The sequence below is a fragment of the Chelonia mydas genome, chromosome 10 (genome assembly GCF_015237465.2).
Source record: "Chelonia mydas isolate rCheMyd1 chromosome 10, rCheMyd1.pri.v2, whole genome shotgun sequence".
Taxonomy (NCBI): domain Eukaryota; kingdom Metazoa; phylum Chordata; order Testudines; family Cheloniidae; genus Chelonia; species Chelonia mydas.
Genome location: NC_051250.2, coordinates 47264746 through 47408924, shown reverse-complemented (window position 1 = coordinate 47408924; position 144179 = coordinate 47264746). Strand labels below are relative to the sequence as shown.

At 49.8% G+C, this 144179-nt stretch overlaps 2 protein-coding genes across 2 annotated transcripts; one reads left to right on the top strand and one right to left on the bottom strand.

Moving 5' to 3' along the window:
* Window positions 1–2453: 2453 nt before the first annotated feature.
* Window positions 2454–14654, bottom strand: ODF3L1 (outer dense fiber of sperm tails 3 like 1). The gene is made up of 4 exons (XM_037911119.2): window positions 14488–14654; window positions 13048–13158; window positions 12325–12435; window positions 2454–3234 (listed from the first exon to the last, which is right to left on the bottom strand). Exons 1-4 carry the CDS (start codon window positions 14603–14605, stop codon window positions 2759–2761), a joined length of 816 nt encoding a protein of 271 aa, XP_037767047.2. The 5' UTR covers window positions 14606–14654; the 3' UTR covers window positions 2454–2758.
* A 22810-nt stretch (window positions 14655–37464) lies between these two features.
* On the top strand, window positions 37465–118785 carry CSPG4 (chondroitin sulfate proteoglycan 4). Its single transcript, XM_027831049.3, has 10 exons — window positions 37465–37664; window positions 85365–85528; window positions 88674–92258; window positions 93597–94076; window positions 95782–95955; window positions 107442–107640; window positions 108649–108783; window positions 110031–110197; window positions 114391–114574; window positions 115246–118785. The coding sequence occupies exons 1-10, from the start codon at window positions 37577–37579 to the stop codon at window positions 117198–117200; spliced, it is 7131 nt and encodes a 2376-aa protein (XP_027686850.3). The 5' UTR covers window positions 37465–37576; the 3' UTR covers window positions 117201–118785.
* Window positions 118786–144179: the final 25394 nt, after the last annotated feature.

Here is a 144179-nt window from a genome sequence, read left to right as displayed (position 1 = left end):
CCCGCTTCCAGCAGCCCAACCTCAGACCTGCCCATTGCCCCCCCTCCACCCTTTGTCTCTCTCCCGGGCAAACAGGTCACCTGGTCTGCACCAACACCTCCTGCTGAATCCACTTCACTGAGCAGACATTCACCTCAGTGCAAATTGCTGCTATTCTCATTCGGTAGCATTTTATCCCCCCTTTCACCTGGTGCAAATGACTGGGCAAAGTGCATGGCAAACGGGGCGTCAGGCCCAAGGAGCTGGGGCCCAATCTTGCCAAGTGCTGAGTGCCAGCAGCTCCCACAGTGGGTGCTCAGCACTTGGCAGGAGGTGCTCAGCCCCCCTCAGGATCAGGCCTTGTATCTGTTGCTGTCATGAGTTTTCGGCCCTGGGTGGGGAAACCATGTTAGCACCTTGCCATCGAGAGCTTTGGTCCAGCACACTTCCCTAGAGTGCTGCTAGCATGGCTTCCTTGGCCAGAGGTCGACCATGGGTCCATACTCTGCCACACTGACAGCCAAAGTGGGCGTACAGCTCCAAAGCTGACCCTGATCTCAACATGCACACCATGTGTGCAACCCCGCTAACACACAGCAATTGCTGTACCCTGGTTAGCTGGCCCACATACGAAAATACAAGCCCACTATTACTGTCAGCTGAGGGAGTTGCTCCTTTAGCTCAAGTTGTAGAGGGTCATGTTTTTAGTGCTGACAGTCTGAGGTTCAAAGCCAAGCCGGTGGGGTCATTATAGGTACATACATGCACTGTATACACACCTGCTTATGTACACATCTCAACTCAGACATGGCAGCCCTTTCTGAGCCCCTGGCACTTAATCCCCACCTGCTTTCCTTCTACCCGGCTGCAGTGCATTCTCTCCTCAGCAAGCTGACCTCCCAGTCTGTCCTACTCATCAGCTGGTGTTGCCCTCAATTCCCAGATGCAGAGCACAGGTCTAAGCAGAACATGCTCTCTGGCCCAAATCCCACTGCACTCAGTGGGAGTCTTTCAGTGACTTCAATGGGCTCTTGCTCAGGCCCATGGTAGGGAATGAGAATGTTGGCACTAGATCAGATAGGCTGGCCTTTGTACCAGGTAAGTGGTGTCAGCTGACTCATCCAGGAGGTGGGATTGGTGTCCCTCTCAAGGAGGCTCTCAGCTGCACCCTCCCCATGAATGTATCCATTGATGCCCTATGTTAACTTAGCACCATCCACCAGTCCCCATTACAAAACCAATCCCCGCTCCACCTAGCCTGCGCTACCTGTGAATTGCAGGCACAACAAGATGTCCTGCACCCGCCTGGCGCCTACCTTGGCCAAGCAATGAGCAGGATGTGCTGTCTGGTTCTGACGTGTCGCCTGCCATAGCCTTTTCCTAATAATACACTTGGCTGCCCGGCTTGTTAATTACCGCTCCCCACCCCACCTCAAAATAGATCATTGAGCAAGGGCCCCAAAGGACTGTGTGCAAACAAAGATCCAGAAGAGGGGTTTCTTTGTGGCTAGTGAATCCCATGGTGGCCTGGCCCAGTGCTGCAGATTTGAGGCCCCTCTTTATGCCCAAAATAAACATCACAGGCCTGGGAGCTGGCAGAACAAGCTTCCCTCAGAGTGCCCCCTCCCTTCCCCACCAGATGGCCTCCACCTGACAGGGAGGGACTCCCCTTCAGAGGGGACCTGTGACCTGCCCACTCAGTCCCTGGCCTCTCCGCAGGTGTCAGCGACATCAGAAAACCAGCCAGAGGCTCCAGCAGTAGGGTCCGGACATGACTGACTCAGGGCGCATTCTGTGCTGTGCAGCATCACTGCTTGGGGGTGCCAAGAGGATGGTCTCCAGCCACAAATGGCCAGCAGAGGATTCTCCTTGTGCTGGGGAAATGCCCGGCAGGCATAAAGCCAGGGGAGCTGGCAGAGCAGCTCCTGCAATAGCTGCCCCTCCACCCCAGCATAGGGGACATGCCAGGGAGGGAGACAGGTTGGGAGCAGGCTGACAGTGGCTCTGATATGCCAATTCTCCACTGGCATATGGTCCCTCAGGGGCATAAGTCAAAGTGGCCCCCATAGCTGCTGAATCAGGGAGCTGTAACTGTCTCCCTGACAGGGCCCCTCTGAGCAAAGCTGGAACACAGGGGAGAGCAGAGCCCATGATGTGCAAAACACGGTCTCCTGTGTGCCACCTAACCACCCAGAGAGCATGTGCGTGCCCTGCCCACAGGGGATCCTTTGGTCACACAGCAGCTCTCTGCTCGGAGCTTGTCGGGAACTAGCTACTTTAAAAATACATCAATCAATATTTATCTGGCTTTAACAACGGGTGTCCTTATTTGACCAATGCCGCGCCTGGGAGGGGCTGGAAACCCCGATAATACTGGAACATCACAGCTAAACTCCTCACCCGATACACCCTAAAACCAGGCTAAAAATAAACAGGCTTTATTGATTTATTTTAAAAATAAAACAAAGGAGCGAACCATTCAGTGACGTGAGGGGGAGGGGCAAGGGCCAAGGGACGGGGGTAGCATTGGGCAAGTGCAGTCATATCACGCTGTGAACCTCACTGACAGAAGTCAGAAAGTCTCAAGCCAAGAGCCAGATCCACAGCCCACTGAAATAAACAGCAGTCTTTCCATTGACTTTTCAGGGCTTTGAATCAGGCCTCAAGTGCGCTGTACCTACTAGGACTAACATGCAGTGATATGCTGGTGTCACACGGTCACGGCCCAGCTTGGGGCCTCAGGGTAAGAACAGCCCACAGCCCAGAGTAGTGGCCTGGCTCACTCCATAACATCAATAACCAGGGGGGTGAGGTACTCAGAGTGACGGATCCCCAGGCTGAAATCCGGGGCCCTCGGCTTGGTGATGGTGACACGGCTGGTCTTGTAGTCCGCCGGCCCTGGAGTAGAGTCCCTTACGAAGTTGTACTTTCTCCACATGCTGTAGGCAGGTTGCCGGTGCAAGTAGACATTCGGTTCAGGCACAACAAAGGATGCCGGGCCAGGGACTCTCGCCAGCTCCTTGGCGTTGCTCCACATGTCCATTTTGGAGGCCATGCTGTAGCAGGGGGCAGATGGCTTGATGGGAAGTCTAGGTCCCAGCATCCCTGGGAGGGTATAGGCATTGGGAGCTGGGTTGGGATCATTTTCATGGTAACGAGTGCGGTCAGCCAAGGAATAAGCCGGTGCGTAGGGTTCCCCCTGCGGATGCACCTTCTCTGTGTGGTATTCAGTTGGGGCAGGTGTGCTCATCAAACCTGGGAGCCAAGAGGCAGTTTGGTATCAATGTTACTCTGGTAGGGTTGGATTCTGCCTACTTCCGAAGCTGGCTGCACCCTGAGGTGTAGGCTGGTGCCCGCTGTGGGGTCATGCAACAGGCCTTTGGCCACGGCAGACCTCACTTCAAACGTGGCTTGCATTTCAAAAGAGTTTCTGTCTTACCAGAGTGTCTCTGGCCTGGGGAAATGGTGTGGACAGAATTGAGATGGATTGGCAGAGCTGTATGCAGGGGACCAGCAGTCAGAAAGGAGGGTGCATTCGTAGAGCTGTGGGGTGGGATGCTAACAGGGGAGGGCATTGTGCATCAGCCCTGAGAATCAGTCCAGACCCTCAGCTGGTGTAAATCGGTGCAGCTCCATTTCATTCAATGGCATGATACCCATTTACACCGAGGATCTAGCCCAAAGTTTTTAAGATCACTTGCCTTCACTATGCCTGGCAGTGGGCAAAACTCACATATTTCAAAGTTTGAATGACATTTTCAACCATTAAATCACAGTTAGTTCTCACAGGACTTTGTCAGATGTTGTGCTACCTGCAACAGCTTCTGGCACAGTCTGGTCTCTCTTTTGTCCTGCCTTTCCCCTAGTAGCCCCATCCCCTCTCCCCATTGCTGCACCAGCACTCTGCCTTCTCTTTGGATTCATGCCTTCTAGATCCCCTTATATGAGGCAAATTGTGCATTAGCTGTCTCCTGCCACCTGATATTATAAACACCTGGGGACTCCAAGAAAATCTCATGCTGCCATCACTGTTTACATGTGATTCCCTTTAGAACACATTTTCAATGGGACTCACATGTCCAAAAGCAATTTTAGAAGCCCAGAAGACAATGCACTCCTGTACCACCCCAACCCCATGCACCAGGGTTTAGATGCACTAAGAAATCTAATCCCACCCTTTGTGTTCCCTGGGGACCATAAAGGATTCTGCGCAGCTCCCATTGAAGTCAATGAGAGCTCCATCCGTGATACAAGTCAAATATCTCCTCATATGCTGGCTAACCAAGAAGATACTAGCATATCCCTTAGTCAATGGAGAGTCACAACCAAGCAAGTCCCCTCACTATATAGTGCGGGGGCCCACCCAAAGGTGTGCTGATCCCTGGGAGCAGCCCACTGTTCTGGCTCTAGTGGAAGGGAAAGTGGCCTGTGCCAAGAAGAGGAGGAGACATCTCCTGGGACAACCCCATTTCCAGCTCACAAAGAGGAGCTGTTCCAAAGACATGGATCTGGGACATCAGACCAAGAGGGTCCAGGCACTGCCTTAGGACTCAAGGTAACTGCAGCCTTCCTGGGTGCAGGGGCTGCTCCGACCCTCGGAGGAGTCACTGAGGCATTAACCAATCAGCCAGGGCTGTCCCATTGTAAATGTTGTTGATGCTTTTCTGAAGAAACCATCTCAGTGTGTTGGATTTCCCACAGCCAGAGAGCACCGCCAGCAGGCAATGCCGACCCCTCCGACATTGCTCAGCATCCTGCTGCTCTGGGGGGCAAACAGCTGCACAGTGTTTCACACACACACACACACACACACTTCTGCACAGACAAGGGGTGTTCAGGCATGGACTGGCCTTTGTGCCTTCAGTATATATCCCCTCCCTCAGGGCCGAGGGCCATTCTTGGAGAGGGTAGCCAGGTGCCCAGCGTCATGCCCTGATGCCATGGCATTCAGGAGATGGATTGGTAAATGGCACATTCCCAGCCCTACTCTCTGAGCAGTGACTGCAGGGGCTCAGGGGGACACACAGCAGCCCTGATCTCCACTCCCTGTGGGGGCCTGGGCGAGTCTCTGCGCTGTGGTTTTCTCACAGCCGTTCCAGCGCCCCAGGCCCCTGCAGCGTTACAGTGAAACAAGGCTCAGAAGACTGGCTGGCAGGTCAGAGTCAGAGCAGGCAGGGGCATTGCAGAGGCCAGAGACAGCAGGTGGCACGGTACTGTCTATCACCAGGGAACCCGGTAAGAGACCCCCCTCTCCTGCCGCTCTCCCTCCAGGGTAAATGTCGCCATGGAGCAGACTCTAGGGGGTCGGGGCAGTGACACATCAGCCCAGACGGGCATGAGGCTGAGAGGGAGACACCCACTGGGCCGTGGGAATAAGGCGACGGCCGGGGACATGCGGGTTTGCTGGCAAATCCCTGTTTATTTATGCAGCAGAAGCGCGGCCCTCATTCCATCTTCATAGTAATGCACAGGCCACGGAGAGGCTTGGGCCAGGTGACCAGCTAAACAGGGTCCTGCCAAACGACCCCAAACACAAGCAGATCCAGGGAGGGGCCAGCAGACCCTCAGCACCTCCGCTCACATGGCAGGAGGGTCAGAGGAAACAGACCAGGCCCTGGTCTCACTGACGCCAATGGGAGCCTTGCCATTGACTGCAATGGGGGCAGGGTTTGGTCAGTACAAGGCTCCTCTGGTTCCATTGCAGCCTGAGCCTTAGGGAAGCCTCCTGCCTCTGCCCATGGTGCTTGACAAGGGACAGCTGGGACCAGCGCAGTGAGTGACTCTCCAAGCACCTGCTTGCAGAGCCAAAGTGGCAGTCAGGAACCTGAACGCTTATCACCCTCATTCATCTCCGCCTTCTCCCTGGGCCTCTCTAATGGCCACATGGGCAGATTCCCAAGGCAAATCCTTATTAGAGCACCTCAGTTTTACCTTCCTACCTCTCATCTAAGAAAGCCCGAAACAATATGCCCTCCCTGGACCACACAAATAGCCCCAGCTCTGTCCACATGACTCTCCATCATCTCCTCTCCTTTCACAGGCCTGTCTGCATCACAACATTTTAATCTATATCTGTAGCGTATGTCTTCATTTTGTTTTGTGAGCACCATTTTGGTTGTGATACTGTCCTGCGCCTTCCCTGTTGTCTCTTTGCCTCCATCTTGGACTAGGATTCCAAGAAGTGTTGACAATGCAGAGCAATCAAGGGTCATTAACCGGGAGGGCCTCCTGCTGAAAGGCAAGCACCTTGGACGACGAACTAGCTACTGCCCAGAGAAACCCATCCTTCCAGGTGAGATGGAAACCAAGCAATGGATCACCTGACAAGGGACTTGAAGTGACTGAGGATGGTCATCTGACACAGGAGACTGCAGCTTTATAAAAGGAAGCTCTCTCACCAGTCATCTTCAGAGAAGAAGAGGAAGACCCAAAGCTGAAGGCTGAGCAGGAGGAGAGGGATGCAGGAAGGACTTGGGATCCCTAAAAGAGTGGCCCAAAACCCACGGGGCAATCAGAGTGGTGAGGACACTGGAAGGAGGGATTTACATGCAGGTATTTGTTAGTTTTGTACAGATCTGTATATCTCTTGTGCTTTTTCTATGAGTAAAGTGTGTGTATGTGTGTCTGTGTGTTCAGAAACTCCTTTGCAGTGTCTGAGTGGTACCTGCTTACACTGTCACGCCATCCCTGAAGCGGGAGACAACTGGCCAGCATGTGCAATTGGACATGGGGTCAGACATGGGGTCTGCACCTGGGGGGTTTGCCTGGAGGCCCACAAACAGTGCCTAAACTCTGCCCACCCCCAACAAGCCAAGAGCCTCTGAGCCCCCAGGGTGGGGTCCAGTACAGCAGACTTGGGAGTATCTGGCAGGGTGAAATCATCAGGGTTGCAACATTCCCTCATTACCGTTATCTGGGAGCTCCCAAACACAGCACTTCCCATAGGCCATGACCAGACTGTGCTCGCTGCCTCTGTTTCTCTCTCCCTTTGAATGGGCTGCCCCTCCGAGACATCTGTGGTGAGTGAGTCAACTGGCTCCAGGCTGCTGAGCTCTTGAAGAGCGTTGTCTGTACCCTTCTTCCACACAATGATGCGCTGGGAACATAAGGGCTCCTGGGACCCAACCTGCAGAAGCCATCAGCTGCTTTTTATTTCCTCGCCCCCTCACTGGGACGATGAACTCTTCAAGTGAAGAAGCTAAAGCAGCAGCCCGCGTAGCTCAGGTCTCTGGGCCCTAGCAGCTGCACAGAAATACAGGCAATAGCAATGCTGGGCACGGCGGCTTTTCTGCTCATCTTCCTCCCCGGCTGCCAGTTGGTTAATAAGGACCAGAGCAACTATTGCTGCTTGGGTCCAGCTGGGACATGCCACTAACTGCTCTCATTACGGGTATCAGCATCTCCCCTGGGGCTCTAGTGCTGGCCTCTCTGTCTGTTCTCCTCGGGGACCTCCCGCCTTCATCTTCGCTCTTCAAAGCCCTTCTACGCAGAGCCCACCACCTCTGTTCACTTCCCCAGGGGACCGATTTCATCTCTTTCTCCCTGAAATGCCCAGCTCACTTCAGCAGCAGGGTCTTCACTTCCAGCAAGAGCCGTATTCTCTCCTGAGGAACAGTTCCATTCTCTTGGTGACCCCTCCGGCTTGCAGCTCGTCTGCCCTGCTTGCTACTGACCTCCCCAGATCGAGCAGTGCTAAAGGGAGGGCATTCTAAGCAAGGCCCACATTAGGCACTGAGGGCTGGATGCTGTGCTGGCGTGACTGTCATAGGTGCCGAGTGAATGGCTGAGATACATTTGTGCACTCTGCCTTAAACAGGCATCCCAGCCCTTCAGCACTGACCTTTAAGAGGCTCACTAAGTAAGTGCCACAGGCCAGATGAGTCAGTGCGCTTGGTAATTCAGACCATTAACCCCCAAAAGGGTTTGCTGGGACAGACACAGCGGGTCGTGTAATGGGTAACATGACAGAGGTGGGAGAACACCAGCAAGCGCAATGGTGGCACATCCTTCACCTCCCTTTGGAGTTTCACACACTCCCATGGCAGCACGGACAGAACCTTCAGCGTTGGCAACCTCTCCTCCTGTCCCATCCGATGCCAGACTGAACTGGAAGGAAGACTACTTGCCCAGCAGGGGGCTAAGAGCAATAGGAGTGGCCAGAGCCTAGCAGAAGCCCCCTGAGCAAGCTACCAGATCCTTACTAGGTCCAGAAGGTCCTCAGCTCCTGCACTGCTTGGTTTGCATGTTGTTATTAGCCGTGTATACAGCACTGCAGGCCTGGAAGGACCTTAGGGAAATGTGGCAAACAAATTACAGTCCCTGCGCCAAATAGTTTATAGTCTAAAGGCACAAATTGGTGTGGTACAGCTGGGATGACGTGGAGACAAGTTTCAGAGTTTAAGGACCAGAAGGTGTCTGTTCAGGGGCCAAGTCCAGCAAGGAAATAAGGGGATAGGATAGGAGGGCTATCCAGAAGGGAAAAGGAGGAGGGCCAGCAGAGTACAATGATGGAGCTGAGAATTCAGGTGGATGGAGCCAAGGAAGAAGTTGAACCTGAGCAATACCCTCTCCTATATTTCTGTATCAATGCACACCAGCTGCCACATCCCAACCCATACGTGACAGATGGGTGTCTGGAATGCCACTTAGCGCATATCTGCCTGCAGGCCAAAGGCATATTCGTGTCTGGAGATGTCATCATGCACTGTCAGCACAGGAGTAGACGAAGCTTTCTGTGCAGAGCAGGAGCCTGCTGTTTCCCTGGATGCGATGTTGATCAAGACGTGAGGTAATCTGGCTTCCTCTTTGCAGGGTTACGCCCAGGGAAGTAGCTGTGCCCTTGTGGGCTTTGTGGTTTCTGTGGGGAGCTGGAAATGATATCATCTGGAACAGCAGGCTGTATTCTAACAGGAGCCTTGGCTTGGACTCAGACTCACAAGCATCCCTCAATTACACAATCATGAGTTGTGATGTTCTATTTTTTCCCTGTGCCCTCTGGGTCCCTGAGTTGGAGGCCTTTTGGCTGAAACTCTTGGGGTATCTTCCCTCAGATTTGGTCTTTGGCCCACAGGGATTGCAGGGCGGGGGGCTCTGGCAGTCCTGGAACAGAGGTGGTCACAAACTGCATGCAATCTCTTCTTCCAGGAAAATCAGCCCCACACCAGTGCCCAGTTCCCAGGGGGTAACCGCCACAGGAACTGACTCAGAGAGCAAATTCTCCTGCGGCTCACAGGGCTCCCTCCCCAGAAGCTGCCGCCACACAGAACCTTGCCTCACCCCAAACTAACACTACATAGCATGTCTTCACAAGACCAAATGTTTGTTCACATGCTAAACAATAAAGAACTTGGAAGACTATATATAACAGGGCCACCTGCCATAACAGTCTGATGCCTATTTAACAGGCCAGGAAATTGAGCAACCGAGGTATTGAGCGCCTTGGCCAGACTCACGCAGGAAGTCTGTGATAGAGTCAGGAATTCAACCCCAGTCTCCCAGCACCTAGTCTTGTGCCTTACCCTGCAGATCAGCCTTCCTCCCTCACATGGGCACAACTATTTGAAGACATCAGAGACAGACTTGTCAGCAGTTGCTTTGGGATGCAGGACAGCCAATTCTCATGCACGGGGACCTCACGTCCCTCTCCCCACAGTTATTATAACAGAGGGCTTCACTGTGGTGGTGTAGGATATCACCATTAAACTCCTCAATGGCCTTGTCATTCATGGTTGCTTATCTTTAATTCCATAGCTAACCTCCAAAGTTCTCGATTATGAAACTAAAGCTACATAACCCTCTTGGATTCCTTGCCATTATTTCCACGTGGTTTGCACTGGCGTTGCTGTCTGTTCATTCAGGCAGTCACATACTCAGCCTCTCCAAGTCCCCCAGCTTTAGGAAGATGAGGTGTTCTGGATTCACTGAACAATCCAAATTGGCCCCTGCCGTTATCCTTTCCCATTCGTCTGCATAAACCAAACCCTACAGGGATTTACACATCTGCCCAGCTGCTTCTAACGGCTACACAGAGCCACAATGTTTCCCATCACCTGCTCCCTGAGCTGAGGCAGAGAAGGCAGCTGGATAGAGCCAACAAAATTCCAGCTGTGGCTGCTGTCAACAAGCCACATGTGTTTGCGAGGGTGGGAGTAGAAGTACACACTCTCGCTCTCTGTGTCTCTAACACGAGTTGAAGTAACGTATGCTAAGACTGTCAGCTCCTTGAGGCAGGGACCACCTGTTGGTTCTGTATATGTAGAGCACCTAAGAGTCCTGGTCTATGCTCCTGGTCCTGGTCCTCCCTGGTCCTGCTCCTCAGCACTATTATTATTGTTGATTGTATAATTAATAATAACGGCATTTTTGCCAGTTTACTTTATTTGTGGCCCTGTTACGTGTAGTCTTTCCTGTGCTTAGGAAAGCTAGAGGTTTCCAGTTACTGTTGCTAGTTGTCCACTATATGTCTGGTAAGCCTGGATAGTGGCTGGAGGGGGCGTATGCATCTATAGGAAGTTTCTCAATGTAACTTTTTTCCTCCCATTAAATACATTTCTCGCCTCACCCCATGATTCCCAAAGAGGATGTGGAGGTCACATGGGAGAAGGCGTGTCTGCCCTCTCTAAATAATGTTAAAAAAACAAACCACCTTAGAGTCTGATCCAAAGCCCATTGAAGTCAATGGGAATCTTTCCACTGACCTGAAAGGGCTGCAGATCAGCCCCTGATTCACCAAGAGGAGAGGGTAAAGGTCTTTCCCGCTCATCTACCAAATGGTGGGTGTGTTGTTAAACAGGCACAAGGCAACTGGGACACTCTGCAGAGCATCTGTTTAATAAACATTAGGTGGACTGGGGACACGTAAGTTAGACGCTGATAGCCCTGGTTGGAGCAGGGGGAAGTACCGGCAGCTGTAACAATGCATGTGGAGCCTGGCCTCCAGTAGCCCGGCTATTCAGTGACTGTCCTCCCAAATAACATCGCTAAGGCACCACCGTGCTAAAATAATTCGGTTGCTCTTCCAGTCTTGTATCTCCCACAGCTCTACCAATGCACCTCTCTCTGAGCTGCTATTCCAGTGCCATGGGCCATTCCTGAACAGCACTGAAGGTGTGCAGTATGTTCCTGAGCATACCGAAGTGATGACAAACTCCGGTGGTATCATGCTAAAACAAATGCCCACTAAGGGCAAGGATGAGACCTTCAACCTCATGTCAGTTGCAGTCAATGTCGTATTGAAACCCACATCTGCAGAGAAGACAAACTAGTGCATTTACCCACTGCAACACCAAGGTCCCTAGAAGGTCTAACTACATTCTGGCTCCTTCATCCCCATGCAGGGCGAGACTTCGTAAATGTCCTCGGAATTCCAGCTAGGTTAGGAGATGCAGGCTCAGATCATCAGCTAGTATAAACCAGTGTAGCTCCATTATGGAGCTAGGCTAATACACACCAGCAGAGGAGCTGGCTCAGTGAGAATCAATGGGCCAGATTCCACCCTGGTGTAATGGGCTTGCCCTGGGTATGAATTTGGCCTGTTTGGATCCAATATGTTAGTTATTTTTTGCTAAAGCACCGAGAGGGCTTGGGCTGTCGTAGGCCAAGAAATTATGAAAGAGTAACTAACTCCTCCTGGTGCGAGCGTATGTGATACTAGTTCTGAATGTTCTCAGCACGTTCCATGCATGCCGCCTTCCAGGGTTTGTGTGGTGGGAAGCACAACAGAAGCAGCTTTTCAGGGCCAGAGAGTCCATGGCAGCAAGTGGGGAGCCTGCTTTAAAAAGGAAACAGTCCCCCACCTGGTTAACAGCTGGTAGGTGGAGCAGCAGTTGGTTCTGGACCTGATCCAAAAGCCATTGAACTGAGATCTTTCCCGATGCATGGGTGTGCCCCTGATTAAGCTCACATGGGGCTAGGGGACTGGGAGCCAGTCAGATGGATGAGAGAGCTGCTGCTGTTGGCACCAGGACAGAGGTGGGCAGCATGCGTGACAGGAACTGTGATGCCAGCACTCAGGGTTACTGTAGGTACCTATGGGCGCTCTGTCCTGGGGACCTAGTCTCCAGATTTCTCCCCAAGACACTGGAACAACCAAAGAAGACAGTCCCCCAGAGAAACCTTCTAGTTTTCCCACTTAGCCCACTGGTACAGCACTTTGTGGGCTTAGGGAGTGCTGGGCAGATACTCACACAGTGCAGACATGATCAGAAAAGCTCAGAGTTCTGTACCTCACTTAATTTTAAGGCGTTCCAAGTAACCTGTGACACTACACTCATCTATCTGTCCATCATACCCTAACCATCATGGAATGCACTGAAATAACAGACCAGCCATGTTACTGCTACTCACTTAGACTCTTCTTTCGGTTCTGTATGCAGAAGGACGACGGCTTCCACCACCCAAAGCGGGAGAGGTGAGGGTCTATGAAGAAGGCACCAGGACTGACTGTGTCAGCCAAGACTACAAGAGAAAGGAGAAGAATTCAGTTCAGGAAGTATCAGCTCACAAGCCGCAGCTGAGAGATCTGACCCTCAGCTCACCATCTTGCACTGGTTTGACTTTTTGGTCCCTCTAGCTTCCCCTAGAGCCCTTAGAACTGGGATTCTAGAGGGGCTGGGCATGATGACCACATGTCTTTGTGCTGAAGATTTTGTCCCCAACCAGGACAAAGTGCCAGAAATGGGCTGGTTCTGTGCCCATGGGCTGATAGCACCACAGAAACACTCCTGCACTCTGCTACCATTTGGGTAGGAGACATCCAAGAAGCAATGCATTTCTCCCATAGGGACTGTAGCACATGTCATTTATCCTGTAACCTTCTGTAAATTAGGTGCTCAGTCCATGGACACTTGGGACTAAGACTATCCACATGCTCGTGAGGTGCTGAGTCCTTGGGCCTCTGAGGCTTATTCAGGTTGTCTTTCCCTCCGACTACAGAGTTTCAAACTCATTTTGGATTTTTGTATTCTAGGGCATTGTGGGCCAGATGTTCAGCTGGTGTAAATCACTGATGTCAATAGAGCGACACCAATTCACACGGGCTGAGGAACTGGCTCCATGTCTGTAACTCACTTTTCTCCGTGTGTTTTATACGCATTGTGTAGGCTGGTTCTGCAAACATGGTGAAGTCATGATTCCTGATGCCAGTGCAAGGCTGCCGGCCATATTTTCCAGCCCCTGGCCCTGGAATGCAAACGGAAATGTGATTGTACAATGTTAACATAAAGAGAGGAACGAGCCAGCCCCCCCTTTAACTTATATAAAAGGTTCAACCAGAAGAGATTCACACCCTATGCTCCTTGTGAAGCTCCTTTCTCCTCCTACCCATGTATCATCTCAGTCCAAGACAAGGAAGCGATCTTGTGACTAATGTCCCGTAAGGTTTCTAGCCCTCCTGCCCTAAACCCCATTCTTCAGAGCTTAATAATGAGGGTAACCATCCTCTAATGAGAAGGTCTTTAGTCTTCCACTGGCCTTGTATCCCATTCCCTGGCATGGGGATATAATTATGGGAGTTACCAGAAGGTTTACCCTGAAGGAGTTACCCTGACCAGAAGCTTCCTAGCCTCCTGTTCTCCAGAACTCCATGGTGTAGGTGTTACCGTCCCTAATGGAAAGTATCACCTCCTCCCCCTTGTCTCTCCAGGGCACAGATGAGATCATCTCTGCTCTCTGTATCCTACAGCCCCAGATGGGAATGTGACTGCAAAGGTGACTGTCCCATACGGTCGTAGCTTTCTCACCTTTCCATCCTGGAAAGCATCTCTTCATAAGAGAAAGATTTCCCGATGGACTCCCAAATCCCAACACTCCAAACTCTGTTGCTTGGCCGTCAATTATGGACTACCGGAAGGTCTCTGCAGGGCTCTGGCAGTGATCCATGGACCATCATTTGAGACTCACTGACCTAACAAGAAGGTCTCCAGCCCCTCTGTTTCCTATCCTCCGAGGCTGCAGATGACCTATAGGAGTTACTCCCTGGTTCGAATGCGATTACTTCAGATTTTGCACAAGCCACAGTGATAACCAGATGTAACCAATTCTCCATCAGCCTGAGCAGCCATTGGCATCCCACTAAGACAGGCACAACCTAGAGATGCTGGTTCCCTGTGAACTCTGGCTGTGGCCTACTGGACCCAGTCTGGCTCCATACATACGAGCTTCTCCACTAGTCCCTTTCCCACCCTCCAGCTCTGTCTTTCTGACTTCCTATCTAGAGCAAATCCATCTATAGAAATGCTCACTTGCCTGCCTTAGGATGAGAAGTGCTAACTATTATCAACCACTATTAGCATCAGCAGCACCATCTATCCATCCATCCGTCATCTTGGGATACTGTACTGGGTAATTCCCATTTATTCCAGGTATTCTTCCGTCTATCTCTCTGCCTATCCCCATGGTATCAAGGCAACTCTTTCACTCCAGCTGGAGCAAAGCAGGGACAAGTAGGGCTATTTCTTCCCTAACGTGGTTCAGTTACAATGTGTTTCCCCAGGTGAGAAGTTCACTCACCCTTGATTTTGGCGCTGATTGGTGGGTACTGCTTGACTCCCCCTGGTGCTGTGGCTGAGGTTCTAGAGGTGCTAGCGCCATAATTGCCAGCTCGGCTGGGACCTTTAGACTTGGACATTTCCCTTGAGGGAGGCCTCGGGGAGTCTTTATAGCGTCCGTCGCCAGCTGTTACCCTGGAAACACACACCAAGAAAACAATCAGTCAATCAATCAATAAAGCTCCACGGCACCCAGGCTTGGCTTCTTGCTAGAGGGACCAGGGCACTGATGAACCGAAAGGGCGGCATGACAAAGTCAAAGCAGCCATTTGCAAACCGTACGTGGGGAAAAGACGGGCTCTGCGTTTTTCATAGATTCATAGATATTTAGGTCAGAAGGGACCATTATGATCATCTAGTCTGACCTCCTGCACAACGCAGGCCACAGAATTTCACCCACCACTCCTACAAAAAAAAAACCTCACACCTATATCTGTGCTATTGAAGTCCTCAAATTGTAGTTTAAAGACCTCAAGGAGCAGAGAATCCTCCAGCAAGTGACCCGTGCCCCATGCTACAGAGGAAGGCGAAAAACCTCCAGGGCCTCTTCCAATCTGCCCTGGAGGAAAATTCCTTCCCGACCCCAAATATGGCGATCAGCTAAACCCTGAGCATATGGGCAAGATTCATCAGCCAGATACTACAGAAAATTCTTTCCCAGGTAACTTGGATCTTACCCCATCTAAAACCCATCACAGGCCATTGGGCCTATTTACCATGAATATTTAATTACCAAAACCATGTTATCCCATCATACCATCTCCTCCATAAACTTATCGAGTTTAATCTTAAAGCAAGATAGATCTTTTGCCCCCACTACTTCCCTCGGAAGGCTATTCCAAAACTTCACTCCTCTGATGGTTAGAAACCTTCGTCTAATTTCTAATCTAAATTTCCTAGTGGCCAGTTTATATCCATTTGTTCTTGTGTCCACATTGGTACTGAGTTTAAATAATTCCTCTCCCTCTCTGGTATTTATCCCTCTGATATATTTATAGAGAGCAATCATATCTCCCCTCAGCCTTCTTTTAGTTAGGCTAAACAAGCCAAGCTCCCTGAGTCTCCTTTCATAAGACAAGTTTTCCATTCCTCGGATCATCCTAGTAGCCCTTCTCTGTACCTGTTCCAGTTTGAATTCATCCTTCTTAAACATGGGAGACCAGAACTGCACACAGTACTCCAGGTGAGGTCTCACCAGTGCCTTATATAACGGTACTAAAACCTCCTTATCCCTACTGGAAACGTTACTGCGTTAACGATCAGTTTGGACCAGTGACTCGCATTACTGCCGCTTCAACTTGGCCAGGGATTAAAAGCTTAATTTAAAAAACCAAACAAAAAACCAAACACCCGGATCCTCAAACTTGCCTTCGACTTCTTTTTTTGGACCGTAAATGGCAGCCCCTGCTCTGATTAGCCCTTTGATTGCCAAGGGGATGATGTAAGTGTGGAATCTGGAAGGTCTGTTTATTTCCACGTTGCCATGGTGGTGGCAGAATGTTGTGGAAGGATGTGTATGGAGCCAAAGGGGGCCAGACTAGCCCCCAATATGATCCAGGGCATTAGCTCTGCATAGTGACCACTAAGGAGGAGAAAGCCACAGGCAGTTGCTGAGACACGGTCTAGCCAGGCTCCAAAGGCTGATCATGTTACCAACCATCGCTGCCGTTGTGAAAGAAAGATTTAGTAAAAAAAACAAACAAACCTTTTATGAGCCCTGCAGCCCAAGTTGTTATCAGAGAATAATACATAGTCTGTAAAAACCCCAATAGTCTCCTCTAAAGGGGCGGGCTGCTGATGTGTCCAGGCAGCTCTCAAAATAGTTTGTCTCGAGCTCAAGAAGAAGGGTGTCTAGTGCAGTGGTTTTCAAACCGTGGGTCACGACCCAGTACTGGGTCACAGAATGTAAGGCACTGGGTTGCAGCAGCTCTGGTCAGCACTGCCGATCTTGCCGTTAAAAGTCCCATCGGCGGTGCTGTGCGGCTAAGGCAGGCTAGTTCCTACTTATTCTGACACTCCGCTGCACCCTGGAAGCGGCCAGCAGAAGGTCTGGTTCCTAGGTGGGGGAGCCACGGGGCTTTGCACGCTGCCCCCACTCCAAGCACTGGCTCCACCTCCCATTGGCTGGGAACCGGCCAATGGGAGCTGGTGGGGGGGTGCCTGCAGGTGAGAGCCACGCGGAGCCACTTGCGTGCCTCCGCCTAGGAGCCGAACCTGCTGCTCGATGCTTCCGGGATGCAGCACGGTCTGTGGTGCCAGGATAGGCAGGAAGCCTGCCTTAGCACTCCTACTGCACTGCTGACTGGGAGCCGCCTGAGGTAAGCCCGTGCCCCAACCCTACGTCCCAATCCCCTGCCTCATCCCTGAGCCTCCCCAAACCCGTGCCCCTTCCTGCCCCCCAAACCCCTCATCCCCAGCCCCACCCCAGAGCCTGCACCCCCAGCCCAGAGCCCTGACCCCCTCCCACACTGCAACCCCCGCCCAGCCCAGAGCCCCCTCCCACACCCTGAACCCCTCATTCCAGGCCCCACCCCACAGCCCTCACCCCTGCACCCCAACTCTCTGCCTCAGCCCTGAGCCCCTCCCACACCACAAACCCCTCATCCCCAGCTCTGTTGGGTCACAGGCATCAACAATTTTCTTCAACTTGGTCGCCAGAAAAAAAGTTTGAAAACCACTGGTCTAGTGGCTCTGGCACTCCATGGGGAGCTCAGCACTGGGTTCCAACCCTGGCTCTGCCACTGATCAGCTGTGGCCCTGGGCAAGTCACTTCTCCACTCTCAGCCTGTTTCCCTCTCACCCATTGCCTGTGCTCCCTATTTCGATGGAAAACTCCTCAGGGCAAGGATTGTCTCTCAGTGCGTATGCACAGTGCCTACCACAATGGGACCTCAGTCTTGGCTGGGGCTTCTAGGCACAGTTACTAATTACAATTAATAATCCTATCCTGGCTTTGTGGTTTGAATGGCACAGGGAGTGAGCAGACTTGGGTTCTGTCCCTCACGCTGCCGCTGAATGTGTATGATCCTGGGCAAACCAGTTAATCACTCTGTGCCTCAGTTTGCCCATCTGTAAAAGAGGGTTTATAACACTTCCTTACCTTTGTAAAGTGCTTTGAGAGTCTCCAATAAAACAAGGACACAAATGACACTAAAAACACACATTGTGCTAACCTCATGGCCACCCCTACACACTCTTCAAGAGTAAGAATTGTAAAAGCAGAGAGCAGTGAGATTACAGGGGCATTTTAATATGCCCCCAGGTACGTAACTATTTCCCCTCCGGTTGGGAAGCAGCAGAACTGCTTGCTGTCCTTGTGCTGAGCAAACCCTTAACGAGTACCACCTGTGTATGCACTGCAGTTACACCACTGCTTGTGTGCTGCTGTGTTTGGCATCTTTATCACAGAGTACTCTGTAAGGGAAATCTAGCAGGCTTAGAAGTTTCTTATACAAGAGGAGAATGTAAATTCCCTGAAATCTGCCAAGGAGCCACTCAACGGGAGGTTTCATTGCAGAAAGATGCAGTCCCGCCCTTAAAGGGTCACTGGCAGAGCTGGTAGGCCCCAAATTAGCAGTTTTCAGATGAACAGGAAGCTTTGCTTCTCAGAGGCACTGGTCCACTGCAGTTTGCTCTCCTCCGCATCAATCCAGATGTTGACTATGAAAGAAAAACAAACCCACAGCCATCATCCTAGCCTCGCAAGAGAAACAAATCTGCTGTCCATACCCTGGGCTTCTCCTGAGTTTACATTACAGCAGGCTGCAGAGCTTTAATAAATACATGGGGGACATTAATGAGGTGGCTGAAAGAGAGGGATAGGGATGGGAGAAGTTGCCGCAAAAGCTGTGTCTCTCTTTGTAAGAGCCCATCCAGAGGCAGCATTTTTGTCCTTGCCTCAAATTCATCTATTTCCTTTATTTATTGTGCTAAAAAGACTGACCAGAGTGGAATACAAAGGGGTTTGAGGTACGAGGGAGAGCCCTGTTTTAACTTCCCTAACACCTTCTGCTCGATGGCTCTGTTTCTTGTATCCACCTGTTGTTTCACATCTTATACTTAGATGGCAAGCTCTTTGAAGCAGGGATCCCATTTGTTGGCTGTGTGTACAGCACTACACAACAGAACCACCTCAATGCAAACGATAAACGATAAAAATAATGACCCAACATCTATGCTGTTAGTGAAAAAAGCTCCCAAAGTCTCTCCCCACCTACCTGGACATTTCAGACACCCCAGGGTTTGGAGGAGAGAGGGGAATCGTGGGTGATGCTGCAGCAGTAATATACAACTCTTGGAAGATGCCTGATGCCTCCCTTATTCGTATTCATTTAGGGAAAAATCCTACACAATAATTCAGTGAAGGTTACGAACCAACATACAGCATCACCAACACAAGCATGATGAAACAAGGAAACAAAAATGTAAAACATCAGCAATCCACATGTCCTCAGGAAACTCACCAATAATGCAGGCTCCTCACAGAACACATTGCAAACATTAGCAACATAGCTCCATAATGCAAGGCCTGATTCCCTGGCCGTCCATCCCTCCGTACTTTGCGCAAAGTGAGTGCAAGGTGAGTGTCTAACACTTTGTATTGCTGTACACTTCCCCAGGGTCTGGCTAGTGGGTCTTGCCCACATGCTCAGGATATAACTGATCACCATATCTGGAGGTCAGGAAGGGATTTTTCCCCAGGTCAGACTGGCAGAGACTCTGGGGGTTTTCCACCTTTCTTTGCAGCATTGGGCATGGGTCACTTGCAGGTTTAGACTAGTGTAAATGGTGGGTTCTCTATAACTTGAAATCTTTAAACCTGATTAGAGGACTTCAGTAACTCAGTCAGAGGTTAGGGGTCTATTATAGGAGCGGCTGCGTGAGGTTCTGTGGCCTGCAGTGTGCAGGATGTCAGACTATGATCATGCTGGTCCCTTCTGACCTTAAAGTCTATGCAAGGTGCAGCACAATGAACCATCACAGGCCCTGTAAATTGTAACCTTAACTCTGACCATTGATGGGTTGTATATGGCTGTGATTGAGGCATGTTCCCATCAGCTTACCCATCCTTTGCTCTGTTTGTTGCTAGCTTTCCGCACACGTTTAGTGTTAATCATTTCACTGATCTGCTACTGCAGAATCTGATGTTTAGATCGCAGCGTCTTCCTGCCATGAGACAACCCTAACAAATCCCATCCCATAAACACAAGTTGAGTTCACTTAGCTAGCAAACACAAGTTCTCGCATGTGAGTTTCTATTTATACACATAGGCTACACAGCCCAGCACATAAACCCATACACACAACCCAAAAAGACCAATCATTCTTCACTTGCGCCTCAGATGAGGTTAGACATTTTTTAGAAACCACACTAAACTAAAAATTACGCAACACTGCAAATGACAAACTAGATTTTAGCGCCTTCACGCATGAATGGCATGCGATGAATAGATTTACAAGCACTAACAGATAGGCTTCCAGAACTTTGTTCCAGCTGAAAGTGCAAATCTAAAGCCAACCTGAACTCTGGAGCTGCTGATGTGTTTTGACGTTATGGGGCAACGGACGCAACCTATCACTGCCCCCTCTGCAGCTGTTGGTCTGGAGAAGAGATGGGCCCAGTCTGCTAACCTCTGATCCAGCAGCAGACCAGACACAGCCATGTTCTGATGCATGGTTTTGGTTTGGGCGCCTCTCTAATGAGGAAGGGGCGCTGATGGATCTCGTGCTGTCTGCCCCACAGAATGGGGAAGAGACAAACCTAGGGCTATATGCTCTCTTTGGATATGTCTACACGGCAGCTGTGCTTGCACGGCCTGAGCTAGTGAGCTCAACCTCGCTGTGTGGACATTGCAGCACCAGTGGAGGCTCCAGCTAGCAACTGGTGCTCAAGCCCGCACTACCCCATGGGCCTAAGCTCAGGCAGCTGGCCCTCCACTGGTGCTGCAACCAGACATACCCTTTGATGTCATCCAGGATTCCCACTGACATCAATTGCCCTCCTTCTGCAATGTAGGACAGAGTAAGGGAGCCCCACTTCCATGGGCAGGCCAAACATCCATGACAGCACACAGCCAGGATAATCGAATTGTTCCCACTAGTTATCGCAGCACAACAGATGCCCATATTTCACAAGTCAACTTCAGCTTCTCCCCCGCCCCCACAAGGGCCACCTCCCTTTGAATGCTTCTTCCAGCCTCTCATATGACAGAGCACCACCTGACAAGGCTTGTGTTTAACCGATCAGACAGTAGGCCTTTTTCTTCATTAAGGCTGCCTCTCTGGGATGATTCACTGACCAGCCGGAATCGTCTCATTAGAATGATTCATTGGTTTGGGCTGTTTGTTTGTTTGTCTGTTTCAAACTGGATGAATTTGGTGCTGGAGAAAGTGAGGAATTAATACAGAGCCTGGCACGACGCGATGCAGGCAGGCTCAGTGCAGGCTTTGCACAAACAGCTCAATCCTGATTCTCCACATGCCCTACTAGCCCAGCCCTGGATTCTCCACGCCCGGTAGCTGAGGGCTCTCATTCCTCACCTGCAGCACCCCTTGCTCCTCGAGTCCTGCACTGCACACGCAGTTCTCCCAGTGAACCCCAATTCTCCCTGCCTACACTCCTTGACATCCCAGTCTTCTGAAAACAATCTGCTTCATCATCATATCTCAGTGCTGCCTTACAACATCTCCTGCTCTTCCAATCATCCATCCCCCATCCTGCTCTGATCATGCACCTCCGCCTGGACCTGCAGCACCTCCTGCTATCCCAGTTCCATGCCTTTCATAGACAATGGTTCTAGCTGGGCCAGACAACGTGATGCTTTTGTGGTGCCGTTAAATCTCCACTGGTAATTAGACCCACCCAATTTCATTCCACTGGTAGCCTCAGCCTGATTTGGCCCCAAGTATGGTACCTAGCTGTGGAAACCCGATGAGTTAACCCTTTGTCCCACGTAGGTCTCTTTACTAATGGCTATGCGCAAGTCTTTCTCCCCCCAGTCAGTCAGGTAATTTGCATCAACACAGACACTAGCTTGTTTACTCATTTTCAAATCCTCAACCTTTACCAATTCCAAGGCTGGACTCTGTCTTAAAGAGATACCATCCATTCCCACTAGCACGTTAGACTCAGGGTTTTTTTGTTCTTCCCTTACCAACCTCTGCGTCCACATGGAATCAGATGTCCAGTCCACTAAGAGACTACAAGTCATATCCAAATTATCTAGAGATGAAAGTTTACCTGCCATCCCCTATATTCCCGAGAGATTAACTGCACAACTGTCCTCCTGCTCTGAAGATTCAACTGTCTAGTCTTCCCTCTGAACCAGATACAGACTGTTTACTCAAAGAATCAATAGGGAGACAGTCCTGTCCCAACACCATTGTCTCCCCGACAAGCTAGTTAAGCTTATAGGGCTGTTTAAACTCCCTAACAATTTTTATTCCATCTGAAATCTCCTCAAAGCTATCCACAATGGATTTTTTCCAAAGCAAACTCCGTGGATTCATTTTCATTTGAAAGACTTTGGCCACTAGTCACCAGCACACTTTCCCCAGAAGAGAGACTGTTTACTATCAACGATGGCCCATTAAGGGTAATTGGAAACAATTCCTTCTCACAGACTTTAAAGACTTCACTAAGAAATTCCTTTTCTTTTGAAATATCATGCACTGAAACAGATTCTTTCTGAGCTTTATTTATGTCCAGAACCGACTTTGGCACAACAGACAAATCACCAAACTTCTTCTGAGTTTCACATACATCCAGAATCACCTCTGGCCCATCAGGAGGATTTTCACAAAAACTCCTTTCAGGTAAACTGCTAGACTTCATAGTCAAAAGATTAGCTTGTTACAAGTTTCCACTCTGTCAGTGGGTAACAGTCAAATCACCTTCATAGCTTTCCTTGTGTCCTGGCTATGATGTCACCCTGACCAGCCAAGGTTGTCATATCTTTACACAGCAATACACTAGCAACAGGCAAAATAGAAGCACCAAAATCACTTGGTCTCTGGGAGCTATTTATGATGTCAACTGGATGAAACCTAGCTACAATATCATCATCCCTAGCGGACACAAATTCAGGACCACTTCCTTCCTGGGCTTTAGTTGTATCCAAAATCAGCTCTGGGTTAATTGATAAATCTTCAACCATCATAGGCTGACAGGCTTCTTCTGTCTGCTTTACAGACAGAAAAAAGCTGGAGAAACATTCCCCTTTAACAGACAAACAGCTTGGGATATCTTTTCCTTTGTGCCAGCACGCATGGCTGTTCACAGGCAATTGCTTGGAGATTGGAGTAGCTCCCTTCATGGGCCAGTCATTATCCCTAACAGACACAGGAACATTTCCTTCACTGTCACAATTCTACACACTGGTAACAGGTAAGGTATAGGGCAGGGGTCTAAAAGTCCCAGCTCACGGGCCATCTGCTGCCCGAGAACTCCCCACTGCGGCCCACGGAGAAGAGACGTGTGCAGACACGCTGCCCAATGTCTGCTGCAGGCACCACCCCCCGCAGCTCCCATTGGCTGGGGGAGAGGGACAGAGATACCATCACTAGTTGCTGGCAGAGTCAGCCATGGAGGCAGCATCACTTTTTTCCACAATGAATATAAACAAGTCAAACACAACGACTGAACACAACTCTCTGACGCACACCTTGCTGCAATTCTGAAGGTTTCAACTGCTCAGTCTCTGAGGCCAAACATCAACAAACTGACAGAACTGAAACGTTGCCAGATGTCTGGCAAACACTAAACACTCTCTGGCAGGCAAAGAATTGTAGAACATTGTATGACAGTTTTATTATTTCTAAGAAATTTGAAATAAAAAATACAATATAAACATTTTCTTTTCCGAACACCATCTTCAGTGACATTTGAGGACTGGCACTGGCCCTAAGGTAAATTGAGTTTGAGACCCCAGGTATAGGGATACTCATGTTCCACTAACCTTGCCTTCCCAAACTGCTGATTAGGCAAAGCCATCAGCTCAGAAGGCTGCTTATGCTCATCTAAACTTTCTTTGCCTTGCCCTCCCTTAACAGATAAACTGCTATTTTCCATAAATAGTGTCTTATTACACTGAGCTACTTTAAGCACATCACTTTTACCTGGGTCAGGCTCACTTTCCCAAGCTTTGCTAGCCAACATTCCTTCACCCATAAAAAAATTACCCTTTTCTTCCTCAGTTAGGGCTTTAACCTGATCACCAACTTCAATTTGCTCTAGAGAAACATCTTCCTGAACCTTATCTAATGCCAGATTCACTTCTGAGATACCAGACAGACAATCAGAATTTTTTTCCACATATGCACTGCGTCTTTGCACAGACAAACAACTATCTTCCTCATACAAACATTTGGAGAAACCCTCCATAGGCAAATCCTTTCCCCTAGCAGACAGGTTCAGGATTATTTCTTCCCTGTAACTGGTTTATGTCATCAACTTGACTGAATGAAGTTTTAATTTCATCCCCAATCAAAAGATCCCTAGGCAATAACTTCCTTACACCAGCTATAACTTCATGTTTAGCACCATTCCATTCAAGATGGATTCTGGCCAAAGGCACACTTACAGTAAACTTGCTACAGCCAATTCTTATTAACTAAACTAAAATTTATTAAAAAACAAAAGCGAGAGAGTATGGTTAAAAGATCGATATACATATAGTAAGAGGATTACAATATTCACACTCTGATTTGGTAAATAATCTTCCTCTTTGACAAAATCTGTTTTAATAAGAGTGATGTTAGAAGCTGTAATTTGCCCTAAACAGCTTTTCCCATTGACTTTTATATTCTCTGCACAAGTTATGGGGTTACCTTCACCTGAGCTCACAGTAAAAGCATTTTCATAAAAGGTGGCAGTGTTGGGGTAAATTTGGTTACACACAGACAATTGCTTAGAGTCAAACAACATACCAACATAGCTACAAACTGGATAGATTCTATCCCCATCTTTGTAGTTGAGAGGAACTGGTTTTTCAGGATGATATAGTTCTTTTCCTTTATTCCACGGATGGGCAAACTATGGCCCGTGGGCCACATCTGTTTTAATCTGGCCCTCGAGCTCCTGCTGGGGAGCGGGGTCTGGGGCTTGCCTCGCTCCAGTGCTCCCGTGGGGAGCAGGGTCGGGGGCTGCTCCATGCAGCTACTGGAAGCAGTGGCATGTCCCCACTCTGGCTCCTATGCATAGGGACAGCAAGGGGGCTCTGCTCCGAACACTGCCCCCACCCCATGCACCATCCCCGCAGCTCCCATTGTCCAAGAACCATGGCCAACGGGAGCTGGAGGGGCAGCACCTGAGGACAGGGCAGCACGCAGCAGAGCCACCTGGTCGCACCTCTGCATAGGAGCTGGAGGGGGGACATGTTCTGTTTCTGGGAGCTGCTTGAGGTAAGTGCCGCCCAGAGCCTGAACCACCCCCCACCACGCCCCAATTCCCTGCCTCAGCCCTGATCCCCCTCCCGCCCTCCAAACTCCTCGGTCCCAGCCCAGAGCACCTCCTGCACCGCAAGCCCCCCATCCTCAGCCCCACCCCAGAGCCTGCACCCCCAGCCGGAGCCCTCATGCCCCTTTACCCCGCTCCCCATCCTCTCTGCCCCAGCCTGGAGCCCCCTTCTGCACCCTTAACTCCTCATTTCTGGCCCCATCCTGGAACCTGCATGCCCAGCCCAGAGCCTGTACCTCCTCCCACACCTCAACCCCAATTTCATGAGCATCCATGGCCCGCCATACAATTTGTATACCCAGATGTGGCCCTCGGGCCAAAAAGTTTTCCCACCCCTGCTTTATTCTCTTGAGTTGGAGCTTAAGTCTGTCCACTTTTGCCTTAGCTTCTATTTTCTGCAGTTGAATATATGCCATTTTTTGTTCGTGTTCAAAACACAGGCGTTCTCTTTCAGCAGCTTCTCCCTCTGTATCAGCTATTTTTTGCTTTTGTTCAAGTTCTAGCTGCTAGTTTCTCATTGCAAGCATTTTCGCTGGGTCTGCTTCCTTATCACTGGCAATTAACAGATTTTTCAGTTCCTGCTCTGGGTCCTTTTGCTTAAAATGCAACCCTCTCTGTAAGCACAATTCTTCCAGGCTTTTTCTGTCAGGATCTTGATCATGGGTCACACACTGAAACTGATTTTTAACCTTAAACTCTCTAATATCAAAATTAAATTTTGACAAGCGTGTGTGGTTTGTATCCAAAAACCCAATTAACCTGTGGTGATGTGTATCCAAGCACGACTGCGCCACTGTGACCGTGGTCCTAGTGGGGAGCCAGCTGTGGTCACTCAATTAGGGTGAACTGCAAAGAATGGTGCACACAATCCCCATAAAGCTGCTGGATATTCCAATACAGTACCTAGATTCACCAAGCCAGCATAAAACAGCTTCTTTATTACCTCTCTGGTTACTGAGAAGTCCAAACAACACAGTTCCCTTAAAGTGATCCAGCCTCAGGCCTCCATACAGATACCCATGTCAAACATGATGAAAATTTCTGTAAATCTTATTTCATCATATAAAAAAAAATGTTCTACCAATCCCAAAGAATCGGACACATTACCTCCCAAGTTAATGAATGTGTTTCAGATCTCACCCAAATACATGCTACAGCCAATTCTTATTAACTAAACTAAAATTTATTAAAAAACAAAAGCAAGAGAGTATGGTTAAAAGATCAATATACATACAGGCATGAGTTCAGTTCACTGAGGTGCAGATTCATAACACAGATGGTGAGCTTCGTAGTTGCAAAGAGTTCTTTTAGAAATAGTTCATAGGTCCAATGTCCAAATCTCATATTCAGGGCAAACCAGCATAACTGGGACCTCAGTCTTGCGACTCAAATGTCCCATGATGAAGCTTAAGCAGACCTGAGATGACAGAATCAGGACCCAAAGATCTTTTATACAATTTCATGTCCTCTTTGACAAGTTGGGATTTCCTCGGAGAATAAAAGGTAATTAGGATGACTTTGAAGGAGGTCCACCAATGGTACTTAGCTATACAAATTAACATTAGGCCATTTGCTGTAATAGGCGCCGACTCTGTGGGTGCTCCGGGGCTGGAGCACTCATGGGGAAAAATTAGTGGGTGCTCTGCACCCACCGGCAGCCAAGCTCCCCGCCCCCACTGCCTCACCTCCGCCTCACCTCCTCCCAGCGCGCTGCATCTCCGCTCCTCCCTTCCTCCCTGCCACCGCCAAACAGCTGTAGCAAGCTCTGGGAGGGAGGGGGGAGGAGCGGGAACGTGGCGCGCTCAGGGGAGGAGGCGGGGAAGAGGCGGGGCAGGGGTGGGGATCTGGGGAAGGAGTCGAATAGGGACAGGGAGAGGGCAGAGTTGGGACGGGGACTTTGGGGAAGGGGTTGGAATGTGGGCGGGAGGGGGCGGGGCACGGGTGGAGTCGGGACGGGGACGGGAGCAAAGGGGGATTGAGCACGAACCGGCGCCAGAAGAAGTCAGCGCCTGTATTTGCTTTTTCCTCCACCATTCATAGTACATTCATAGAGGTGCATACCGAGATATCCCGTGTTTACAATTCATTTAAATGATATCAGATTACAGCATAGACAGGGACTGTTGATTACATTGTGGACCCTACTCATACATATGTAAACACACAAAAACACAAATATTATCTCCCTACAGGTCTTTTGAGAGTTATTTATTCTGCAGGATGTTTATCCCTTTCTAGCCATGCATCACACCTGGCCAGTCCCCCGGCTGAAATGGCTCCCAGAGCAAGCGTCCATTATACAAAGCGCATCAGCCCTGGCTACATCTTGCCTTGGAAACCTTGCTGTGTATAACAGGAATTGCATTAGCTCCTGAGCTGTGTACAAGTTACAAATAAACAGTATTTGGAGGCTGCTTGTTCCCGCCAGGAATGGATGTCAGACCTCACAGTAGCTCTGTTTATGATCTCAAACTCTCGGACAGGGGCGAGCGTGACTGATGGTATAAACAGAAGCAGCCCTCAGCAGCACTGGGGTGACATGTCTACATAGCCTTCCAATAATCAGCCAGACACCCAGCCATCATGACTAGGTGTATGTGTGAGAGAGAAGTGTACATCTAAGGGTATGAGGGGCAGGCATGTGGATGGGAGAGCTTGGGTATGTGGAATTGTGTGAGAAGAATGTGTGTCTCTGCGGGGGGGAGGGGTATATTGGTGTGAAAAGGGGTGCTGGAGTGTGTGTTTGTGTGAGTAAATACAGGTGTGTAAGCGTATGTGTGTGTGTGCACGTGTGTGGCAGTGTGTTAGGTGTCTGAGGGACTGTTGGCTTGTGTGTATGGAGTGTACATGGGGGTGAGTAAATTCTGAAGGGAGGAGTGTGATTGTGTGTGTGTGTGTGTGTGTGTGAGTGAGAGAGAGAGTGGGGAGTGTGTTGCGTGTGGCGGGTTATGTAGAAAGGTGTGTAATCATGTGTGTACAGGCATGCACATGAAGGGATAAGGGACTAGAAGGCTGGTGTGGGAAGTATTGCTATGAATATATGCTATGCGAGCACGTGTGTTTTGTTGTGTAGCGATGGAGGGTGGGGAAATTGGTTCACATAAAATACAAATTAAATTTAAACCTTTTGGGATTTTATGCCTGCTGCTATACCCAGTAACTCAATCCTTCCACTGCCAGTGACCCTTATGCACACTTTTTACCTGCACCACAGTCTGTCATGGCTGTTTATATTGTCGGCTTTCCAGGGTAGGTTTGCTCTTATCCTCTGTTTGTACAGCACCTAGCACAATGCAGCCCTGATCTTGCTTGGGGTCTCTAAGTGCTACCATAATATAAACAATAATAAATATGTCTATCTGAGTTTACCTCGGCTGGTGCTCGGACTGAGCAGGTGAGACCATGGAGTCAGGTAGTTTCCATCCTGGAGGGGCTGAGCCAGCAGCTAAACTAGGTGAGAGAATCCAAGCTGATCATGAAGGGAGGCACACTGAGGAGACACACTCAGGCGTGACAGATGCACAGGATGATGAATGAAACTGGAATAATGTGACAAGGCAAGGAAGCCCCTGGGAAGCCATTCAACCTAGACTCCGGCAAGAGATAGTCCTCCCTGGGCAGGTTAGCGAGTGGTCAGACTCAGGGGAGTAACAGCCAATGATGCGATCAAAAGGAAAATGCTGAAAGGAGGGAGGTCAGGCTAGTGGACATTGCTGATTACTCAGTCATGTCCAGGGCTATCTGTGACCCACTGAAAGAGAACAGAATAGGATGAGGATGCTTCCTGAATGCTGAGGAAAGAGATGTGATAAGAATGGCAACGGACAGCCAGAAGGATGCTGCAGAACTCTTGTTTATTGTGCCCCACAAGGGAACCAGGAGGAGAGGCAGAAACAGCTGAGAAGCCCTGGGAAGAGCTCATCTTTCTGATGCGAAGTGTGAATACAGAAAGATGAAAGCTGAAGCTGCAGACCAAGTGATGCCATTGGCTGAGAGAGGAGGGTTTGAGATTTCTGAGGCACTGGAACACCTCACTTGCTGCAATGAGAAGCAGACCTTCGGATTAAGGTCTCCACCTGAGCAAATAGACCCTGGGTTGAGAAGTTCCAGGCCTTATTAGGCACACTTTAGCCTTCTCTTAGCTAAAATCTTCCCTGAGCATCCAGTCTGAATAATGCTAAAGAAGCCAGAGACGTTCTGTAGCAAAGGGTCAGTAAGAGGGATATTAAAGGGGTGGTAAATGCACCTCAGCTTCTCTGCCCAGATGGAAGGAATGTGGGAAATAAGCTCAATGGAGCTGGAAGTGATAACAAAGTATGGGGAGTGTGACCTAGCAGGTGTTCCTGACATTGGGAGAGATGGGTGTGACAGGCAGACTGTTAGTCCTGAGGAGTGCAAAACATATCCAAGAGAGACAGAAAGAGAAGGAGAGGTGAAGGGGTGGCTCTCTGGAGCTGCATTGGGCCTGGCCTTGTGAGGGTACACAAGATAATGTATGCAATGTAAGGAGCCTTTCCCCACCTTGCAGTCCTTGACAGGGGCCAGATCTTTGCTCATCTTTGTGCTCCCTGAGCACAAGGAGCCCAAAAGAGACTGTTATTAAGGGAAATCAGCAGCAGGCAATGGACCTGGGATCTCCCGCACCAAAGCACAGGCCTCTACTCTATTATCTCAAGTGGTAACTCTGTTTTCCAGTAGTAGTAATAGGCTCTTGTCCTCTCTGTGGAGAGAAGGCCAGTACACATTTAGGGAGCCTGTTACACAAAAATAAAGATGGAATCAAGATGGGGTGAGCTGGAATAATCCAGCCACTAAGTTGTTTTTTTAAATCAATCTTTAAACAAAGAAAAAAAGGCTGAGGACAAGTAGGAGGCAAAGTAATGCAGACCTTGTCAATAGAGCTTCAGATAAAAACCAGGAAAGGGAACAGTTGATAAAACTGACTCTGTATAAACCAGCAGGCCTGGATATTATGTAACCCAGGGATTTAATAGAATCAGTTAATGAATTTACTGAACCACTGGGACTTACTCATAAAAAGTCATGAAGAACGAGGCATAGACCAGATTTATTTAATGTCTTTATTAATGATCTGGAAGCAAGAGTAAACAACCCTTTGATTAAATTTTCAGATGATACTAAGCTGGAAGGTGTTGCAAGCACTCCCAAAGACAGGGAAATTGCACAAAGGGTCCTAACGATGTTAGCAATAAACCGAATGAGATTCAACAGTGAAAAACATCTGGGTGGAAACAATCTGAAATATACACATTCAACGGGAAGGAGACACCTGGAAGGTGGCAATGCTATGCAAGATCTAGGCACGATAATGGGAAGCAAGGGGGACATGAGCTTCCCAGGAGACACAGTAGCAAAGACTGCCAGTGCAGTTTGGGTATATATCCTGAGGCATCGCATCACTGGCCATAGCTTATCATATCTCCTATCTGCTCCCTCCATATAGTCTATATTTTGCTGCTGGCAATATGATCTCCCATTGCTCTGACTGAGCATGCCTTGGAACTGCAGCGGCTGAGTCCTAATCCCCTGTTGCATCAGAGTAAAGCTGCTTGTCCTTACATTCAAGGCTCTTCCCATCTCTGCCTCCTATCTGTCTTCTCTCATGTCCTCCCACATCCCTGCCTATTCCCTGTGCTGCACCCAAGATGAGCAAAGGAAAATTGACCATGAATCAAAATGTCTGAGGTCTGAGGAATAGTCTCCCAAGTGGAAGAGATAAAAAGCTCCATTGTCTGATCCGTTTGAAAACAAAAGATGAGATAAGCCACATACCTGCATCCAAACTTTCCCTTAGGTTGGGGGTGTTTGGATCTGGGGCTCTTGTTTGGGTCCATCTCTGTTTAAAATGTGACTGGATAAAACTCCAGAGTATAAACATGATACAGAAAATACGGAGCCTATTAATAACAACAACATTAGAGACATCCAGACATTGGCCAGAATCTTGGTTAAACTTAGGCCTACACCTTAAAATGCATCAAACAGCAAATGCAGTTTGTGTGTGTCACACAGAGGAGATGTAGCCTGAGTTACTGCTGCAGCCAACTAGCCCGGCTTCACCACAAGCTTTTGCTAAGTTGGGAAGTAACTTTCTGTTACCTTTTTCTTCTATTTTATACATTTGTAATGGAAATACAGTAGATCAAGCTAGTCTATTTGATATCATATCATCAGGTATAGTATTATTATTATTAAATAAAGAACACTAAAAGGTGTCAATTAGATTTAAGAAACTAGACCAGACAATTAAAGCCATTTAAAGCATTTGGTAACAGACTTCTTCAGTTTGAGGAAGTTTCATTGCCTTGGCAACCTGACCACAAAAGCACTGCAAATAGTTCAAACCATGCTGTCTATTTTATATATCTCAATGGGAGATATATAACTCATCTTTAATAAAGGTATATATACAATATATTTGTTTTGTATTAAAGAACCTAATACAGTCAAATGGTATGTTGAGAAGCCAATGTGAAATGTAAATCTTTAAACTTTGACAATGTTACTGGCCTAGTGAATGGGGGAAAGCAGTAGATGTTTTATATCTTAATTTTAATAAGGCTTTTGACATAGTCCCACATGACATTCTCATAAAAAAACCTAAGGAAATATGGTCTAGATTAAATTATTATAAGGTGGGTGCACAACTGGTTGAAAGACCATACTTAAAGAGTAGTTATCAATGGTTTGCTGTCAAACTGGGATGGTGTATCTAGTGGGGCTCCACAGGTGTCAGTCCTGGGTGTGGTACTATTCAATAGATTAATGATTTAGATAGTGGACTGGAGAGTATGCTTGGAAACTTTGTTGATGACACCAAGCTGGGAAGGATTGCAGCAGTTTGGAAGGCAGCACTAGAATTCAAAATGACCTTGACAATTTGGAGAATTGGTCTGAAATCAACAAGATGAAATTCAATAAATGCATTTCCTTCATTTAGGACAGGTCCATCAATGGCTATTAGCCAAGATGATCAGGGATGCAACCCCACACTCTGAGTATCAAAAGCTTCTAGTGGCCAGAAGCTGGGAGTGGACGACAGGGGATGGCTCGCTCAATAATTGCCCTGTACTGTTCATTCCATCTCAAGCATCTGGCATGAGCCACTGTTGGAAGACAGGATACTGGGCTAGATGGATCATTGGTCTTACCCAGTATGGCCACTCTCATGTTTTTATGTTCTTACATAGGAAGGAAAAATCAAATTCACAACTACAAAAGGCAAAATAACTGGCTATTTGGTTGTACTGCTGAAAAGGATCTGGGGGTTTTAGTGGATCACAAATTGAATTTGAGTCAATAATGTGATACAGTTGCGAAAAGTCTAACATCATTCTGAGGTGTATTAGCAGAAGAGTAATACTGAAGACACAGGAGGAAATTGTCCCGCTCGTCTCATCACTGGTGAGGCCTCAGCTGGAGTACTCTGTCCTCACTTTAGGATGTGCACAAATTGGAGAGAGTCTAGAGGAGAGCAACAAAAATGATAAAAAGTTTAGAAAACCTGAGCTATGAGGAAAGGTTAAAAAAACTGGGCATGTTTAGTCTTGAGAAATGAAGACTGAGGTGGGACCTGCTAACAGTCTTCAGATATGTTAAAGGCTGATATAAAGAGGACAGTGATCAATTGTTCTCTATGTCCACTGAAGGTAGGACAAGAAGTAATGGCTTAATCTGCAGCAAGGAAGATTTAGGTTAAATATTTGGGAAAAGTTTTTAATTATACTGGTAGTTAAGCTCTGGAATAGACTTCCAAGGGAGGCTGTGGAATCCCATCCTTGGAAGTTTTTAAGAACAGGTTGGACAAACACCTCTTCAGAGATGGTCTAGGTTTACTTGGTCCTGCCTCAGCCCGGGGTGGCTGAATGTGATGACTTCTCAAGGTCCATTCCAACACTACATTTCTATAATTTCATTATATGAATCAACCAAAACATGATAAGATCTAAATGACTATGCAAAACTCTCTCTGTACAACTGCCATCAGTTGGCAGTTGCACAGAGAGAGTTTTGCATATTAATTGATCCCACTAATCTTGTCACTGAGAATTAGGGAATAATCAAATACTGGTATGGAGTCATGTGCTGCTGTTTTATTTCAATAATTGTTATAGTCCATTGGTGATGGACCAAGATAATGAGTCAAATGACTTTATATTGCTGCATGATGAACTAATAAACAACGACAGAACCATCCAGAAGTGTAAAGAAACTTTGCATAAAGACTCTATCCTAAGTTCAGAATGGATACTTCTACAGGCAGATTTTTAAAAAGTGCCAGAGGAAAGAGCATGGTGTCATGCAAAGTTGGCCAAGGAACACACCAAAGAGAGGCCAAAGAAAGCTCACTTGCAGGAGTAGGTGCTGACCAGAGCTAAACCAGCTGACATTCAACGTATGGCCCAACATTTCTTATACAAACTGGTATGGCATAAGATGTTTTGCACAAAATATACTGGCATTTTCCCAGATCAAGTTTCAAGAAGCAATAAAGGAGATGCCTCGTTTTCTTGTTGGACGGTGAGAGAGGACACAGCTTGTACCTGCATAGGTCACTGCCTGACTGGCCCACATCAGCTTTGCCAAGAGGAGGAACTGGACCATGCGGCACATCAGAAAATGTATAAAACGCCCTGTGTTGTTCAACACGTTGCTCCCTGAAGCCAAAACATCTGGATGAGAAAGACTGTGAGCAGGATTGTCATTACCTGGCCAGCGAGAGAGCCCCCTGACTGATAACAACTAAAGTCTTGTTGCTGACAAGAACTCTATCAACCCTGTCTGATAAAACCTTATCTCGGGAGATTGCTGCGAAATCCAGAAAGAGAATAGGAATACAGTTGTCATAATGCCTTGAGCAAATCACCTCAAGGAACTCAATAGATCAATAAACCAGCCATTGCAACTGTGGAGCTGAGCTGGAGAACCCACCATTATGCCAGTGTGATGGGTTCAGTCACAGAGACCCCCTTGGGACCGTTACCTGATGTGCTAAAATTATCTCTGAGCTCATCTTCCCTGATGCCTTGGGACTCCAGAACCCTGCCTTGTTGAGCCAAACACGCTAGCCTGCTGCAACACAGACCCGGGTTTGAATCACGCCCCCAAAGCTGCAGGCTTTAACTGAAAACCACTCAGCAGGTTACCTATCTCCAGCACACAGACACCCAGCTCCCAATGGGATCCAAACCCCAAATAAATCCGTTTTACTCTGTATAAAGCTTAAACAGGGTAAACTCATAAATTGTCCACCCTCTATAACACTGATAGAGAGATATGCACAGCTGTTTGCTCCCCCAGGTATTAATCACTTACTCTGAGTTAATAAACAAAAGTGATTTTATTACGTATAAAAAGTAGGATTTAAGTGATTTCAAGAAATAACAGACAGAACAAAGTAAGTTATCAAGCAAAGTAAAACAAAACCCGCGAGTCTAAGTCTAATACATTTAAGAAACTGAATACAGGTAAATCTCACCCTCAGAGATGTTCCAATAAGCTTCTTTCACAGACTAGACGCCATCTTAGTCTGGGCCAAATCCTTTCCCCTGGTACAGTTCTTGTTAGTTCCAGCTCAGATGGTAACTAGGGGATTTCTCATGACTGGCCTCCCTTTGTTATGTTCCACCCCCTTTCATAGCTTTGGCACAAGGCGGGAATCTTTGTCTCTCTCTGGGTTCCCACCCCTCCTTCTAAATGAAAAAGCACCAGGTTTAAGATGGATTCCAGTACCAGGTGACATGACCTTTGAGACACCCAAGCCTCCATTCTTTCCAGCCTGACTCACATGAGCACAGGAAGGCTTACAAGTAAACAGAGCCACTTACAACCAATTGTCCTGGTTAATGGGAACCATCAACATTCCCAACCCCCATTAATGGCCCACACTTTGCATAATTACTGTAGGACTTTAGAGTAATACTTCATATTTCTAGCTTCAGATACAAGAATGATACATTCATACAAATAGGATGAACACACTCAGTAGATTGTAAGCTTTGTAATGATACCTTACAACAGACCTTTTGCATAAAGCATATTCCAGTTACATTATATTTACACTCATAAGCATATTTCCATAAACATATGGAGTGCAACATCACAGCCAGTTCCAACTGATAAGCAGCAACATGACTTTTATCCATGCATTTTTTTTTATCCAAATGACAACTTGGTTATGTTAAGCTAACTGCTTCTCAGAAACTACACACCTGAGTTAAAACCCTCAGAACGACTCACATGTATGTTGTGTGCTTATATTTCACTAGAAATTTAATCTTAGTTGTCTAGAAGTTATGCTAAATCAATAGGTAATTGAAAGAACTGAGGTGGGAGAAACTCATTACCAAAGCCTGATACCATTCTTTGGTCAAGAGAACCGATGACAGCTTCTTAGACAAAAAGAGGAAGAAGCTTTGAACTGACTTGTAAGCTACCAATTTTACCACTACTTGAAACTTTGCTTAAAGTGGCAGGAGAGTTTACAGCCCTGGTGAAATTCGAGAGACATTAGAAATGCTTCAAAATTATCATCTATCTATTGTATTTTGGGTTTAGAGTGTGATAGTCTTGCATGTATAAGTGGCAATATTTGCCTATTAGTATCACCTGGGCAAGGTCATACTAAAGGTCACATCAACTGAATTGGCTTTCTTTGTTAATTAACTTGTCTCAGTTTCTAAATCCTACTGTAGAATTGTTTCGGCTAAGCTGACATAATAGTCCCTTAATTCCATTCGCAGATAAATTTGACTGGAAATAAAGATCTATATTTAAGAATCCATAGTACCATGTTGGTACCAAAATCACCTGCCCAGACTAGCATAGAACTAGGATAAAATTTTGTCTTTGTAACAAGATTGTGATTAGACCTTGACTTAATTGAACTGAGTTATTATCTCTTAAAAATTATAACATCCCATGGTGAGTTTAATTATTTTTTTAATATTGTGAACAGTATCATCTAACCAACTTTATTTTGCTTTCTGTAATTGCTTGTTTGCTATTTTGACTAATAAAACTAATAAATGTGTAATAATTCTCCAGGCTGTCCTTTAGCTAAGGAACACAGATCCAAAGGACAGTGAGAAACACACAACTGGTTAAATTATTTAAAACAATATGTGTTTTATAACCTATCTTTCTCAGAGGGGTCATGGCATAGAGAACAATCCTGCCATGGAAACAAAAGAATAGATTGGATGATCTAATAAGTCCTATCCACCGTCAATTTCTATTGCTGGGCTATCAGAACCTGAAGTGAAGCCAAGACACTGGGATCCGCTATCTGATCTCTGAATAAGGCACACACTGCTTCCAGCAAAGGAGAAACAAATATTTTTTACAAAAGCCTCTCATCCTTTCATCCCTCCCACCCCCCACACGCAAGCAGCAAGGAGCATGGTGTTCCAGCTCACCATGTGGGGGGCCATCTCCTCAGAGTTAGAGGGGGAAGGAGATTCAGTGAGGTGATGGGACACACGCTCTTCAGTGCTTTATTTGTCAAATAAAGTCTTCCATCTCCAAGGGCTGTGGATGGCCACACGCCCATCTCCATCATCCAAAATTCCCTGCTAGCCTAGTGGAGCTTCACTGGCAAAAGCCATTTTGTTTGCAATCCCACAGTTCCTTGCAACCCCCCCCCCCCCCCCCCAGTGTAGAAATCTCACCCAGATTGGTTGGGATTGAAGCCTGATGGCTGCTGGGAATTGCGGTGAACTCTTCTCCTAACAGCAGCTAAGCCAGTCAGCCAAGATACCGCAGAACTGGGCAGATACAAGCCAAGAAACAGAATGCTCTGTGAGGCCTCCATTTATACATGATTTTTAATTGGGCCATCAGCCTACAAGACCAGTTGGAGCCTTTGTGAACTGGGTAGTCCTCTAGCCATGCTGGAGAAACCCCTCACAGAAGGTTTTGCTTTTAGGACGCGCCAGGCCTCAAATGGCTTTTCTGGCCAAGCTGGGAGTTGGCACATGGATACTGCCCTTGGGCCTCTTCTTATTTATCCATATCTGAATTTTAGATGCATATTCCAGCTCCCAGTATTAGCCTCCATACATAGGCCTGCTCCTCGGAGATTCAGACTCTCAGTAGCTGCCAATGCATGTGCTGCCAGACAATATAGCTCCCAGCAGCTCTGAGAAAGGCTACTCGACGCTCACGGCAACACCCTACTCCTCTCTCAGCTGACACTAGCAACCGCATGGCGGTGAGACATCATCCTCACGAGCCTCAGGCCTGGGCAGTCCAAAACAGCCATGGAGAGAAAGGGAACCCCCCTGGTGCGAGGAACAAGGAACCATTCAGAGCATGGGGGAGAGGCAGCCGTGAGGCACTAGCCCTTTAAGGGGAACCTACTTGTAATCTGAGAGGGGCCTGTTTTAACCCAGTCTGATTTGTGACTGGTGGGGAAAATCCAAAGGTCCCTCCCTCAGCAGCAGTTTATTAAATATAGTAGTGGCAGAGCCCTCAATTGAAAACAGATAGGCTCTGTCCGTGGCTGTGCCTCCTGCTCCTTCTCCTCTCTCGCTGCGCGAGGAATGCTAACCGCTTGTCCACTCTAGGTTACATCATGGGGTCCAGCGATCTTCCCACAGCACTGCTGCTGCTCCAGCTCACTCTGCAGATGCAGCCCCTCCATGCAGGACCAGAGTCTGGAGGTAAGTTCCCTCATGCAAAGTCACTTGCTGCTGGTTAGAGCCCGGCTTTTTGGGAGATGACGGGGAAAACCTGGTCAATGCGAGGGAGAGGCACAGGGAATAGAGCAGAGAAAAATCAATGGGGAGAGGTGAGAGAGAGTGGACTGGAGAAAGATTAGCCCTCAAACCCTGACTGTTCAATGCTGGGACTGCAGCTGCAGGGAGAAAAAGAAGGGAATGAACTCGAGGGGGAGTTGTCTCAAAGCCCAGACAGTCCAAATACTGGGACAGCAGCTGCAGGGAGCAAATAAGGGGACTGGTTTCAGGGCCAGCTCTCTGCATCCCAGCCCAGGAGCATCAGGGGGATTGAAGTACAGATTTCAAGGCAATTAACCGTCAGTCTCAGACAACCCAGCACTGGGGTCAGGGACTCAGTGGGGTCCACTGCAGAGTGATGAGATCTCAGCCCCATGCTGCATGTGCCTGGGATCGAGGAGACAAGCTGCTAGTTTTAAAACAGGGTTTTTCTATGAAGCAGATCGTGCTGTAAGCTCCCTTCTGTCCGGGAATGTGATTCCATCAAGTGTTCAGTAGGGTAGTGGTTCTCAACCGGGGTACATGTACCTCTGGGGGTACGCAGAGGTCTTCCAGGGGGTACATCAACTCATCTAGATATTTGCCTAGTTTTACAACAGGCTACATAAAAAGCACTAGCAAAGTCAGTACAAACTAAAATGTCATACAGACTCCAATGACTTGTTTCTACTGCTGTATATACTATATGCTGAAATGTAAGTACACTATTTATATTCCAATTGATTTATTTTATAATTATATGGTAAAAATGAGAAAGGAAGCAATTTTTCAGTAATCGTGTGCTGTGACACTTTTGTATTTTTATGTCTGATTTTGTAAGCAAGTGGTTTTTAAGTGAGATGAAACTTGGGGGTATGCAAGACAAACCAGACTCCTGAAAGGGATACAGTAGTCTGGAAAGATTGAGAGCCACTGCAGTAGGGAACCAGGAGGATCTTCATCATGCTGTTCTATGAAGGAGCCAGCTTTTAGTAAGCAGGCTGTGTTAGCTGTGCTGGTATCAATCCCATGTGTACCTGACCTTCACCACTGGAATTGGTAGTTTTGTCTTGGGGGTGGCTGAACTGGGCTCAGTTTACTTCTCCCATTGCTGTTAGCAGGGCGATGCTGGAACTCCGGAAGGATGGGGGAATGAATGGGGAGAAATCAAAGTGAACGCTGTCCCTGCTCTGTGATTTTGTGGTATTGGCGCTGTGCCGCAGGGATGGAGCGTCTGTGCAGCCAATATATCTCCCTAAAGAGGGCAAAGCCTGGGAGCAACAGACCCAGCCCTCTGTCCATGTGTGGGCTTTGAGTTAGAACTGTAATGCTGTGCAGAGTCAAGTTTTCAACCCTCTCTCGTCCAAAGTACAGTGGGTGGCTTACTATCATCAGTAACAGATGGAGGACATGCGGCTTGTGCACTTGTGTTTCACCTCCTGGACTCCACCTTGTCTGGCCTGCGGTCTTCATCTTTCTCCCTAATAGGTGCTCAGATACCATGGTGATGGGCACCAGTACACAATCATAGGAAAATAGATGGTTTATAGCTACGCTGCAGGCATTTATATACACACAGTGTGGTTTTCTCCAGCTGAATATTCAGGTGCAAACTCCAGCCTCCAGAGAAATCAGCAGCCCGGCTGTCACGGGTAATTCAATATCTTCTCCCCCTTATAGAGGGATGTGTGAGGTTGAGGTGCATTAGTAGGAGCAGGAAAATGGAAAGGTGCCACCACATCAGATGTGCTCTGTGCAGTAGGAGGCACAGCCTGTAACAGCACAGAGTGAGGGCTTGATCTTTGTCCCAGCTAGGAGGGGACGCCACAGGGCCTGGAACAGATACACACACATGGAATGAACCAGTCTCTGTTCAGCCAGTGAGGATTACTGCTGGGCACAGGAGAGGCAGGAATGCAAAGCATTGATTTATTCTTAGTTTCCCTCATGAACTGGCCAAGTTTTACCACACAGCACTTGGCAGATCTTTGAGCTGTGGGTGCTCCCTGCTCCAGCATCCCGCGACTGAAATTCCACTGTCCTTCTCTTTGTCTTTTCTCCTTCCGCTGTATCCCTCACATCTGGCAGGACAGTCATAAATCTGGGAAATAGGCACCTCATCCAGATCAGACTAAAGGTGATACTGACATGCTGGCCTCGTCCATTGCTGGCCTGGCCTGCTGGTGCCATGCAGCTGCTCCTCCTCCAGAAATACAGCCCTTGTTGAACATCTCCAGCCCTTTCTCTTCTGACTCCACCACAGCCGTGCCCTGCCTTCCTGCTTCCCACTCCATGCAAAAGGGGGATATGCTTAGGGATGCTTTCATCACCTAATCTCCTTGGGGTTGGCCACACTAGTCACAAGGCATTGTTTCTCTCCCTAATTGAATGACTGAACTTTTACCCAGGAGGGTCCTGAATAACCCATATTCCACTAAGTAGTGCCAGCTGATATACATGAGGATCCTGGGCAGCATTGGCCAGGTTTGTGGCATCACCTACTTTATAGCCACTGGTCTGGGTGCAATCAGTTAGCAGTGCCTCCAACTCTCATGGGGACATATAGGCCATGGATGCCTGACCTTGAGGACAATTCCAATACCCTTGATAGTGCTCTGTGCCGTCACAGACCCAGGCAGGAGACAAGCAATGAGAAGTCTTAGCACGAGGCAGTGAGGGTGGGGGATGATGCTTATAATGGAAAGGGATAAAAAGAGGTAGTCTTTTATAAAGCAAACAAAAAATTAACCATTTCTCTGATTAGCAACTACTCTGTGCCTCGCTGGCCACTCGTATCAGATCCCTGAGGGCTCTGACCAGGACCTGAATAGTCTTGCAGAACAGTTCTGAGAGCTCTGCTCTGGGCCCAGCACTGTCAGACAGGTGTGGGAGAAAGATGCAGGCAATGGACAAGGAAGAGCCTTAGACAGCTGCTGGGATCCGGCAAGCTGAGTGCTCCTTATAAACCTGTGGCCCAGCTCAGTGATCCTCTGCTGAAGCCAGGGCTAGGGGGCCCAGGTTCAAAGCCTAGCAAGCAATGCGTGCTCTGGAGCCCATTGCAGACTTTGCCTTCCCTTCTCTCCCCTCCCAGGGGACAGAGAGCAGTGACTGGAGCTGCTTAGAGCAATGGTTTTCAAACTGCGGGTCGTGATCCAATACTGGGTCGCGGAATGTAAGGCACTGGGTCATGGCGGCTCTGGTCAGCACCGCCGACCGGGCCATTAAAAGTCCCATCGGTGGTGCTGCCTGGCTAAGGCAGGCTAGTCCCTACCTGTTCTGACACTGCACTGCACCCAGGAAGAAGCCAGCAGCAGGTCCGGCTCTAGGTGGGGGGGCCACAGGGCTTTGTGCGCTGCCCCCGCCCCAAGCACCAACTCCACACTCCCACTGGCTGGTTCCCAGCCAATGGGAGCTGGGGGAGAGCAGTGCCTCCAGGTGAGAGCCATACAGCACCGCTTGTGTGCCTCTGCCTAGGAGCTGGACCTGCTGCTCGGTGCTTCCGGGGCGCAGCGCGGTCCATGGTGCCAGGACAGGCAGGAAGCCTGCCTTAGCACTCCCACTGCGCCGCTGACCGGGAGCCTCGGGCGGCAACCCTGCGCCCCAATCCCCTGCCCCAGCCCTGAGGCCCCCCCCAAACCCGGAGCCCCCTCCTGCCCCCAAACCCCTCATTCCCAGCCCCACCCCAGAGCCTGCACCCCCAGTCCAGAGCCCTGACCCCCTCCCACACCCCAACCCCCTGCCCCAGCCCAGAGCCCCCTCCCACACCCTGAACCCCTCATTCCCAGCCCGACCCCTCAGCTCTCACCTCCATACCCCAACCCTCTGCCCCAGTCCTGAGCCCCTCCCACACCCAAAACTCCTCATCCCCAGCTCTGTTGGGTCACGGGCATCAAACATTTTCTTCAACTGGGTCACCAGAAAAAAGGTTTGAAAACCACTGCCTTAGAGAGTGAGGGGGAGGAGGTGCAGAGGGCTCCCCCTCCCTCTGCCTCTCCCATTTCCCGCCAAAATTTGTTAACTCTCCCGTCACTCTTCCTTTCAGCATATTTGCCTCCGGAAAGGGAGGAGAGGGGTAGCAACAGGCTGCAAGAGCAAATATTTCCACTTTGAGGGAACACTTTGTCCTAGTGCAGACAGCCTCACTCCTTGGTCAAGCTCTGCCTGTGCAATGGCTCTCCCCAGGACCAGGATGCGCTCCAAGGGCGGCAGTGAATCATGAGTTTCCAGTGTGAATGCTCACACTCTGGGATTTACAGGCCTTTTTCTGGCTGCTCAGTGGCTGTTTGAACACTCAGAGTAATGAAGTGCATGAGCTCATGGGTCAGGGCAAGCCAAACTTGGCACTTTCATTCTTAAACCCATCCATGGCTCAGGTGTTTTATTCAATCAGCTCTTCTTCTTACTGGCTTTCCAAGGACTGCCAGCTCTCCCAGCTGGTCCAATCATTCCTCCTTCAGCCTTTCTTTAAACCTGATCCACTCCTTCAGTGGCCCCCTCTGCCACTGAACACAGGCAATTCCTCCTCTTCCTCATTTGACAGGGTTTCATATCTCCATCCCAGCTTCAAAGTTTGACTTGGACTCCTTCATCAGCTGGTCCACAAAACTTCAACCACTTTGTCTTCTCTAGGGCTGGTTAGAAAAAGATACGTATTTTCCTGTAGGAAAATAAATTGCAAGAAATGAACTTTTTTCTTTTTTTCCCCAAAAAATTTACTGGAATTTTTTTTTGGACAATTTTTTTGTACTCAGTTTTCAAAAACCCCCAAAGTTTTAATGTTTGGTTGAAAAACTGGGAAATTTCGAAAGAAATGAATTTTTTCCTCAAAAACTTTTGTTTAGAAAACAGACAGTGTTTTGTCTAAAAACCTTGTGGAATGGAAAACTGCCACCAGCTCTAGTTTTCTGCTTCCCAGCCGTTTTCTTCACGTGAACCTTCCTGATTCAGATTCAAAGGCAACCACGGCCTTGACCCGTCGTGGATCGGTGTCCTGTTCATTGCAAAATTCCTTGGCACCCAGAATATCCAAGATGGTTCTTTCCACAGGCCAATTGTGCTTCCAGGAGGTGCAAGGATCCATAACTGTCTGCTGCACACTATCTTCTTCACTCGCCAAAATATTGTAGTGGCTGGCAACCTAAGTGGAAAAATTCTCTCTCTTCTGCTTTGTTATTGGGTAAAGTGATCACCTTCCATCTAATTCTGGCTTTTATTCACTGGACAAAGAGCTACCCAGGCAGAGCCACTGCTTATTTCTTTGTCCAAGATGGCTCCAGTGCTCTTTCTGGCACTCACTTTAGATGTTTCATAATGCAACACTCTAATTGTTTCCAAAGTTTACAGCATCACCATACCAGGGATGGTTAGTCAATGGTTTCTCGCTTCTTCTGCCAAGTGGTGCCAGCTTCAACCTTTCTAGGAGCCTTCCTTATGCATTCACCCCAGCTTGTCCCTTCTGTAGGAGAGAATGGGTGTGAGGAGAAGCTGACTGAGACGGGAAGACTTGAGGGTGCTAGGGTTGGGAGAATGCAGTTTATTACTTACTTGACTATTCTTGGGCATTTTCCAGCAGTCAATGGGAGGCTGTAGCATGGTGGTGAAGAAAGAGAGGAGTAGACTGAATTCTTGAACACACACAAAGTACCATATCTCCAACTGGGCCTATGATCATCAATGGAACTGTGCAGATGCCTTTCCAGTCCCAGGGCCCAGCCCTTGGGACCAGCTGAGCTCCATCTGGTGCAGGTCCTAAGGGCAGCGAACAAAGGTGGCTTTACGCCACTTTTCTGGCTCACTGGTGCTAGGGCCAGTTCAGCTCCCAACCAAATCAGGTCAGCCTCAAGGCTGCTCAACTGACAGCCAATTGCCAACAGCTGAAGGGACCATTCCAGGACTTGGGACATGTCAGAGCACAAGGGCAATTCTGGCCACACCCATTTTCCCAGCCATGTCCCTTACAGACCACCTACACTGGGGGCTGCAACGAGGGGTAGTATAGTGCCAGCTATGCCAGCTCTACGCCGCTGGGGTTTCCAGCATGCTGGGGAACCCTCAGATGGCTGGATAAACCAATCTTACATCAGGGCTGCCATCACAAGGGGGAATCAGAGGCAAACATCTGGGCCCAAGCCTCAGAATCAAATACTTGTTGGTTGATCCCCCCCATAAGCCAGCCCTCCCCATCTCCACACATGTATAGTTTCATGCCCCTAGCATGCATGCTTTGGACCAGCATCAGGTGGGTTAAGAAGGGCCTATATTTAGATGGTAGAGGAATGGCCCATGTTTAGACTAGCAAGGAGGGCATCTCTGCTCAGGACCCTGGGCGTTCTGCCCATTTCCAAATGGAAATGGGCATCGCACATACCAAAAAAAACAACAACTTGAAAACCTTTGCTCTTAACATAGAACTGTGAAGCTTTAGTAAACTGATTTTTCAGTGGAAGGAGTGCCTCTGCTCTCTGCCAGCTTTTGTCAAGGCCACACATATGCTAAATTCCCCTTTCTCCCATTATCTTCTAGCTGAGCATTTTTAATAAGCACAAACAGGGGGGGTAAAAGCTTGATAATGAAATGGCCTTCCATAGGACTGCCTAAAGACTACTCACAGTATGCTTCCAGGAGGGAGTGTTGGTGTTGCAGCAGGGGTGGGGCGGTAATGAACAACAGAAGTATCCAGTTAAAATGCCTCCACTGTACCCCCTGCCTCCCAAGCCAGGTCATATATTTTTCTTCAATTTATGGAGATTTAGGGCCTGACTTTTCAGAAGGGCATATGCCCAATGGAGAAGCGCCATCCTTGATTGTGTGGGCACAAGGCAATTTGCATACAGGCATGCACTGGGGTGGTTGTACATCCCAGCTGGGAGCGTGTAAATGTGCACACCCATTTTGTACATGCACGTCTGGAAATTTGGCCCATGATTTTAAAGTTATTGTGCACTATTCTACCCTCAGCGATACCCCACACCCCTACTGAGTTCAGCAGGATTGACGGGCTGTAACTGAGAGCAGTCTTTGAACCAGACTGTCTCCAAAGGAGATGACTTTATTTAATCAAGGGGTAGCACCCAGTCATTAAGCAAAAAGTTTCTTTGTTTCTCTTGTAATGCCAGGAAGGTCCAAGGTAGCTTTAACTTTGCCAGTGAAGACATGCCCTTAGACTTGATGTTTAGTTCTTCTTCAGCACAAATGAAACCACAGACGAATAAATTATCAGTAACAAAATCAATCAATTATTTTTAAAGCATTCATAGAATCATAGAAGCCCTGATATAAGTGGGGAAGTGGGATACCGGGAGGAAGCATGAGCAGGAGCGCGCGAGAGGGCAGGGCTCCTGCCTCATACTGAGAAAGAGGGACGATCAGCGAGTTATCTCAAGTGCCTATACACAAATGCAAGAAGCCTGGGAAACAAGCAGGGAGAACTGGAAGTCCTGGCACAGTCAAGGAATTATGATGTGATTGGAATAACAGAGACTTGGTGGGATAACTCACATGACTGGAGTACTGTCATGGATGGATATAAACTGTTCAGGAAGGACAGGCAGGGCAGAAAAGGTGGGGGAGTTGCACTGTGTGTAAGGGAGCAGTATGACTGCTCAGAGCTCAAGTATGAAACTGCAGAAAAATCTGAGTATCTCTGGATTAAGTTTAGAAGTGTGAGCAACAAGGGTGATGTCGTGGTGGGAGTCTGCTATAGACCACCGGACCAGGGGGATGAGGTGGACGAGGCTTTCTTCCAGCAACTCACGGAAGTTACTAGATCGCAGGCCCTGGTTCTCATGAGAGACTTCAATCACCCTGATATCTGCTGGGAGAGCAATACAGCGGTGGACAGACAATCCAGGAAGTTTTTGGAAAGTGTAGGGGACAATTTCCTGGTGCAAGTGCTGGAGGAACCAACTCGGGGCAGAGCTCTTCTTGACCTGTTGCTCACAAACCGGGAAGAATTAGTAGGGGAAGCAAAAGTGGATGGGAACCTGGGAGGCAGTGACCATGAGATGGTCGAGTTCAGGATCCTGACACAGGGAAGAAAGGAGAGCAGCAGAATATGGACCCTGGACTTCAGAAAAGCAGACTTTGATTCCCTCAGGGAACTGATGGGCAGGATCCCCTGGGAGAATAACATGAAGGGGATAGGAGTCCAGGAGAGCTGGCTGTATTTTAAAGAATCCTTATTGAGGTTACAGGGACAAACCATCCCAATGTGTAGAAAGAATAGTAAATATGGCAGGCGACCAGCTTGGCTTAACAGTGAAATCCTTGCTGATCTTGAACACAAAAAAGAAGCTTACAAGAAGTGGAAGATTAGACAAATGACCAGGGAAGAGTATAAAAATATTGCTCGGGGATGCAGGAGTGAAATCAGAAGGCCAAATCACACCTGGAGTTGCAGCTAGCAAGAGATGTTAAGAGTAGCAAGAAGGGTTTCTTCAGGTATGTTAGCAACAAGAAGAAAGTCAAGGAAAGTGTGGGGCCCTTACTGAATGAGGGAGGCAACCTAGTGACAGAGGATGTGGAAAAAGCTAATGTACTCAGTGCTTTTTTTGCCTCTGTCTTCACGAACAAGGTCAGCTCCCAGACTGCTGCACTGGGCAGCACAGCATGGGGAGGAGGTGATCAACCCTCTGTGGAGAAAGAAGTGGTTCGGGACTATTTAGAAAAGCTGAACGAGCACAAGTCCATGGGGCCGGGTGCGCTGCATCCGAGAGTGCTAAAGGAGTTGGCGGATGTGATTGCAGAGCCATTGGCCATTATCTTTGAAAACTCATGGCGATCCGGGGAAGTCCCGGACGACTGGAAAAAGTAGTGCCCATCTTTGAAAAATGTAGTGCCCATCTTTGAAAAAGGAGGATCCTGGAAACTACAGGCCAGTCAGCCTCACCTCAGTCCCTGGAAAAATCATGGAGCAGGTCCTCAAGGAATCAATTCTGAAGCACTTAGAGGAGAGAAAAGTGATCAGGAACAGTCAGCATGGATTCACCAAGGGAAAGTCATGCCTGACTAATCTAATTGCCTCCTATGACGAGATAACTGGCTCTGTGGATGAGGGGAAAGCGGTGGACATGTTGTTCCTTGACTTTAGCAAAGCTTTTGACACGGTCTCCCACAGTATTCTTGCCAGCAAGTTAAAGAAGTATGGGCTGGATGAATGGACTATAAGGTGGATAGAAAGCTGGCTAGATTGTCGGGCTCAACGGGTAGTGATCAATGGCTCCATGTCTAGTTGGCAGCCGGTATCAAGTGGAGTGCCCCAAGGGTCGGTCCTGGAGCCGGTTTTTTCAATATCTTCATAAATGATCTGGAGGATGGTGTGGATTCCACCCTCAGCAAGTTTGCAGATGACACTAAACTGGGAGGAGAGGTAGATACACTGGAGGGTAGGGATAGGATACAGAGGGCCCTAGACAAATTAGAGGATTGGGCCAAAAGAAATCTGATGAGGTTCAACAAGGACAAGTGCAGAGTCCTGCACTTAGGTCGGAAGAATCCCATGCACCGCTACAGACTAGGGACCGAATGGCTCGGCAGCAGTTCTGCAGAAAAGGACCTAGGGGTTACAGTGGACAAGAAGCTGGATATGAGTCAACAGTGTGCTGTTGTTGCCAAGAAGGCCAATGGCATTTTGGGCTGTATAGGTAGGGGCATTGCCAGCAGATCGAGGGACGTGATCGTTCCCCTCTATTCGACATTGGTGAGGCCTCATCTGGAGTACTGTGTCCAGTTTTGGGCCCCACACTACAAGAAGGATGTGGAAAAATTGGAAAGAGTCCAGCAGAGGGCAACAAAAATGATTAGGGGACTGGAACACATGACTTATGAGGAGAGGCTGAGGGAACTGGGATTGTTTAGTCTGTGGAAGAGAAGAATGAGGGGGGATTTGATAGCTGCTTTCAACTACCTGAAAGGGGGTTCCAAAGAGGATGGATCTAGACTGTTCTCAGTGGTAGCAGATGACAGAACAAGGAGTAATGGTCTCAAGTTGCAGTGGGGGAGGTTTAGGTTGGATATTAGGAAAAACCATTTCACTAGGAGGGCGGTGAAACACTGGAATGCGTTACCTAGGGAGGTGGTGGAATCTCCTTCCTTAGATATTTTTAAGGTCAGGCTTGACAAAGCCCTGGCTGGGATGATTTAGTTGGGGATTGGTCCTGCTTTGAGCAGGGGGTTGGACTAGATGACCTCCTGAGGTCCCTTCCAACCCTGGTATTCTATGATTCTATGAAGGGGAACATTGTAAGAATCAGTGCAGCTCTCTACCTGGATGGTAAGTTCCCCAAAGTTCAGGGGTGTTTGGATGCCTGACTCTGATTTTGGCATATCTCTAGTAAGCAATGGAACAAAACAGCCATGGGAAGTTATGGAGACACCTCCCTCCAGTGGACATAGTCAGGAGGCTGGACTTGACACCTGTCTGTCAGAGGAGGTTCTGAAAAATTATATGGATGCAGGCACCAATTCAACCATCATGCACCTAACTCTGAGAACATGAGTACCCCAATTAGCTTCAGTAGGACTGCTTGGGTCATTGTTTTAAAGTTAAGCACATGCTTAAGTGCTTTGCTGGATCTGGGCCTAAATGACTCCCTGGAAGTCCCTTTCAAGCTAATTGGTTCTGCAGGAGTGGCCAATCTCCTCACAGGTAGACAATTACCCTGCCAATTTCCTCTTGCTTACATCAGTGCCCTTCCTATACTGCTGGGACAGCCACGCCACCTGGCCTTTGTCATGGAGGAGTTACTACTGTGTTTTACTACTTCTCTAGCAGGTCAGCTAAGCATGCAGGCCAATGCGGCTAGCCTGACCTCCTCTTTTAACAGGACTTGAGACCTATGAAGATTGCCTAGACGTTCCTCACTCAGAAGTCAAAGGGAGGTTGGGTCTGTCCCTCCATTGGACTATGGGTAGCAATAAAGTGTTACGGTTTGGAGATTCTCTTTTGCTACATTGAGAAATCTAATTTTTTTTTTTTGCAAATGCACCACATATGTTGAGGTCAAAGTTCCAAGCAGCTGGAAGAGTTTCCAGCTGATGGGAAAGAGCAGAAAAAAACTGTAAGAGAGAGAAGGAACAGAATGCAAGTCACTATCGTGGGAACCATGTAGGAATATGTTCTTCTCACTCTTATATTTAGCAGTGGCAAGCTTCAGGCAAATTCACAATAAGCACATTCCTAAACAGGGGCAGCACAGGGCGAGCTGTGGATTACAGTCACTAACGTCAGGTTTAAAGTGGATGGTGATACAATTTCATAGGCACAGACAACCTTAGCCTAGAGTCTAAATTAAGCCTGATGTATTGACTGGCTGAAAACAGAGACCATTCACAACAGGCAGACAGAAATTGAGTCCACGTTTTCTGCTCCCATGGCTGTTCCCAGAGACCATTCCAGGTGGCCACAGAAATCCAGTTAGGACTCTTCTCCTTAGAATCTAGATTCCCTAAACTGAGTCTAGTCTTAGTGCAGCTGCAGGCTTCATTAACCTACATTTTTCCCCTAGGACACTCCTAGGAAAATCGTTGGTTCGTATTTTCATACCTAGCTGACCTGGATTCTGGGTTTGGCCCAATATGTCATGCAAGTGCTGGTTTCATATACATAATTAACCTCCGAATCAAGAGATGCCAATCAAGAGAAATATTTTTGTAGTCTCTGCTGCACGCAGCTCTTAGCAGGAGTCCACATAAATGACCCTGATTTCAGTGATATCTATATCACCAAATCAGCTTCCGGGGCTTAGGGGTGGGCCCAGCAAAATTACTGTAGTAAGGGATTCCTCAATCCCAAATTAGTCTTTTCTGGGACAGCTGCGCCTTTATAAAATGACTCCAAAATAATGTGATTATGTTGAATCTTCACACCATGAAGCAACAGTATCACAGATTGATGCAATGGCATACTGCACCACTGCAAAGCCATGCTGCAGCAGTGCAATGTGCATAACACATCATGCCTAAAATAAATTCAGGACTCTGTAGTCAGTCTGCAAGCCAACCACCCAGGATGCAGCTTAAATTGAGACACTTCCACAGATCCTGGGCCGACATTTAGGTTAGGTGGCAGATCAACGGCGCGCACGCACACACACACACACACACACACACACACACACACACACACACACACACACACACACACACACACACACACACACACACACACACACAGCCCCAATTTCACAATACATAGCAGGTATTTGAAACTGCCCTGGTCTCTGTGGAAGGGCTTAGCTGCAGCTGCAGGTCAATTGTGGAAACTGAATGTTCATCAAAATAACCTAGTGATATTTTAACGTTTGATCATGTTGTTTGTCAGGTTGAATTTGGCTTTATAATTAGGTTTTATTAATAAAATGTAATAGAAAAACTAAGCCCAATAGAAATGTTTCTAGGATTTTTTTAACTGAAAAGGTGGAAACAGTTCCCATCCCATTTCCAGAAGAATTTGCCTGCAGTGTTTTCAAATAAGACTTGCAGCCTTTTTGCTAATGCATACTAACTGGGAAATGAAATGGACTAGAAACTGATTTTAAATCAGAGTGAAATTAACTAGCTTATTTTGATGCCCAAGATGTTCAGCAATTAACCATGTAACTGCCAACATGTGCACCTGCAGTGAACTGTGGGCACAAAAAAGTGCAAGTACAATATTTTCAGATGCTAATGCTTTTTTGGCATGTTTGTGTGTCTGTGAAAGTTGGGTGAGTATTTCTGTGTGAACATGTATGGGGTGAGCATGCTTCTGTGTGTTTTAGCATACTTGTCTGGGGTGCGTCTATTAAAGGTAGTATGAAGCTACAAAATTCAGATCCAAATTTCAGACACTTCAAAGTTCAGGAAGCTTGGTTTGTTCCGTTGCAAAGATAGGGGTTATTTGCAAAATTTAATCCTGGTTTAGAATGACGCTTAAATCTGCCAGACTGATCTGGAGGTTCCATGCAAACAGACTCTCTCACTGTGTTCCTGCAATTCTGCTTCTGGTCCTAGCTTTTCCAAACCTAACAGAAGTGGTGGGTGCAGGGTTGGTTCAAGTTTGGGGGAAAGGTTTGGGTCAGATTGGTTTTTATCTGAATCAGCTCACGTGTCACAAGTTCAAATTGCACATAATCGCCACGTTTGGATTCTGGGACGTGAAGAGCCAGTGAAAGATACCCAGCCGCATGAAACAGCCCTGGGGCAGGTGCTAAGCAAGAGAAATGGGAAAACAGGGTGAATGCTGAGACTGGACAGGCGTGCAGGGGCTGGATGCTAGAGTTACAGGAGGTAATTGGTGGAAAGTTTGGCTGCAGAGGCTGACAGAAGCTGATGCTAAGATACCTCTGGGAAAAGCGGGTTTAACCAGTCTCCCTGCTCCTATCCCAAGCGTACAACTCTCTGCACTAGTCTCGGATAGAAAGTGGATTTCCCAGCTCACTATATTTCCTTGGAAGAACAGCACTTTTCACCTGCACCTTAAATTCTCTCCCCCCCCCCCCCCGCCCGCCCTTTTTCCAGTTGATGGAGGGACATAAATTCCGGCCCCACCCAAGACTCAACAGAGTGAAAAAATTCAGATTTTCCATCCCTGTCTCTCTTGAGCTGCACACGTCTTGTGTTGCAATCCTGCTGGGCTCCATGCAATACCACACTAAGTATTGCGCTGTCCTGCGTGGCAGCCCTTTGCTGCTCAACAGACAGTAGCAGCCAGACAGCCTCTCGAGGTTTGCCAAAAATATCACTTGGCAGGAAAAGCAGGGGGTTGCACAGCCTCTGGGCGGGCACCTGACTGGCCTGGGGAGGGGCCCCACCACATCCCTTCAGCTGAACAAGGAAGAAAGTAACATGTGTGTAATGTAGCGCAAAAGCCACAGCATGATGCCATGACTCACCCAGTTTAAAAGGGAGCTTTTATTGGTAATGAGTCAGTTATAAATTTGAGTGGAGAACTTTTTTTTTTCCCTTTTGCTCAAATGTTTTTTATTTGTGGACTGGGGTGGAGGGCATGGGGAGGGATAAAGTCCTTTTCAGGGAACGGAGGGGCGGTGGCTCATCAGCACACACAGAAACACCTCTCAGCTGCTCTTAAGTCTGTGATTAGTTACAGAAGAAATGTGTTTTTAATTGCTAATTCTGTGCTGCCTGAATCATAATCTCCCAGATGCGTGAGGTAGTGGGACTGTCCAGGCTATCTGGAACTTCTGATTTTTCCTGTCTTTAAGAAGAAGGATGGTCTTAGTTAAGACACTGGACTGGCTGTTAGAGAGATCTGCTGACTCCGTGGGTGACTCTGGACAAGTAACTTAACCAGTGGGAGTTAACTGCCTAAATACTTGTGGGGATCAGGGCCTCCCAATCTAATCTCCACTGCTATGTGCTTTATCCACACGGAAAAGCTGTTTTGGTAACTGATGGTGTGAATTCAGGCACTGTAGTTATACAGGTATCACCCGCCCACATGGACGCTCTGATTCCAGTTACAATAGGGCCTTTTTCAGTTTTGCATATATCACTTGGGAAGGGTGTTATGCTGTCCCCAAGAACAAGCCCTGTTATACGAGCATAAGACCTGCTCTACACAGTTTTGGTACCATTATAACTATTTCGGTATGGGGGGGGGGGCTGATTTTTTTTACCGGTACAGTTATACCAGTACAACTAATAAAGTGGATGCAGATATACTAGTATAAGGTACCATATCCTGCGATAGCTTATTCCCCTTCCTAGATGGGAATAGCTATTCTGTTCTCACTTATATATATCTCATGCAATCAATCCCCTGCCACTGCCAGGGTCTCGGGCATTGATGGCCCCTCAGTCTCTCCTGTTCTCTGCCGGTGGCATATAGTTTGGTCTCTTGAGAGCTGAAATGCTTTAGTCTAACTTTGGGCTTAATTTAGGGGTATCTGTGTGAAAATTAATGACCTGCATGATGCAAGAGATCAGAGTAGATGAGGTAACGACACCTTCTGGCTTTAAAGCCTATGAAACCATAATGGTATAGAGCACTTCATATCAATATATCAGCTTCCATCCCAGGACGGTTGGACCATTTTATCTGTACATGTATGGTTAAAGCAGTACAACTTGTGTGTGCAGACAAGGACTTTAAGTTCCCTCAGAGGGGGGTGTTACACCTGTAATGCTAAACCTGGCTCACTCTATCGACAGAGCTGGTCACACTGTCCCACGCAGACAAGCCAGTAGTCGTTAGCCCAAGTGCAAAGTGCATGTGAAATGCCACCTTTCTGATTCAGCCTTTTGCTCCCCCATTGCTGTCACACTGCACACATGTCAACGGCCACACATGGGCCAGGGATGCAGCGAATCAGACCTTTAACCTCTCTGTGCCTCAGTGACTCATTTGTAAAATAAGGATAATCATACAGGTTTCAGAGTAGCAGCCGTGTTAGTCTGTATTTGCAAAAAGAAAAGGAGGACTTAATTTGTTAGTCTCTAAGGTGCCACAAGTACTCCTTTTCTTTTTGATAATCATACAGTTTGTCTGCCCTGTCTATTCAGATTCTAAGCGCTGTGGGGCAGAGGCTGTCTCCGGCTACGGGTGTGTGTATAGCCCCTTGTGCAAGGGGCCCTGATCTTGGTTGGGGCCTCTAGGCACTATTGGAATACAAATAGGTTGTATACAATTTCCAATTTTCTGCCGATAGGGCTCATCTTTCCTTGACCAACTTCTGTTCTCCCTCAAAAGAAAGTGAAATACTAGCTAGTGACACCAGGCCAAAACCCCACTCAGGCACAACACCACTGCTTTACACAAGATCCCTGCTTACCCCCGGGATAGAATCAGACCAGTCTAAAGGAACTGATACCAAAAGTTCCCACGATCTTCCTCCTTGCATCCCACTCCCCTGTGCAAAAAAAAGAAAATACTCGTACAATCAAATCCATTCACTGTGGCCTTTTGACTGCTCCTGAGGAGGTGAGCTTGCTGCTCATTGTGGGAGAGGGTGGGGATAGGAACTAAAGTGCTGCACAGTAAGTGACTCGGGTCAGTATGTGATTGCTAACTAACCCTAAAAATTGAAATTCCTCCCTACCACCCTTCAAAAGAAAGAAAGAAAAGCTCTTGATGCATGTGAGAACCAAGCGAATGGATCCGTGCTCAGCCCTCAGGGACTCCGGAGGAATTTTCCGTTTCCCCTCCTCGCCTGCCCCTCAGAGCTAGAGTGATCCTCCTGGCTTGGCTTCAGGAGAGTTTGAGGTTTTATATATCCTGTCCCACAGAATCTCTGGGTTCACACTGTCATTTCCTCTGGGAACTGGGGCGGGGGAGGCTGAGAGAGGAAACTTCTGGCCGAGGTGGAGGTGGCTGAGAAAAGCTTTTTGCCCCACTGGACAGCTCTGAGAGAGGATGTGCACACTCCCACACATACAGGCCTGTCTATATATACATTAATCCCGCACTATAAATAGGGGCGGGCAGGCATTTCTTGTCTCTATAAACACAAACTCCAGACTTGTTTCTCAGAGAAAGAAAAGTTGGAGGGAGAACAAACCCTGCTCCTGCTACAAAACCCACAGCAAAAAAGAAAGAAAGTAGTTTTGGATATTCCTTTCTTTGTGAAAATGAAGCATATTTTCCTTTCTCTCATTAAAGAAAATCCAAATAATCCATCTTTCTTTCTTCCATGTCCCAAACTGCAAATATTTGCTCCAGTTAATAGTGGAGGGTTATTTTTATCGCCCCCCCATGGCATGGGGGGGGGGGTCACTGTAACAGCTTAAAGAGACATAACTTCCACCTTCCCCCCCCACCCCCAAGGTGATGCCCAGTCCCACACAGGTTCTATGTGCTCAGTGTATTGTAGTGGTCAGAGATCCTGATGAAAACATTTGTGGCGAGCAGTGAGGATGCAACGTGCCGCAGAGATGAAAGGCGCCCTCCCTCTCCCTTTAATGAGAGCGTTAGATTCTGAAATTAAGCACAGCAGGTAGCTCCTGTATGAGCTTCAAAAGGCGCCTCACATGCCTGCCTGTTTTTTAAACATCTCTTTTCCTGCCCTTGTTAAAGCTGATCAATTCTCCCTGCATCTCAGTGTTATGAAGATAGTTAGTTGCACGTTAGATTTAGAAATCTTGGGCCTGCTGAATTATACCAGCTGAGGATCTAGCCACTAAAATTTAGAAATCCCCTTTACTGCTCTCTATGGTTCCTATGTTCCCTGTTGTAATGTCCCAGATAGAAACTGTTGCTCCTACACCAGGCAGGCAATGATTAGCAACTGAGGTTGAGACAGGTCTTGAACAAGGCATCCCAGGATTTCCACTGCGGCCAGTGGATGCTGGGAGAGAATACTGAGTGTTTGTCAGTTCTGTGCGGGTCTCCCTGCAGCTAGATGTGATCAGTAAAGCTGCTGGTTTAGTCCCACACTCCCAATCTATCTCTGCACACCAGCTATAGGAGAGGGGTGCTAAACAGAGCTCACATGGGTGGCTGCAACAACTATCACCTACCCAAGTCTGGGCAGCAGGAAAAACAAAGTTCAAAGCAGAGAGGCAGTGTTGTCTAGTGGCCAAGACACTGGACAGGGAGACCTGAGCCTGGGGCTCTACTCCTGGCTCCTCCAGAGAGCTCCAGTGTGACCACAGAGTTGCTGGCCTGTCTGCCCAGCCCAGGAAGACCTAACATCACACCCAAAGTCCTTCATGCCCTTCACTCAGCTCCCAGTTTTACCCTTTAAACATAAAACTTGAGCAAAACAAAGCAGTTCCTCTGCCCCTTGGACTACAACTCCCTGAGGCTTTTCCTTTCCTCTCTAAGTGCTGAAAGGATGGATACATACATTTCCCATCCTTTTCTTTTCTTTGCTCGCTCGCCTGCCCGCCCACCCCTTACTGCAGGAGCCCATCTCCCTCCAACTGAGTCTCTCAGCCCTTTATAGAAAACACCTGAACCCTTCCCAGCTGGGTCTGATAATCAAACAGAGCTGGGTAGGCCCTGGTCCTTAATGGGCACCTTGTTACAGTGGCCTGGGGTCAGTCACTTCCTCTCTTTCCCCTCCCATGCTTGGTCTATCATATCCATTTTGGTTTTTAGCCCTTAAGGCGGGGCTTTTGCTATGTGTATGTACAGGGCCTAGCACAGGGGGGCCCTGATCTTAGGCGGGTCGCTACATGCTACTGTACAGTTCATAAAAATAATCTATTTCTAATGCATCCTGAATCTTTCCTGGTGAATTTCGTGGGCTTCTTAAAAAGCTCGCTCCTCCTCCTTCTCAAACTTTGATCTGGTTACCTGTAGAAAATCTCATTCCCAACTCAACACCAGGAATCTTGGAGATTTGGTCCTGTGGGGATCACCTCTCTCCTGTCAGCTTCCTCAACAAGGGAAACCAACATGCATAGGGCTGACGCTGGGGATGGGTGAAGCCTAGCCAGATTTCAGTGTGGGAGAAGAGTTAGATTGGTGGGTGGGCAGACGAATAGCAAGAGAGCTCACACAGTGATTTTCCTAAACTAGGATTTCACCCCCTTAGCTTGGAGGGATCCAAGAGAGCAGCGTCTAACCCCCTCCCCACACACACACACACACACTTATTATCTGCAGTGTTGTTGTAGCCGTGTTGGTCCCAGGAAGTTAGAGAGAAAGTGGGTGAGGTAATAGCTTTTACTGGAGCAACTTCTGTGATGAAAGAAGACCTCTGGATAGCTCCAAAGCTTGTCTCTTTCACCAAAAGAAGCTGGGCCAGTAAAAGAGATTACCTCACCCACCAGTTGTCTACCTATTAATGGTTCTTTTCTTACCTAATCCCCAGCATATCTGTTGGGCCCTTCCCACCTCCCATACTAATTCAGGAGGCATTGTTGCTCCTGGTACCTGGCAGGAGCCTGGGGTGGGGTGGGGTGGCGTGGGGTGGGGAGGTAGGATTAGGGGAGGCTGTGTTTAATGGTGTTTGCATTTCCTCCCAGTGCGCTTGCCTCTTGGCAATACAGACCTGTTTTTATTAGTTAAGAACAGGGAGCTCTTTTTCCCAGATAATTATATTTTCCTATAAGATCTTTCTTCACATTCAAATCCATGCACAAAGGATGAGCAGAAGCCAGAGGCCAGCCAGGGACCCTGGGGACTGTGCCACTCCAGACACAGAGTTCACTTAGAACTCTCCTGTGCCCTCCTGTGAGCTGCTGCGTACCCCATACCTACTGCACAAACCATCTGGCACATGCTGATCAGCACATATACCTCTGATCAGAGACAGGCAACCTACATCACACCACACAGATCAAGCAGGCGCCACTATGGTCCCAGAGCAAACAGCCAAAACTTCACTGCATCTAAACAGCTTTTAGTAAATAAATAATTCCTCCCACCCCTAGAACAATAGAGGACCTAGGATTTATACCACAAGACACAAACATAGCATATTCCCTCCCTCTCCTGGCATGCCTCATAGAGAAACCAATTCATGCATACGTTCATAAACCCCTACTAAAACATTCAACCCCCTGCACAAATGTACACACATCAATCAATTCAAGCCCCTCTATACATATGGTTAATACCTCTGCATGCACACACTCCTGCCCTAAATCTGTCACATCCCCATAATCAAACCTGTCCCCAACGTAAAGGCACTCATATAGTTCCGCAAGTCACTGAGAGCTTCTCCACTGAAAGTGGTGTGACTCTGCATTGAAGTGGCAGCTTCACTGCACGTTTACACACCACTAACTCAGTGTCCAATCCAAGTGCTATGGAAAGCAATGGGAATCTTCCCAATGACCTTCATGGGAATCAGACCAGACCTTAAGCTGTCAAAGTCCTATCCCAGCATGCAGTGGCCCCAGTGTAAAACCTGATGTGGACCAGTTGAGAGTTGGTCTTTCCTCCAAAGGCCTGGTCAGAGATATGGACGAGAATCTTCCGAGGCTATGACGTCAGTCACATTCAAACTCCTCTCAGCAAACCCACATGCACTTAGATGTGTTCAAGCACTCACCTGCATAGTGCAGAGCTATACATGGACACACCTCACCAAGACAGATATGCAGAAATCAATGCACAGGTACACACACACAATATTTCCAACCCCAGGCGTTTCATGAGATTGTATTAAAAATCATGAGGTTTTTAAAACAGAGTCGATTTGTGGTTCTTTTCCTTGGGGTTTTTGAGCACTATGGGTATGTCTACAGTGCCATAAAAGACCTGTGGCATGGCCACAGCTGGCTCGGGTCAGCTGACTTGGGCTTGTGGGGTTTGGGCTGCAGGGGTAAAAATTGCCGTGTGGATGTTCAGGCTTGGGCTGGAGCCCAGGGTCTGAGACCCTGTGAAGGACGCAGGTCTCAGAGTTCAGGCTCCAGCCCGGGCGAGCTTGAATGTCCATACTGCTATTTTTATCCCATCAGCCCGAGTCAATTGACCAGGGCTCTGAGACTGAGTGCCATGGGTTTTTAATTACAGTGTAGACATACCTTAGGGTACATCTAGGTCAGGTTTTCAATCTTTTCTCTGCAAGCACGAGGGGTAGAAACATCCTCTTTTTTATATGAAAGTGGAGATTCTCATGTAATCACAGGACTCCCGGAGCTGGGGTTTTAAGAAAAATATCAAATATCGCAAGACTTGAGATCAAATCCCAAGAGCTGGCAACCTTGTGTGCAGTTGTATACACGCACACACTAACACCCAGTGCCTATCAGCATAAATCAATGCATCACATGGCACACACTCTGAGACATGGCAACAAAAAGGCAACCCTGCAGAGCACATGTGTGTAGTCAAATGTGCTTAGTGGGCCAAATTCTACCCCGTGCAACTCTACAGATTGCAGCAGAGTTGCAGGAGGGTAATGTGGTGCAGAATTTACCCTGTGTAATGTAATCAAACACCCTCCCTTCATTTTATAAAGGGGGCACTTCCCCCTGCTGCTCCCCTACCGGGTCCCCACGCTGAGCCCCTTCTGGCAGTTGCGAGAGACCAGGGAAAGGTGTGGGTGTGAGGGACAGTGAATGCAGAGCGGTGTCCAGAAATCCTTCCAGCAAAAGAGAGAAAGAAAGGCCGACTTGGAACACACTGTGAACCACGTCCTCTAAGGCTGAAACAATCTTTCCAGGCCAACTTCTCTTGGCAGCCTGGAGCCGATGAGTGAGGCTGAGTCACACTGCAGCAGACGTCACAAAGGCCTTTTTAACCTCCCCGCTCCCCAAAACCTCCCTCTTTTCCCCTCCTGTCTCTCTCTCTCAGCTCAGCAGCTCCAGCTGCTGCTTCCAACTTGGGATGTGTCCCTCAGCCCCCTGGAATCTGGTAGAGACATGTTACTAGAATCCCTTCATCTTTTCCTTGCTCTTCACTGCTGTTTCAGTGTGGTTCCAATGCGGGCTTTGGCGGGAATGTCAGTGGTACGTTCCAAAGCTGAGAACCATACAGTCCAATTCCTGGTGGAGAAACAAGCTCTTGACATGCAAAATACATGCTAATACACATCAGCATGTCCAATTAGACACAGTCATGGGCTCACACATCAAGTGTGACACATGGGCACGGCTACCCATCTCACACAGACGTGCCTCCCCATTTTCACATGCATGCCTGTCACCACATGCATCGCTCTCCCCCCCGACATAAAGTCATGTGTCATTCATGCAGAATACCTTACGCAGCCACATGCAAACATGGACATTGCCCAGGGTCGTCAAATGCAGAGCTTGGTTACTGTCAAATGCAAACATCAGTCACATATATTGTAACGTGTCTGGGCAGGGACACACATCACCGCATGCATCGCCCACACACATGAAATCATGCAGAATGCATGCATACATGCACATTGCCACGTGCAGTCAAACACTGAGTGCTCGCTAACACAAACATCACAGTCATACACTGTAATGTGTCCACACACGATTCACATGCACATACCAATACTTCAGAGACACACACATCACCACACAGAGATTCGTTGTCACACAGAGACTCTTCACACCGACTCGCACTTCACACTACTCAAAAGGCAACTTTTCACATTGCACTGCAAAGAATTTGACTTCTGGTGCCAGATTCTTTTCCAGGGCTCCTTCCCCAGAAGGACAAGCTGTTTTCGTTTAACTTCATTGCAATGGCAACCGAAATGGACATGTGGTGAATGATGCCAACCCAGCCAGAGTCACAATGGGCAGCTGCACAAGCACACTCCTTCCAAATGCAGGCAAACACACATGCAAAGAAATAAACAAGCAGAAGAGACTGTGTCCCTTCTGACAGACACATTGAGCCTCAGTCCCCCAGATGAGGGTCAAGCCAGGTTACACCTGCTGTTGGCTCCCTCTTTTTTTAAAAAACAATGTGACATTTTTAAGGTAGACTCAATCATATGTGCTCATTCCAGCTGTGGCCTGTTTTGCAGTGATCATTGGCCTTTCCTCCTTAACCTTCCCTTAATGGTTTTGCATCTGGCAGAGCCAGACAGTGCAGGAAATGCCATCAGCATTAGAACCTCTGGAATCATTATAAAACCACGCTGGATAAGCAAGGGTCCATCACACATGGCCAAGCCGGCCAAGCCTTCTGGGTTCTGCTGTACAAAATGCAGCTATCCAGAGTCTCCTTTACTCTACTTGAGAACTATGGGGGAGACAGGGAGCCAAAGAACAGCAGAGAAGAACCACAGACACGGTAGAGCCAGCTGGGGTTCAACTATGCAAAAAATACAAAGCAGCTTGATCCTTTCTGCCGCTACAAATCTCTTTCTCATACTGAGGCCAAGCCACCTGGGTCCAGCCACAGAGCCACATCACAATTAGATTTAGGGACGAGCAAACGTGATTTGCCTCATTTTCAACCATCTACAAGAGCGTGGGTTCTCAAATTGGAGCGATCGCATTCCTGCTAGGGAGAACCACTGATGAAAAGGGAGCAGAGAGAAGGGAAAGAGAAAGGAAATAGAGTAAAGAGGGGGAACGGGGCTTGGGGAGGGGGGCCACCAGCTTAATAAATATATGCTAAGATTTGCAAAAGTGATTTGTGGGGCCTCAGAGTTTGGATGATCTAACAAGAGATGCCTTTAATGGACCTGATTTTCAGAAAAGGCTGAGCACCTGCCCTCTGAAATCAGACAAACTCCGCTGAGCGAGTGTAACCCACACACCTCCTGGGTGTGGTTTTCTGTCCCCTCCAATGGCACCGAGACCACTTAGAGAGAGAGATTAATGAGTCTTCTCTAAAGCTTTAGCTAAGAGCCATATGGCTTTTAGCTCCTGCAGTAGAGACTCATGCATTTAGTTCCAGAGGTCCCAGGTTCCATCCTGCCCGCCAACGACCAGGGTGTGTCGGTGTTACACGAGTCTCAAGCTGGAGACCCGAAATCAAGTATAGAAGGGTAAAATGACTGCGACCCCCTTTGTAAAGTGCTTTGAGATCAACGGATGAAAAGCGCTGAGTGCTAGGGATCGGTGTGATGACTGGCAGTAGCAGCAGCCCAGGGGAAACAAGGCTACAGAAGCATTAGCATCCTGAGTTGGAACCTCGCTGCTCAGGCCTGTGTATTGCGAGGGAAGGGGGGTCTCCGCTCAGCCTGGGGCGTGTCACATGTGCTGAACAGTCTGTGCTCGCTCTGTAACGTGAGGCGCACTAGGGGGAGTTAATGACAGAGTGGAGCTCAACGATGCCTCCCTGGATGCAGTTCAGCCCTTTCATCTGCCCGGAATCCAGCTGGGTGTGTTAATATAATTTACTTTGTCTGGTGAAGGGTAGCTAGTGGAGAATTGACACAGTAACCACAACAGTTCCTTACGATCCATCCTGTTAATCAGAGTTGTAAACCAATACACTGCATGGCGCATGCACAGTGAATCCAGGCATTACAGGCCAACTTTCCGTCCCACCTTCAGATATCCTCTGTTCCTTGCGTGCGCGCTGGATTTTGCCTGCAAAAGCGGGTGCGCACCTATATAGGCAATGAAGGGTCTTCTTGTGCATGCAGATGGGTTGCACGGCTCCCTGATTTGCAAGTTAATGGGCCCAGATCCCCAAAGGCATTTAGGCACCTAACTCCCACTTAAAGCCATGGAGAATCCGGGCCTTGCCGTCCACAAAACATCCTCACTGATTTTTGTGACGCACAGTTAGTGGGACAGAGAAAAACAGAGGAAAGTGCAAAACAAGAGTCCAGGTGGAAAAGTGCTATATACCAACAGCAGCCGTTTACCCTTTTGTTTCTCTGTTGTGTCGTGGGTTTCCTCGCTTAGGAGATTGTACGCCAAAACTCGGGTGCTTCTTGGAGTTATTTAGCATGGAGTCTCGTGTCTGTACATTTCAGGGTCCAGAGTGTTGCAGAGAGCATGGGTGCTGCACTTGCTGTGCCTTCCTGCTCCCCAGGTGAGGGGATGCTTTAGGGATCTCTGCTTCCTAGGTCAGGGCATCTGTGATAAAAACCACTTCCATCAAACCGAAGACAAATGAATGGAGGGGCAAGCAGAGAACTCCACTTGCTCAGTGCTGCTGTGATGAGTGCAATATAGACCAGGGGTTCTCAACCTTTTCCTTTCTGAGCCTGCTCCCGCCCCGCCCTCCCGCGCCCAACATGCTATAAAAACTCCACGGCCCACCTGTGCCACAACAACTGTTTTCTGCATATAAAAGCCAGGGACATCGTTAGGGGGTAGCAAGCAGGGCAGTTGCCTGGGGCCTCATGCCATAGGGCACCCCACGAAGCTAAGTTGCTCAGGCTTCTGCTTCAGCCCCGGGTGGCAGAGCTCAGGGCCCTGGACTTCAGCCCTGTGTGGGGCGGGGTCAGCTTTCTGCCCTGGGCCCCCGTGAGTCTAACACTGGTCCTGCTTGGTGGACCCTCTGAAACCTGCTCATGGCCCCCCAGGGGGCCCTGGACCCCTGGTTGAGAACCACTGATATAGACAGAGAGCTGGACAGCCACCATTAGTGCTTCTATTGCAACTTGTACAGAAAATACCCACACTGTATGACATTGCAATCATGAGGGCCTGATCCAAAGGGTACTCCATGAGGAGCCTCTCCAAAGGGTACTCCTGATACAGAGGGGCTCTGTGCCCAGAGGGCTAGCACAGAATGGCCCTGGCTGACTGAATTGCAAAGCTAGGGCCACCTCGGACACATACAATTCAGGAGTTTTTGATCAGTGGGTGACAGATCTGGGTTGTTTCAGTAGAAACAATGAGCCAGATATCAATGGGTGTAAAGCAGGGTAGTCCCACTGTTGTCATGACTGATGTACACCTGCTGAGGATCTGGCCCCATACGTGTTTTGACAAGCAGCCAGGCGGACAAGAATTACGTTAGAAAGATGCATTTCTAACTGCCCTGAGCCAGCCTGCATGTTCTACTGCAAATGTCCTTGACACACCAGTTTTCCAGAGTAGAGTCTAAAGCAGCAAACAATCTGAGAGCACCAGACCTCTCCTCTGCTTTGCCAACCGAAGACTTAGAAACAGCTGAACAGAGCCACATGGGTCCAGCCTGGGCAAGGAGCACAGTGGAGGTGGCAGCCCCCATGGGAGATATGTCTCATGTTCCTCTCAAGCGATCTCAGCTGGCTGGCCCTCACAGAGAGCCCCTTCCCACACCACTCCTCCCGAGGGAGGGACCAGCTGGGGGAGATTAAAACCATGCAACCAATTTCAATCACATATGGTTTAAAAAATAAGAATGAATGGTCCTGTGTGCAGTTTCAGGCTGAAATAGCTTGGGCCAATGCCCTGGAAATAGGGCTAACCTGGCAAACCTACCTGGCAAATCCCCTTTGCCCCTGCCAAGGGCGATCACACCAGCCCAGCGTCCAGGGACAGGTTCAGTAATAACAATGACACTTCTATAGCCCTTTTCATCCAAAGGCCTCAAAGCACCTGAGAGCCGTGGGTGTAAGGATCATTATCTCCATGTTAAAGACAGAGAAACTGAGGCACAGAGCAGGGAACCAACTCACCCAAGAGCTCATGGTGGCAGAGTTAGCTGGGCATAGTACCCAGGATCTCTGCCTCCCAGCCGCCAGCTCTAACCCTTGGATACATCTGCCTTGCTGAAGTCTTAACATGGGGCCAAATTAAGGATCAACAGGCTAAAGCCCCAGATCTGGAGTCCTACTCCCACCCCCGGGCATGTTTTTCTGCATACAAGGGGAGTGCATTATAAGTTACTATATGAGAAGCAAATTTTTCATAATGGTTTCTTCCATCTAGAAGAGAACGGTAGAATACAATCCAATGGCTGGAAGTTGAAGCTAGTCAAATTCAGATAGAAAATAAGGTGTTGATTTTTAAAAGTGAGGGTAACTAACCACTGGAGCAACTTACCAAGGGTCCTGGTGGATTATCCATCCCTGGCAATTTTTAAATCAAGATTGAAAAGAGCTGCTCTAGGCATTATCTGGAGGCAGTTCTCTGGCCTATGTTATACGGAAAGTCAGAGTAGATGATCACAGCAGGCAATCTGCCCTTGGAATCTATTAATTCTATTTATTTTCCGGGGCAGGGGCTTGAGTGTTTCATTTCCAGGGAGGCTCTTTCCTTTCGGCATGTATTTATTTACATTTATAACAACTCCATAAGAGAGCCCTAGTGTCAGACTCTAGAGATGCCCTGAACAGCCTCTTATAACTGCACGAGTATAACCAGGAGGTACGAAACCTTATCACCCCATCCCAGCTCCCTGCAGCCAGCCAGTGAGAAAAGATGGGCCCTGCACCAAGCCCTGAAGGTTAGCCACTGTGGACAAAGAGTGCTGCAAAGGCACAGGGCCCTAGTAGAGAATACCCAGCCGGCAGCCCCCTCTCTTCTGTATCACTGGGACCAGAGCCCAGCTGTCTCTGCTCACCGCTGTAGCCCTGTCTCATAGGGAAAGAGGAGGTTTCCTACCCAGGTAGATCCCAGGCCATTTAGGGCTTTGTGCTCAAAGCTAACATACTAAAATCAAGCCAGATGCCAAGAGGCAGCCAGTGCAAATCACAGGTTTAACCGGCTCCTGGAGTGACACGCTGCTCCCCTCTGTGCTCCAAGCCCTCGCCCAGGGGTCATGGACATGGAGGGGAGCTGCAGCTGCCCAATCCATTCAGTCCACTCTCAATCCATCGCTGACCTGAAAACAAGCCCTGTCCAGTGCCTCTGGATCTCCACACAGGTCACTGGAGAACCATCGCAGCCGGCCTTGGCCACAGATTTCATCGCTGCGGAGGCCTGGCCAGGGCGTGTCTTTGAATCCCCCAGCCTTCCCGCCCAGGCTACATAAAGCCTGCATTGAGACCCATGCAAGGTGGGCACTGCAGGCTGGTACGGAAACAGACCCAGAGGCAGCCGCCAAAGCCTCATTATTAGAGTCAGCTCCACTATGTAAAAGTCTTCAAACCTCGTTTGGTTTCCCACCCCCCCGACTCCCCAGCCCCACCCCTCTACATTTATTTTCCTGCATAGAAAACACACACCCCAAATGGCAGGAAAGCCCCAGACAACCCTCAAGCGTGCTCGGTGGAGGCTGTGTTTTCCTTAGCCTGCTTTGCAAGTTGTTAATTTCCTCCCCGGCCATAAATAAAACTGTTATATACAATTAAGGGAACGTGCAATACAATGAAGCCTTTCTAAAAAAGCCCATCAGACCCAAAGGCTCAGGAGGGGGCTCTTCCTGTCCCATCCCCCATGCACACACACTCAGTCCTGGGGGCCCTGGGGAGAAGAGACAGGGACGGCACTGTGGCTGTCTACTGGAAGCTCCTGTCCCCAGCCATGTCTGGTAATTCAGACTGTTAGGGCTAATCTTCATGCAGATCTCTCATCAGACTGATCATAGAGCACAGGCCAGGGTTAGAGGGGCTGGAGAGCAGGGAGCTACCCATGGAGCTGGGAAACTGACTGCAGCATGTGCTGGGAGGGCTGTTATCTTGGAATAACAGCTACATGGCCCCCACTTTAAGGGAAGACTTCCCCTGTCCTTCCCTGGCTCTGGGAGAGCCTCCTGGCACAGTAAACATTATTGCCAAGAGAGCATCACAAAGTGCATGCACCCGTTGCCTAGCTGAAGCCCCAAATCTGCATGTGCAAACGAACACCCAGGGGAGTCTGCCTGTGCAGCCAAGTAGAGGGTATTTTTTGCACACTCATCCTGATGGTGCATAGAACCGAATGACTGGCCCTTTATGTGTACGGGGCAAGGAGGACCAGCTACCTCCCAGCTGCATCACTAAGAGCTCTGATAAGACGCTGCAGGAAAGCTACACACACCAGTGGTTGCCTGGACTGCCCAGTTCAGCTCGGGATCCAGACGGGAATCTGAACCTCCCTGGCGTACAGGGATTTCGATCATGGTTTCTAATTCTGCCCCTGGGGGGAGATATTGGTACCAACTGCTGAGACCGAACCAGGATCCAAAGTTCTCTGTGGATCCAGGGCTTTGATTCAGTCCCAGCTCTGGAACCAGAGCAGGATTCTCAGCTGGAGTAAATCAGCATTGCCCCACTGCAATCAAGAGGGCTCTGTCCCTCTGTCAGGCAGCTGTGTATTGTTTGCATAGAAATCCCAAACAGAAGGCCTTGGCCCAGAGAGGAGCTGGCTCAGGGCTGAGGGAGCTTTTCACCTTATAAAGTCACAAAAAACTCTGAGGCCCTGGAATGCTGCTCCTGATGACGCTGCCTCCGGCCGCACCGCTGTGAACCAAGGAATACACAGCGTCCCCTGTGCACGGGCCAGCCGGTGAGCTGTCAGGGCAGAGCCGGGCTTGGGAGAATGCCCCACACGCAGGGCATGGGGACCCACCCTGAGCCCTGTGGGAGATCTGAGCAGGCGGTAAAGCACAGCAATAGCAGCACGCTCATGGGGCTGCCCTGATACAATGGTCAGACACAACCCAGCACAGGTCCTGTCCTAGGATGTGTCCCTCCTGACCCTATTCTTCCACCAGGGTCTTTCCTTCCCATCTCCTTTTCCTGGGGCCTGTTTATCAGAGGGCCCCTCCCCTTTCTTTCCCCTCCAATCTGCCCTCTGACATCCCCCACCACACACACCCACACTAGGGTCTATCCCTCTGCCAATGCCCTGGTACCTGTCCCTTGGCCTCCCCTTGGCCCGGCTCCAGGACCCACTCCTCTGCCAGCCTTTGTGGCTCAGAAAGATGGATGCAACTGACGCATCCTTCTAACGTATTTCCATTTACGTGAGTCCTCCTCACCCTGGGACCTCTCAGGAGGCCACACTCAGCCTAACTGGGGCTGCTCCTGTGGGACTGAGAGGGGACAGGCCCTTGGATCTGGCAGCCTCACAGTGCCACTGATATTATCTAGGCTCTGGGCTACACACAGACTTTGTACCAGTGGAACGACTTCAGTTCAGGGTATGATTGAAATCAGTAAAACCCCGAGTGTGGACGCAGCAATACTGGTATAAAGGTGCCTTATACTGGTACAGTGCATTCCCCTGAACTCACAGGCGTGAGCTACACTGGCACGAGCACCTTTATATCCCCGAAACTGAACCCACAGGATGGAGGTTGTACCACTGTAACTGACCTAGCATAGTCAATGCCGTCCACTTTTTGGGTGTGTAGTCATGGCCCGAATGACAATCTACTTTGTCAACAGCGGAGGAACCCCCAACAGGGGAAGAGACAATCCCCTGAGTCCCAGGGTTTTGCAGGCGCCATCCCTTCCCCCCTGAAATTAAGGTTGGAAATTGGAGATGTGAGAAAATGTACGAGAGCCAAGAAGAGTGTTAAGGCGCAGGACAGTGAGAGAGTGAAGGAGAGGGGTGAAGGAGGGGAAGCGGGGGCGGGAGAGAGAGAGAAAATACAGGGAGAGAGAGAGGGAGAAGGGGTGCAGAGACTGGCAGGGGGAAGGATTGGAAGCCTGGGAAATTTCAGTAGGAGGAGAGACTGCAAAGACTGGGACTGTTTAATTCTGAGGGGAGATGAATGAGAGGGGAGAGAATAGAGCTATACACTGTAATGGCTGGTCCAGGGAAGGCAAATGGGACCCCCTCCCGATATAAGGGCAGGAGGATGCTCAATAGCATCAAAAGGTAGCACATTTCAAACTCATCAAAGGAAACGTGGTTACCCTCGAGGCCCAGTCAGCGGGCCGAACTCCTTGTCATAAGATATGCTTGAGGCCAAGAGCTCAGCCAGGCTCAGACAAAGAGGGCGGAAAACGAGAACCTCCAGAGTGGTATTGGACAGGGTAACAACAATGGTTTCATAACGCATAAAGACCCACCTGCTTCAGGGCACAGGGCACTCGCTAACAGACGCTTCCTCTAGGGGCCACTCATGCCATCATGACCGACTACAGGGGCTCTGGTACCTTTCTCTGCAGCAGTTGGTACTAGCCCCTGCTAGAGACAGAATACTGGGGGAGACAGACCTGGGGTCCGATCCAGTCTGGCAATCCTTGTGTCCCTAAGAACAAGAGGGATGGAGTTAGCAGAGACTCCCATCCCTGAGGAAGCCTCATGTAGCATCCAATCCTGTGAGGTGTTGTCGAGGCCCCCCTTCCCTTTGAAACTGCAGGAGGCGCTCAGCGCCTTGCAGGATTGGCCCCATCGCTATCATCTCTTCTGGGAAGGAGGATGAGGGCTGTGTTGGAAGCAGGGTGGAAACCATAATACGATGGCTCTGGTACTGCAGGTGTACAGGGCAGGTTAGATTACAGACACCAAAGGCATCCTCATGGCCGGGGCTTTGTGTGCAACACGTGCGGTGCCCTCATGGCACTGCTGCCTCCAGGTAGACCCAGCCCCTAGCGGCTCCGGGGCAGGGTAATCCTCCAGGGGCTCCCTGCAGGGCTGCACTCAGAGGGGTTTGGGCTGGGACAGGCTCAGATAACCTGCTGCTCCCTGAAAGCTCTGAGCCTCCATTCCATCCCTGCCTTAGGAGAGCCCAGCTGTGGAGCAGCCTTGGGTGTAGCCGTGCTGTCCTTGGTGGTCAGGACGAAAGACCAGACCTTAAGATCCCTAGAGGGTAAACGTCTCCCCAGGGAGCCCCATAGAGCCAGGCACTCGGACTCCCTAGGGTTTGGCCTCCCTGTGGTTGCCTGGAAAGGATTAATGTCACCTTGAGATAAAGAGGGAACTGGGTGGGCCCCCCCCCCCATCTCCCACCCCAACGGCTGCTTCAGGTGAACACGGGGCTCCTTGTCCACAGCTACCTCCCCTCCTCTGAAAGGCAGCTCCAGTTTCTCCTTCCTTGGCAGGAAATAATGAGCAGCGTTGCTCCCAGCCGTGTTCCACAAACACCGCCACAGACAAGCCAGCAGCTGTTCCCAGCAACAAGGAACCTTAACGCCTGGCATGTTTTCCCACCTTAAGAAAACTGTACGGCTAGGGCAGGAAATGGCTGGGAACACACAACCCCTTTCAGGGAGGGCGCATGTGTGTGGTTTTCTTGGAACAAGCTCTAATGTTCTGTATATAATTGGCAAGCTGTTCTCCCTCCCTGCACACAGACGCACGAACATGCATACACCCCACTCTCTCCCACGCACTTGCCCTCTCTCACTTTCCTTCTCACACACACACCCCCTGTCTCAATGACACACTCAGTAAGACTTCATTAGCACTACTCATCTTCTCAGTGCTTTACACACTTTCACGAGTTGAGCCTCACTACAGCCCTGTTGGCAAGTTAAGCAGAGTTATCCCCATTTTACAAAGGGGGAAACCGAGGCATGGAGCAGTTATAAATGACTTGCCCACGGCCACAGATGGCGTCAGCATCAGAGATGGGATTAGAACTCAGGACTTCCAGGCCTAAATTACTGGAACACGTGCACACCTGCTCTCTCTCCATCACACACATGCAATTTTGCACGTACACTCCTGCACATACATGCACACCTCTTCCAAAAACATGTACAAATCCCCTCTTTCACATACATATGCTCAAACTCATGCTTTCACATGGCACACGTGTTTTCACACATGCATGCACCCTTATCCCCATGCATCCATGATGCCTTCCCCAAGATTGAATGCATATGTGCCCCCATGATTTCCCATAATGTTCTCATTCTTTATCACTTGTACTGCAGTAGTACTAATGAGCTCCAACCAGGATCAGGGCCTCCTTGTGCTAGGTGCAGTACACACGTGCACATTCTCTCTCAAACAGGCTTCTCCTCGCAAACGCAAACTAGGAACCATTATAGCACTGGCATATTCCAGACTGGAAGCCAAGCTGAGTTTTAGCTATAGCCCACGATATTAAAAAATGATCAGTGATTTGGGGTGCCCAACTTCAGATGCCTAAAAGAGGCCTGATTTTCCAGGGCCTTTCCACCATAAGAAAGGCACTCACAACACTGACACCGCTTTACCAAAAAAACCCCAACAAACCAAACCTGAAACAAATCAACCTTAAAAAAAAGGAAATTAATACTTTAAAAAACGAAAAACCAAGATCCATACCCCAAGTAGAACTTTAACCCCAGAAAGGAAGAAGGAGCCAGAGAATCTATGCAGTCCATCAGACACTTTGCCATTGATTGTATATGGACAGTGCCCAGATGCTATGGTGATGGGCAGAGGCATAAAACGCTAAAATAGAGAGAGTGGTTTGCAGAGTGGTGGGTGCTCAGCACTTTCTGACAATTAGTCCCCTTTAAAGTGTCTTATGTTGAGCCACACACACAGTGAGACACCCAAAATCTCTGGCCACTTTTGAAAATCTTGGCCAGAGATTATGTCTCTCTCTGGTAAGCAGTGTCCAAAGAGTTTGTGCATGGAAACTTTCCGTTGGCACCCACCTCCTTTCCCATTCCCTCCCTGGGCAAGAGGGATTCCCTGCAGACATACCCGTAAATTGGCTTTATTGAGAAACACCTGCCCAGCCATTCAGATTTCACACTGGCTTCTTCCCCTGCCCGCACTGAGCAGGGGAGGCTGACGGGGAGGATGCCGACATCTCGGTGCACATAGGTCAAACTGACGTGCAAAGCTGCGCTCGGAGGCAATTCGCAGCAGCGAGTAAAGATCACAGCAGATCTGACTCAAAACAAGGGAGAGGCAAAACCTTCCTGCCCATGGGAGCTTTTTCATCCCGTCCAAGGAGGCCTCCTCCTGGCGGCAGAAGTCCCATTGCCTGATGGTAGCAATGTGCACCCAAGTGGGAAAGAAAATACCAAGCTGTCACCTCAACCATAATTAAAAGAGGCAATCATTTCCCAACTACCTTCTGTGGTAAAGGAAGAACGAAGTTGCTGATGCGCTGGACACCAAGCTCAGTGTATAAGGATGGATAAGTCTGGCTCCTCCTCCAAAGAACCTTTTCAACCCTGTCATGCCGCAAGCCCTCTCCCCTACCACACCTTGGGCGCTTTCTGCGGTTCCCCTGCTACCTTCTGATGGGAACATCCCCTTAGTGCCTCTGGACATTAACATTACATGCTCTGGTACTCCCGACTCAGGACACCCAGAATGCAGAGCATGCAACAGCATTCAAGGCTTGAGACTAGGGCCCAGCTATGGAGGTCGACAACTTCTGGCCCTCCCAGCTTTAGCATGAGCCTTAGCAAGGCCTAGCATGTCACTTACCCAAACAGTTCTTAGTCTTAGGCTACCTGCATATTCCTTGCCCTTCTGTATGGTCATGCCCCAAACCACTGAAGCATACACCAATATCAGAGCCGGGCAAACTGATCCATAACAAATCATCTATTCTGAATTCTGTCTCTTTTGTCTGTGATTTGCTCAGATATAATCACTGTCTGAAAATATTCATTGCATTATTCCTTGCTCTCTTGCTCGCTCATTCGGAGCGCTGGATACTTTGAATTCAAGTTGGTTTGATTGGACACATGGCCTGTCTCTGTACCCTGATTGGATGAATCTTTGAATCAGGTATGAACACTAAATTACCTGCTCTGAATATTCCGTGATACTTGCCTGCCACTCCCTGTTTCGGCACAACACTCCTGCCAATAAATGCATTTGCTAGAAGAGCAAAGAGTGCATACAAAACAGGTGTGGACCCGGTCGAAGTGACTTCACTTCAAATGCAAGCCAGTGTGAATGGAAGCTATTCTGCAGAATTCATCTCGCTCAGACACAGCAGTCCTCAAATTGTCCTGTTCCGTCATCTCTGGCTAGAACAGAACAAAGTTTTGGGACCCTGCTAACATACTGTTGGGAATCCCCTGCCATCCAACCATAAAAAAAGGGAAGGTGGTTGTAACCTCCTGAAACTTGTCCACAGCCCCCCTGTGGGGAACCCATGAGCCATGTGCTAACATACCTAAAGACACTCATAGTCATAGCCCCATTCGGGCTAACCCCCGTGTATACACCCGCCCATCTGAACAGCACAGACACAGCTTGACTGTCACATATAAATAACCACACACATTGAAACACCCAGCCAAACATCTCTAGTGTGTCCATGCAAACCCCTTCCCCTGCCTTCTGTTCCACAGTCTCTGAAAACAACTTGGTGAGCTTTTTGAATGTGTGTATGTGTGTCCTGGCCCTAGAGTATCAGATAGGGGCTTTTGGAGCTGTGAATGAAGTAATATGCCCCACAACACACATTCACACCCAGTCTCATTCTTCTACACACTTACCTTCTCGTATACACACCCAAACGCACATATTTCCAAACACATACACTTTCTGACACACACAGTATATGCAGTGTTACACAATGATGCACAACTAACCATCTAAACATACTCATTGGGTTACGTGCAGCCCTGGAGGATAAAAGTACAACTCTATAGTAGATAAGGGGGCTGCATCTGCTTACAGCAGCAACGAACTTGGCCAATTCTAACACTACCTGGAGTTGCCTTCCTCTTTCCAGCTATGTGGTATGAATGCCATTTGGGCTGAAAGCCCAGTGGTTTGGATTCATGGAAGTCACCCCCACCAGCTGTAAGTGATTCACGGTGGACTAAGCCCCCATTGGCAGCTACATGGTGAGTGTGAGGATGGATCGCTCTTTAATCTGCCAATCCCTCAGCCCCCAGGGTTGGGGCCGTCAGACACTGAATGCACAAGGAACGAGTCGGGGGAGTCAGTGACACCCTCCCTAGAACACGGCACTAGCCTGATGAGGGATTCCTATGCCTGGAACTCAGTGGCCCCCTTCCCAAGAGAAACCTCACCAGTTCAGTGAGCAGTCAGTATCCTTCCGCAAAGTCCATCGCTGACCTTCAAGGACCATCACCAACTGTTAGATGGGGGATTTAGTGCTCCAGCTCTGGAGAGTCACAGTGAATATCACAGGCCATTCTACAGGCCAGACCTGGTGCTTCTCCCCCTCTTAAGCACTTGAGAGGAGACAGATGTCTGCATCACCTCAGGAGACATCCTTCCACACACATCCTGTGATGTTCTGGCTAGGCTTCTGAGGGATGAGATCAGATCTGCTCCAGTGTTACCTGTCACACCTGCCTTCTGATGGCTGAAGGATTGCAGATACTGTAAGCCTTACTCCTAGTGCTTGGTGGGGCCATGATCACAGCAGAAGGCTGCACATCTGTTCTCCACACTGCAGATTAGTGACTGAGTTATCTCTCTCTAACTGCCTAAGAACTGGTACAACAATCTGCTGCAGCTATAGTCCGGAAGGAAATTCAGTCTGTGTCCTTTCAGTGTGGAGTCCGTCCCTCAGCTCACAACTAGAACCAACACTTGGAAGGATCACCCTCCCCAGGAGAGGGCACTGACTGCCACCTCCCTGTTCATTCATCCCAGGGTCTGCATGGTGTAACAGGATGCCCTCGCGTCGCTGGAGGCCCAGAGAGCTCCAGCAAAAGTAGAGTCTCTTTCAGCTTGACCTTGGTGCCTTTGAGCCCACTGATCGGTGATTCCAATGAGAGCCAGGTCATGAACCTTCCGGGATGTTGCTGTTAGTGAAGGCGCGCGAGAGAGAAAGGAGAGTAAAGTGGAGGGGTAAAGAGATCAGAGGAGAAAGAAAAGCCGAGCAAGAGAAAGAGCAAACGTGAGCCTTGGGCAACAAAGAGACCAGGAAAGGGGAGCGAGATGAGGCTTTGATGAGAGGGAATCAGAGATGGATGAGTTGTCACCATTAATAAAGAGCCTTCTGGGACTTCCCCTTGGACGGAGGCTGCAGAGCCAGCTGTAAGCAATTATAGCCTCCCTGATGTTCCAAGCTGACTTCTTCCATCTCCCTCTAATCCCAGGCAGCCCTGCCTGCCCCTTTCTCCCCATGACCTCCCACCCCCACCTCTTTCCATCCACACTCTCCAGCCATGCACACAGGAAGGGGCTGTCTGCTTGGTGCTCCGTGATTTCTGGCAGGCGCTTCTCAGTTAAGCTATTCTTCTCTGCTGCGGGCCCCTCTCCAGAGCACAGAAAAGAGTCCTCACCGTGGGGTCCAGCCCAGGGAGCGGGGCTTGGATGCATCGATCTCAGCTTGCTGGCAGGGCCAGATGCCGTGACGGTCTCTGTTCAGATGAATCACCAATACGGCTGCTCATGACTGAGCGCGGGAGAGGCAACAATTCAGGGCAACGTGCACAAAAGTGCCTGACAGATATGCACAAGAGTAGCTTCATCACTGGCAAGCCCCCTCATGGCAGGACATAGCACAGTGGGCTCTCCTCATCTAGCGCCCCTGCTGACAGCCATGCCAGCCTTACAGGGGTCTGCTTTTTCTCATGACACAGACTTTGGCCAGATCCCTTATAGACCCCCCCATCCAGGGTAAAAGAGAGCCCAACAAATGAGAGTCCGACTTCACGCTGTTTCTTGGATCCAAGTCCAGACCCCCTGGCCCAACCCTGGTCTCCAGGGTCATTGCACTTTTCTCAGTGGGCCTGTCCCACCCCCCTCCTCTGGGTTCCAGCCCAGGGAACCTGCAGTGAGCAGGCAAGGTCTGTCTATTCACACCTACCCCAGCTTCTTCCCGGGGCTTCTTCCTCCTTCAGCCCATCAGCAGCCCTTTCCCACAGCCCTTCCTGGACCCAATGTGCACCGGTATTCTCCCCAGGCTCCACAGCCTCTCTAGGTTCACCCTCCCCCAGGTTCTCCCCCCCCAAAAAAGTCCCAAATGAAGATACAAACTTAAAACACTGCTGCCAGCCACAGGCAGGACCTATTCTCCCTCTTCAGATTCCCCTGGGCTCTGTCCCACGGCTGAACGCCTCCCAGGGCTTTCTCCCCAGAAGGCCAGATCCTGCCCACCGCCGCAGCCTGCTCCACCCTGGTGGCTTCTCCCGGTCTCTTGCCGGAGTTTCTCTACTGGGTAAGGTCCCCCAGACCATTGCCCTGGACTTCCTGCCTCCTTCTGCCCTGAAGTCCTTCCCCCAGCCCCACCCCAGCTGGCTCTCATCCTTAATTCTGCTGACCAGGCCCTGTAGTGGCCAACAAATGCTCTACCTGAGCTTTCCAGCTCCCCTTAACCCTTTCAGTGTCAGTGAGAGGGGGATACACCCTATCACAAAGCAGTCACCCAATACACTAACTGATGGAGGGTGCTGCCTTCGTAAGATGCTGGGTTTAATTCCCTCAGCAGACAAGGAGCTAAGCCAGGATAGCACTAAAGGTCCCCTCTCCCAAAGCAGGGCCTCCCTGGCTGCTGACAACTGAGTCTGGCTAAATCTCCCCCCTCAATAAAGGCCCCGAGTCTGGGCTGTCCTGTGCTGGCTCATGCCAGGGAACAGATAACGTTCTACCCTGCTGAAGCATCCCCAGGGCAGGGCATTCTCTGCCAGCCAGCTCCAAGTTAGGGAATTACTTGAAGTCTCTGATTCCTTAAGCATCTTGAGGGGTGACTCATCTTGTGGGCAGGGGAGGGAAAAAAACATCCTGTTTTCTTGCCCTGTTATAGGCGAGGCTGATGCCTCAGTGCCAGAGGTGGAGGGAGCTGCCATACACAAGACAAAGGAGGACCCAAGTGGAGAAGCCAGCCGGCCCCTGCACAAAGCGGCTTGGTTTAGCCAGTAGGGCAGCATCACTGCTTGGGAGAGCGAGGGCGGGGAGCCCCTCGGCTGCATAAATACCTCTCCAGACAGTGGCTGTGCCAAGAATAGCGTGTTTTGAAGTAACGAAAGGGGAACCGGGGCGGGGAGTGACACCCAGCGCTTTCCAGACTCATCCATCGCTGACCTGGCCCATTGGCAGCTCTTCCGTTGGGTGCACACCGGCCGCCTGCTTCCTGCGGGAGCCCAGGCGGCCCCGGATGGACACTCAGCCTTCGCTTGTTTGCATCTGCTCCGGGGCAGTAATCACACAGGGTGGGAGATCGTGGAAATGCTGGTCACAAAAAAGGAAACACAGAACAGCAGCCTATAATCTACTGGCTGCTGGCCGAGCACTTGGAAACTGTGACTGTGGCCTCTCAGTGCACGCCTTTCTCTCGCATGGTCTCTGCTTCTGGCAAGGCACGGGAAAGTCATTTCCTGAGGGACATTTGGAGCTGGGAACAGGAGGTATTTTTAGCTCCGGGGCTGAGCACCCCAACCAGAGACGGTCACCGTGACCGTAGAGCCCCACAGCACAGCCCATCAGGACGGGCTCCCACCCACCGCCATGCGGCAGTGAACACTGCAGCTATTATCCGCTCGGAAAGGAAGAGCGATGTGGCTGCATCCAGTTCCAGGGACAAGCCATTCCCCTGGGAGCTGGTGTGCATCAGACTGGTTCTGGAGGGGGAGAAGGGGCGGCAGGGCTGGAGCATCCAAAAGGGACACAGGACTGGAAATGGGCTTGGGGAATCCCAGAAAACAGAAGAAGTAGAGACAGGGAAGAGAGGAAGGATGGTCCAGTGGCAAGGGTGCTACCAGAAACCTGGGTTCAGTTCTCTGCTCTGCCATGGACTTTCCTCTGTGACCTCGGGCAGGTCCCTTAGACTCTTTGTGCCTCAGGTTCCCTTCTGTAGCGGGGGTAACAGCACTGCCTTGCCTCACAGGAGTGTCGTCAGGATAAAGACATTAACACCTGGGAGGAGGAGCTCAGCTGCTACAGCGATGGGGCCAGATAAGTACCTTAGACAGGAAACCAGCTTCACCGATCACGTGCAACAGGCAGAAACTCCCACTTCTTCCCCCAGGTGTAAATCACCAGCTGATCAGAGCAACACCACAACTGGATTAGCTTTTGAACCCCCTAAAATTCAGATCAGAGGGGTTGATTTGTACCCATTGCTGTTAGTTGCTTTCTCTCAACCACCTTAGTGCCTGCACCATGTACACTTCTTACTTCTTTGTGCTGCAGCTGTGCCGGAGGCCCCACACAGAATAATGGTGCCATGGGGCCGGATGCTGTACAGAGAACTTAAGACAAGACAGTCCCTGCCCCAAAGCACAGATGATCTTATTTATGAATGGCAAACCAGGCATTCAGCCAGGAGTGGCGGATCATATGGGGCTAATCATTCAAAGGAGATGATTGTAGCAGCAAGCTAAACTAGGAGCTAGCTAAGAATAGCTGTGACTGGGAACTTCAGGTCCCCCCAGGTCAGCATCTCCATCCCAATTACACTGGCTCTTTGAACGTGTGACAAAAAAACCCCAACAAGGAAAGTGTAATAGGAAAAAAATAGCAATTCAAATCCCAGAGCCCAGCTGGGGTTGGGCCTCAGCGTAATGGTCTCATCCCAGTGCCCCCTAGACACTTCCCCACACTGGAAAGCTGCTAGACATTACCACCGTTGGCAGAGTGGGAGCCCAGGATGCAAACTACAGAGATTCTGGGAATGAGGAGCGAGATGCTTTGGCTGGGTAGGTGGCCAGCGGATTGACATGCACTGACAGAGCTGTGGGCGGGATCCAGGACTGGAATAGTCCGGGGGCTGCATTTCAGAACAGCCATGCACTAGCAGAGCCGGGGGGAGGGGTGCCTAAGATGGGAAGAGCACATGGGCCTGGAAGTCAGGACTGAAGTGCTTTGGCACAGTTCAGTGGAGTCCCTGGGTTGGAAGAGCCGGCCAGAACTGACGTGTATTAGCAGAGCTGTGTGGGGCCCCAAGACTGGAGCGGCAGTTGTGCAGGTCAGGGTGGAGGGCAATCTGTTGACGCTGGCCTGGAGTAGCAGGGCATGTTACATGTCAAGAGTGAAGCAAGCGGCAGGGGCTTGAGGGGAGTTTTACACAAAGCCTGGAGTACTTGCATATGCAGTGCTTGGTGTCCACATTTTCACATGCACTAAGAGAAAGGTTTTGAAAGGCACGAAAGGGCAGCTGGACACCTAACCTCCGCTGACTTTCTACCCCAGACATTCCACAATCATGAGCCAGGTCATCCTGGAAACAATCCCGAGATTGGCTTAGAAACCATGAGATTTTTAAAAATGAGAGCCACGAGGGATCACATTTTCAACTTCTCTGCAGCCCTGAGGACTAGAAATCTGGGGCAGGTTTTAAACGAAAGCTGAGAGTCCCATGTAATCATAGGGCTCCAGGAGCTGGGGCTTTAAGAAAAACACCAAATATTGCAAGAGTTGGGAACACAAGCTACCTTTTGTGCTTAAATATCCCCCCACAAACTCTTGACACTTTATAAAGAAATCCGAGATCACTCTGGAACATTTAATGCAAACATTTTCTTTTTACCTGCGTCTTCAAATCCCAGACACCCTCAGCTTTGTTTTAAACTGAATCACTAAACTCAAGACAGCCTTTCCACTGCAACTCGACTGCCTCTGGATAGAGTCCCCATCCGGAGCTGGCTGCAGAGACGAGAAAGATAATAAAGCTGAAATAAAGCGGGGACACGGGGAGACAAACAACAATAATTCACAGTTAGAGAGCGCTTTTCCTAGGGAAGAATCCCAGAGCACTTTGCAGGCTGTATGCAGGGCCATTCGCTCACCAAGGAAATGCAGATCTCTCCGGAGGCAGCTATCTTGCATCAGCACGTTATATAACCTTTTCTTTTGGCAGAGAAATTGAAGAACAACCTCTCTGGCAATTGCAGGGGGATTTAGGTGGGACAGAACGTGCTCAATGCAGAGGTTACTGAGTGAGATACTCTGGCCTGTGCTAGGCAGGAAGTCAGACTAGATGATCAGAGTGGTCCCTTCTGGCGTCACAAACTATGAATCTGATTACCAAGGCCAGGGTCAAACTCCCGACCCTATTATTACTATTTGTATTACAGTGGGAGCTAGAGGCCCCAACCAAGATCAGAGCTACATTACACTAGGCACCGTACAAACACATAGGTGTGTCTTCACTGCAGAGCTAGCTCAGGCTCTTACCTGGGTTTTAGCCCTATGCCCCCCTACCATCCGCACACAAAAGCCTTTTAGTTGGGTTCATATGAGTTTGGAACCTGGGCTTGCTCACGTTAGAGCCTGGGTTCCGTTTTAAGGGCGCTCTAGTCTAACCCACCTATTTTGCAGCGTGGATACAGGATGTTAACAGGGTTACAGAACCCAGGTCCTAATATTCCTCCAGTACCTTCCCACAGTGCCCCAGGGGCCATGTTTTCCTGCCTTTCTACCTCATACAGCACTAAGAACCAAGGGATATGCCCCCAGAAATCCCAACACCTAACCCAGGTTTACCACAGTCCCAGCGTGGATGTGGCTACATGGGTCTGACCTGAGTGTTCCCTTAGCACTGGGGATGCTCAAGCCTGGGCGTGGGTAACCCAGGCGTCCACCCCCGGCTGAGCTCTGCAGTGAAGACACCCATAGGGAAAGACAGCCAAAGAGCTTACAGCTTAAATAGAGACATCAAAGGGTGGCAAGGGACACAGAAGTACAGAGAAGAGGGGGTCTGGGCACTCAGCAGGTCAGTATCAGAATGAAGAACAGAAGCCAGTCCAACAGCATATCCACTAGACCGTGCTCCCTCTAGCCTAATCTTTTAAAAGGTGTCATTAATCAGAAGCTCAGGATTACCGCTCATTCAAAGACTGAGCTCTTCCTTACGCAGAGCAGCCATTTACCATCAGTCTGGATGCCACTTCGTTCAGAATTCTCTGTGAGCCAGAGCACAGTGTGTGTTTCCTCTGAAACATGCTGCATTCAGCTCTGCTCACAAAATGGCAGATGCCCCTGCAAGCAGGCTGATGTTGTAGAAGTGTAAAGGTGAGATAGAGAGCACAAAGTCATGCCCTGTTAAGGACCTACATACACATCTGGCAGCGCCTTGCCGACTCATATCTCAGTCCTGGTCTACACTAGGACTTTAGGTCGAATTTAGCAGCGTTAAATCGATGTAAACATGCACCCGTCCACACGATGAAGCCCTTTATTTCAACTTAAAGGGCTCTTAAAATCGATTTCCTTACTCCACCCCTGACAAGTGGATTAGCGCTTAAATCGGCCTTGCCGGGTCGAATTTGGGGTACTGTGGACACAATTCGACGGTATTGGTCTCCGGCAGCTATCCCAGAGTGCTCCATTGTGGCTGCTCTGGACAGCACTCTCAACTCAGATGCATGATTGTTTGCCGTTGCTCTGACGCAGGGAGGGGCGACTGACGACATGGCTTACAGGGTTGGCTTACAGGGAGTTAAAATCAACAAAGCGGGGGGGGGGGGGGCTTTACATCAAGGAGTATTTCAGGCAGGACTTCACGGAGGGTTCCAATAAGAAATGGTGCACCTAAGTTATTGTTCTTATTGGAACAAGGAGGTTAGTCTGGCCTCTGATTGATACATGGCTAGATTTACCTCGCTGCACCTTCTCTGTGAGTGACTGCAGTGTGACCTAGAGGAATGAGTCCTAGGGGGGCGGGGGGAGGGGGTTTGCAAATGAGTACAAAACAAATCTGGTCTATTTCTTGTTTTGATACATTCCATCTATCTTTTACATCTTTGGCTGGCAGCAGACGGTGCAGAAGGACTTCCACATCTCATGGCTGCTCGGCAGAAGATGGTACAATAGGACTGCTAGCCATCCTCATCTCTTGCAGAAGATGATGCAATAGGACTGCTAGCAATCTGTATTACCTGCCTGCTCACCATGAGATAAGTTCAATAGGACTGACTGCAGGACTAAAGAGAATGACCTGATCAAGTCACTCCAAATTTAGTCCCTGCGCCCATGTCTGCCCAGGCGCTCCTGATCCACCTCACAGAGGCGACCAGGAGCATCTCGGACATGACGATGACGGCTACCAGTCCTATTGCACCGTCTGCTGCCACAAGGCAATGGGTTGCTGCTGCTGTGTAGCAATGCAGTACCACGTCTGCCAGCACCCAGGAGACATACGGTGACAATGAGCTGAGTGGGCTCCATGCTTGCCGTGGTATGGCATCTGCACAGGTAACTCGGGAAAAAAGGCGCGAAACGATTGTCTGCCGTTGCTTTCACGGAGGGAGGGAGGGAACGGGGGCCTGACGATATGTACCCAGAACCACCCGCGACAATGTTTTAGCCCCATCAGGCATTGGGATCTCAACCCAGAATTCCAATGGGCAGCGGAGACTGCGGGAACTGTGGGATAGCTACCCACAGTGCAACACTCTGGAAGTCGACTCTAGCCTCGGTACTGTGGAAGCACTCCGCCGAGTTAATGCACTTAATGCACTTAGGGCATTTTCTGTGGGGACACACACACTCGAATATATAAAACCGATTTCTAAAAAACCGACTTCTATAAATTCGACCTAATTTCATAGTGTAGACATACCCTCAGCCAGGTGCTGGTTCAGTGCCGGTTCAGAGAGAAGAATGCCTCCTAGTGAAACAGCCAACGCAGTAAAGAAAGGCAAACTTTTTTTTTAAAGGCCAGAGGAACAATGTTCAGAGGAGGACAGTGACTTACAATGCCCTCGTGGCTAAAAGCACACCTCTTGTGATTCATCTGGGCCAGGCTTCCAAAATGACACATACCAAGGGCAAGTGTAACAACCAGGAAATGAGCAAGCACTTCAGACGTGCCCAGAGCTAACTAGGAGGGCGGGTTTCAAACGAGCACAAGCGTGTACATGTAGCTTCTTCTGCCCAGCCAAAAGTGGGTGTAATACACGTATAAGACACATGTAATACACGTGTAGTTCTCAAAGGGAGACCAATGGGCAGCTTCCGCTCTGCAGGTGAATGAGAACATTGTTTATGTGTCTAAATAACATCAGGGATGCCTCTAAGTTATTGAAGCCGCGAGGCGGTCCCTAAAGGCTAGGATTCAGAAGACCGTTTGAAAGCTCAGATGGCAAACTCTACATAGGGGAAAGTGATGGGTCGGAGTAGAGCAGCAACTCCCCTCAGCAAAGTAGCAAGGTTTAGCTAAAGAACAAACACAGAATTTTGAATCTGCAAGAAAATGTGTCAAAGAGGCAGGAGCCCTGGCTTTACCTCTTCCAGGCAAGTCAGTGTCATTATCTGTAACCTTTCCAATGATGGGCTTATTTCAAACTCTCCCTTACAGATGCTGTTCCACAGTCACCAAGTGCTGTGTTTGCTTTCCGTTTGCTCTGCAGCCTGTATTAGCAAATTTTACCTGCAGGGGATAAGCCTGGTTAATTTCCTGTCAGTTCTAGAAGCTGTCAGCTTCAGTCACCGAGATAACTGGGCTCAATCTCAAGTCAAGCAGGAAAGCTTCTGAGGTTGTTAAAAACTGCAGACTCGTCACGTAGAATGTGATCGTTTGGACACAACGATGAAATTCCTAAAATCAGACACCTAAAGGCAGCTGATATTTAGGAGCTGTTGGAAGGCAAACAAACTGCAAGGAGTGAGCTGGATTCTCCTCTCATTTGTACCAGTGGTAAATCAGGAGTAAATCCACTGAAGACATGAGAGGCCCGGTCCTAAGCAGCATTCCACTGATGCAAAATAGCTCAGAACCCAGCAGAACCAGCCTCTAGACAATCTCCCCTGCATTGGCAGAACCTGGTGTAGTGGGGAGCTGTTATGGTGGCTCCTTTCCCACCCCGCCTCATGGCTGCCAGGATAAGGGGCATGGCCAGGAAGGAGGGCATGGACAGGTCAGTGCCTCTGAAAATCAGACTACTTAAATACCTAAGTATGGTGTTAGATGCCTTATTTTAGGTAATGCACATTTGAAAATGCTGGCTGTAGCATTCAAAGAAGCCAAGCTCTAAACCTTCTTATCCTCAAAGACTGTCCCCCAAGATACGCCATGTTATAGTTTGATCATACACGGTTGCTGGGATTGGGCAGAGTCAAGTCTCTGTTCTGTATATGAAGGATAAGAGGCAAGATATTGGCATCTTTGGACACCTATGGGTGGGTGAACCAGCAAGGGTCTGTGACAAATGGGCAGTGTTTTGTGACAATAGCGATGGAGGATGGGAAAATGTAAGAGGATCTCTGATCTATATGTTGAAACCGGGCAGTGATACCGAGCAGAGTTAAAGTCATTTCTGGGATATTCAAAGTTTTGTTTTAAACTTTTATATTTATTTAAGAGACGGCACGGATTGGGACTGTGTCTGTATATTTATCTACCATGCATACATATTCTATACATATATGCATATATGTACTATACACATATACATATTATATATGTGTAGACATACACACATATCTCTCACAAATAATCTACAAAAGAAGACGTCAGTGGTTGGGACATGTACTGCGAATGGAAAAAGAACACTTACCAATGGAAGTGGAACACTTGAATGGAAGCCAGAAAACGCAAGAAGAAAGAGAGGAAGACCACGAATGACATGGAAACGAACAGTTCTGAACAACATCAAGCACCTCAACATGTAATGGGAAGATTTGGAGAGAAGGGCAGTTGACAGGCAACGATGGCAAATGCGGGTAGCCCAATGTGCAGAAAAGCATGGGATGGACTAAGTAATACACACACACACACACATATATATATATATACAAAAACTCCATTAAAATGTTCTAAAACTTTGCAAAGTCAAGCACTCAAAAGTTAAAAAGTTAGGAAATGCCAGAATTTGGGTTGCCCGAGCAACTTTAATTCTGCCCCCTTGGACATACGCATTATGACCGCGTCTTTAACCACAGGAGCACATACGTTTTTTCTAATTGCTCCTAATTCGAGCATTTCCCAACTTTGGAGTGCTTGACTTTGCAATCTTAAATTCTTTGAATGTGTTTTTTTTTTTGTATGGCAAATAAATAGCTGTATAGAGATACATTGTGCACACACCGACGTATAAAAGAATAAACTTCCCTGTCACCGAAAAGAAGCCACTTTGGGGGTGAAATTCAGCAACTATTGAACAGTGCAAAGCAACAGCATGCAGTCGCGTACACCGAGAATAAAGAAGAATATGGTATCCAACTGCAACGGCAGAGGGAATTTTGGCAGGCAGAATATACATACCCTTTGCCTAAAACAAAAGGAAGAATAAGGTCAGCGGGCCAGATCCTCAGTTGGTGTACATCAAGGTCATTTTGTCAACTTCAGTGGAGCTACACTGATTTACACCAGTTGAGGTTCCGGCCCAGGGACTGATACAGCCACGACTGAAGCCTTATGTCTGTTCCTTGCAGTGGGGTATCGAATGAGCCTTTTCCACCTCTACCAGCCATGTCCAAAACTGGAATTTGGCCAGAACGCTGCAGCTCACACACCAGCTCTTGTGAAAAGACGACAGGAAAGAGCTCACTCCAGCCCAATCTCATGCCAGCTGTGCTCTGAGAAACACAGCCTTCCTCGTCTTTACCACCCAGCTCTATGGCGTCCCATGGGAAAGGGACACCCAGAAAAGGGGAAAGGATTTGTTTGAAGCACTTTCCTTCCTTTTTCCTGTGCCGCCAATGTTCAACAACTTGCAACACAATTCTGTGGAGCGAAGCATGCTGCTGTCAGAGCTGGCCAGCTCCTGAAGGTGACACCAACAGACACCCCTGAGAGGAAGAGAGGGAAGCTGCTTAAATAACACTGCCCTGGGTATATGCACTGCTGAACACCAGAAGAGAGAGAGGTTTTAGGAGGGCAGTGGGTAGCAAAAAGAGACAGTGTTGTGTGTGTCTGCTGACCTGCTTTCCCCACCTAGTGACAGTGAGGGGTATGTGCAGCTTCCTCCAGTTGTATTTGTGTTTGCTTTTCACAGGGTTTTTGAATGTTGCAGGGTGATGAAATAATACAGGGGCTGGAGAGGTTAGAGTATTTCAGTTCCTGGCTAATGGAAATCCAGCAAGGAGATTAGATCTCCCATTAATTTAGCCCCGTAAGTGGTTCCTTGAAGTTAAAAACAAAAGATTGCTCAGAAAAAAATAAACCTGAATAGCGAAGACACTTGGGTTCCTGCAGACGGCAGCTGCTCTGCACTGCCAGGTGAAAGTGCTGGCTTTAATCCCTAACTCCCCATCTCTCCTCCTGGCCTGGCTGCAGCTGGCGCTATGGGGGCAAGACACTCAGCCCCCAGTTGTAATGCAGCTGTGCCCGAGGCCCCAGATGAGATCAGAGCCACAGTGTGCTAGGCACCGTTGAGACTAGGTACTCTTGGGCCATCCACGCCCCAAAGACCTTACAGTCTAACAGCTAAGGCAGACGAAGGGTTGGAAGGGAAGCAAAGAAAGAGGTTAAGTGACTTGCCAACATCACCCAGCAGGGCAGTCGCAAAGCGGGGAATAGAATCCAGGTCTCCCGAGGCCCCATCCAGTAGACCAAACGTTCACCCCTTTGACTGGAGAGTGTGCGGCATGTCGCTCACCAACAACCTCTGATGGACAGCCTAGGAACATGGCTGATGGTCTACAATGGGAGCCCTGTGGCTAAGTCACAGGGGAGAGGCCCTTCTGCAGGGGAGAGGAGGGGGGTTCTCTTGGCCCCATGCGGTAGTCAAGTCACCTAACAGGAGCCCAGGCCCTGAACCTCTTCTCTTTCCCTCTCAGCCTCTTTCTTTGGAGACGGCTACGTGGAGATGCCCTTGGTGGAGGTGTACAGCACAGTCCAGCTCCACCTGCAGTTTTCAACAAGCCAGCGGAGCGGGCTCCTCTTCCTGGCTGCAGGACAGACTGACTATCTCCTGGTGGAGCTCCGCTCTGGCATCCTGCAGGTCAGCAATGCTCTCTCCTCCCTGCAGCGGGAATGGCAAGGTTACTGCCACATTTGGCCTCAGGGTAGGCGGGCAGGTCTCCGCTGACATCAGTGGGGCTGTACCTGCTTACTCCGAGATTTGACCCAGTGTGAGAAGCACAGTGGGGAGGCTGGGATCTTGTGGGAATAGGGGGCTGTGAGCCTGGCAGTGTTATCTGGGCACTAATGCCCACACATGCTGCATGTTTTTAAGGACAGCATCTTCTTTTTGGATACTAACCAAGCCCACAAAACACCCTGTGGGGCCAGGGGTCAGGCTCAGCAGGGATCAGGTCCTGGGACCCTGAACGGGGGTGCAGTGCCATGTTGCTACCTCCCCAGCAGTCAGACCAAGCAGGCGTGTCTAAGGCAAAGAACACCAAGCGGGAGTGACAGGACATCCTGCAGGGGGAAGCCCCGGAAACAGCCACCTCAGGAGGGATCTCCGGCTTTGGCGGGAAATCCCAGGAGGGAGGGTAGGTCTTGGCCTATTGCCCAGTGTGTCAGTGCTGTTGAGAGCATGTTGCACCATCTGTGCCGAGCCCTACAGTTGTTTCTAAATGGCCCTCTGCCCCTTCCCCTGGCTGCCAGTCAGGAGCTCTGCCAAAGCCCAAATCGTGGTGGAGATGGAATCTGTAGCATCCTTCCCCCCAACAACTTCACTGTGGAGCTGACTATTTTACCAAGCTCTGAAAGCCCTTAATCCAAGCCCACTTGCCACCTGCCCAACTAGCAACCGTCAGGACGCCATGCAAGCACTGCACGAGAGCCTGATGCTAATGCCGCACCTGCTGACAGTCCGGTAGCCGGGTAGGGCAGCTCCAGAAAAGTGACCAAATCCAGGACGCCAGTTGGGAAAAGGCCCAGACTGCCACGGGGGTGAGTGGGGCAGAGGGATGAACCCCACATCTGTGTGGTTGTACCAAGGTCTGTCACAAAGAAAGAATAAGGAGTGTCCCAACACACGTTCCCTTCCCCCACACCTCTCTAGGCCCAAGAGAGCCGCCAGGGCTGCCCCACGGACCACAGAGCCTGGCAGACTGCAGTGCCTGGGAGATGATGGGTTGAGGTTTCCCTAATGGAGGCCATCTGTCAGGAGAGATCCCGCCCGCCTCTTCCGTCAGGTTCCTTCCTCCAACCCTCTACTTAGCCCGGCTCCGAGGCTGCTCTTTGTGGGGACGGCTGAGGAAACCAAGCCTGCTATTTCCCTGGCAGGCAGGGAGAGCAGTGGTTACGGAGCAGAGCCAAGCCAGCCCCTTGGCAATGAAGACATCAGGAATGAAGAGTCAGCACGGGGCTGGTCTCCTCTGTGTGGGAGGGGGAGGTAGAGCATTGCAGCCAATGAGGATCTCTGGCCCCACTGCTTGCAAAGCGCTGCCCCCATCTGACCGACTCAAGACACGAGCCTGGAACGGAGCTGCTGATCCAGGCCCAGAGACAGGGTGGGAGCCAAGAGGAGGGAGCCTCTAGAGAAAGTATCTGGCACTCAAATTCAATATCCTGGGGAGGGACTGGGGGAGTATCCCAGGATGGATAGAGAGGGAGGGTAGGACAGATAGACAGACAATCGATTGATCCACAACTCCACCGCACTATCATCCCAGCCAGGGGTCCTGGATCAATTTGTATAGGGGGGTGCTGAAGGCGGAAAGCATGTGTTTGGTGTTTGTTACTACTTCAAGCCAGGGGGGTGCAGTAGCACCTCCAGCACTCCTAATTCCAGCACCTATAAACCCAGCGATAAATTATTACCCCACCCCAGTTCAGCTCTGCAGGCCAGCAAACTGGGAGAGAGGTAGAGCCAAACCTCACCCATTTCCTGCCATGCTCCACCCCCCCATTCTAGGGTGGGGAGCCGCAGGTACCTACTCACCCCCGCACACCCAAACGTTTAGTCTGGGCTGCCTGTGCAGAGGCATAAAGGACTTTCTGACTTCTCCTTATGCCCCTGGACAGATGCACAGGCTAAGGGACCCCCAAGCCCTAACTGATGAGCACCAAACACATGCCTAATTACAAGACAGATTGACGGACAGCCCGGTTACAAGCAGCAGAGAAATACCTATCGCTGAATTACCTAGACTGTCTATATGTATGTGCACATCCACAGCGACTACCCTCCAAAAGCCAGCACTTGCCAACAGCTATCAACAGCTCCCAAAGGGATTCCCCATTCTAGGAACGGGGGGAACAGATTAGTTATCAGGTCTGAGTCATATCTGTCAGCAAATGCTGAGCTTTGTACATAGCAATCGATCGCCCTGAGCATTCATGTGCAACAAACCTCATCAATGCAACATTAAGGCGGCATCATTAAGTTGCCCTTTATTTCCTACTCCTGTTTTTCCTTCTGAAATGTGCTGCTTAATATAGCTCTGCCTATGTCAATGTCTCTAGGATGTGCAAAGAAGCCATGTTAATGTTGCTTTTGAAACCTTGGGCCAAACTCTGTGTTGGCACAATGGGTATAGCTCCTTTGAGTTCAATGCAGCTTTGCACATTTACACTTGAAGAGAATTTGGCCCCGGTTGTTTTTGCATTATATAAGTCCTTTTTAAATTTATTTTAACTATGCAACCTTACAACTGCCTTGGCATCATTTTTGCATTTCATTTCCTTCTTTGTTTTTAACATTAAAGAGATGGGAAGCTCTTTGTGGCAGGGACCTGCTTTTTCTAATGTGTGAGTTTTAGTTGTCTGGCTGGAGACCCATAACATTTTCTGCAAGGCTGGGCTCACAGGACAAGAGCACATCAGCCAGTCCTGGAACAGTATATCTTCAGTGAAGATTCTTCATAACAGAAAAAGAAAGAGGTCTAGATCTCCCAGTCCTATGGAGCTGTGCTTCGTGCAAAACCAGAGGGGAAGGCAGAGCAAGGATATCTTTAAGCTGTCCTTATCCTAAGGCCAGCCTAAAGCTGGGCTGGTCTTCAGCATAAATGGGAGCAGACTTAAGGCTGCTGTGACTTGTATCTGGTGGCTCATTGCCCCCAGGGGCTGTCTTGGCAGCTGGAGATCAGTGGGGCACAAGGACACCTGGCCATGCCCTGTGTCCTTGTCCATGCCAGAGAACTTTTGGCTTGTCCCAAGGTTCTAACTCCACTTTTCACCCTCTCTCACTGCAGGTCAGACTAGAGCTGGGCTCAGAAGAAGTGACGATCCAATCTCCAGCAGTGCCACGCCTCAATAATCTAGTAACCCACGATGCTGAGCTGTCGGTGGGAGATGGTAGGATGACTCTGACCATGGATGGCCTCTTTAACACCTCTGTGGAGATCCCAGGTCCCCTACAGCAGCTGGACATTCAGTACGGCCTCTATGTGGGCGGGACAGGGAGTCTGGAGCTGCCATACCTCACTGGGTCCAGCTCTCCGTTCAGAGGCTGCCTCCATATGGCAAAGTTCAATGGCCTCGATGTTCTCTCTCCGTGGGCATCTGACGCTGGCTCTACAATGTTCCACGAGATTCGAGAGGGGTGCAGTGAGGAGTTCTCTGCTGGGCCAGATGACCCCTTCGGCTTCCTGGGCCCACGCTCTTATATCGCTTTCCCGGGGTGGAGCGCAAGGGAAGAAGGGACTATCGAGTTTGTGATTGTGACAAGCATCAAGCACGCCCCCCTGATCTACCAGTCGGGGCTGCAGAATGACTTCTTCTACCTGGAGATCTACGACGGGCGCCTGAGGGGGGTGGTGGAGAAAGGCAATGGGGCCGTCATCCTGCACAATAACATCTTCATCAGTGACGAGCAGCAGCACTACGTGAAGCTCCACGTGGACATCTACAAGTTTGAGATCCTTGTCGACTACTATGCCTCGAGGACTTCCAACAGGGGCATCCACAGCTACCTCGATCTCCAGGGCAGCCTCTTCTTCGGCGGCATGAATGAAAACGCCTTCCGCAGGCTAAAGGAACGCCAGCTTGCCTTCACTTCAGGAGGCAGCACTGCCAACAGCTCCTTCATCGGCTGCATGGAGGACCTGAGGGTCAACCTGGAGAAGAAGAGCCTGCAAGACGCTCTGGTCACAAAGGACATAACACCCGGCTGCAGGATGCAGGAGCAGTACTCAGATTATGAGGATGCATATGAGCGAGACGAGGCACTCACCACCCCAACTCCTGATGTCTGGCAGGGAGCATTAGACCCAGTGGTAGAACCATGCCACCTTGACCCCAGCCTCCCTCCCGCCTTTGCTAACTTCACCAAATTGCTGCATGTCAGCCCCCTGGTCGTAGCTGAAGGAAGCACGGCCTTCCTGGAATGGCAACATACCCAACCAACAATAGACCTAAGCAGCACAAACATCAGACAGTCTCAAGTCCTCTTTAGTGTCACAAATGAACCCAGACATGGCCAGCTGGAACTAGACATCCTCAGCTCTAGGAGCAGAAGGAAATTCACATTGCTAGACATAGCAAATCGGAAAGTCAAGTATGTTCATGATGGCTCTGAGGGTCCCATGGATCAGCTGATGCTGGAGGTAACTGTCACGACCCGAAGGGGGATTCCTGAGTGTTTATGGCAAGGCCAGACATACCTGCTGCCAATAAAGATCAGCCCCATCAATGATGCCCCGCAGGTGATCTTCCCCCACGGAGACCTCATGGTGATTCTGGAGCACACGCGAAAGCATCTAAGCACAGACATCATCCAGGCCCTTGATGATGACACACCCTGTGACAGTCTGAAATTCCAGCTGCTTGGCGGCAAGAGGATGGAAGAAGGTTACGTGGAATATGACTTTAAGCCTGGGGTGCCCACAGAAGAGTTTTCCTGCAGGGACCTGGAAGCAGGCAACGTGGTCTACGTCCACCAGACTGGCCCAGCATTACAGGTCATCTTCCAAGTTAGCGATGGCTTGGCAAGAAGCCCGGTGGCCACTTTAAAAGTCATCGCTATAGAGCCCGACATCCAAGTGCGCAACAACACTGGCCTGTTTGTCTCACAAGGAAGTGCCATTCCAATTACCACAGCCAACCTCTCTGTGGAGACCAATGCCGTGAAACAAAGAGTGAACATCCTGTATCGCCTCACAGAGCCTCTCTGGTATGGCGAAGTCCAGAAGCAAGGGAGCATGGGAGGGGAGTGGAAGAGAGTTGAGTCCTTCCACCAGCAGGACATTGTGCAAGGGCGCATACAGTACTTCAGCATGGATCCTGAGCACCAGCTGGAAGATGTAATGGAGAAGCTGAGGTTCGAGGTCCAAGTTGGCCAGAAGACCTTACCAAACAACACTTTCCTAATCAGGATCAAGAAGGCCACCATCAAGATGAGGACCCTGGTCCCCCTTCAGATGAAGAACAAGCGGCACCAAAACATCACCACCAGGGAAATGGAAGCAGCACTGGAGGATCCAAGCTCTGACCCAGTTTCCTTCTACTACATGATAATCCAGGCACCCAAAAAGGGGAACCTTGAGCTTCTTGGTACCAGGCTGACAGAGGGCTTTGGATTTACCCAACAGGACTTGCAGAGAAAACACCTAAGCTACAGTGCAACAATCAGGAACTCTAAAGAGACTGAGGACTCTTTCCAGTTCCGTGTCACTGCTGATGCCCAGTATTCCCCCATGTACACCTATATGATAAGCATTGGTGGGGACCCAGACGCACCTGTCCTGACCAATGTCCTTCTATCTGTCCTGGAAGGAGGGCAGGCTGTCATCTCCAAGGACCACCTGTTTGTGAGAAGTTTGAATAACATGGACTACCTGTATGAGGTGATTGAGGGGCCAACGCATGGGAAGCTGGTCTGGAGGACACCATCCAACTGGCCTTCCCATGAGAAGGTCATAACAGAGTTCACCAATGAGGACATTCTCCAGGGCAGGCTTCTGTATCAGCATGACAACTCTGAGACCATAGAGGATGATATCCCATTTGTGGCCATCAAGCAGGGCGAGGGCAGTGCTGACTCTGACACAGAGGAAGTGAGAGGTGTCTTCAGAGTCTCCATCCAGCCTGTCAATGACCACCCACCAGTTCAGGTAGTGAGCAAGGTCTTCAATGTAGTACGGAATGGGCAGCGCCTGTTGACCACCAATGACATCGCCTTCACAGACCAGGACTCCGGATTCTCTGACACACAGCTGGTGCTGGTGAGGAAGGACATTCTCTTTGGTAGCATCATTTCCATTGATGACAGGAGCCACCAGGTGTATCGCTTCACACAGGATGACTTGAGGAAGAAGAAGATTCTCTTTGTCCATTCTGGAGCGGACCGGGGCTGGATACAGCTTCAGGTTTCTGACGGCCTGCACCAAACTGCAGCCCTCCTGGAAGTACAGGCCTCGGACCCCTACATCCAAATTGTCAACAACACTGGCTTAGTCATCCACCAAGGGAGCCAGGGGACCATTGACTCCTCCATTCTCAGCCTGGAGACCAACATGGACATAAGGAATGACGAGGAAATCTGGTTCCAGATAACTACCCCACCAAGGTGGGGGGTGGTGCTGAAAGGGGCCCAGCCAGTGACTTCCTTCTCCCAGAAGGACCTGCTGGCAGGAGAAGTGATCTATCAGCACGACAGCAGCAGGAATGCCAAGGACAAGTTCCAGTTCTCTGTAGAAGCTAACCAGGTGGCTGTGGAAGACACGCTGGAGATCACCGTGTTCCTGGACACCCATCCTAGTCCCCTGACCATCATCCACCATGAGAAGATACACGTCTTCCAAGGAGAACCGGTTGAGATTAAGAAAGACTACTTGCTAGTAAGTAACACCTTCTGTAGGCATCTGCCCATGCTTTTATTCACCCTCCCCCCATGTGTCTTCCTGGCTACAGGACATGGGATAGCAAAATTCTGCTAGTAAATCCTATAGGATCTTCTTGGTATTGAATAGGGGAAAGAGCTTAAAATGGGCATGAATTTTCGCAGGGCATCCTTCCTACTGACAGGCTAATAATCTGTGAATGCAGGTGGCTCCCACAGGGAGGATGATGCACGGTGATAATTGCCTTGCACAAGACACACCACCCCTGAAAACAACCGAGGGCTGGAGTTACTGTGCTCTGCGGAGCTCCCAAAGAGAGGTGCATGGAACACTTATCCCTTAAAGTGTGGTATTACCACAAAGGATAACCCAGTACTTTTGCCTTGTGGGATTCCCGGGTTATCCTCGCTCACCAATTTCCAGATCAAAGTTTCTCATTCTGCATGTAAAAAGATGGGGTGGTGGAGGTTGGGTGTGGATACAGTTCTAACTGCCCAGCCCTGCAAACACCCCCTGGGATCTGGGAGTCAGACTGAGTCCATGCCATCTTGTGCATCAGCACTGCTAATGAAGATCCTACCGTCCAAATTCTTCTACACCTGTGCAATCCTGTTGTCTGAGGTTATGTCCCCAACAGGTCTTGGTGGGTTGGCACAGGTGTCACTGAGATAATGGTGTTGCACATGTGGACTGGGGGATACAGTTGGCCCTGGAGAGCCTCGATTACTGCTGATGTGTGAGAAGGGGAGAGGCCCACTTGCTTGTCAGATCTCAGGGGAGTTTGCAAGGCTGGCTACTAACAAATCCCATCTTTGTAGCTGCAATCTGCATAAATCTGATCTGGGGGTCAGGAGACACACTGAGCACGGAACCCCACCATGCCATCGTTACAGAGCTACTTCTCAGGTTAGAGCCATGCTGCAAACAAGGAGCCTGAAGAACCAGCCCTACTGAATACAAGATTCTCCATTGCCCTGCTCCTTGCACAGCCATTTCCACCGGTGCTCAGTGGGTGTGCAATGATACTTACTCAGAGTGGTAGCGCTTGACACACCTTGTCACTGGTGGCAATGGACCAGGCACCAGGCAACAGAGTCCAGGCCCATGGTGTTCAGTAGAATGGACTAGGCCTCACTCTCATCTGCTCTGTAAACCATGCCCACTTTAACCCCTCTGGGCACTGCCAGGGGCTTTTGTCCAACTGAGAGTCGGGCTCCCTGTGTGAATGGGGGAGGAGTCACACCTTGCTCCCACGGGAAAGAATGAAGTACCTCTCCCATCAAAGGATGGAATCAACCAGGCCTTGCCAACTCTCTCTCTCTCTCATGGACACAGGTAGTCCACGAGGACATCCCTCCTCAGGAGATTATCTACTCCGTGACCAGTCCCCCGCTCTCAGGATCCCTGATGATGGTTTACCACAGTGGCACCTCCAACGAGCCTCCCATCTTGAACCCCATCCAGTCCTTTACCCAGGAGGACATCAACGAAAGCCAAGTGCTCTACCTGCACTCCAAGCCCAAGGGGCAGAGCGACCAGTTCACCGTGGACATCACGGCCAGTGGGGCAGAGGCCCTGGAGGGGATTGTGGTGGACCTGGAGGTCCTTCCCTTTTCAGTCCCCCTGGACATCCACAACTTCACAGTGACTGAAGGGAGCTCCATAACCCTCTCCACGGACATCCTGACCATCCCCAACGCCTATTTCACAGCCCTGAATGTGGAGTTCATGGTTTCCGAGCCCCCAAGACATGGCGTCATCCAGAACATGGTCAGACCTGAAGAGGGCAACCTGCACTTCTTCACCTGGAAAGAGGTATGGAACCGACCTCTCCAGAGGCTGATTGATACATCTAGAAAGGCTTTGTGCCAGGTTAAAACCCAGGGTCTTGATCCTGATCCCCCAGTGGTGGAACTCCACAGATCCAGTGGAGTTACTCCTCATTTACACCTGTGCAAAGCGAGATCAGAATCAGGCCCCAGGGATCAGGGCCAGATTAACTTTTTGTGGGCCCAGCACTAAACATACTTGTGAGCCCCCATAGAGGCAATGGAGCATGGTGCGGGGAGGTCAGTCCCTGGAGCGAGGGGCCAGCCAGAGGCAATGGGGCATGGCATGGCAGGGGCAGCCCTGCTCCGCCCAATGCGAGCAAACTGGCAGTTGCCAGACGCACAGTGGCCTGCCCGGCCCCATGTTGCCAGCATGCCCCTTCCCCTCGGGGGCAGGCCCATGCCACACCATACAGCTCCCCCCTCCCCCCGCCCAACAACTCCCGACTCCCTAGAGGCCCCCGAGACCCACTATTCCAAGTGCCCTGCCCAGACCCACCCACAAATGCACAGTGCCCTGCACAACACCATCCTTGCCCACAGCCCCACCACAACTGCCCAACACCTCCCACCGAACCCCCACTCTCTAGTGCCTCAACACACACAGATCCTCCATGCCCCTTCACAGCCCAGCACCCCCCCATAGACCCACTCCCCCAAGCCCTGCCTCCCGGCTGCACTCACTGGCCTTGCTGGGAGGCGACTGTGTCTGATGTGCTGAGCCGGCAGCACAGCCAGAGCTGGTCCCAGGGCCGGGAATTGCTCCAGCCCCTCGGGAGTGATGCAATCAGCCAGGCCAGGACCTGCCCCGGCCGGGCTCCCTCAAGACGCACTTGCCTGGACAGGCACAGCCAAGCCCTCTGCACTGTCTCCCCCCCCACACACACACACACACACCTGGCTGAGACTGGCCAGGCTTCTGCACCAGTCCCAGGTGGCTCAGCTCCGGGAGACAGGTGGGGCCCCACAGGTGGTAGGAAGCAGAGACTGCCCAGAGCCAGAGGTGCACTGGGGTCTGGCCAGGGGCCTGAGGAGCAAGGGGTGAAGCCAGGGGGCGGAGAGGAGCCCTCAGCCAGCCGGCGGGCAGGCCGAGATGAGCGAGTGGTGGGTGGGGGGAGCCAGCGGGGTCTCAGGGCGCAGTGCAAGTGGAGCAGGCCAGGGGCCCTTCTGAGCATGGGCCCGGCTCCATGGAGCCACTGGAGCCATTGTAAACCTGGCACTGCCAGGGATACCGGAGGTTAGGAAACTGAACAGACACAACAGCTGAAGGGATCCATGTTTGTTTTATGTTCAGAGATCAAGGTGCACAAAGGTTCACCTCCTGCCTTTGGTCCCTGCACAGATCTTCCCCCGGTATCAGGAAGGGGGGGAGGGGGTTGTGTGCACACAGCCAGGTCTGTGGGATGGGATGAACCCGGGTGGACAACTCAGAACAGGAGGCCTATGTGAGGCCTATCACCGTAGTCCTCCTCCCACGGCTCCCTATGGCAGCTCAGATGACTTGCTCCCTGTAGAGCTCCACTGGAGCCTGCTCTGATGAGCACAGGCCTTGTGCTACCCCTGCTGTACTTCCATTAGCCTCAGCATCCCTGCACGAGGGAGTGGACAGGCCCACCCATACGGTGGCTTCTCAGAAGAGCCTGCTAGAGGGTGAGCCCCTCCCAGACTCCTCAGATCTCCATTGCCCACAGGTGGAGCAGCAGCTCATCCAGTACGTGCACGATGGCAGCAAGTCCCTGGCCGATAGCTTCACCATCGTGGCCAACGCCTCCAAGGTCAACCGGCAGAGCCAGCCCAAAGCCCTCTCCATCACTGTTGTGCCACGCAACGAGGAGCCCTCAATCATCATCAACGCCGGGCTGCAGGTAACCCTCCCCTGCCAGGACACACAGCACCATGACCTCTGCTCCTGTGACCCAAGCTGCCAGCCATACAACCTCCAGGGCAGCATCTCCTGCCCCCTCAGAGCAGTAACATGCATCTCCTCCCTTCCCTCTGCAGCCCACTGGACCCCAAGGGGGAATCAGACCCAGAAAGAATCTACCCCCATCTCCTCACCCTCCACTACTGTGTCTGCCCTTTCCTTGCCCTTTCCTCCTGACCAGTGGGATTGTCTCCCCCTGCCCTACTCTGTCCCAGCACTGCTGCTGCCCCACCACCAGAATACAGAGCCTCCCATTCCCGCTAAAGAGAATCCCCTCCCAGGTGCTGCAGCCTCGTGCAGCCTAGGTCTGTGTTGCTGTGTCCTGTGTCCCAATGTCTGCCAAGGTGCCAATGCAGGAAGGGCGAACGTCCAGTCTGGAGATGCATCCCAGCTGATCCATGCAATACCCTGTCACACACACACCCCTCACCAGACCTGTGCAACCCCCCATCCAGCTTGCCCAGCTCTGAGTCCAATCCCCAGCCATCCCCCAACTCAGCCCAGGGAAGAGAGTCACTTCCAGGTAACCTGACTCTGCACTGAGGTTGTAGGAGCCAGGTCTCACTCTGCTCTTCTGCTCCTCTGCAAACGACATCTCGGCCATTTTCCCTACTGCACAGGGCAGGGGACAGAGGATGAGCCATTGCAGCAGCAGGGCAGGAACAGCAGGCAGCACAGCGCACAGCTGCTTGCTGCCTACCTGTGACACAGGGAGCGGGCAATGCACCCTGCATTCCTGCTGGCTCCCTAAGCCCCACGGGGCATGTCAGCCTAACTCCGGGGGAAAGGGGCAAGCCACTGCTGAAGACCCTGTGACTCCACCAGAGCCTGCATGCTGAGTGCACACTGCTGGCTGACCAGGGGGTGGGGATGGGGACCAGGCCAGGACAGCGTTAGGAGTGCGACATGCTCTGCACCGGAGGGTTTGAGCAGAGACGGGAAAAGGCAGCATGGTGCTGCAGGAATCCCTCCTGCACGCCTAAGATAGGTGTGCATCTGGTGCTTCCCTTTGTACAGACTAGGGGTGACCAGCAATCATGCCCTGGGCCTGGGTTTGCTGATGCTGGTACATGTCACTGATCCACTGGCCGACCGCCTCAGAGGTTTGCTAAGACATGTGGAGCAGCAGGTGTTAGCATATTAGACCCTGCTCCCAAGGCCCTGGGTGAAAACAAAATCAGCTGGTATGATCATGTGTAATAATGATACATTTTAGTCCCTAAGGGACATTGGATCAGGGAAGGTTGCAGGTCCGGACTGAGGGGTACCAGCAGAGCTGGGTGGGGTACAGGGCTGGAATTGCTGGGGCGCTGCAGGTCAGGATTGAGGTGCATAGGTAGAGCTGTGTGTGGGGATCCCAGGGCTGGAATCACAGGGGCCTGCAGATCCGGATCAAGATGATCCGCAGAACTGGGCTGCAGGAAGCTTGCCCAGCACCTGTTCTTGTGACTATCTGCCACTCGCTTTCACAAGTCAGATGCCAGCCCACGCGTCAGGAGAGAAGGAAAACTATAAAACAAAAAGACTCCCTGCTGGTTAAGGAAAGTTGTGGGTCTCGGCTCCAGCTGCTAAGGAGCGGGCTGCCAGCAGTGCCAGGGCAAAGCAAAGGGTGGGGAAGCAAAAAGCAGTTGAACTGAGGCAGTTCTGCTACTTGTGCAGTTTTTCCACTGGTCCTTGACATGGATGCTTTTCTGAGAGAAAAAAACCTGCTCCTTGGATGGTAAATGAACTCAGTCAAATCTTACATCTGGTTTTCCATCTTCCACCTTGCAATGCCACTGGTGAACACAAGATGGGAGCATTGCCCACTCTGCAGCCTCTGATTCTGTAAAGGGGTTAGCCTGTGTGACTCATTTACATGGTGATTTTACATAGACTCCTTAAGGTCAGACGGGTCCATCATGATCATCTAATGGAGGCCCGCCCCAGTTTCATTCCTGTGCTGGTAAGGCACTGGCCTGGCACCCAGGCCAGGGCTCAGCACCACTGCAGCCTTTGTGCCTGGAATGCCCCAGCCCCCAACCTGGGGTATTTCCCGCTCCTGACTGCTGGCATCTGCCCTATTGACACATACCTTCCTGAGCCAACCCCCAGTAAACTCTGCCCTCAGCAGGTCAACTCACTAAGGGCAAACAAGAGACTCTGCAGCAAGGGAATTCCCTCCCTTGGAGAAAAATGGGGCATGATGTCATTTGGGAAGCAGGGTTTCCAGCAATTAGAGTGGGGGGCGGGGTTCGGGGTTTCTGGGTTCTGTTCTCCACTCTGCCGTTAACTCGCTCTTTGCCCTTCAGCTAGTCTGTGCCTCTGTCTCTAACCAGGGTTACAACGCTGGCCTGCCCTGTTAAGCACTCTCATACCCAGTATTATGAGCACAAAGTACTGCAATAAGAGCCCAGCACGGTCACAGGAACATTATCCTGCTGGCAGTGTCCCTGGATACAGTGGGGTGAGTTCAGTGATATCAAGTCCCCAGGGAAGCATCTGCGTTAACTGTCAAGCCAAGTCAGGCTCCTGCGGGCTCCCTGCGAATGGTAGCTGAGCTCAGAGGGCTCCCAACCAGCATCACTCTCATGAAACCTGGCCCAACAAAGGAGAGAAAGAGCCAGTCCCTGGCCCTAATGCAAGGAAGCGGCCCTCGCACTATTCATCAGCAGCGCAAGAGTTAAGTTAACAACATTTGTTTCTGTTCCTATAACCTAGGGCTGGATTCGCAGAGGTGCTGAGCACCTCCGACTCCAGCTGAAGTCACGGGAGCTGCAGGAAAAAGCAAAACTCAGGGAGAAGCACATGTGCATGCATGGCCAGAGAAGGGGGTGGGAGCCAGGACTCATGGGCTCCAGGACCAACTTTGCCACTGACTTGCTGTGTGACTTGGGGCAAATTGCTTCACCTCTCTGTCTGCCTTTGTATTTTGTGTACAATAATAATAATAATAATAACTACCTAGCTGTTGTTTAGCACATTTCATCAGCAGATCTCGGGGCACTTCACAAAGGAGGGCAGTAGCATCAGCTCCATTGTACAGATGGGGAAACGGAGGCACAGAGCAGGGCTGTGATTTGCTCGAGGTCACCCAGCAGGCCAGCAGCTGAGCAGGGACTAGGAGCCAGGTCTCCCGAGTCCCCATCCAGCCCTCTGCACACTAGGCCACACAAAGGATCGTGGGGCTCAGTTAGGGTCTGGTGAACTGAATGGCTGGTGGGAGCAGGAAAGCGTTCTGAAGCGCAAAGAGGGGTTTGAACCACCTCTGTGGCAAGCTTTAGGGTAAAGAAAAATGGTGAATGTAAAGACAGCCCTGCATCTTTTAAGGCCAAACTCAAACCTCACAGCCAGAGTCTGAGGTAAAGAGACACGTCCGGGAAGGTTGAAGCCAAGCACCATGCTCAGCTCCAGCCTTTGCCCCAGCTAGTCCCAGACTCAGCACCCAGCTCCCCACAAACATCCCTCTAATAGTGTCTTGGGGAGAACGTCACTCATTCCCCAGAGCTGGCCTGGGCCTGCTACCCAGCAAGCCCCTGCGCTCCAGACACAGGCACCTGGGGGTGCTTCCTCAAGTCACAGAGCGTTTTAATCCCTTTTCTGCCAAGCTCACAGCAGCGCCTTCCCTCCCCTGGCCAGGTGCTACAGTCCAGGAGTATTATCATTGCCACGGCCTGGGTCATGCTCTGGATCCCATTCAACCCGCCCCTTTGACATGGCACGGAAGCCGTACTCTCTAACGGGAACGCGGGGAGAGCCCTGCACTCCAGTCACGAGAAAGGACCAGCCACCGCACCCGCCTGTTCTCGCTCCGCTGAGACGCTGCTGCCTTGCCAACTCTCAAAGGACACGCTCAGAGCAGGGGAGGGCAAACACCCATTCACAAGTGCCCCTGCATCTGCTGCATTGGGAGAAACCCGAGCAGAGAGCTAGCAGGGCATCGTTGGTGGGACAGCAGGGTCATTGTGTATGCTGCTTTGCAAGAGTGGGATGCAGGGGTGTGCGGGAGCCTCAGCTGTTGGCTTATTATTATTACCCAGTCCATTACAGTGCATTCCCGCAATACCAAGCTGCCTTCACATGTACATATGCATCCCTCCAGGGCATGCTGCTAAAACCATAGCCCAGAAACAAACCCAGCTTTGTTACAGAAGCAAGGGCCCTTCAGCACTTCCATTAGGCTAACTGCCCTTCCCCTAAGGACACTGGGTTCATGCCGACGCACTGACTTGTGTCAGCTCAAGGAGGAATTGTTTCCAGAGGGGCTTCAACAAATAAATCTCCTCTGGTGTCTTAGAGCTGTAGACATTTTTTAAAACAATCAAACATCAGAAAGGATGGCTGCATGCCTATTTCCGTGCTGTTAAAATGAATGACTTCACTATTTAAAGGGACCCTAGCCAGGTCAATTTAGGTCCAGGATTTAGGTTGTGCAAAACTTAACATTAATAGGAAGGACTGCAAGATTTTTATGTGTTTAAATTCCAGGGAGAACAGCCTGATTTAAACCCTGCTGAGTTTGTAACAGGGGGCCATGTTCTGGGTGCGTTAAGGCATAACGGGGCTGCAGATCTACCTCAGTGAGCCCTCCAGGGAATTCTCCAGCATAAGGGGCGAAATGTTGGCATAGTCAACTCTAAGCCCAGCAGGAGCTCCAGCATAGAAGGTGTGCGAGAAGGTGGCCTGGTATTCTCAGAACAGCCCATGGAGTCACTGCATTTAGGCACCAGACCAGTTAGACAGGCAGAACTGTGAGGTCTCAATGCGTGGATGAGACAATGGTGTTGGGATTTAGTTTATTAGGAACTGGGGAATCTTTTGGGAAAGGAGGACCCTATACCGGAAGGATGGGCTCCACCTAAACCAAAACGGAACAAGATTGCTGGCCTGTAAAAATTTTTAATCGAGGGCTGAGGGAAAGCCAACAAGTGTGGAGGAGCACACAGACATCCCTTAGGGGAGGACTTATTAAAGGAGATACTCTATATTCTAGTAAAGTGAGAGGGTCGAAGTTGATGAAGTGAAGGTAGGAACTGAAGAGAAACAATCGAACAATCACAGTCCCATTCAGTTACATCACATGAAGGCAGATACCTAAATACGGACAAATTTTATAAGTGTTTGTGTACAAATGCTAGAAGTCTAAATAAGAAGATAATTAAACTTCAGTGTCTGGTATTAAATGAGGATATTGATATAATAGGCATCACAGAATGGGGAGTGCCACTGTATGTGAAAGAAAGCACAGAGTCAAAGATAGTAAAAATTTTAAAGGAATCAAACAGTACCATAGAATTTCAATGCCTAGAAATTCCATGCATGAATAATAAGAGTAGGAATATATGACCAATCATCTGACCAGGATGGTGACCGTTACTGTGAAATGCTGAGGGAGATTAGAGAGGCTACAAAAACAGAAAACCAAATTATAATGGGGGATTTAAACTGGGTACATGTCACCTCTGGATGGGATGCAGAGATAAAATGTCTAGATACCATTAATGACTGCTTCTTGGAGTTGCCAGTCCTGCAATCCACCAGGGGAGAGGCAATTCTTGATTTAGTCCTAAGTGGTGCACAGGATCTGGTCCAAGAAGTGAATATAGCCGAACTGTTCAGTAATAGCAACAATAATGTAATTAAATTTAACATCCTTGAAGGGGGAAAAATACAAAAGAAGCCCACCCCAGTAGCATTTAACTTCCAAAAGGGGAAATAAACAAAGAAGAGAAGGCTAGTTAAATAGAAATTAAAAGTAACAGTCACTAGAGTGAAATGCCTGGAGACAGTCATAGGACAAGGTCTTATGATAAGATATCTTCTCATGGATGAGTTTCAGAGTAGCAGCCATGTCAGTCTGTATCCGCAAAAAGAAAAGGAGGACTTCTGGCACCTTAGAGAGAAACCAGTTTATTTGGGCATAAGCTTTCATGAGCTACAGCTCACTTCATCTGATGCATACAGTGGAAAATACAGTGGGGAGATTTTATATACACAGAGAACATGAAACAATGAGTGTTACCATACAGAGTGTAACAAGAGTGATCAGGAAAGCTGAGCTATTACCAGCAGGAGAGTGGGGGAGGAGGGGGTACTCTTCTGGCTCTGTCAATCTGTTTCTTCACTTCAGCAGGTGGGTATTGTAGTTGTAAGAACCCACCTGCTGAAGTGAAGAAACAGATTGACAGAGCCAGAAGAGTACCCAGAAGTTACCTACTACAGGACAGGCCCAACAAAGAAAATAACAGAACGCCACTAACCGTCACCTTCAGCCCCCAACTAAAACCTCTCCAACGCATCATCAAGAATCTACAGCCTATCCTGAAGGATGACCCATCACTCTCACAGATCTTGGGAGACAGGCCAGTCCTTGCTTACAGACAGCCCCCCAACCTGAAGCAAATACTCACCAGCAACCAAACACCACACAACAAAAACACTAACCCAGGAACCTATCCTTGCAACAAAGCCCATTGCTAACTGTGTCCACATATCTATTCAGGGGACACCATCATAGGGCCTAATCACATCAGCCACACTATCGGAGGCTCGTTCACCTGCGCATCTACCAATGTGATATATGCCATCATGTGCCAACAATGCCCCTCTGCCATGTACATTGGCCAAACTGGACAGTCTCCACGTAAAAGAATAAATGGACATAAATCAGATGTCAAGAATTATAACATTCAAAAACCAGTCGGAGAACACTTCAATCTCTTTGGTCACTCGATTACAGACCTAAAAGTGGCAATTCTTCAACAAAAAAACTTCAAAAACAGACTCCAATGAGAGACTGCTGAATTGGAATTAATTTGCAGACTGGATACAATTAACTTAGGCTTGACTAAAGGAGTGGATGTGTCATTACACAAAGTAAAACTATTTCCCCTTGTTTATTCCCCCCCCCCCCCCGCCCCACTGTTCCTCACACATTCTTGTCAACTGCTGGAAATGGGCCACCTTGATTATCACTACAAAAGGTCCCTCTCCCCCCCCCCCCCCCCCCCCCGTAACAAACCCCGAAGAGTAAAGGCCCAAGGCAGCAGGTTTAAAACAAACAAAAGGAAGTATTTCTTCACACAACGCCTAGTCAACCTGTGGAACTCATCGCCAGGGGATGTTGCGAAGGGTGCAGCCAAACATATAACTGGGTTCAAAAAAGAATTCCTGGAGTATCGGTCCATCAATGGCTATTAGTCAGGATGGTCAGGGATGCAACCCCATGCTCTGGCTAAACCTCTGACTGCCAGAAGCTGGGGCTGGGCAACAGGGGATGGACTCTTGATAAATAGCCTGTTCTGTTCATTCCCTCTGAAGCACTTGGCACTGGCCACTGTCAGAAGACAGGGTACTGGGCTAGATGGACCATTGGTCTGACCCAGTATGGCCATTCTGTTGTTCTTATGAAAGTCAAGGCAGTCCTCAGGCTGCTCTAACCTCTTCCAGAGGCCAAAGCAGCCCCCGGCACAGGGGATACAAAGCCATTCCGCTTCATTGTCTGCTCTGAACTCAGCTCATCCGCAGGCACTGTTTGGCTCCCTGGTGTTTAAGCCATCTTGTGGTTGCAACCTTGCAGCCCATGTGGCCTGAAAGCGAAACTAACTAGAAACACAAGTGAAACTGACCAGCCACAGGGCAAACACAAAAAGATCATTTGGAGGTTATTCAGATGCTCAGCCCCTTTAAAAGAAGCATTTTCATGGATAAATCACAGAAAGGAATCAGTACATGGGCTGACCCTTCATAACAGCAACACCTTCCCATTAGTGAGCCCAAGTCCAGCGAAAGCATTCCTGGAGCTAGTCTCTAAACTACACCGGGTGCTCACAGAGAACACAGGCGACACGAAGTCTGACCGGATATAATAAGACGAGTAAGTAAGAATAGAAACCAAGTGCAAAGCTTTAATAATTCAGAGGGGATGTGGAATATAATTAAGCACTTCAGTGACTGCAGAGCAGGCTTTCTGTAACAAGCCCCGAAGAGTAAAGGCCCAAGACATTCCATTAGTCGTTCCTGCTGTTCAGGAAGCATTGTCTAACCGAGCTGCAGGTCTTTCCATTAGTCTGCAATGGGGAATAATGCTTTTCAATGGGGCAGAAATAAATTACAACGAGTTATTGGTTTAGGAAATGTGCCACTGCTGCACATGCTCAGAACCGCACATTTTAGCCCCAGCCGGTGTGAATTCAGGATGGTGCTGAACCCACTATAAAATTTACCTGCCATTAAAAATCCTCCAAAAGACCTTATTTCCTCATTAGGCCACAGGTACCTGACAGACGGAATGCAAAAGTTCTTGAATGCAACACAGATGTGTGCAGAGCCCTCAGCTATTTATTGCCACCCTCAGGGGCTGTTAGATCCCAGACACAAATTAAACAGCAGCTTCCACGGGGATCGCTTTGACTCTAAAGGGGACACTCTGAAACAGGCATGTTTCCCCTCAATCCTGGCTTGTATTTAGAGAGCATCTTCCACCCCAGACTCCAGAACTATGGGACTAGCCATGGGAGTCCTCACAGAACTGCCATTGTTTCAGAGTAGCAGCCGTGTTAGTCTGTATTCGCAAAAAGAAAAGGAGTACTTGTGGCACCTTAGGGACTAACAAATTTATTTGAGCATAAGCTTTCGTGAGCTACAGCTCACTTCATCGAATTCATACGATGAAGTATGCATCCGATGAAGTGAGCTGTAGCTCACGAAAGCTTGTGCTCAAATAAATTTGTTAGAACTGCCATTGACTTCACTGGTTGCTTCATGGTGGAGGGCTTGCAGGACCGAGCCATTCATGTCATATAGTGTACCTGTGCTTAGGAGATGCCCTCAAATAATAACCATCCAGGGGAGCTGGATCAAGCCCTTTGTGACCACAATTTTACAGTACAGTTATTAGTAACTGCCATCATTTAGGGCCTAATCCAGAACTCCCTTGGAGAGTTTTCAGGATTGGACCCTCAGGCCCAGATTCTCAAAGTGTTGCCATGCCTAGGGGACTTAGGCATCAAAATACCATTGAAGATCTGGGCCTTATCTCCACCATGCAAGCTGCAGGGAGATATAGCACATTTAATAGATGCTGCAGCTTCTCAACAGATATATGCCATCACAGGCATCCCTTCATCCATAAATTGTAGCCACCTCTGGGGTGTCATGCAGCCTACAGCCCCCACTGCATGAGATTTTAGGGCAGGGAATGGAGAATCAAGTAAGTCAGTAGAACACAAGGGGTACTTGCTCCCTTGCCAAACGACCACAGGTACTCAGGAGCTTGCTTTTATCCTCTTGGACTAGTTTGTCCACCTGTCCCCTGGAAGAAGGGAAGTTGTGTGCCTAAAACACCAGTGCAGAATTGGAGGGTTCCAAGAATGTTCTTTATTTAAAACTTTCTCCATAGCAACATCCTGTCACTGCAATAGGAATCATAGAATATCAGGGTTGGAAGGGACCTCAGGAGATCATCTAATCCAACCCTCTGCTCAAAGCAGGACCAATCCCCAATATTTGCCCCAGATCCCTAAATGGCCCCCTGAAGGATTGAACGCACAACCCTGCGTTTAGCCAGCCAGAGCTCAAACCACTGAGCTATTCCTCCCCAGGAAGAGAACCAGCTACACCCAATCAGACAATGGAAAGCTTTCAACTGAAGGGTTTGGTGAGCGCATGAACTGCCTGAGTCGAGATTGAGTGCCTGGAACCCAGAGCTGAAAGGGTGATTTTATTGTAGTGTCTCCTGGGAGCAAACATTCCAGCTGAGGCTGCAGTGTGTACAGATTGGGTGTGCCCTGTTCTAACACACGGAGCTGCTCAAAGGCCAAAGAGGGTCTGGGCCTGACTTCCTGCTCTGAGGAGCCCTGCCCAGCCCAGCATGACAGAGCCCGCACATCATCAGGCTGAAAACAATTCCACGCTTTCTGCCTGGCCTCATTTTCCAACTGTTTTGTAGAGACGGGGGCTGAGCAACAATACCCAAAATCAGAGCCTCCAGCTTGGTCTCTGGGGTTTGGTTCTGGATCGTTTCTAAAGTGGCATTGGCCCAAATCCCACAGTCCTCCAGGGAGCCAAGCTCCCATTGATTTTTATGGGAATTTGGCCCCATTAAAGACCAAAAGAATTTGGCTCATCGCAGACAATAAATATCTGGCTCTAAAATCTAATGTACCAGTTATTTAAGGCAATAGAAAGTCTCCCAGCCAAATCCATCCCCCGGTGTAACTTTGCCCCAGCAGGATCTCCTCCCCATGGGAGTCCAGGGACCAGTGGCCACACCTAGCAGTTATCAATCTAACAGGGAAGACATTCCAAATGCTTTGCAAATTCCTTACACTTTGCATGATCTGTTGCTCATTCCCCTCCTGCAGTGTGACCTGAGGCAAGTTGCTTCCCCCCCCCCCACACACACACACACTTTGTCTGTCTTGTCTATGTAGAGTGAAAGCTCTTTGGGGCAGAGACTGTCTGCACAGCACCTAACACAACCGGTCCCTCATCTTAGATGAGGCTTCTGGATGCTAGTGTAATCTGAATAATAGTAATAGCTCATCACCCTGAGGAAGGTTGCTCCCAGACAGTTACAACTTGCCGCCATGGCTTTACATGATGCATAGCTAGTTTACATACTTTTCATTCCACAAGGGTTTGCTGGCGCAGTTTAAGGCTTCATTAGATAAGAATGGTAGGATTGGAAGCTTTTCAGTTAGAGACTGTAGCACAGACTAAATGAGACAATAATATGGAAAGAAGAACTGGCCGAGTGGGGTTATGTGGAGAGAGCTCAAAACCAGTGACCCAGTTGAAAGTGCCGTGGTGAAGTCTGCGTGAGATCCCAAGACACAAAGCCTATTAAAAGTGTGGGCCAGAGGACGTTGGTGGAGAGAATGAATTCTCACTCACCAGCCTCCAACCCCTCTATGGAGATTCATTAAGCCACACATGCACCCAGTGAGGTGAGTCAGTATCATTAGCCCCACTTCACAGAAGGGGAAACTGAGGCTCAGAGAGGTGATGTGACTTGACCAAGGAAGTATGGTGAGTTAGTGGCAGAGTCGGCAATAGAACCCCAGATTCCTGCCCTCCACTCTCCTGTTCTAACCAAGAAACGATGCTGCCCTGGTAATACAATTGGCTTTATGTCTGTGAGCACCTGGCTTCCCAGTTTGTGCCATGAAACATCAGTTCCAAACAGCTGGGGTCCAGTCACAGAGTGGCATGGTGCCTGTGAAACCACCACCAGATTATCTGCATATCCCCCCTCTCTGTGTACACTCATGTAAGTAGTTCAGCTGCTGTCAGTGAGGCTGTGGCAGGGGGGATGGGAGGAGATTTGGTTTGGGCCCCCAGCTGGCTATGAAATTAGCTCTCCGAAGGCACTGGTGGAATCTCTCCACCCCTTTGGGAAACTATGTCAAGTTCACGCTTGGCTGATTGCTCAGCATTTTCCCCCAGATGCAGGAAGGTACCACCACAGAGATCACTCCCGATATCCTGAGAAGTGAGGATGAGGACACCCCTCCGGAGGAAGTGGTTTATTCCATCAGGCCCCCGGCCAATGGGAAGGTTGTGCTGAGGTCGTCTCCTAGCAACGGGATCCTGCAGTTCACTCAGGCTCAGATAAATAGTGGGCTTGTTCAGTTTGTGCATGAAGGTAGGTAATGGACAGGTGTAAGCAGGACATTCCCGGGCCTGGAGGCCAAGGTGCTGGGGGCCTTTGGGGATCAATGCGGGGAGAGCTGTGTGTTAAGGAAAACTAACTGTGGCTAGTCAAATACCCCAACATGGCACTGCCCAGCCCAGAAACACTAGGGTACAGCCCACAGCTGTAAAGAACCCCCTGTCCTGGACAAGAGGAGACTGCCATCTCCCAGGGAAATCCTGCTCTCACTAGCTCCAGTATAAACGCAGAGTAACCTCCTCAGCTTCAATGCCATTACTCCAGATTTACAACAGCCCTGCAAGTTCGTTCAACTTGAAGTTGGCTTTCCCCTGATGTGTAACTCACCCAACGCCTGGCCCTCCCACACAATTAACCTGTGTTGTGATGTACTGAGCTCAGGCACTGTGTTCGACAGCCTGGCATCTACGGCAAGGGCTCAGTCTTCCTGTCACTTCATAAGATAGGCCGCTGGGGCAGCCACCTCCCCACATGATCCCCGAACCCCCCACTTCTTGGCTGTCCTCTTGTTTTATTCTGATGACCACCAGGAAGGGCACCATGGACCATAATTTGGCAATCATGGACAGCGTAGTGACACAAGGGGACTCTACAATAGAACCCAGCGCTGACCTGGTGTGAGCCGAGGAAATTCAGCTTCCATGCTTACTCATTCCTGAGCTGGGCTAGTTTCCCACACACACGCGCGCACACCCAATACACAAACACACAAGTCACCAGTGGACCCCAGCCCAGTGCTGAGCTGGGGGAATTCAGTTTTCCTGCTCATTCAGCCCTGAACAAGGCTTCCCAAGTCACTAGTGCACCCCAACATTGGCTAGTGAGGAATTTAGTCTCCATGTTCATTCCTTCACAAGCTTTGCTACGCTGCTCCACCAGTGTCTCTCACCCTCTGCCCTCCTCCTGTGAGTTAAGGGTTGTCACTGTCATGCCCCTGGATCCTGCTGACTGATCCCTGTCCCACTGACGTGCTTTCTGCAGGACCCCTTGATGGTGGCTTCTCCTTCAATCTATCTGATGGCGAGAACATCTCCCCCAGGCATTTCTTCACTGTGAGCGCCCAGAAGAAGTTGGTCATCACCTTGGAAAACAAACAGGATCTCACTGTGTGTCCAGGTGAGTCGCCCACAAAGGAAAGAGGGGTGACTCCAGCTGGGGCTGCTGAAAGGAGGGGAGCTGGGTCAGCAAGAGCCTTGAGAAGTCATCGAATTAGCAGCATCCAACAGCTCCAGTGGCTATTGGGCTAGGTTGGTTTATAGAAGGAGAGAAGAAAAATCAGTGGAAGACTGTGTTAAAAGAAACATGAGTGGGAGTAAGGTGTGTCAGGCTGAAAGGAGGGAGAGCTGATGGTAACAGCTTATGGGCGGTGATGGAGGCAGAATGAAAGACAATGCGGGAAAAGGTAGATGCTTTGAAAGCTACGTGTTGGGCCTTTGTCCTGACTGGCTTCTACTATGTCGGTACTGCCAGCAGCCCTCCCCCAGAGGATATCCAGTGCACGGCTGTTCTTCCATGCAGACAATTAGGCATGCTGCAGTGGGAGGCGATGGGGTGCGTGATCTGGCACAAGAAAGAGCCCTTGGCCTGATTTGTGACTCCGCTCCCTTCCTGAGAGCACAGATGGCATTTCACCTCCTACTGTGGCATTTACCTAACACTCAAGTGACACTTTCCAGCCTAGCAGCACAGAGAGAGGGGGACATGGTAAGAGGAATTTCTGTTGCCCCCTGCGATGTAAGGACTCAGATTTTCAGAAAAATGCACAGGCAGCAGTATAGCCCAAGCTGCCCATTTGCACGCAGTTCCCCAGATTGCACGGCCTGCACAAATCAGGATCATTCTTTGTGCAGATGGGGCATTTATGATCATTTGCTCATGTAAATACCCGATCCATGCTTGGAATCATGGCAGGTGTGGAGGCAAATCACGCAGACATTTTGTGTGCACTTAAATGGGCAGTAAAGCTGGCCCTTAAAGGTTGTGGTTGGTTAGCTTAAAATATATTTGTGTGTATAAATATTTATGTCTAGCACTGAAATCCACTTGAAAACTCCCACTGACGTCACTGATGCAGGGACAAGTATCTGATGATATCCAACGGATGCGTATCAATGCCCTACCTGCCCTTTTTCTGTCCAGGGGATTAGTCCAAATTCTGAGATGGGACTTGAATTTATGGGTGTAAGGATATGAATGAAAGAGATGGTAAAGGAGCTAATGCACTCTGATCTGTGTGATTATGCCAGGTACCCATGCAGTTAGAGACATCTTAGCCTGTAAGATACATCCTTCTATAAAGGGGGGAGGGCGGGAGCACTGATTGGTGCTGTAAATAAATGCACTGTATACTATTTGTTTTATAGGGACCCTTCAGCCAATCACAAGCCAGAATTTGAAAGCAGTAACCAACAGCAAAGCAGATTCCCGCCCCTTATTTTACAGCATAGAGGAGCACCCACAACTGGGCAGGCTGGTGAATTACCATCTGGGCAGTGCCAGTGGGCCACTAGAGAACTTCACCCAGGCTGAGGTAAGTACTCCTGCCTCCCCATTGTCATGTCCCTCGGTTTAGAGAAGAGACAAGATTTAGGTGCCTTGATTCATTATTGAGGCTGCTGCACCAGAGGCGTTGCCACATGTGGGCCGGGGTGGGGTGTGGTCCACCCTATTAGCAGCCAGGCCGGCCCAAATCTGAGCATGGCTGAATGCCAAGTGTAAGTAAAGTTCTTCATGAGCAATATCAATGATCTGTTCCGATGGCAGACCTTGCTCACTGCCTGTCCAGCATAAATTGCAGCCCACACAAATTTCCCTTCCTAGCTATGCCACTGTGCTGCACCTGCACAAACCCTATAGTTCTCTCAAACCCTCTAGCTCCCAGCCTGACTAACACAACTGGATTCTAAAGCACAATGCAGTCTTCTTTAGTCACAGCTGAAATATATGCAAGGAGACCGGATGGCTCAAGGCAGCAGAGCCATTTACCTCCTTGTCACCAGGGCAAATCCAGCCAGAGCTGATCATGACCAAACACTGTTGCATGTGCCCTGTGGTGTTTGGTGGTCTCTGCGACGTGAGTCAGTGGTCTCTCAGACCAGTTCCCAGTGCATGGGAGAAGTATCAGCACAACCAATGTCTTTGCTGGCGGCCTCAGAGAAGAGGCCATTGAGACAACTGGCTTTTTCAGCCCTACAGAAGGTCCTAAAATCTGGCGTTAAGGGGTATTATCAGGCTCTGTTCTGGAAGCCTGCCCCTGTGTTTGGAAGTAGACAGAGGACATGTGCCTCCAGCCTTGTCAAACTGGCATGTTGCACCAGCTCTGAATTCACTGCTCATTCCTGGATGAAACATGAGGGCCCAATCAATGGCAGCGGTAGAGCAGCACAGCACCATCAAAGTCAACGGAACAGTATCAGCTGAGCAGCTAGCCCTTCCTTGGCCAAAAGTGAGGCCTTCCTCCCAAATCCCAAACCAAAAAAAGACGTCATTGTCTCTCTCCACCGGGTGCCACACTCCACCCGTTTCAGCACAAATCTTGGTCCTGGCAGCTTCCACTGTAACCTGGGGCCTGAAACCCCCTCAGGTCTGCCATGGGAATCTTGGAACTCTGGAGCCCTGCCTTTAATAGCAAGCAACCAATTCAGAATTCAGCTCTTCCCACTCCTCCTGGCAGCAGCACTCCCCGGTTTGCTACTACATTATTTTGCAGAGCAGGCTGTAAGATCAGGCATGCTTAGACTGAGCACACTCACCTGCTGCCTTTCCTTCCATGGAGGGACAGATGGGACCCAGTACATTTCTCAGATTATATATTACATTGCAGTTTGCAGGTTGTTGATCTCTTTCACCTCCTCTCTCGTCTTTCTCCTTCCGCCTTTCTTTTCCTTCTTTACTCTCTCTTTTTCTACCACCACCATTCTAACTCAACACACACCCCTCTCTTACGGAAAAGTCTTGCAAAATGCTACAGTAAATGCACTAATAGGATTCTACACAAATGACTCTCACACCCTTTTGAACGTAAGAGAGAATTTTACTCCGGCCACACAAATTCAAAAGGCTGGCCTGGACATTCTATCGAATTGTGGCCTGATTGTTCTCTCTAGGAACTTTCCATGAAGGTTGCAGCATTCCTGGGTAGCTTCTAAACTTTGGTAGGCATGATCTGATTACAGTTTGCCCACTGAGACAGCATGGTCTAGTGATTAAAGCAGGAAGTTGGGATCTGTTCTCAGCAATGCCACTGAGTTGTTCAGCAGTTCACTTCACCCCTCTGTGCCCTTTGGTAATACTGGGACAGTGATAGTTACCCACCTTGTAATGTGCTTTGAGATTCTTGGATGAAACGTGCTATACAAGCACAGAGTACTACTACTATTCTGTTCTGTTCTCTGAGGGCTCAGCACCCAACCACATCTGTCAGAACAGAAGAAAGAGCAAATACGCAGGAGAATGCTGCTCCTCTCACCCAGCGCTGCTCTGATTCAGACTCCCCCCGAGATCCCCAGCACAGAACTCAAACCACATTTTGTTTTTCGTTTCTCATCCTCTTTTCAATCCCCACCCCGTTGGATAGTCCCAGCAAGCAGCAGGGCTGTAAACACTATCCCATCAGATAGGCTCTGAACTCTTCTGCCATCACTAGCCAATGAAATATTCACCGGGTTACCACAGCAACGCATGCAGTTGCCACGGCTCCCTTGACATCACACTCCAGAAAGGCTGTGACAGACGATGGCCCCAGTGTCCCCAGCAACATGTGAATAGGTGGATGTTCAAACTGGGTCACCTCTGTTGGGGTTTCAAATTAGGGGTCTCTCCCCCTCCAGAAATCTACTGCCTTCAACAGAGTGAGGGAGGTGCAGACGTGGAAACATCTAGATTAAAGAGAGGGCAGAGGGTTAATGATTTTTACAGTGCAAACCAGCAAGGGCCTGCCATCCAAATCAAGCACAAGTAGCCAGGCACACACACAAGTACAACTGCACATCTAAATTGTGCACACATTGATCGTGGCTGCACATGCAAATCAGGATTGTGTAATTGACCATTTGTACCCACAATTAGCTGATTTAGGCAAAAAATCCAGGTGACTGCACATACAAACTAGGCATATTTTTTTGCATGTGCAATTCTGCCTGCTGAGTTCTGGAGAATTGCATTTAAGGGAGGCTTCTCACACTAATTTAGCCCTGCTTTAAACAGCTACAGCTTTCAAGTCACCGTTTCTTTTGCTAGTAAAGCTATGAATGGGTTTCCCATATCTTCCCACATGAGCTATTCTCAGCCCACTTCAGAATGAAGATCTCTCCAGTTCTGTGCTTCCCATATCCCTCCATAGTAGTCATTCTCAGCCCACCAAGTAAGGGGCTGGGAGAAGAATCAGTCTTGTCTTTCAGCATCTCCTGACAACATCATTATTATACATACCACCTGAGATCCCAGTCCCATGACGTTAGGCACTGTACAGACATTGTGAGATACGCTCCCAGCCCTAAAGCACTTACAATCTAAATAAACAAGACAGACAAACAGTGAGAGGGGAGGTGACATGCCCAAGATCACCCAGCATGTATGTGGCAGAGTCAGGAATAGAACCTAGAGTGTCCTAATACCCAGTCTAGTAACTTACCCACTAGACCAATGCTCAGAACCACTACTAATCACTGTTTTAAGCTACTCCTATCTCAGTGTTGGCTCCACTCCTTTGCCCTTCTGCTCTGCTCCTGCCCACATCCCTCCATTCTCAGCCCAATGCAGACTGAGGGCCCCTTCAGCACTGCTTGTGCCCATTACAGAAACTGAAGTGTTGCACCTGTGGCCTGAACGGGTAGCCAAAATTCGGGGTCTTGCAGTGTTGTTTCCATTAGGACAAGAAATCAACAGTACAAGTCAGTTATATTCTAGATGTAAACTTGTGTATTTACTATGTGCACACCGACCTTTTTCCGTGAGCATAAAGAAACAAAGAGCAGGCAGTTTCCTGGCTCAGAAATCCCCACGTCTGCTCTTCCAGCAAGCTCTGTGCCCAAGAAGCCCTGTTCCTCTGCGGGTCACACACACATCTCATTTTCCTGGCTTTCTGCCTCCAGCACACACTGCTTGCAACCAATAGCTTAACTCCTGAACTTGCACCAGGGAAAGCCCTCAGTGCCCAAAGCTTAGCTCTGACCTGCCTTGGACAGTCGTCCCCTGCACCATAATCTGTAGCTGCTTTTATTAAATAAAAAAGCTTTTATTGCTCCCTCTGTTACACCCCAAAGAGGGTGCTTGGCACCCCATTGGCTTTAGGATCTGAACCCCCCCCCCAACCCAGTGGCAGCCACTAGCACCTTTCAGCATAACAGAGGGCTTGATTTTCCCATTCTTCTGTGTTGGACACCAAGAGGGGCACTGGGAGGCAGCATGACCCAGTGGTTAGAGCAGAGAGCTAGGCATCAGGAATTCTGGCTCCTACTCCCTACTCTCCCATCAACTCACCATACGACCCAAGCAGTCGCTGTGCCTCAGTTTCCCCACCTGTACAAAACTGATAATGATACCGCAATGATAGGAGATCTATAAACAAAACAGATGGGCAGATCTCTTGCTGAATTCAGTGGCAGTTCTGCATGCTGGCTGGCTGCAGGATCCTGTCCAGGAAATGGTATTGGGTATTATTTCTTGTTTTATTTTGCTACGATTAAAAGGTTCTTTGCTCGTTTGCTTTTTGTTTCAAACCAGGTGGATAGTGGAATAATTTTTTACCAGCACGACATGCCTCAGCACCCATTCTGGCTTACCCAGGATGCTTTTCACTTCCGAGTCGCCTCCCCGCCCACAGTAACCGATTCATACATCCTCAGAGTGCTGGTCTCGTTTGAGGCAAGCTGTCTCCAACCCTCAACGAAGCTGTGGAGAAACCAAGGTAAGAGAGCCATGGAGCTGTTGGGAACAAAGCTGCGCTGGCTCCCATGAACAGACCAGGGAGGCTGTGGCCAAGGGGAGGAGGGTGCAGACAATGTAATCCAGGAAGCAAGGGACACAAGAGCTGTACTGAACTTTGCTAGCTTCTCTCTCTCTCTCTCTCTCTCTCTCTCTCTCTCTCTATCTATCTATCTCTGTATTACCGAGGAGTCTTAGGAACAGCCATTCAGAATCTCCACACTGAGATCTCAGTTCAGGAAGGCAACCCCATGCCGGACAGCACCTCAGCATAATGGGAGCTGAACAAGTGCTTGAATGCTTTCCTGAATCGCGGCCCCTCTGCAGCAAGGACTCTCATACTTCTCTTCTCTCAGCCCTTCCCTTCCTGTGGCTTCCCTCTTCCTTCTGTAGCTCTCAACCTTCCTCGATTCCTTTCCTTTCCTCCTGCAGAACCATTGTGATACACTGCATTTGTTCTCCTTCCCCTGTCTCCACCTTTCCTTTGTACCTCTCTTCCTTGAGCTCTCCTCCATAGCATGCTCTGTTTTAGCTCCACCGTCTCTCTGTCCCAGCCCTTACTCCCCTCTGCATCACTTCACCCTTTCTGGTTCCTCCTGACTGAGTGCTGTTGTCGTCAAGACAATCACAGGACTGTGTTCTCTCTTCTTCCAGGCCTCAGGATCCTGGAAGCTGAAAGAGCGCAAATTGACACCTCAGTGCTGGATGCTTCCAACCTGTTGACCAAAGTTCCAGAGTCCAAGCGGGCATCCTATGACGTAGTGTTCCTAGTTACGGAGCTGCCCATCCATGGGCACCTTTCTGTTGCGGACGTACCCATCAGCGAAGAGCATCCCTACTTCCTGCAGTCCGATGTGGTCGTGGGTAACCTGGAATATGTTCACCATGGGTCTGGGACCCAGGAAGATCATTTCAGATTTCAGGCTTCGCTACAGCCTCGGGCTATGGAGTCTACTTGGCCTCCACAGGAAGGAGGGGGCTTGGTCATTTCTGAAGCATTCAACATAACAGTGAGCGAGATCAAAGAGAAACCACCTCGCCTCGCAAAGCAAGGCCGTGCTCTGCAGGTTCTCCAAGGCTCCTTGGCGGTGCTCTCCCAGGATCACTTGGATGTAGTAGATCCTGACAGTTCCCCTGAAGAGGTTGAATACAGAATCCTCAAGGGGCCATCCAATGGCTTCCTGGCCAACACACACAACAAACAGGTGCCTATCGGCCAGTTTACCCAAGCAGATATCAATGCCGGGCACCTAATGTTCATCACCAATGGGAGTGGTTCTCCTGGGTCCTTAGAGTTCAGCATCTCCGATGGGCATAATCCACCCATCTTCACTTCTCTGGAGATTGAGGTTCTGCCTGAAGTGACCACAGTGATGAGCCAGATACCCCTGGAGATTCCCCAGGGCCTAAACATTGCATCGCTGTCTCGAGAGCACCTCCTGGGAGCATCACACCCAGGGGAACAAGAGGTCCATTACACAATCACCAGGGATCCAAAATTTGGCCAGTTGAGGGTCAATCAAAGCCCAGCAAGAAGCTTTTCCCAGAAGCAAGTGGACAATGGTGAAGTGACTTTTACTTTCACAGATTTCACCTCCACCAGGGACGAATTCCAGTTCCTCTCAACATCCAAAGGAGCAAACACATCAGGGGGAGTGAATGTGACAGTCAAGGCCTTGGTCAGGACACGGCAGGGGATTCAGTGGCCGAGGGGAACCACCGCCCTTCTGGACACCAGTGTCCTTGATGCCAGTGAGCTGGCCAACAAGACAAAGAGCATCCCAGCTTTTACAATCCTCAGAGCCCCGAAGGGCAGCCATTTTGTGAAAGTCTCAGGAGACAAAGAGAGTCAGCATGCACCCACTGATACCTTCACTCAGCACGACCTCGAGCAGGGGCTGGTCGGGCTGGAAGTGCTGGAAATGGAAGATGCTGGCCACCGCTTGTTGAATGACAGCTTTCTGTTCAAGCTGGCAGCTGATGGGGTGCCACCCGCCCTGGAATTTCTGGGGTATACCACAGAGCCATACAACTCCTCCACGCCATACGGAACCCCGTTGCTCAGAGCCCCCCACCTCCCGGAGATGAGTGACAGGCGAACGCCCCAAGAGGTGAGCCCCTCCTCACAAACACTGGCCACCCAGCCCCAGGGCTCCGACCAGCTGAGCCACAACACCAGCCAGCACGACACGCTTCCAACAGCCTGGCGGGGCCACGAAGCCGCCACGAGCCCCTCTCCCTTGGAGGGGGGCACATTCCTCGGCTTCATCGAAGCTAACATGTTCAGCGTGATCATCCCAATCTGCCTGATCATCCTCCTCCTGGGATTAATCGTTCCCCTGCTCTTTTATCTCCACAAACGCAACAAGACTGGGAAGCACAACGTCCAGGGGACAACTTCCAAACCCAAGAACGGGGCAGTGGTCGACCAGGAAACCTTCCGCAAGACTGACCCGAACCAACCCATTCCTTTAACGACTGTGAACGCTCTGGAGGCCAAAGGATCAGGGCCTACGGGCAAAGGGCCGGGAGGGCAGCAGGACCCCGAGCTACTTCAGTACTGCAGGACATCCAACCCCGCCTTAAAAAATAACCAGTACTGGGTCTGAACGCTGGGCCGAGAGGCTAAAAGGCAAGACTGTCTCCACGCAGAGCTCCTCGGCCTCCTGGATTGTTATGAAGTCATCCTGCCTCTTCCTCCTCCTCCTCCTCCCTGACAAACAGGAGCAATCCCATTGATACAAGAGGACTCCTGGGGATGCTGGGCCTCCCAGATGGTTCCAGAGTCTCAATGGTATGACAGCAGGGAATCTCCCTGAAGGGAATAAATATCCTGACATCCCAGGTCTCCCAGTTGTTTGAGTGGGATGGGAGGGGGGAGGGAAAGGACGGCTGAAAGCCAGATAACTCCTGTGGGTGAATTAACTGTGCAGTGTAATGGACAAGGAAAGGTTGTGGGAATACAGTGCGCCCCCAGTGAATCCTTTCTAGGCAGATATTTGACAACCTCAATAGCTCATCTGCTCTGGGAAGGAGTTACAGATACCAATAAATCATAGGACAGGTAGGTCCTGGCTGGCCCATCTCGCTCAGCCCATGCACGGGAGTGTCTGCACTTAATCATTTCAGTGAGGCTGGTGGGAGGTGAGCTCTCTGCCAGGGTGTTTCTCTGGTACACAAGGCAAGATTAAGAGCAATTTGCACTCAGTCAGGGTGGACACAGAGCCCTCCAAATTCCCCAGGGCTAGGCGGGCTGAGGCACTGGCCCGTAGGGTCAGAAAATCTCCACTGCCAAAGCCAACGGAATTTAAACGGTCCCCACCCATTCGGAAAAGCAATCTCTTTTTCTTTGAATATTTGTCATGTGTTGCATCAGATGGATTGAACAGTCATTTACCGTATTGCACAACAGGTGGAAGGAATGTCACAGATTACAAAACTGGAGCATGTTTGCAATGATTAGGGTCTATCAGGATGCCACTATCTGGGACGTCTGTTGGTGTGTGGAATATATTTTATGAAACAGATAACAAACGTATGGGGCCCAATCCTCAGCTGATGTAAGTCAGCAGAGCTCCACTGATTTTCACCAGCTGAGGATCTGGTCCTGTGCTATATCGGACCTGATTCTGCTCTCCCTTATGTCATTATAAATCAGGAGTAACCCCACAGAAGTCAAAGGAGATACATATGAGAGAAGAATTAGATCTGTTATAAGGACACTCCAGCAGAAGTACCCACAACAAAGTGCCTTTTCCAGGTGGATCATATGATCATATTGTTCTAAACAAACATTCTGATAGTCTTCAGGGGGGATGCCCTCCAGACCTATTCTCAGCCCTGCTAGTTCTAGAACAACATTTGGAAAGAATGGGTCAAATCCTGGGTCTTCCTCAGTTTCTACGCAGGTAGAATTCCCATTGACATCAGTGGAAATTAACCTGAGTAAAGACAGAGGAAAAACTAAGTTATGAGCTCAGGCTCTGACCCAATAATAGTCCTTTGTAATGCTACAGTTGAGAATCTCATCTCTCATTGAGATTGGTGTAAAACTGGTGTAACTCCACTAAAGCCAATATACACCATTCTAACTCACAGTAGAACTTGGCCTTAATTTAAATTTACTTTTACTGTTCCTTCCAAAACGACTGTTTGGTCCTGGGACCCCTGTGATGTTCTGTTATATTATATCTAGTGTCAACGCAAAAATGAGACGTTTATTTTGCTGATGCTGAAGTTTACTGTGTACGTAGGGGTCCGAATTTTTAGAACGGTGGGTGCTAAATTGCACGTCGGACTCTTGAGATCCTAAACTCCAGTGTGTGTGTGTGTGTAAACCCTGTTTTGTGTGCACAGCTACCTGTGTGCAGAGGCGAATCAGAGCATGCATACACTGGTATTTGCATGCTTAGAAATGCATGCGCAGTGTAGCATGCACCCTTCCGAAAATCTGGCCTCGGGGTTTCTATAATAACCAATACCTTGTCTCTGAGACTGCTCTTGTGCCATAGGACATGAAGGGCTGTAACAAACTGCAATGGAGTTGAGGGCTAGGCTTCATTCCAGCGGGAGGAAGAGGGAGGCAAAGATTCATTTCAAGTTCTCTTCCTCCTCATTTGCAGCAACGATGCATGCTCCCTGCATGACACTAAAAACTTAGCACTCAAGAAAGTAAGACTGACAGCACTGACTGGAGCAGGGTAGCGCAGGCTTCTCACACACAGCTCTGCCAGTACAAATATCTTTGTTGTTCCAGTTCTGGCCAGGTCTGTGTGCAGTTTTGCCAATGCATCTCATTTCTGTCCTGCAGCAACCCTGCCATTCCAATTTGACTCCAGGTGCATCTCTGCCAATACACTACCATCCCAATAGGAGACACTCCTAGACCTCCACACAGCTCTGCCTACACTTCCCCATCTAGATTTTTATCAGCACATTAGTCCATTATGAGGACCCCACACAGCTCTGCCAAAACACATCAGCCCTGACCTGCAAAGGCCTTCTGCTGTAGGGAAGCAGTATGGCCTAGCGAAGAGGGCACTGGACTGGGACTCGGGAGACCTGGCTTCTATTTCTGGTTTGGCCATTGTCTTGCTGGGTGACCTTGGGCAACTCACTTCCCCAATCTGTGCCTCAGTTTCCCCATCTGTAAAAATTACAATATTGGTGCTTACCTCTTTTGTAAAGTGCTTTGAAATCTACTGATGAAAAGAGCTAGGTATTACTATTCCAGCAATGTCACAGCTAGCGTCAGAAGGCTTCCTCATCCTGCTCACATTCACATAATAAAAGCAATGCAAATTCTCCCCCTACTCCCACATTAGCCCCAGATTGGAATTTTGTACCTCACCTGTCTAATAACAAAGGAATCACTGAGTCAGAGACAGAGCCTTTGGGTGGGATGAGACATGTGAATAGTTCAAATAGCAGCAACAGTGTTTAAAGCTATCTTAAAGTGTTTGGTTTTATATTTTCCTTTCTATACATTTTGCTTCACAGCAGTGGATTGGATAATTTATAATAAAGTGACCAATTTTGTAATGAACATTGAAATAAACAAATTATTTTTAAAGCACATGGTCATCTGGAGACTTCCCTGTTGAAGGAAAAATCGAGCCACAGGACACATCAGATCTACTGTAACCTGAGCCCAACCATATATCGGGCCAGATTCTGCTGCCAATTACAGTGCGATGTAAATCCAGTACAAGGCCATTGTCTTCACTCGGGTTACTCTGGATTTACGCCAGTGAATCTGAGGGCAGAATTTAGCTCAGCCCATGTCCCTGCACGGCCAAATCTGCACTCCTAGCAGCACATGCACGCCGATGCCCTTGCTACAGTGTCTCTCACCAGGGTGAGTCTTCCAGTATTTTTCCAGCATGGCTGATCTTATCCCACCTTAGAGGTGTCATTTACATAGGGAGGCCAGGTGCTCAGCTACTGTCAAACATCTGGAGCTGGGCGGCTCCAGGGTTGTTGTGCAGTGTGGCCGCTCTTCCTCGAGCGAGACTAGCTCCAGAGCAGACACAAGCATGGATAACTAACCCTGCAGGGAAGACAAGCCCAGACAGCTTCAGAACCCAACAGAGGAGCTGGGGGGATCCCTTGGATTTCTTTCTTCTCACTGTTTGCCCTTTCTCTGATGGGTTGCCCAGTTACTGTTGTGTTGTGGCGGAGGGCTAAGCCGGTGTCCTACCTCCTGCATGACAGGACTCCTCCACACTAAGCACATGGCCAGGACAAGAGAAAAGCAGGGGCGAGGAGACAATCTGGGTGGCATACATCAGGGAGGAAGTCCAGTGGACCCTGCTGAGAGGGAAGCGCCGTTCCCAAGCTGTGATCAGACACAGCTCACAAACTGTGGCCCTCTCTCCGGGGGTTGGCTTCATTAGGACAGAAGTTAACAATAACACAACCTGAAGAAACACGCATGGGAATTCTGTAGACACATGTGCAATACTAATGCTTAGCACTTACACAGCGTGCTCACACAGGCACATGCCTATGTACATCCCTACCCACACAGAACTCCAGTCATTCTAAACTCAGCGGGCCCTGTGATGTCGCAACAAAACACTGACTAGACCAGTCTCGCCCCCCACAAGGACATCAGCATTGTGAGCACCCACAGAGCAGCGCTCTAGAAATGACAGCATGCGCTTCCTCCCAGCAGGCCCTAGCATTGCCAGTTGGGATTCCAGCAGTGTGGGCTTCCCCTCCACAGTGCTCTGGCATTGCCAGCTGGGACATCAGCTGAGATCCATGAATGTGAGCAAGGATCACAGATCCCCATCCTCTTGATGGAGCCAAGCAGCTGCCCATTAAAGATAACCCCATGTGGCAGGGAACTAATGGGGCTTCTGTATTTCTAAGGCTACTTACAAAGGGACGGAGTGAGAAAGGTTGAGGCGCGTGGTGTGGGGAAGGAACAGTTGGGACTGTGTTCTGTGAGAGGGGGCACTCTGGGAAACGGGGTCCTGCAGGTCAGCTGTGGAATGAATGGAGTGTTTATTCCCAAGGGCTGACACTCCACAGCTGTCTCTGCCTAGCCACTCCACGGGCAAAAGGACAACAGCACAGTCCGAGCATCAAGGCGACACAGAGCCCTGATGAGATCACGCAACGCTCGACATCCCCTTCCTCTGCTGACAGAGGAGTTCAATGTCCCAAATTACACACCCTCACCCTGCTCCATCAGTGGAGCTCAGTCTCAGCCAGTCCTGGCATTCACCCATGTGCGCTCACCACAGGGTCCACTCCCTTGCCTTGTGTCAAAGACTGGCCCCTCCTGGTGGACAGGGGAATTTAGTCTCCACACTCCTTCATTTCAAGACACAGCTCCACCAGCGGATCCTATTCCTGATTTGGAAGAGACTACCTCCTGCTGGAGAGAGGGGGGAATGCAGTCTCCATAGGCATCCACTTCTGGCCTCCTTCTCAGGCAGTCCCAGGGGTAGATCACAACCCGAACCTGAGCAAGACAAGCTGGTTGGGGAGGCAGCCTGGCTTTTGTTCCTTTGAAACAAAGGGAAAACCTGAGCGGGAAGCTGGGTGTCAGATAAAAGGTATTTGTTCTCCCTGTGGAATACAAATGCACTCGAAAGAAGCAGGACTATTCCAGAAAACAGGTGGTGAAGGGGGGGACGCAGTCTGCCAGTCCTTGCCCTCCTCCATGTATTAACCCTGCCTACACGTCCAGTCTAGGCATGGAGGCCAGATACGCTCCTGTCTTGGCCCTGCCACACACCTGCTGCATTATTGTCACGCGCCTGCACTAGCCTGGGGTTACAACATTAGCATCAGCCTCTCGAGATGAATGCTACCAGGCCCTTAGCTGCAAAACCTTTAATAACCAGCCTTGGCACCACTGACCTAAGGGCCTCAAAACCCTTCCCAACAGCCCCGTATGCCTTCTGTGAGCTTGGTAAGCGATATGGGTAGGGGTCACTGTCTCCCTGCGGGGTGCGCCATAGCACACGGCACCACACCCTATCTGAGGGCAGGAAGGGATGACCGCTGTATGCCATTGGAATTGCCTTGGGGATTGCAGGGAGGTAGAAAGGAGGAAACGGCCCCTGGCAGGCCCCACCCCAACAGGCCTCTGTAGACACTAAAGAAAAAGAAGAAAGGGAACCAAGTTGGGATTTAGACAGAACACCGGGGTAATGTCCTCCTCTTGCCTGGGATCTCTACAGGCACACTCGTGGAGGAGCAGGCCACAGTGCTACTTCATACTGGAAAGACAGCACCTCCAGAGCCCCCTGCCAGCAGGTCGGAGCATTGGTTCAGAACTGGTTCAGAGAGAAGATTAGCATCTGTTCAGTCATCCACACCTCCCCTGTGGCACATGGGCTTTCCTTGGAGCAGGGCCCTCCATCTGCTGACCCAGCCAAGCTGCGCCTAGCTCGGCAGAACTGATCGGATCACAGCTCAGCGGGGTATGGCTAGAGGACCCCTTGCTTCTCACAGAGCACTTCCCCTGAACCTGCTGACCATCTCCTGAATAACACTAGGGTAATTCCTTCAGCTCCTGCCACATCTCCACTGGCAAGACATCTGGATGCTCTGACATGCCCTACTCTACCTGCAGGCTTGTCCTGATGCCGCCCTGTTTGGGATGAGTAGCAACACTAGCACGTGCACTGTGATCATTCCGTGTTTTAATTCTGGGCCAAGCAGGTGGACTTTAAAAATTAGCAGGTGGCCTCATTCTGTGTGTGAGTGTGTCCTGCACTTTGCAGCAGTCTGTCCACAGCCAGCCGGCCACTGGAGACTGCACTGAGTGGATCGCCACCAGTCTGTATTTGGCATAACTTACACCCACCCACGCGTCCTGCACAAATGTCCAAGAAGGTTATCCAGAAAGGACTCGGGTGCAGGATCTCCCATGCACACTTCTTATAGGACACTCTCCACTGGCCCAGTGACCGGGATCAGAGGGACAGGGCACCCAGGACATCCATTGCAGGAAGCTCCCCACGGATTTAGGGGTGGAATTTCCACCCCACAGCAGAGCAGGACAGTTGGAGGGGAGGTTACACATGGCTGGAAGTGCAATCATGGGGTGGAGCTGCATCTAGAGGAGTGGAGCCTTGAAATGATGCCCCCAAGACCCCGGTTCCGAATCCTCGACAGAAGGAGCCACTGCGCAGCAGAGGAGGAAGGAAGAGCTGCAAAAGGCTGACGTTATCACTGCTCCTTAGGCCGGCCTCTTTCAAATCCCAGGCTCTAAAGCCCAGGGGCTTTCAGCCAGGCAGCTGGTTAGCGAGGACTTCTTTTTGCCAGGCCAAATTCCTTGGCTGCCAGCAGAGCAAGGGAGTAATGGGACTGCACCTTTAACTGGCAGGGAAACTCCAGCTTCAGTGCTCAGGCCCACTTCAAAGCTAACTGTGAATCTGTCCCCATAGAAACGGCAGGGCAGCATTCTCAGGCTAGAATGGGGCTGCGCTTCCCACCCGCCCTGGATCAAGCCGCAAAGGGAGGAGTTCACTGCTCAGCCCTGAACTCCTGCCAAGGAGGGGGGCTCTTAAAGGAGCAGCGAGCTGTAATCTTCCATGGCTGCCATGCAGAAAAGTAGATCTACTAGGCCTGCTGGATTCAGTCCCACACAGGGACACCTTTGTATTTCACATGCTGGAACTTAGCAGGGTTGTTCCATTGCTGCCTAATTAGGGTGACCAGACAGCAAGTGTGAAAAATCAGAACAGGGAGTGGGGGGGTAATTGGTGCCTATATAAGCCAAAGCCCCAAATATCGGGACTGTCCCTATAAAACCGGGACATATGATCACCCTATGCCTAATCCAGACCATAATCTTCAGAATAATTTGCATTCATACAGCAACCTTCATCCCCTCCATCTACCTACATACAGCACCAGGGAAATGCAGCCGCTGCACCCGGGATGGCAAAAAGGAGTCCGCAAAAAGTACACTGCACAAATCAGTGAGCTGGTGGGAGGAGAAAACCTGACTGAGAAACTTAGCAACTCCCTGCCGAGCTCTGATCTTTGAATGGGAGCCCAAAGGACTTGTCTAAGGCAAAGAAATAAATCAGCAATAAGAAAGGCATGACGGGGTCATTAATGTCCACCCAGAGCAGATGGGAGCTTCTGTGTTTCTGGTTTCCTCTGAAAGATTAACAGCATTAATGGTGATGTTTAAGAAACCAGAGGCCCAATTCTCCATTGAACAGCGCATTGCATAGTCACTTAAGTCCAAGTGGCATCACCACGGTGATTTGGGAACATTTTAGACCTCCTTTGCACTCCCTTTGCACCAGCACACATTTCACATGCATATAAAAGAAAAAGATGGGGGGGTGTTTGTTTTTGTTAAGGAAAAAGCATATGGGGGGGCAAGGGAAGCACCTTCGCAAACCTCTGAGCTCTGCAGATGTAGAAAGCTACTGAACGATAGCATGTTTGTCATCTGCCTCATGTCACCCAGACGCCATGCGCTGGTATCCAGATACCCGAGCTGTGGTCGCCTGTCTGAAATTTGAAAAGACAAGGAGAACCACCTGAGCTAGATTCTTTACACTGTAAACTCTTTGGAGCAAGCAGGGGCTGCCTTTTTGTTCTGTTTTTGTACAGCACCTAGCGCAACGGGTTCTGGGCCAGGATTGGGGCTGCTAGGCACTACGACAATACAAATAATTAATAATAATACTGTGCCCAGCAGTCTAGACCTACTACAGCAGAGCCTGCTGTCTTCATGAATCTAGTAGGAACAATGCATGTGTGATCCCACAGCTTTCGGAGTGCTCTGGGCCTTTACCTAGCTCCTAGCCTCTGGGATAGAGGTTTGCAAACTCCTACCCCATGAGGAAGCCGCAGGTGAACTCGGAATAGAAATGGGAAATGTCTCGAGTTCCTCACATTAGATTTGACCTCCAGGCTAATCAGCAGGAATTAGTTGTGCTAAGTTATGGCACCTTCCACCTGAAGATCTGAAAGCCCATTACAAGCAATAACGATTTAAGACTCATAAAACCCCATGTGAGGTGTGTGCAGGGTCACTCGAGGTAGAGAAGAGACAGGACTTGGTTGTAATGGACATAAAGAGGATTATTTATTGAGGCTGCTGGACACAGACGAACCCTGTTGTTCTCTCTGTTCCCCAGACTGACTAATGCAGCCTTGTGCTGCCCAATTTCTCTCTAGAGCGTCTCCCTGAGTCCTGACCAGGGCTAAGCAGTTGTGGAGGGGGCTGCTGTCTATGCGACAGTATCATTATCCTCATTTCACAGATGGGGAAACTGAGGCACGGCGAGTAAGAAACTGCCAAACATCACAGGGTAAATCCATGGAGGAGATAAGAATAGAGCCAATGGGCCAAATTTACCCCTGTGTAACCCAGCTGTCTTCAGTGGATGAATTGGGCCTCAGATCTCCTGACTCCCAGCCCTGTGCTGTAGCCACAAAGTCATCTTTCCCCTCCTAAATTCCTTAGAATCGGTTTCCTCACAAGCCTGCCTACCAGCCCCAGTTACCATGGGTTTCGTTTAATCCCAGCAACTCAGCTAACATAGCCCAAGGACTGAGAAGCATTTGGACAGGGATTTCCTCAAGCCATCCATCTGCGGACTGTTTCCACTCCACTTCCTGAGTTGGGGGGAGGGGAGGATCAAAATCTGATCCAGTGAAGTCAGAGGCCACATTCCCAGCATTTCAGGCAAGAAGAAGAGAAACTTGCATGTTATTCTCTCAGAACTGAGCAACAAAGGCAGGGGAGCAGTGGGTGCAGCATGGACTGGCACTGGCATTTGTCTGTCTGGACTGACAAGGAGGCAGGGCTGCACTGAGTCTGATGTGGAGGAGAGCTCTGTACACAAACCATTTCCTGCTCCATGTCCCAGCTTCTTTCTCCATTGGGCAGCTCGGCTCCAAAGCAGAGTCTCAGTGAGATCCTGCTGGGGTAGGGATGCGTTTCCAGATTTTTTCCATCTAATGCGGCCCTGACTGCATGGTGAGTTGGTGCCACAATCCAGATTAGAGCTCAGTTGGGCTCCCGGTTGTTTGCTTTGGATCGTACAAAGTTTGCAGCCTCCTGGAGAGAAATGCCATGGTTCGAGGCAGCATCTCCAGGCACTTCCAGAGGGTTGATGAATATTCCAATCTGCATCTTGCTAAAATGTCGAGATGGAAGTTCAGGTCTGGACCCAGACCCAAACTCCCACAAAGGATCAGGTCCCGGTTTTAAAACAGGTTTTAAAACAGGAGCCAGATTTGAGGTGGAGGGGATTCGGATTTTGGGTTCAGACTCATCTCTGTTGGAATACCAGTGAACGCTTCATTTATTACTTCACTGCCTGGGTTTTGAAGGTGGTTTCTAAGGTCTTGCACAATATAGTTTGGTTTGGACAGGAACCTTGCAGCTGTCCCACCTTGGGAGCTCAGCAGAGTTAACAAACTAAGCAGGCTTGGTCTGGACAGGGCTTGAATGAGAACGCTCTAGAGAAAAGAGCGCTGCAGGAAGTGGTAGCCGTGCCCTCCCTGCAGTCAGTACAGAAGCAAAGCCCCAGCACAGAGTTAAGGGGGCACCGTGCTGCCAGAGGCATCTTGCAGATGGGACACAATTCCATCTATGCCTGGAATACGTGAGTTATTGCATAACCACTTGGCCAAGGAGCTGCTTGCCAATGCAAAAAACAACGGGGATAGAAGACAAAAATGAGGCTCTGGATTTCTATCCTCATTGTGCTTTGCCTCAGCAATCAGCCCCCTGCCTCGTCTGATCTGCGATAGCTCACAGATACAAGGCACAAATACAGAGGGAGAAGAGAAGAGAATTTTGCTTTATTCAGATGACATTCTGCTGTTCATCATGAAGCCAAATGCCTGCAGGCCAAGCTGAGGTCTTTCACCTAAAACAGAGATTCCACCTAATCTCCGTTTTCATAATCAACAAACCAAAGACAGTAGCCATTATAGTCAGAGATTGCCCACCCACAGGAATCTGTGATCCTGAGCCCAGCGTGAAGTAAAGAGGGCTTCCACTACAGTGAAATAATAACTCACCCAAACATGAACTGCCCTGTAGCACAAAATCGACCTCCATCGAGCTGAACGCATTAAAACCAGATGTCCAGTTTCCCGGCTAACCTGAACACGCAGAGTAGGAGCAAAGCAGCACAGTGTAATAGTTAGAGCAGAGCATAGGAGCCAGGAGAATGCTGGTTCTGACATTCCCCCTGCAGCATTGCACAGGATCTTTAGAGGGGCGGGGTAAAGCACTAGACTGGGGGGAGTTTTATTCCCACCTCGGCCACTGACCTGCTTGAGCTCTTGGGTAAGTCAATTCCCCTCTCTATGCCTTTGTTTTACCCTCCATCCCTGTGTCTGTCTGGTCTTTTTAGATCATAAGCTCTTCAGCTGAACAGACTGTCTATTACTATGTGTTTGTGCAGCACCTAGCACAACGGGACCTGATCTTGGTTGAGGCCCTTCAGCGCTACACGTTGCACAAATAAGAAATGTCATTGCTGGGGCAGATATCAGACTACACGGGCCCCTGGTTTGAACTGGTGTAGCAATTTCGATGCCCCCTTTATTCCTTGAAATGAAAATAACCTGCAGATTCCTGTCCCTTTTCCAGCACCTACCCCCAATACTCCCAACTTCTTTGCTCTGATCTCTGGATGTGCATTTCCAAGCTTCTGCAGGCCAGTAAAGCACCCAGAGGAACTGCTTTCTGAAACCTCAGCAAAATGCTATCAGGCAGCCCACCTGCATATCAGAGACCACACGCCCATACAGGAAATCAGCTTTCCAGGTACATCAATGAAATCAATCCCCTCTGTGCATGCCACAAAGATCAAAGTTCAGATGAGCACCGGCGTCAAAAGCACCGTAACTATTTGCGAACACACAAGAAAGAAATTGGGTAATAACAAAACATTTCCATCCTCTCCAGATTTTGCCTCCTGTGGTACCCCAGCTACACGGGCACTGAGAATACTGACACACCTACAGCAACTGTCTCAGGTGTCCGGTAGTGCAACATTCGAAGAGGGGATGGGGCAGAGATTGCAGCAGCCCATGTCCGCATTTGAAAACAAATCACAAAAACCTCAGCAAAGCAGGCGGGCCTGAAGGATAAATCAACCATTCTCTATGCTACTCCCAACACCACAGAACAGCACCTAAAAGAAAACCAGGACGCAACATTACTGGATTTTATGCAACATGGATGCCTCTTCTAGGCGAGACATCCTCCACAATACACCCACTCAACCTCATGGAGATTATTCTCACAAAAGTCTTCTCTGCCCCAGCACTCCCCACCAAATGAATTCACAGGCAAGATGTGTCAATGGGACTAAGGGATTTTGGAGCAGCCAACTTGAGATCCCTGATTTCCAGCAAGTGGGTGCTCAGCACTTTCTGAAATCAGGCTGTCGCCAGCTAGGCACCCAAAATCACTGATCCCTTTGGAAAATCTTTGGCCACCACCCCTGCTGGCGAGGACGTGGCTAAGCAAACTGGCCCCAGCACAAAATCTGAAGCTGCCCGTTTGGTCACACATACATCAAAGCCTCCAGAAAGCCACCAACATGCCCCTGGAAAAAAAGAAAAGAAAAGCAGACAGGAGGCCGGTATATGCTGTCAGACCTAACCCTGCCATTTACCAAACCGCAGTGAAACAGTGTTCCTCAAAATAGTAACACAAGCAGCGAGGAATGCCCACCACGTTACAACTCGCACGAGAAAAACCTTGCAATTACAACATGGCTACACAAAATACAGGGCAAGAAATGCCACAGAGGGATAGATCAGAGCCCGGATTACACAGTCCCAAGGCTGGGTTGAAGACCATGGGGCTTCAGCCAATGAATCACTTGTAATGTGCAAAAGATCAAAGACACCTGACCTTGGGCTACAACTATAATGTGCTTTATCTAGAAAGAGGCCCATTTCTTATTTGCACGCAGAGCAAACAGCATCTGCACACTTCTCCAGGTGCCAACTCTTGAGATTTTGGTGTTTTATTATCGTAAAGCTTCAGAATTGGGAGAATCTCAGCTTTCATTTACAAAAATAAGTACATTTCTAGCTCTCATGAAGAAAAGGTGGAAAATGTAAACCAAGGGCTCTGGAAAGACTCAGAGACCAGAAGGCAAACAAACACAACCCAGAATTTATTATTTTGTTCTCTTATGATTTTTAAGACACGCTCATGATTCATTGGGGCCTGACTCCTGGGTTTTGAATACTTGAGGTTGCTAATACTGCTCATCCAACTCTAAAAATACCCATCACCGGCTACTTGGGACCCTGTCGAGCGCCCACCGGGCCCCCTGCATTTCTGTTCATCTAGAGCTGCAGAATTTGCACAGCCCCCACTCTTGGTTGCACAGCTGTGCTCTAGAATCCAAAGCTGTGTTACAAAACAACCCACGGCTGGGCCAGGCATGAGAGACACAGGTGCAGAGCAACTGGCTCTGAGCGTAGCTTAATTGCAGGTGTTGCCAAGGACCAACCACACTCAGCACTGTTTCAAAATTCATGGGTAGAACTTCCTGACAACCCCAACTGATTCTTCTTGCCTAGCCACTCCAACGTCCCAGACTAGCAGCTAGAGCACTAAACCAGAAGTTCTCAAACTTTTGTACTAGTGACCCCTTTCACTTAGCAAGGCTCTGTGTGCGACCCCCCTTATAAATTAAAAACCCTTTTTTTATATATTTAACACCATTATAAATGCTGGAGGCAAAGCGGGGTTTGGGGTGGAGGCTGACAGCTCACAACCCCCCATGAAATAACCTCGCGACCCCCTCAGGGGTCCCGACCCCCAGTTCGAGAACCCCTGCAGTAAACTGTGACTCAGGAGACTGGGGGAGCCTAATCTTAGCTCAGCACATGGGACTAGGATAGTAGCTTTTTGCAAACCTTTGCTTGTGCCAGATGATGGGGGGAGTGGGAGGGCGAGGCTCAGGGCTCTCAGGTGACACTGAGCATTCTCTTTCTTGGGTGCTTGGCTGGCTGGTTCTTGCTCACATGCTCAGGGGCTCACTCATGGGCTCCAGGTGACCCGCTGTCTTGGGGAGGCTAGACCCTGGCCAGCCCCGCCTGTCCCGCCCCTCTTCCCCCGATGGAGCCCAGAGCCACCACCACCACCTCCGCCCACCTGCCTCTCCTCCCCCGCAGTGCACTGGGCAGGTGGCACATGGCCCTCCATGGCTCCCAAGCACTGGGTAGGCAGCACGGCCCCAGCGCTGGGCGACTCCAGCCACCCCAAGTCCTGACCGCAGGCCGGCTCTGGCCACCCTAGCCATCGCCCTAGCCCCAGCACACTTCCCTGAAGAGGAGCCGCTAGCCTGCCTGGGCTGGGGCCAAGGGGAAAGGGCAAGCAGGAGGGGGCCTTCTTCTGGGCGGAACGTGGGCGAGGCCACGCTGGGCTGTTTGGGGATGCATAGCTTCCCCCAGCCTACGATATGTGCCGCCCATGGGCTCACTGATTGCCATAGGTGGGGTCAGGAAGGAATTTCCCACCCACATCAGATTGGCAGTGATCTTGTGGGGATTTCACCCTCCTCTGCAGCATGCGGGTGTCGGTCCCTTGCCAGGATTATCTGGGTATATCTCACTGAATCATTTCCCTGCCATTGCAAGTGCCTCAGGCACCGGTACACCTGAGTCCATCCTATTCTCTGCCTGTGGCACATAACAGTCTAGTCTCCCGTGAGCTGTAATGCAGTTTTGGTTGTTGACCATGTTGTGTGGGTGCTGGGTGGGGTGCGTGGCCTGTGATCTACAGGAGGTCAGGCTAGATGATCTCGTGGGCCCTTCTGGCCTTAAACTCTATGACTAAGTCTGGGCCCTTGGATGAGTCTGGCTCGGAGGCAGGTCATGTTTTATACCAAGAGTCGCATGCATCATTGCAGAGCATCCCTTTACGTAGCGGACAGCTCCCTGCACAAGTATGTGCGCTGCCTCTGTGGCTGAAGTGAACAGTACTCCAGCTTGGCCCAGCTAACGAAGAGAAGTCTCCCCACGCACCCGGTGTCTGTTAGTGCACTGAACTGGCACGGTACACCCCTTCCCCATGCCGATTGTTTCCAGCAAGAATCCTGTTGAGCAGGCGTATTGTGGGGCCTGGCTGGTGGGCTGCCTAGAATTACCTACCTGCCTTCTCTCTCTTTGGCAACCTTCCTCCATGTGTCAGAGGCCTCACGTTGGCTTCCCCCTTGACACACACAACCAGAGGGTGCCATCGCCCTGCCTGGGAACAGCACCAAGCCCCATTTGGAAAGCAAGGGGATTCTCTGGGGGTTAGCTAGATCATCTGAGTCTGGGACAGGGGATGGAATGGGAAAGAGAGGTCACCAAACTGCCAAGCCTTGGGCCTCTGGAGCTTGATAATTAGCCAGCAAACAGGACGGAAAGAGGGCTCCCTGCACCTCCAGAGGGAGCACACCCTCTGAGGCTCAATGGAAACACTGGGAAAGAAAATGGCCCCTCTCTGAGAAGGGTTCCTCGCCCCTTGATAAAAACCAAGCATTTTCCTGCAACCCAGGATGACAGATACAGCTCCTGGAGGGAACCAGTCAGCCTAGGACACAGGATCCTGCATTATGTCTTACCTCCTGATATGCAAGGCCACCAGGACATCTCCCTACCCCAGCAGAGTGCTGGATGCCCCCTGGGGCATCTCGTCCTGCAGATCATCTGATCCAGAGATCTACCTAGAGTGTCTGATCTCCTACCCTCCCTGAGTGCAGGATTCCCCCAGGACATCCCATACCTTATCTGTCAGCTTGTAGGCAGCCTCATCCTCTACAGTGCCTGATGCCCTGAGATATCTCAGATACCCGGATTGTTTTACTCCCACCAGCATGTCTGATCTCCCCCACCCCTAAGATCCTTCTTCCCTGGAGGTCTCCTCTCACTGGTGTCTGATTTCCCAGGACATCTCATTCACCAAGAGTTCTGGATGCCCCAGGGGATTCTCTAATGTGTCTTGGGATAGTCCACCCCTCTCCTCTCTGCCCCCGAATGTGGGATGCCCGAGGACTTCCCCGCCTCTGAGTGACTGTCCGGCTCTCCTAGGGAGTTGATCTCCCAGAGAACCTCAGCGTCTGGACCATCAGATGGCCAAGAGCACCTGATCAACAGCATTCCTGCTTCCCCTCCCATAACTCCACCTGGCTCCTTACAAAATATGCATACAAATTGCTCTGTTTTTTTTTTTTTTTAAACATCCACTCTCCAGCCAGGGTGTTTGAACCAGTCCTAGTTATCAGGGAAAGCGAACGTCAATCCCAGCCACTGGGGTTGCCTGGATGGGCAGCTGGATACCAGGAAAGGAGTGATGCTGCAAAAAGGCTATTTCTGAAAGAAACAGATGGCACCAAACTGAAATAAACCCAGATTGTGGGGTCAGGCGGGGGGAGGGGGGGGGCGCAGAGCTTTTTCATTTGAACTGATGCAGCTTCTCTTCTTGGTGACCAGGGTGGAGGTTCTGGTTCTGGACCCAGTACAGAGGTCTCCCAAGTCAGCATGCAGCACTGAGCACAGAACTACAGGCGTCCCGGCTCTGGTTCTGTAACGCTCAGCTGCTCGCGGATGTGGGCACAGCTCAAACCCTCCAGCTACTGCCAGCAGGGGGTTAAGCCTTTTCTTTGCCGAGGGTGTAACGCTCCAGGCCAGCTTGAACTCTTCTTTGTCTAACAGAAATCGCACACAGTGCAAGTCACTCCAGACTTGAATGCTGCAAGGAGCATTACATCAGAGGCTAGGCATGTAAGCAAGCAGGAACACAGCCACAAGCTCCTACATGCGCCACTGCAGACACCAACACTGGCAGCAAACCTGCAGCGCATTCTCCAACCCACACAAACACCCCTTCCCGTACACACAGGTTACCATACACCCAGGCAGACCTGCACATACATGACACTCCCTTCAGCAGCACACAGCAGTCCTGGGAAATCAGACACTGGTGGAAGGAGACCTCCAGGGAAGAAGGATCTTGTGGGGGGTGGGGGTGGAAATCAGACATTTTGGGTATCTGAGACATCTCAGGGCATCAGGCACTGTGGAGAATGAGGCTGCCTGCGAGCAGACAGATAAAGTCCAGGACATCCTGAGGGAATCCTGCACTCAGGGAGGGCAGGAGATCAGACACTCTTGGTAGCTCTCTGGCTCAGATCCTCTGCAAAACAAGATGTCCTGGGGCAGAGGGGGAGGGGGGAACTGAGCGCTCTACTGGGGCTGGAATATCCTGGGGCAGGGAGATATCTCCTCCTACCCCGACGCCTAGCCTCCACGTCTCAGTGACTACTCCTGGCTCCACCTCCAACCTCTAACCCTGATTCTGGCATGCACTGCTACAGGCTGGGGACCGACTGGCTAAGCAGCAGTTCCACAGAAAAGGACCTGTGGATTACAGTGGATGAGAAGCTGGATATGAGTCAGCAGTGTGCCCTTGTTGCCAAGAAGGCTAACAGCATATTGGGCTGCATTAGTAGGAGCATTGAAAGCAGATCAAGGGAAGTGATTATTCCCTTCTATTCGGCACTGGTGAGGCCACATCTGGAGTATTGCATCCAGTTTTGGGCCCCCCACTACAGAAAGGATGTGGACAAATTGGAGAGAATCCAGCAGAGGGTAACGAAAATGATCAAGGGTCTGGTGCACATGACTTACGAGGAGAGGCTGAGGGAACTGGGCTTGTTTAATCTACAGAAGAGAAGAGTGAGGGGAGATTTGATAGCAGCCTTCAACTACCTGAAGGGGGTTTCCAAAGAGGAGCTAGGCTGTTCTCAGTGGTGGCAGATGACAAAACAAGGAGCAATGGTCTCAAGTTGCAGTGGGAGAGGTCTAGGTTGGATATTAGGAAACACTATTTCTCTAGGAGGGTGGTGAAGCACTGGAATGGGTTACCTAGGGAGGTGGTGGAATCTCCAACTTTAGAGGTTTTTAAGGCCCGGCTTGACAAAGCCCTGGCTGGGATGATTTAGTTGGTGTTGGTCCTGCTTTGAGCAGAGGGGTGGACTAGATGACCTCCTGAGGTCTCTTCCAACCCTAATCTTCTATGATTCTATGACCCTTGGTTCTAGCATTTAGTATTTGACCTCGGCTCTGACCCTCAGCTTCGATTCTTGGTTCTGACTCTGGCTTGAGCCCTGGCTCTGATAACCGACCCACAAGAACCTTCCAACACTCACAGGAGACACAACTGCCTTGCCCTGCGTCCGCAGAAATCAGAGGCAGAGTGTGTGAGCTCTTGCAAAAGGGGCTTTGTAATTCAGATGCAGATTGTAAACTCCTGGGACAGGGACCTGTGTCTTGCCCAGAGCCAGCCGTGCTGCTGGGCCTGACCAACTAATCCCATGGAGTCACTCCTGAATCAGTCCAAACGAGGTTCTCTCTGTCTCTCACACACACTCCTCTCACTCACACACACACACATGCTCAAGTGATGGAAGATAGGTCATTGTCACCAGGAAGGGCTCAGTGCGGGAGCAGGGTGGTTCCTAAACCATCTGCTCCCCAGCATCCCCCCCAAGGCCATCAGTGCCCATCACCCAGAGACTCATGTCTGGGCAGTTTCAGCAGAGACCAAGGATGCCAGTGGTCTATGGAAGCCCCTAACCCCACTTAAGGAGGCCCTTCCCAGGTTGGGCGAAGGCACATTACTGGAGGATGAAGGGGAGGGCTGCTACTCCCCATGCCTGTCCATGGATAAATCAAGGAGTTCAGCCTCCAAGGCTGTGTCAGCCCCTAATCTTGCTTGCTCATGTTTCAAAAACTGTCCAGGAATGAGAGCAAAGGCAACACACACAGCAATTTTCATGAGCACAACAGTCCCCCAGGACATCATAGGAAATCATTAAAAACAGAGGAAAGGCTCAGTCATTTGGGTTACTTGGAAGAGGTCCAGCTCTGTCCACCGGCAGGCTGCAGTGTCGCCGCAAGCTGCAGCCACTCTCTGGGCTTCAGCTGTTGTCAAAAGCCAGATGAGTTCAGCCCGCCTCGCACACAGCAGAGCTCTCTCTTCTCACCTGGCTAGATGATTTGCTTTTCCTTTGCTCTAACAGGAATTGGCCATTAAGCTATCTGGAATCAAATGCAGCCTTGGGCAATTTTGACTTCTGACATCACCTCTCCACGGTAACTAGCTGTGATGTCATCGATGCTAAGATTGTGAGGTCATAAATTTACCCACATGGAAACTGAGGATAGGAGGAAATAGAGCCATCCCATTAATTTCTGCATAACTGACTGGGAGGAAAGGTGATCTTCCTCCAGCAGTGCCCTCCTATCAACTGGCCTTGGAAGTGATTCAGAAAGGGTGATCCTTTTCACAGCAGAGCCTTCGCACCAGGCAGCTGGGACTCCAGACTCATGAGCAGCTAACATTGCCGCAGGGAGCCTATCTTTAGAGCTGTCTCAGGGTTGGGCAGTGGAACTTCTGCCCTGCCACAGTCAGCTGAGACTCCAGAAAGGAGAGGGCCCTCTCCTCAGGGGCCTGGCAACGTGAGTTCAAACTCCAGGACTGCAAGCTTCCTCGCAGCAGTGTCCTGTCAGTGCCAACTGCCTCACCAGCACTTTGATCTGCCTTGCACCAGCGCCAGCTGGGTCAGTCCTTAACCTTGCTTGCACATGTTTCAAAAACTGCTCAGAAATGAGAGTACAGTAAAGGCAACACACACACACACACACACACTCACTCTTCTGCTTCTTTTGCAAACCATCCCACTGGGCAAATGCTCACAAAGCAAGTCGTGTCACACAGGTGGGTTAATGAAGAAAAAGGCTCACGCAGTGACTTAAACTATTCCACCCTAGGTTCAGAACGTGAACTCCCCCTCACCCCACCTGTTCCTGCTTCCTCGTAACGGTGTTCAGTACACACCTGTGCCCAGGGAGCGGCTAAAGCAAACAGGGTAACAACAGTGTAACTCCAAACCGGCCAGCTAACAATCCGCAAAGCAAAGTTCAGCTGCTCTGGTTCCCTTGGCTCCCCCAGCACACAGTTGCCTAGCAGTATTTCTTTCAGTGCGGAAAACCAGATGCCACTGATGGTGAGAATGTGAAACTGGGGCCCATGGGCTCTCATCGCCTCCACACTCGCTCTCGCGACTATGTGTGGTCAGGCAGGTGCTCACCAAGGCGGTGGGGATGGCCGAGTTTTGCTGGAAACCAGTCACAGTTGAAGTAAGATATCTCAGCACATCCAAAGAAAATTCTAGGCTGGGGTAATCAAGTCTCATGCAACAGGGCATCAGCTGATCACTACAAAAGTCAGGAAGGAACACTGCACAACTGACCGAGTGCCTTCAGGCAGTTGGGGATATTGCCTTCCCCTGAGACTATCTGTGCCAGTGGCTGTATCTGGTGTAGCAACTCCAGTGGGCCTATGAAATAATCAGAAACCGGACTCTGCAGTTTAACTCAATGCTCTACAACCTTCCACCTGCTTTGAACATCCATTTGAACATTTGCTCCAGAGTGCCGATCCCTGCTGTCCAACCATGTTTGGAAGGGCAGTGACGGCTTCTGGAGGGAGCTCCCAGCAAGACTTCATGGCCAGATTGATGCCTAGTGATGATGGGGTGGGGAAACAAAGGCACTCAGAGAAGCCACACCCCCACGGTGCTCAGCTGAAAACCATCAAGGGTATGACAGCCCAGGTCAGGCTGGGACATGTGAGAACCAGGTTCAATTCCCTGATCCACCATAGAGCTCCTGGTTACAATGTACAATGGGAATACACTGCGCTGTTTAACAGTCTATGTGTCTTTCCCCACTCCCACCTTCCTCAAAGAGGCTTTTCTCCTGGAGGGGGAACTTTGGCAGCCCTGCTCACCCGGTGTGGCTTCAGCTTTTTCTCGTGCTATATCCTGGCTGTTTGATCTCCTTCATGGCCCAGCTGCCCCATCCCCTTTATTCATCCAGTGCTGAAGTCAAAGCCCCACTTCATCATCCCCTCCATGCTGATCCACTATGGTCTTCATCTCCTCTCAGCCCAGGAAGCTACAAAGTGCACTTCCCTGAGCCAGTGGTGCCCTGGCGGGGGGAATTCACCCCTGGGTGGGTCACCTGGGAGCAGGGAGATAGAGAGGCAGGTGTGTCCTCCTTTCAGCACTGAGAAGCAGAGGGAAAGCCCCGAGGGCAAAGGGGACTGCTTTTGTCTCTGCCACTGTACCTAAGTTTTATGTTGAAGAATCAAACTGTTCCTGGAAAGACAGTTTGGCCTGGCAGTGAGTGCATCAGATCAGCAGCCCACATGTGGCAGAGAATGTAGGCAAGCGATTGGCCCCGAACTAAGGGGGAAACTGAGGCAGTAGCTGGCCCAAAGCCCATCCAGGTAGGTGGCACTGCTACACCCTCCTCCGTGCACAGAGTAGGAGCTCTATGTTACCCGCACGGAGCCTTTGATGACGCTGTGGTGCCCCAGAAGTGAACACACAGTAGCATGGGACTATAGCTTCCCTGGGCGATCCAGCTGAGTAATAACAACAGTTAGCTCTCACACAGCGCCAGAACTGGGAACAGAAGCCAGTCCTCCTGCCCCCGCATCCTTGCCCTTAACCTCAGGGCCTGCCTCTCGTAGAAGAAGCTGCATGCGTGCGCGTGGTGTGGGGGAATCTCTAATCCAAACACACGTCTCTGCACTAACAGGAAAGCGAAATGCACTGGCTTCCCGGCAGAGTCCATTGCTTTGTGAATAAAGAGGCTCATTTTTCAGCCCAGCCTCGGCACAAAAGTCCCTCCCTTGTGCGTGGGGGATCTTTGGAGAGATTCATTCCCAGAAGGCCTTTTGAGGGGTTACAACAGTTGAACTGGAGAATAAAAGCAGCTGAGCTTGAGTTTTTTGGCTGGTGGGGGAGCTGAGCACAGGAAACAAGATAACAGGACATGGGGACTGCCAGACCGGATTACACCAATGATCCTGCCAGGCCGATCTCCTGTCTCCAGCCATGTCCAGTGCTGGGGGCTTCTGAGGAAGGATGCATCCGATGGCTGTATCCTCCCTCTTCTCTCTGACCTTGCCACCCTCCCATGTGTCACTCTAGTGCATTTTGTTCCAGCGGAGAATTCTTCAAGGAGGATTTTCACACGAGAGCAACCTTGGGAAGCTGATTTCACTTGAAGGAAATGTACTTGCCCCGCGTTCCCTGTACTTCCTTTGCACTCAACCTCATTAGTTTTATTTTACTTTGTGCTTCACTCCTTCCCTCAAGGATTTCAAAGTGCTTGACAAACATTATTGACCCTCCCTGCCCAACTCCCATGGTGCAGGAGTTAGCTCTGCTTTTCAGGTGGGGGAAACTGAGGGAGAGAGAGGTTACATGAAAAATTTAAGCGTGGCTAGAGCAAGGAATGAAACCAAAGTCACCTATCTCCCAGGCCTGGTTATTAGCCCCCAGACCATCCTCCCTTCAGCCCATTCCATCTACTCCTCCTCCTAGCTTGCCAGCCCACTCCCAGGATCTCCCTCATGGAGACTCCAGGGTGCATGAAATAGTCTTCATGGGGGTCCCCCTGTGTCCAGGGAATGGGATAGTGTCATGGGCATGGCTGAGCCAGGCCCCCTTCCACACGGAAGCAGGGAGCTCTGCTGGCCAAGGGTCTCCATTTGCAGATCTAGGAAAGGAGGTTTGAACAGGAGCTTGGTCCATTCCTCCTGACTTGCCCTGCGGTGGAATCATAATTCCCTGTCTACACATAGAATCATAGAATATCAGAGTTGGAAGGGACCTCTGGAGGTCATCTAGTCCAACCCCCTGCCCAGAGCAGGACCAATACCAACTAAATCATCCCAGCCAGGGCTTTGTCAAGCCTGACCTTAAAAACTTATAAGGAAGGGGATTCCAACACCTCCCTAGGTAACGCATTCCAGTGTTTCACCACCCTCCTAGTGAAAAAGTTTTTCCTAATATCCAACCTAAATCTCCCCCACTGCAACTTGAGACCATTACTCCTTGTCCTGTTATCTGCTATCACTGAGAATAGTCTAGATCCATCCTCTTTGGATCCACCTTTCAGGTAGTTAAAAGCAGCTTTCAAATCCCCCCTCATTCTTCTCTTCCGTAGACTAAACAATCCCAGTTCCCTCAGCCTCTCCTCATAAGTCAATAAGTTATACATCACAGTGTATAACTTTGTATCTCACAACTAATTATGTAAGTCCCCCGTGCCTTGGTTTCCCTGTATGCCACATGGTGATATTTACACAGGAGCTTGCGGGGAGACGGAGTAGTTCACGCACGTGAGTTAGGGCTTTCAGATCCTGAGATGGAAAGTGCTGTAGAAGTATTTATAATTGTTGTTATTTCTGCCGGGTTAAACAGGAGACAAGGAAGGGCTTTGTTTACTCACAATCACCTTGGGTAATTAGCCAATGTGTAAAACCAGTTGTGAGGAACTTGAGCAAGATAAGCCCAGCCCCAGATGTACTGGGCTGCTTCAGCCTATCAGGGTTGCAGCTTCCTCCCTCCCTGCCAGCCTGATTAGAGCAGAAGCCAGGCAGCCAGATACTCAGGGGCTGCAACTCTCCACAGCCCAGGTGACTTTGATGAAGCAAAAGATCTAGCCCTGGAAGCTGGGACTCCAGGATTCTGTTTCTGGGTCTGCCAGTCACAGACTGTGTGAGCTTGGGCAAGCCACTGGTTAACATTGCTGGGCCCTCTGTTTCTCCCACTAAGGGACAAGGACATTTCCCTAACTCCCAGCTGAGGTTAGGAGGTGTTGTAGGACTTGTCTACACGATTCATTAGCGCACGCCCGTGGGGTGTAAATTCTAGTCTGTGCCAAAGGGTCACACACTAGCTGGCATGTATGGGCTCTGCTGGCACCCACTACAAGTGCCCCAGTGCATGTTGCATGACAGTCTCCATTCCAACCCCCTTTTCCCGTGCACTAATAACTCTCTGAAACTTTCACCTTTTAGACAGATATTTTCTAGACTTTCATCCATGCCCAAAGGGGAACTCTTTCGGAAAGTTTTGAGCCAAAACGGGGTAGGCTTTTTTAAGAACATGGAGCCTGGAAAATAAAACAACCCTTTTCCTCATTGTGAGAAAAAAACTGGATACTCTGCCTCTCCAGCACACCTTACCCACCTCCTCCACGGGCGTAAACTCAGTTAAGGAAGGCCAGGCTATGCATGCCTGTGTGTGTCTAGCTGAGCTGTGACTGTACATGAAGCACATGAGGAAACTTTGCAGCCCTTGCCTCAGCCACTGTGAGGTGCCTCATCCATCCCCTGAGCAGGAACCCCTACTGGGCTGTATCGCTAGGTCCCTTGAGGTCAATGGGAATCTTTCCAATGACTTCAGTGGGCTTTGGATCAGGCCCATACTACATCCCTTATAAGGACGGGCAGGCAAAAAGCCAGGGTTGCTTGGCGAGACCGTTCTTGGGCAGACTGGAAATTAGAGGAGCCGCTGAAACTGAAAACAAGCTCACACTGCCCTTACGTAGAGTTCCCCCAAACGTCCAGCTTTTTGTGCAAAGCTGGATTTAGTTTCACTGGCTTTGGGGCAGCAAACTGCAAAAGTAGCTGAGCTGCAAAGCTAGGTGGGGCCTGCACACACCAGCATGTTTCTCCTCTTTACCCCATGATGTTACACTCCTCCTGGAGTGGGCTGCGTACGTACAGCTTACTGTGCACTTTTCCACACACATGCCTTAGATGGACTCTGACTGACGTACCTGGGTCCAAGGCTGTAGAAGCAGCACGTGATGTATCAAGAGGCAGTCTGGGCTTACGTAGTGAAAGACAGTATCGTAAGGACACCTGTGCTCAAGGAGGGAGAGTTCAGTTTTGATGATCTCAGATTTCGGAGTGCTTAAAAGTGCAAGCTTAACATTCATGCAGGATTAAATTTACTCTGTGCAGAGGCTCAGCACTGTGCTTATGTGCTGCTTAAGTCCCATTTAAGCCTCATTTGGAGGGCTCAAGTGGGACTTGTGTGACAAGATGGTCTGGTTGTTAGGGCAGTAGCCTAGGACATGAAATTCCCTGCTCCTCCACAGACTTCCAGTATGACCTTAGGCAGGTTATTTAATGGAATTTTGTCCTGTTAATTCTCATCTAACCATACACGGGAGACCAAGAATCCTTTATTTTCACCAACTCCCCAGTGTAAAAGACCAACCATCTCACTTTCTCATCTCATTCCTCCTTTCCCCCACCTGAGCTCCCTCTAGTGTTCTAAAGTGTGTACTGCAGGTACTCATGCCTGCTCTATTCAGTAAACCTTAGCTAAAACAGGAGGGGGTGGCATGGATTAGGTTGGAAAGTGTGAGCAAGCTGAGCTCTTGGGCCAGTTGAGCCCAACCTTGATATGCGAATCTGAGCTGGAGTTACTGATCTTGCACATCAACAGCTATTTTGTACTGTGCTGGTTTTAGCCACATTGAAATCTAATAGTTTCTAACCCTGCCAACCCAAACCAATGGGCATTCCCAGTTCCATTACTATGTAGGTGCAGACAGGTGAGATTCCAGGTGGAGTGGGTAGGGGTGCTACAAAGATGCACAAAGAGAAGATATCAGATTTTGTGGCAAGGATTTCCTGGAGATCACTAGATGGTCTCCCTGCACTTCCTACCCAAATCCCCTGCCCGACCTCTTCCCCCCACCCCCAAGGCAGCACATTCCTTTGCAGCGAGCTTTGAGGGGTGAAGAGAAGCAGAAGTGGATTTGTTTATCGTTTAATCAATCTGTTAAAATGCACACTCACAGGGCAGGGAGGGGCCACAGTCCTCACCCAAAGCCAGGCCGCAGACAGGGAAAAGGCAGGAATGTTAATGGGAACCAGGTTCGCTCTTCAGTTTCCTTTTCGTGGTCGCTGCTGGCAGAGCGGGCCAGATTCCTTGAGCAATCTGGGGCATATTCTTTACTGGAAGGTGGATCTTAGCTGATCCCTGAAGGGAGCTGGCTTTAGTCTTTACCCTTGCGCACAGACTAGGGAGCTTTGCTGAGGCCCAGAGGAGACCCTCCTGGCACTGAGTGAATTAAGATTTCTCTGAGTGAGCAAGAGGCTACACAGTAAGGACAAAGACGAGGGGCGGAGCCAGACTTTGTAAGTGCACAGGCTTTCCTTGCCCATGGCTTCCAAAATCCTTTACAAAGTGGGTAAATATCATCTGTCTTGTGACAGCTACAGGAGAAACAGAGGCACAGAGAGGGCAGGGTCCAAATTATTAGATGTGGCCTCAGATTTGGAGTATGCCAGTTTTTGGGTGCCCAACTTGATCGTCCTTGGACTGAATCATCAGAGGCAGTGAACCCCTGTAACTACCATTGACTTCGACATCCACAAAGCCACCATGTTATTTGAAATCCCTTCTCTAAACAACTGCACCCACGCACTATCCCTGCACACCTTCTTGTGGCACGGTACAGCACAGCAGGGCCACTGCTTCTGTTTCCCTACTGGTTCCTCGCTGCTCCGCCCAGCCTCCCACACCTTCTGCATTGATGGGACCTAGCCAGAGAGCTCGGTCACAGAATAGTTCCACGCCTACCAAAGTGCCCAAAGTCCAAAAGCAACACAAACACGTCCCTCCTCTCCCTCCCAGCCCACAGCAGCTGAGCTGGGCTCTTCCTTTTTAACTCCTCCCTCGAAGACACCAGCTTCAGGTGCTGCAGGGCAGTGCTGATTGGTCCCCAGCAGCCCATTAACTCTATCATGCCTTCGTACAGCCCATCACACTTTCCTTTGCTAAGATGCCCACGAATCACTCCCAGCTGGTGTTGGTCATGCTGGCAATCTCTTGTGATCCCTAAGGCCACTGGAGCCACTAACTTATGCTGTCACACCTGCTTCCACTGTTCCCTGGTCTCTTCCCTTTTGTCTGCTTAGTTCCCTGTTGCATCCTGTCTAAATCCTAGATTGTGAGTCGTCTAGTGCAGGGGCCATCTTTGTGTTATTTGTTTATACAGTGCCTAGCACAAAGGGATCTAGTTCTTCTCTGCAGTCTCCAGGACAGGTCCTACCTCAAATAAATAATAATGGGTGTTCTGCACTTCCGAAAACCCAGAGCCTGGATCTGGATTTAAGAACTTAATTTTAGCCCCCCATTTTTGCAAATCTCAGCCCACGTCACCTGGGAGAGTGTGTATGCCCCTGGAAAGGGGGAGGTTGCAAGCGATCAGCAGGAACTGGGAACAATTCACAGGCAAGGTCTCATTTCCCAGAGCTGTACTAGGTCTCAGTTCCCACAGGGAGTTTTTCCCACAGCCTCTGCTGGGAGGTGGAGCTTATCCCTCCCCTCTTCCCCCCATGGAGGAGACAGAAAATCTAAATCAGAGGAGCTTTTCCGAGAAAGGCTGTTTCAGAATCAGGAATTGACGTGAATTTGTAATCTCGAAACCCCACTGGGTGGCCTGTGTGTGAAACCTAGATCTTGAGTTACAGCCAGGCAGGACAAGCCAGTGAGCTGAAGACCGCCTGTGTCAGGACTCAAATTAACATCAGAAACAGATGCCACACTAATGGCACCTCCAGCTCTCCATGGACCTGGCCCAAGTCTCACTGAAGTCAGTGGAAAGTTTCCTGGGAGCTGAATCAGGTCACGAGTGGGGAGGCACCAACGATATCTGTCAGCCGCGCATTGAGAAAG

What these genes read in the sequence shown, in the direction of transcription:
- ODF3L1 (XM_037911119.2), bottom strand. Translation starts at nt 14,605, where the DNA reads ATGTCCAAGTCTAAAGGTCCCAGCCGAGCTGGCAATTATGGCGCTAGC. An exon ending in TATAAAACACACGGAGAAAA is followed by an intron (nt 12,436 to 13,047) that starts GTGAGTTACAGA and finishes TTTCTCTTGTAG; the next exon opens with TCTTGGCTGACACAGTCAGT. An exon ending in GAACCGAAAGAAGAGTCTAA is followed by an intron (nt 3,235 to 12,324) that starts GTGAGTAGCAGT and finishes CTTGGCTCCCAG; the next exon opens with GTTTGATGAGCACACCTGCC.
- CSPG4 (XM_027831049.3), top strand. Translation starts at nt 37,577, where the DNA reads ATGGGGTCCAGCGATCTTCCCACAGCACTGCTGCTGCTCCAGCTCACT. An exon ending in TTAAGAAAGACTACTTGCTA is followed by an intron (nt 92,259 to 93,596) that starts GTAAGTAACACC and finishes TCATGGACACAG; the next exon opens with GTAGTCCACGAGGACATCCC. An exon ending in AGAACTTCACCCAGGCTGAG is followed by an intron (nt 110,198 to 114,390) that starts GTAAGTACTCCT and finishes GTTTCAAACCAG; the next exon opens with GTGGATAGTGGAATAATTTT.